The sequence below is a fragment of the Mustelus asterias genome, chromosome 28 (genome assembly GCF_964213995.1).
Source record: "Mustelus asterias chromosome 28, sMusAst1.hap1.1, whole genome shotgun sequence".
In the NCBI taxonomy this organism is placed as follows: domain Eukaryota; kingdom Metazoa; phylum Chordata; class Chondrichthyes; order Carcharhiniformes; family Triakidae; genus Mustelus; species Mustelus asterias.
Window position 1 is genome coordinate 30,269,234 of NC_135828.1, and position 144,179 is coordinate 30,413,412.

Genomic DNA, 144,179 nt, shown 5'->3' on the forward strand with positions numbered 1-144,179 from the left:
ATACTCAACACATCTGTTATTCCTACCAAAGTGAATTACCTCACACTTCTCCGCATTAAACTCCATCCGCCACCTCTCGGCCCAACTTTGCAACCTGTCTAAGTCTTCCTGCAAACTACGACACCCTTCCTCACTGTCTACCACACCACCGACTTTGGTGTCATCAGCAAATTTGCTAATCCACCCAACTATACCCTCATCCAGATCATTAATAAATATTACAAACAGCAGTGGCCCCAAAACAGATCCCTGAGGTACACCACTTGTAACCGCACTCCATGATGAATATTTACTATCAACCACCACCCTCTGTTTCCTATCCGCTAGCCAATTCCTGATCCAATTTCCTAGATCACCCCCAATCCCATACATCTGCATTTTCTGCAGAAGCCTACCATGGTGAACCTTATCAAACGCCTTACTAAAATCCATATATACCACGTCCACTGCCTTGCCCCCATCCACCTCCTTGGTCACTTTCTCAAAAAACTCAATAAGGTTAGTAAGGCACGACCTACCTGCCACAAAACCATGCTGACTATCACCTATCAATTCATTACTCTCCAAATAACTATAAATCCTATCCCTTATAATTTTTTCCAACATCTTGCCGACAACAGAAGTGAGACTCACCGGTCTATAATTCCCGGGGAAGTCTCTGTTCCCCTTCTTAAACAATGGGACAACATTCGCTAACCTCCAATCTTCTGGTACTATACCAGAGGCCAACGACGACCTGAAGATCAGAGCCAGAGGCTCTGCAATAGGATAGGCTGGAAATTTGGGCAAGGAAATGGCAGATGGAGTTCAATCCTGATAAATGCGAAGTGATGCATTTTGGTGGGAATAATGTAGGGAGGAGCTACACGATAAATGGAAGAACCATAAAGGGTGTAGAGACGCAGAGGGACCTGGGTGTGCAAGTCCACAGATCTTTGAAGGTGACGTCACAGGTGGAGAAGGTGGTGAAGAAGGCATATGGCATGCTTGCCTTTATAGGACGGGGCATAGAGTATAAAAGTTGGGGTCTGATGTTGCAGATGTATAGAACGTTGGTTCGGCCGCATTTGGAATACTGCGTCCAGTTCTGGTCGCCACACTACCAGAAGGACGTGGAGGCTTTGGAGAGAGTACAGAGGAGGTTTACCAGGATGTTGCCTGGTATGGAGGGGCTTGGTTATGAGGAGAGAATGGGGAAACTGGGGTTGTTCTCCTTGGAAAGACGGAGGATGAGGGGAGACTTAATAGAGGTGTATAAAATTATGAAAGGCATAGATAGGGTGAACGGTGGGAAGCTTTTCCCCGGGTCGGTGGTGACGTTCACGAGGGGTCATAGGTTCAAGGTGAAGGGGGGGAGGTTTAACACAGATATCAGAAGGACATATTTCACACAGAGGGTCGTGGGGGCCTGGAATGTGTTGCCGGGCAAGGTGGTGGAGGCGGACACACTGGGAACGTTTAAGACTTATCTAGACAGCTATATGAACGGAGTGGGAATGGAGGGATACAAAAGAGTGATCTAGTTTGGACCAGGGAGCGGCGCGGGCTAATTGTTCCTGGTTTCTCGTTTCAAGGCTTCATTCTACGATCATCTTGCTGGTGCCAGTACAGAGTGAGACTGCGGATAGTTGGGAACCTGTCTCGGGGGCAGGGGATTCATATGGTGTTCGTGGAAGTGGAAATGACTAGGGTTGGGAAGCATTTTCCGATCGGGGCCATTGTGATCTCCTGGACTCGTTTCGATCGCCTCAGGGGGTCGGAGAGGAATTTCCCAGATTTTTTTTTCCCCATATTGGCCCTGGGGTTTTTCACTCTGGGTTTTCGCCTCTCCCTGGAGATCACATGGTCTGGAATGGGGGGGTGGGGGTAAGTTAATAGGTTGTAATGAACAAAGCATCGTAGCTGTGAGGGACAGCTCGGTGGATAGGATATTGGTATGTAGATAGGCTGGAAAATTGGGCGGGGATCCTGGATTCAGGATTCAATCCTGGACCGGGGAGCGGCGCGGGCTTGGAGGGCCGAAGGGCCTGTTCCTGTGCTGTATTGTTCTTTGTTCTTTGTTCATTCCATTTGACCTGCCGAAATGGACCACTGCGCATTTATCTGGGTTGAAGTCCATCTGCCACTTCTCCGCCCAGTCTTGCATCCTATCTATGTCCCTCTGTAACTTCTGACATCCCTCCAGACTATCCACAACCCCACCAACCTTCGTGTCGACGGCAAACTTACCAACCCATCCCTCCACTTCCTCCCAAGTGATTTATGAAAATGACAAACAGCAAGGGTCCCAGAACAGATCCCTGGGGCACACCACTCTCTGCCTCCTTTGGGCAAGGCAGTTCTGGATCCATAGGGCAGCAGCACCTTGGATCCCATGCCCTCTCACTTTTTCTAGAAGCCTTGCATGGGGGACCTTATCGAACGCCTTGCTAAAATCCATATAAACCACATCTACTGCTTTCCCTTCGTCAATGTGTTCAGTCACATTTTCGAAGAACTCCACCAGGCTCGTAAGGCACGATCTGCCTTTGATAAAGCCTTGCTGAGTATTCTTGAGCATACTAAACCTCTCTAAATGCTCATAAATCCTGTCCCTCAGGATCGTCTCCATCAGCTTACCAACCACTGAGGTTAGACTCACCGGTCGGTAATTTCCTGGGCTATCCCTATTCCCCTTCTTGAAAATAGGAACCACATCTGCAATCCTCCAATGCTCCGACACCTCTCCCGTCTCCATCGACGATGCAACGATCATCACCAGAGGCTCTGCAATCTCTTCTCTCACCTCTCACAGTAACCTGGGGTAGATCCCAACCAGACCCGGTGACTTATCGATCTTGATGGCATTCAAAGATTCCAGCACAACTTCTTTACTAAAGTCCACATACTCAATCTTTTCAGTCCATCGCAAGACCGCAGCACATCCACCCAGGTCCTTTTCCTCTGTGAAAACCGAGGCAAAATACTCATTAAGCACCTCTGCCATTTCTACTGGTTCCGTACAGACTTTCCCGCCTTCACCTTTTATAGGCCCTATTCCTATTACCAACTCAACCTGCAAGTTAACCTGAGGAGAAACGTGATGAGCGCTCCCAAATTGCTTCGCTCTTCCGATTTCTGAATTCTCTCCCATTTAGAAAACAGTCAAGATCTCTATTCTTTCAACAGAATTATTCTTTGAACAGAAACTCACATTTCCCATGCTGTATTTCATCCAGCTCTTCTTGGCCCACCGTCGTAACCTGTCGAAGTCCTTCTGCAGCCTCCGCACCTCTTCAATGCTATCCGTCTATCCAGCTTTTTAAAAATATAATCTGCAAATGTAGCCATAATGCTATCAGTTCCTTCTTGTAGATCTTTGATGTATAAATTGAAAGGTTGTGGCCCCGACACAGAACCATCCCGACCTCCAATGGTCAGGAGTGACTTCACCCTGATGAAACCATGCAGACGTCGCCAAATTTTACCATGCCCTTCCAAGTATTCCAAAATCTCAACGTTAATAATGGACTACGAATTCTTAGCAATGACCAATGTCAGGCAAACAGGCTTGTAATTTCACGTCTTTTGCCTCCGTCCCTTCTTAAAGAGTGGTGCTACATTAATGATTTTCCAGTCCAGACCATCCTTGACACAGTAAGAGTTTTAACAACACCAGGTTAAAGTCCAACAGGTTTATTTGGTCGCAAACATCATTAGCTTTCGGAGCGCTGCTCCGATACTGTGTTCACCTCAGTCCAATGCCGGCATCTCCACATCATAACTACCATCCTTGACTCCAGTGATTTTCTCCCCCTTATTGCCTTTTTTGTTTTCCTCTGTTAAGCTTTGAAGAATTCTCAATCCCTTGGCTTGCCACTTATCTTCACCACATGTTATGTTTTTTCTTTTGCTTATAGGCTGTCCCTGACGTCCCTCATCAGACATGGTTGCGTCTTCGTCTTCTCAGTATGCTTCTTCTTCCTTGAAATGAAAGTTTGCTGTTTCTCCCGAATTATTCCCGGAAACTCATTCTATTGCTGTTTCACAGTATTTTTTGATAGACCCCTCTCCCAATCAACACTGATCAGCTCCTGCCTCACGCCGCTGTGGAGTGCATGCAACACCCTTGGGTTCAAGGACAAGGAAGTTACACCAAACGTAGATTGAAGTATTTCCAAACTCAACCACAAAATTATGTCCAGTGCAGTACGTTGGAGCTGAGAATATATGTGGATTCATGAGAGTTGGTGCAGAAAATATCTGTTCGGTTGTTTCTGTGGTAAGGAGCACAGATTCATTGTAACAGTCATCAGGGTTTGCATTTTAGAAGAGAATGTAAATGGAAGATTTCCTGGAGGTATAAAAACAAAATAAGGGGTGAAAAGACAACATTGGCATCAGTGGCAGATTGGGAACAGGACGATGAAGATTTGAAGTGGCAAAATCAACCACAGCGATATGAAGAGTAAGATACAAGCCAAAATACTGTGGATGCTGGAATCTGAAAGAAAAACAGACACAGGAAATGCTGTAAAATCTCAGCAGGTCTGACAGCATCAGTGGGGAGAGAATAGAGCTGGCGTTTAGAGTTTGGGTGACCCTTCGTCAGACTCGAAACATTAGCTCTATCCCTCCAAGATGATGTACATAATAGGGTTGAGGAGAATAGTTTGGCTGAGGTTATGGTTATCCAATAGCTGAAATAATAGGCAGTTTCTTGCAATGGAAAACTGCGCATTAACCAATCTGCAGCCCTCGACCATTACCATCCTGAAAGATGCTCTCCAGCTTCAAATACACCCACTTGATCCATCAGGAAAATACACAATGGTAACATTCACATGTGGGCACCCGGATTTACCCCAACACTACCCGTCCTGTCTCCTTTCCTGGAACCATATTTTAATTATTATTCGTTCATGCAATGTCAGTGTCACTGGCTGGGCCAACATTTATTTCCCATCCTGGAGGTCATTGAAGTGTTACTCACACTGTGATGGATCTGGAGTTACATGTCGGCCTCACGAGGTAAGGATGGCAGATTTCATTCTGTGAAGGACATGACTGAGTCTGATGGGTTTTTACGACAACAGACAAGCGTTTCATGGTCATTATTAGACTTTTAACTGCATAGAACCACAGAACATCACAGCACATAAACATGCCCTCTGGCCCTTCTTGGCTGTGCCGAACCAATTTTCTGCTAAGTCCCACTGACCTGCACCTGGACCATATCCCTCCACACCCCTCTCATCCATGTACCTGTCCAAGTTTTTCTTAAATGTTAAAAGTGAGCCCGCATTTACCATTTCATCTGGCAGCTCATTCCACACTCCCACCACTCTCTGTGTGAAGAACTCTTATACTCAATACTTTGATTTATAAAGGCTAATGTACCAAAAGCACTCTTTACAACCCTATCTACCTGTGACGCCACTTTTAGGGAATTATGTATCTGTATTCCCAGATCCCTCTGTTCTACTGCACTCTTCAGTGTCCTACCATTTACCTTGTATGTTCTACCTTGGTTTGCCCTTCCAAAGTGCAATACCTCACACTTGTCTGCATTAAACTCCATCTGCCATATTTCAGCCCATTTTTCGAGCTGGTCCAAATCCCTCTGCAAGCTTTGAAAACTTTCTTCACTGTCCACTACACCTCCAATCTATGTATCATCAGCAGATTTGCTGGTCCAATTTCCCACATTATCATCCAGATCATTGATATAGATGACAAACAACAATAGACCCAGCACTAATCCCTGTGGCACACCACTAGTCACAGGCCTCCACTCAGAGAAGCAATCCTCCACTACCACTCTCTGGCTTCTTCCATTGAGCCAATGTCTAATCCAATTTACTACCTCTCCATGTAACCTAGCGACTGAATCTTCCTAACTAACCTCCCATGCTGGACCTTATCAAAGGCCTTACTGAAGTCCATCCAGACAACATCCACTGCCTTCTCTTCATCCACTTTCCTCGTAACCTCCTGAAAAACTCTAATAGATTGGTTAAACATGACCTACCACACACAAAGCCATGTGACTCTCCCTAACAAGTCCCTGTCTATCCAAATATTTGTAGATCCTATCTCTTAGTACTCCTTCCAATAATTTACCTACTACAGACGTCAAACTTACCGGCCTATAATTTCCCGCATTACTTTTTGAGCCTTTTTTAAACAACGGAACAACATGAGCTCTCTTCCAATCATCCGGCACCTCACCCGTGTATACCGACATTTTAAATATATCTGCCAGGGCCCCTGCAATTTTAACACTAGTCTCCTTCAAGGTCCGAGCGAATACCCCTGTCCGGTCCTGGGGATTTATGTACTCTGACTTGCCTCAAGACAGCAAACACCTCCTCCCCTTTAATCTGTATAGGTTCAATGACCTCCCTACTTGTTTGCCTTATTTCCATAGACTCCATGCCAGTTTCTGTAGTAAATACGGATGCAAAAAACATAGAAACATAGAAAAACTACAGCACAAAACAGGCCCTTCAGCCCCACAAGTTGTGCCGAACATATCCCTCCCTTTTAGGCCTACCTCTTACCCTCCATCCTATTAAGTCCCATGTACTCATCCAGGAATCTCTTAAAAGACTCTTTTGAGTTTGCCTCCACCACCACTGACGGCAGCCAATTCCACTCGCCCACCACCCATTTAACATCTCCCCCATTTCTTTTAGTTCCATACATAGCCGACCACTCTGATCTTCAAGAGGACCAATTTTATCCCTGACTTTGCTTTTGCTCTTAATATACCTGGAGAAGCTCTGAGGATTATCCTTCACCTTGTCTGCCAAAGCAACCTCATGTCTTCTTTTAACCCTCCTGATTTCTTTCTGAAGTAGTTTCTTGCACTTTTTATACTCCTCAAGCATCTTATTTGCTCCCTATTGCCTATACATGTCATACATCTCTCTCTTCTTCTTTATCAGAGTTCCAATATCCCTCGAGAACCAAGGTTCCTTATTCTTATTCACTTTGCCTTTTATCCTGACAGGAACATACAAACTTTGCACTCTCAAAATTTCTCCTTTGAAGGCCTCCCACTTACCAATCACATCCTTGCCAGAGAACAGCCTATCCCAATCCACGCCTTTTATGTCCTTTCTCATTTCTTCAAATTTGGCCTTTTTCCAGTTTAGAACCTCAACCCAAGGACCAGATTCATCTTTATCCATGATCAAGTTGAAACTAATGGCGTTATGATCACTGGAACTGAAGTGTTCCCCGACACACTTCCGACACTTGTCCCAACTCGTTTCCTAATAGGAGATCTAATATTGCATCCTCTCTAGTTGTTACCTCTATATATTGATTTAGAAAATTTTCATTAACACATTTTACAAACTCTAACCCATCTAGACCGAGACCTTTAACAGTATGGGAGTCCCAATCAATACGTGGAAAATTAAAATCCCGTACTATCACAACTTTATGTTTCCTTCACTTGTCTGCAATCGCTCTGCAGATTTGTTCCTCCAATTCTCGCTGACTATTGGGTGGTCTGTAATACAACCCCATTAATGTGGTCATACCTTTCCTGCTTCTCAGCTCCACCCATATGGCCTCGGTAGACAAGCCCTCTAATCTGTCCTGCCTGAGCACTGCTGTAACATTTTCCCTGACTAGCAATGCCACCCCCCACCCTTCATCTCTCTGCCTCCATCACATCTGAAACATCGGAACCCTGGAACATTGAGCTGCCAGTCCTACCCCTAATGGCTATAAGGTCATAATTCCATCTGTCACTCCACGCCCTCAGCTCGTCTGCCTTCCCCACAATACTCCTGGCATTGAAATAGACACACCTCAGAAGATTATTACCACCACATACAACCCTTCTATTTGTGATTTTGAATGAATTATTGACATCATTTATTTTCACCCCCACTCCACTATCTGCTCTGGCACTCTGGTTCCCATCCCCCTGCAAATCTAGTTTAAACCCTCCCCAATAACACTAGCAAACCTCCCTGCAACTACATTAGTCCCCTTGTAGTTCAGGTGTAACCCGTCTCTCTTGTACAGATCCCACCTGCCCCAGAAGAGGTCCCAATGATCTAGAAATCTGAAACCCTGCCCCCTACACCAGTTCCTCAGCCACATGTTCATCCGCCCGAGCATCCTAGTCTTACCCTCACTGGCATGTAGCACAGGTTGCAATCCTGAGATTACTATCCTTGGGGTCCTGCTTTTTAACTTCCTACCAAGCTCTCTATACTCACACTTCAGGACCTCCTCACTCTTCCTTCCTACATCATTGGCACCGATGTGTACCATGACATCTGGCTGATCACCCTCCCACTTCAGAATGCTGTGCACGTGATCAGAGACATCCCTGATCCTGGCACCCGGGAGGCAACAAACCATCCGGGAGTCTCTGTCACGACCACAGAACCTCCTGTCCATACCTCTGGCTATCGCGTCCCCTATCACTACCGCTCTCCTCTTCTTCCAAACTCCCTTCTGCGCTGCAGAACCAGACTCAGTGCCAGAGATCCGGCTGCCGCAGCTTGCCCCAGGTAAGGCATCCCCCACAACAGTATCCAAATCGGTGTACCTGTTGTGGAGGGGAATGGCCACAGGGGCACCCTGCTCTGCCTGCCCTTTCCCTTTCCCTCGCTTGACGGTAACCCAATTGCCTGTACTCTGTGCCTTTGGCGTAACTGCCTCCCTGAAGCCACGATCTATAAACTCCTCATTCTCCCGAATGATCGAGAGGTCATCCAGCTCCTGCTCCAGTTCCCTAACGCGGTTTGTTAGGAGCTGCAACTGGATGCACCGCCTGCAGGTGTCGTTGTCAGGGACACCAGAGGTCTCCATGACTTCCCACATCCTGCAAGGGAAGCATTCCAACATCCTGCCTGGCATTCTTTCTACTCTGAAGAAACACAAACAACTTACCGGAACCTACCCTCGCCTCTGCCTGTTCACGCCGAAGCCTGTTTGAGCCAAAGTCGTCCCACTCTGCTCCCTCTCACAACGCTGCCCGCTGGATAGAGTGGCCTGCTTTTTAAACCTTCCGTGCGCTACTGGCTGACGTCCAAATTTTTATTAAATACAAATTTCACCATCTGCTCGGGTACGATTTGAACCCGTCACCCAGAAGATTGCCCTGTGTCTCTAGATTACTAACCCAGAGACAACAACACTACTCCAATGCCTTCCCTCGAATTAACTAGCTGCTACTCGGAATGCCAGTGCGAGATGCAGAAGAGATTTCCTTCTATTAAACATTGAGAATGCTAACCAATGCATAACGCTATCTTTATTTTTATCCTCCTGCATTCATCCCTCTCGCGAGAAAGATGTGAAGGCTCCGCCAGTCTGCTCGGAATACTGGTGTCACTTAGGAGAATGAGATAAACTTGTCATCAGAGATCAGCATAATTTTAAAACCAGCTATTTTCTCCTCCCTAACATTGTCAGACGTATTTAATGCAAATCATCTGTTGGAGAAATTTTTGGCCATGCCATTGAAGCATATATAGTTATCTTCCAACACGCTGCTCACTGGATGAGACTTCTACCTTCGACAATTGAGGTCATGGAAACATCTGCTGTCAATGTCGTTACTCTAACCAATTCTCATTAATGCCATTTTGCATTCTCAGACATACAATGGATAACAGTTGAGTACTGCGCAATTTTGAAATTCCCCTGCGCCCACCCCACCCCTCCCCCAACCCCCTTATTTTCAGATCCCAATGAACCTTCTAAATCATATATGTTGGTAATCCTCAATGTCTGTACAGTTTAACAATAATTTGGGTCAATTAAACTTGTCTGAATGCAATCGCCAAATTATCAATGTTATTTATTTAAAAGGGTCGCAGGTGGTCGAGGTGATGGGATTGGGGGAAGTATATTGAGATGGATAGAAAACTGGTTGGCAGAGAGGAAAAAAAGAGTAGGAATTAATGGCTGTTTTTGAAATTGGCAGGCTGTAACGAGTGGGGTGCCACAGTGATCGGTGCTGGGACGCCAGCTATTTACAATATATATTAATGATTTGGATGAGGGAACAAAATGTAACAACTTAATGTTTGCAGATGATACCAATTTACATGGGGGTGGGGTGGCGGCGGGGCGGGGGTTGGTGAACTGCGACGTGGATGCAGAGATCCTTCATAATGATCTGGACAGGTTGGGCAAATCGGCAAATCAATGGCAGATGCAGGATAATATGGATAAATGTGAGGTTATTCAGTTTGGAAGCAAAAACAAGAAGGCAGGTTACTACCTGAATGGCTGCAATCTGGGAGAGGGGAATGTGATCTGGGAGAGCGGAATGTGCAGCAGGACCTGGGTATCCTTGTGCACCAATCACTGAAGGTAAACACGCAGATGCAGCAGTTGGTAAAGAAGTCAAATAGTATGTTGGCATTCATTGCGAGATGTTTCGAGTACAGGAGCAGGGAGGTGCTGTTGCAATTATACAGGGCCTTGGTGAGGCCACACCTGGAGTGCTATGTGCAGTTTTGGTTTACTTTTCTGAGCAAGAATGTTCTTGCTGTCGCGGGAGTGCAGCGCAGGTTTACCAGGCTGAATCCGGGGCTGGCGGCACTGATGTATGAGGAGAGATTGACTCGCTTTTCGCTGGAGCTAAGACGGGTGAGGAGGGGATCTCATAGAGATTTATGGATTTCTAACAGGACGAGACAGGGTAGATGAAGGGAGGATGTTCCCGATGGTGGGGGAGGCCAGAATCAGTGGTCAGTCTGTGGATTCAGGGTAGACCATTTAGGACGGAGGCGAGGAGACATTTCTTCACCCAAAGAGTGGTGAGCCTGTGGAATTCATTACCACAGGAAGTAGTTGGTGCCAAAACATTGAATGCATTCAAGAGGTGGCTAGAAAGAGCACTTTGAGCGAATGGAATCAAAGATTATGGGGAGAAAGCAGGATTAGACTTCAGAATTGGATGATCAGTCATGTTCATAATGAATGGCAGAGTTGGCTCGAAGGGCCAAATGACCTCCTCCTGCTCTGTCTTCTACGTTTCCATGTTTCTCTATTTCTAAAGTGCTGATCATATAAATTGATCGTGATGTCATTTGGGTGTGTGCTCAGGCTACTATTTTGTTTTCAGTTTTGGACTTAGTGCAGTGCCAAGAACACGTCTCTTCAATGAAGCTTGTTCTGTATTACTTTGAAACTACGTGTGCAAAACAAGTCTTCACTTTCTGCTAAAACCAACAACCTCGAACACAGTTAGGACATTACAATCGATCAAAGTGATTTCAGTGGCCATTAGAGATCAAATGGGCAATCTGTGTGTGAAGCAATAGGACATTGGAAGGGTGTTAACTGATGACTACTCTTAGGTCTTCACTCAGGGTCAGGAGAACGCAGGTCCAGGATTCGGGACTGTGAGTAGCTTGTGCCATTTGACAAATGAAATGAGGGCAGATTGGAGGCTCTGACGGGCTTAAAAATGGATGTATCCCCATCCCGTATGAATTGACTCCCAGCCTGCTGTGGGACACGAGGCAGGAAATTGTATGGGCTTTGCCACAAATTTTAAATTCCTATCTGGCCACACGGGGAGTACCAGACGACGGGAGGATGGCTCATATAGTTCCACTTTTCAAGGATGGTGGTAGAGATGAACCAGGAAATTAGAGTATGGTGAGTCGCACATCAGTGATGGAGAAACTATTTGAGAACATTCTGAAGGAAAGAATTAATATCCACTTTCAAGGGCATTGTTAATTAGGGATCGTCAGCATGGCTTTGTAAGAGGGAGGCCATGCCTAACAAATTTGTTACAATTTTTCAAAAATGTGACCAAGTGCGTGGATGAAGGAAATTTAGTTGATGTTGTTTCTATGCACTTTCGCAAAGCTCTTGACAAGGTCCCACATTTGAGAGTGATGTTAAAGGTTAAAGAACATGGAATTCAGGGAAACTTGGCTGAGTGATAGGACACAAAAGGTAGTGGTAGAAGGCTGTTCGAGTGACTGGAGGCCATTGCCCACTTGTGCATCTCAAGTTTTCGTGATTGGACTCTTATTGTTTGTTAGATACACAAATTATATAGATGAATATTTGGGTAGGGGAGGTGAAGCAAGTTCGGTTGGGTGTTTAATGGTAAGGAGAATAGTTCTAGGGTACAGGGAGATATAAATGGGTTGGTCAAATGGGCGCAGCAGCATCAGATGGTATTTAACCCTGATAACTGCGAGGTGACACAACCTAGAAGAAAACAAAACGAGGGAGCATTTAATGAATGGCAGGCCACTGGGTAGCTCAAAGGAACAGAGGGATAGAAACATAGAAACATAGAAGACAGGAGCAGGAGGGGGCCACTTGGCCCTTCGAGCCTGCTCCGCCATTCATTAAGATCATCCAATTAAATAGCCTAATCCTGCTTTTTTCCCCATAACCTTTGATCCCATTTGCCCCAAGTGCTATATCCAGCCACCTCTTGAATACATTCAATATTTTGGCATCAACTACTTCCTGTGGTAATGAATTCCACATGCTGACCACTCTTTTTTTTAATATACCACCGTATATTTAAAAAAAGTGGACATGGGTAACAGGGTAGTTTGTTAAAATTGGATTCAAAATTGGCTCAGTTGTCGGAGACAGTGGGTGATGACAGAAGGCTGGTTTAATGACTGGAAGCCAGTGTCCAGTTGTGTGCCACAGTGATCTGTGTTGGGTCCCCTATTATTTGTCATTTATATTAACAGCATGGTGCGGCACGGGGCGGCACGGTAGCACAGTGGTTAGCACTGCTGCGTCACAGCTCCAGGGACCTGGGTTCGATTCCCGGCTTGGGTCACTGTCTGTGTGGAGTTTGCACATTCTCCTCGTGTCTGCGTGGGTTTCCTCCGGGTGCTCCGGTTTCCTCCCACACTCCAAAGATGTGCGGGTTAGGTTGATTGGCCATGCTAAAAATTGCCCTTAGTGTCCTGAGATGCATAGGTTAGAGGGATTAGTGGGTAAATATGTGGGGATATGGGGGTAGGGCCTGGGTGGGATTGTGGTCGGTGCAGACTCGATGGGCCGAATGGCCTCTTTCTGTACTGAAGGCTTTCTATGATGAGCATGGATGAATAGGTGGAGGGTAGGATTAATAATTTTGTGGGTGACACAGAAAATGGCCGGGTAGTGAACAGTGGCACGGCGGCACGGTAGCACAGTGGCTAGCACCGGTATTAATCGGGGACTCGATGGTGAAGGGGACAGACAGGCGTTTCTGCGGAGGTAGGCGGGATTCTCGCATGGTGGTCTGCCTCCCTGGGGCCGGGATCCAGGATGTCGCTAGTCGCGTCCCAGAAATCCTGAGGTGGGAGGGAGAGGAGCCTGAGGTAGCGGTACATATTGGTACCGCTGATGTGGGTAGGAAGGGAGAAGGGGTCATGAAAAGGGAGTACAGGGAATTAGGGAGACAGCTGAGAAAGAGGAAAGCAAAGGTAGTAATCTCAGGATTACTGCCTGTGCCACGGGAAGGTGAGGGCAGGAATGGAGTGAGGTGGAGGATGAATGTGTGGCTGAGGGACTGGTGCAGGGGGCAGGGATTCAGGTTCCTGGACCATTGGGACCTCTTTAGGGGCAGGGATGATCTGTATACAAAAAACGGGTGGAACTTGAATCACACGGGGACCAATATCCTGGCCGGTAGGTTGGCTAAGGCTACTGGGGAGAATTTAAACTAGATAGGTTGGGGGGAGGGGAGCTAGAAGAGTTGACTAGGATCAAGGAACTAATTGATGGGGGGGAGGATGCAGGGGTAAGGGGAATTACAAAATTAATGGTAGAGGAGAGGGTGCAAGTGAATGAAGGCGGTAATTTAGATAAGGGAGTAGAGGGAGACGGTGTTCGCGACTCATCAAAGCGGGTTCAGATAAAAGCTGGAATAAGGACACTTTGCCTGAATGCACGAAGCATTCGGAACAAGGTGAATGAGTTGATGGTGCAAATCAGCACAAGTGGGTACGATCTAGTGGCCATTACAGAAACGTGGCTGAAAGGTGACCAGGACTGGGAGATGAATATCCAGGGGTATCAGGCGTTTAGGAAGAATAGACAGGAAGGAAAAGGTGGTGGGGTCGCGCTATTAATAAGAGATAATATCAGGGTAGTACTGAGGGATGACATAGGCTCTGAGGAACAAAACGTGGAATCGTTATGGGTAGAGATGAGGAATAGTAGAGGGAGAAAGACACTAGTAGGTGTGGTATATAGGCCCCCGAATAATAATGTTGAGGTAGGGAGGGCTATAAACAAGCAGATAAGGGATGCGTGTAAAAACGGAACGGCAATAATCATGGGGGACTTCAACATGCACATTGACTGGCAGACTCAAGTCGGTAAGGGTGGAATGGAGGAAGAGTTCTTAGAATGCTGTCGGGATAGTTTCCTTGAACAGCATGTTACGGAACCGACGAGGGAACGAGCTATTTTGGATCTGGTATTGTGTAACGAGGTAGGTAGAATTAAGGATCTTATTGTGAAGGACCCTCTTGGGTCCAGTGACCACAATATGGTCGAATTTCTGATTCAGATGGAAGAGGAGAAAGTTTGGTCTCAAACCAGTGTCCTCTGTTTGAACAGAGGGAAATATGATAGGATGAGGGATGAATTGGCTAAGGTAGACTGGGAGAGCAGGCTGGCAGGTAGGATAGCTGAGGAACAGTGGAGGATTTTTAAGGAGATCCTTTTCAGTTCTCAGCAAAAATATATTCCAGCAAAAAACAAGGATTGTAAGAAAAGGGAGAACCAGCCGTGGATAACGAAGGAAATAAAGGAGAGTATTAAAATAAAAACAGCTGCGTACAGAGTGGCCAAAAATAGTGGAGAAACAAGTGATTGGGAAAAATTTAAGAAACAACAAAGAGAGACTAAGAAAGCGATAAAGAAAGGAAGGATAGACTATGAAGCTAGGCTAGCAATTAATATAAAAAATGATAGTAAAAGTTTTTATAAATATATAAAAAGGAATAGAGTGGCTAGAGTGAATGTTGGACCCTTGGAGGACGAGAGGGGGGAGTTAATAGTGGGAAATGAGGATATGGCTGAGTCTTTAAATAAGTTTTTTGTGTCGGTCTTCACGGTGGAGGACACAAATAGTTTGCCAAATATTAACGATAGAGGGTTGGCAGCAGGAGAAATACTTAATACGATTAATGTTACCAGAGAGGCAGTGCTGGGTAGACTAATGGGACTGAAGGTGGACAAGTCCCCGGGTCCGGATGGAATGCATCCCAGGGTATTGAAAGAAATGTCAGAGGTAATAGTGGATGCGTTAGTGATTATTTATCAAAACTCGTTGCATTCTGGGGTAGTGCCGGTTGATTGGAAAACGGCTAATGTTACGCCGCTGTTTAAAAAAGGAAGGAGACAAAAGGCGGGTAACTATAGGCCGGTCAGCTTAACGTCTGTAGTAGGGAAAATGCTGGAATCCATTATTAAGGAGGAGATAGCAGGGCATCTGGATAGAAATGGTTTGATCAATCAGACGCAGCATGGATTCATGAGGGGAAAGTCGTGCTTGACGAACATGTTGGAATTTTATGAAGATGTGACTAGGGCGGTTGATGGAGGAGAACCGGTGGATGCGGTGTTTTTGGATTTCCAAAAGGCGTTTGATAAGGTGCCCCATAAAAGGCTGCTGAAGAAGATTAGGGCACACGGAGTTGGGGGTAGTGTGTTAAAGTGGATTGGGGACTGGCTATCCGACAGGAAGCAAAGAGTCGGAATAAATGGGTGTTTTTCCGGTTGGAGGAAGGTAACTAGTGGCGTGCCGCAGGGATCGGTACTCGGGCCGCAACTGTTTACCATTTATATAGATGATCTGGAGGAGGGGACGGAGTGTAGGGTAACGAAGTTTGCAGACGACACAAAGATAAGTAGAAAAGTGAATCGTGTGGAGGACGGAGAAGATCTGCAGAGAGATTTGGACAGGCTGAGTGAGTGGGCGAGGATATGGCAAATGGAGTATAACGTTGATAAATGCGAGGTTATACACTTTGGAGTAAATAATAACAAATGGGATTACTATCTCAATGGAAACAAATTAAAACATGCTACCGTGCAAAGGGACCTGGGGGTCCTTGTGCATGAGACGCAAAAGCCCAGTCTGCAGGTACAACAGGTGATCAAGAAGGCAAATGGGATGTTGGCCTATATTGCGAGGGGGATAGAATATAAAAGCAGGGATGTCTTGATGCACCTGTACAGGGCATTGGTGAGGCCGCAGCTGGAATACTGTGTGCAGTATTGGTCCCCTTATATGAGGAAGGATATATTGGCATTGGAGGGAGTGCAGAGAAGGTTCACCAGGTTGATACCGGAGATGAGGGGTTTGGATTATGAGGAGGGGCTGAGGAGATTGGGTTTGTACTCGTTGGAGTTTAGAAGGATGAGGGGGGATCTTATGGAGACTTATAAGATAATGCGGGGGCTGGATAGGGTGGAGGCGGAGAGATTCTTTCCACTTAGTAAGGAAGTTAAAACTAGAGGACACAGCCTCAAAATAAAGGGGGGTCGGTTTAAGACAGAGTTGAGGAGGAACTTCTTCTCCCAGAGGGTGGTGAATCTCTGGAATTCTCTGCCCACTGAGGTGGTGGAGGCTACCTCGCTGAATATGTTTAAAGCGCGGATGGATGGATTCCTGAGCGGTAAGGGAATTAAGGGTTATGGGGATCAGGCGGGTAAGTGGTACTGATCCACGTCAGATCAGCCATGATCTTATTGAATGGCGGGGCAGGCTCGAGGGGCTAGATGGCCTACTCCTGCTCCTATTTCTTATGTTCTTATGTTCTTATGTTCACAGCTCCAGGGACCTGGGTTCGATTCCCGGCTTGGGTCACTGTCTGTGTGGAGTTTGCACATTCTTCTCGTGTCTGCGTGGGTTTCCTCCGGGTGCTCCAGTTTCCTCCCACAGTCCAAAGATGTGCAGGTTAGGTTGATTGGCCATGCTAAAATTGCCCCTTAGTGTTCTGGGATGCATAGGTTAGACGGATTAGTGGGTAAACAGGCTGTCCTGTCTGGAGACAATACACATTTCTTTAACCTGTGCCTAATGTTCCCTCCACTCACATTGTCTGTATCTTTAAGACCCGATCAGCTGTAAAGATTCACATTCTAATCTGTATTCTGTAACTTGATTTTGTGTTTCTGAGTGCCTTGTTTGTGAGCAGATATCCACTCCATCTGACGAAGGAGCAGCGCTCCGAAAGCTCATGGCATTTGCTACCAAATAAACCTGTTGGACTTTAACCTGGTGCTGTTAAAACTCTTACTGTGTTTACCCCAGTCCAACACCGGCATCTCCACATGAAAACAGGATACGCCAGTGGGCTTTGTTGAAGTGGTAAAGGAAAGCCCAGTTGAAGTGAAGGAGATGCAAAAGAATGTATAGCCTGGTCAGGAGTTGATTGATAAGAAGGTGCCAGATCTCATTAAAGAATGTACTTGTGTTGGGTAAAGTTTAATCATGTGTACCAGAAGGAGCAGGTGAAGAAGTTAATTTTTGTAAAGAGATATGGGAGCAACTAAATCTTTGATCATCAGAGATGAGGAGTTGTGTGGTTTGGGAGTTGTTTGTCAACGTGGTAACATGTGAAATTCAGGGCGAGAAGAGTATTATTCCATTACACAAGGTCAGGTTGGAGAATCCAGTGAAGAGTGGAGAAGTGGAAGCAGGAGTAATACAGAAAATTTCTTGTCCAGGAATACACTGTATCTTGGGTAGCGATGTAGCTGGATCACGGGGTGGTCGGGGGTGGGGGGTGGGGGGGGGGGGGGGGGGGAGGGGGAGTGGCGGAGGTGTCTACTATGGTTGAAAAGCCAGTGAAGACACAAAAACTGAGTTGTTGAAGCACACATGTCCTGAGATTTTTCCCTACTTTGCAGTAACACGGTCACAATGCCATAGGTCAAGACAAGAGGATATATCAAAGAATGAAGATGAGAAAGATGAAGTTAAAAGATCAGAAATGATTTTTGATCAGATTGTTGGAAAATAACAGGTGGAGGATAAGGTGGATAATTTTAGGTCGGGAAAGTTGGCAGAATTACAGCAGGAAGATAAAACAGTTGTATCAGACAGCATACATGGAAGAGGAATCTGAATGTATACCAGAGTGATATTACATGAATAAATGATGCCTTAATGTGGAAATGGAGACCGTTAGAAATGCAAGTGAATTAAAATTAGCAGAGGTTCATCAAGTGGTATTGCCAGTAGGGCATAGAAAGGAGGTATTGTGGGTAGCACATGAGGTACCAGTAAGAGGTCATTTGGGAGTAAGCAAAACTCAAACTAAAATACCAAAAACATTTTTATTGGCCTGGACTGCATCAAGATGTAATTAAATTTTGTCTGTCATGTCACACATGTCATGTGAGACAAGCGGTGATGAAACCCACACCCATAATACTCATTCCGTCATTTAAGAAACCATTTACAAGGGCCTTAATTGATTGCGTTGGAAACCTCCCTGAAAGGCAAAGTGGGAATCAATATATTTTGACTATAATGGATGTGTCTACTAGGTTTCCAGAGGCTATTCCATTGCGCAATATTACAGCTAAAAGGATTGTGGAGCAGTTACTTAAATGCTTTACTAGATATGGACTACCCACAGAAATGCAATCAGATCAAGGATCACATTTTACATCTAAATTATTCAAAAACGTTATGGATTGCTTTGGAATAGAACAATTTAACTCAACTGTGTACCATTCAGAATCATAGGGAGCATTAGAACGGTGGCATCATAGTTTAAAGACAATGTTGAGGGCTGATTGTGAAGATTATCCAAAGGATTCTGATAAAAAAATCCATTTGCACTCTTTGCAACTAGGGATGCACCTAATGAGTTAATCAAATTTAGTCCAGTTGAATTGATATTCGGTTATGAGGTAAGAGCATCATTGAAATTGGTTGTGGAGAAATTGGTGAATTTTTGGACTTTGTTTCAAATTTTAGGGAAAGGTTAAATAGAGCAGGTGAATTGACGAGGCAACATTTAAAAGTTGCACAGCATGTGATGAAAGAGGAAGCAGATAAGAAATCAAAAAATTGTAGATTTGCTAATGGGGATGCAATCTAATACTGCTACCAGTGGTAGGTGAGCATTTAAAAATAAAGCTTTAGTGGGCCTTATTAAATTGAAAAAAGTTGAGTGAGGTGAATCATTTGATAAGAACGCCAGATAGAAGGAAAACTCAGAGTGTGTCATGTGAATATGCTTTAAAAGTATTTTGATAGGGAAGGAGAACAAAAGGAGGAGGTTTTTATCGTTATCATTTAGAGTTAAGAATCAAAATCAGATGACTCTGAACTTGACATTTCTCAAATTAAATTGGATACCGAGGACGTTATTAAAAATTGGGATAAATTACTGAGCTACCTTCTCGAGGAAAATTGAACTGACCTGAAAGAGCCATTAGTATCACATGGACAAGTATGTGGGAATGTACTGGAAAGTACTAGAATGGTTAATTATGATGTAGATGTGGGAAATGCTGTTCCAATTAAACAACATCCTTATAGACTTAACCATCTAAAATTGGCACAGATTCAAAAGGAGATCGAAAGTATGCTTAAAAATGACAGAATAGAAGTGAGTTGCAGCGAGTGGAGATCACCCATAGAGTGGGTTCCGAAACCGGATGGTAACCAACGATTGTGTGTGGATTGTAGGAAAGTTATTGAAGTTACAAAAACAGACTCTGCTCCCAGCCCACGTCAGAGGGACTGCATTGAGAAGGGGGGAAAATCCACTTTCATCTCCAATCTGATTTTACTCAAAGGTTCAAGGTACCTTTCTCCGAAAGGGCGAAGGAAATTTCTGCTTTCGAGACACTAAATGGTTTATACCAATTCAAAGTTATGCCAAGATGAAGGCATGTAAAATCGGCGGCTCCAACGCACACCTCCCTGATGAGCTCAACGCTTTCTACGCTGGTTTTGAGCAAGAGATCAGCGAGAGCATGCCCTCCACCCTGGAAGCCCTGGATGAACCTGTATCTGGGGTGACCACTGCAGATGTCAGAGCTGCTTTCTTGAAGGTCCACCCACGGAAAGCAACTCGCCTGGATGGGGTACCCAGACGTGCAGTCAGATCCTGAGTGGATCAGCTGGCGGAGATATTCAGACATTTCAACCTCTCTTTACAACAATCTGAGGTCCCTATCTGCTTCAAGAACACGACCATCATCCCGGTACCTAAGAAAAACCAAGCAGCGTGCCTTAATGACTATGGGCCAGTCGCTCTGACACCCATCTTTATGAAGGGCTTCAAAAGGTTCGACATAGCACGAATCAATTCCAGCCTCCCTGACGTCCTGGATCCACTTCAGTTTGCCGACCGCCAGAACAGGTCCACAGCAGATGCCATTTCCCTGGCCCTGCACTCAACCCTGGAACACCTAGATAACAAGGATACCTATGTCAGACTCCTATTTATTGACTACAGCTCAGCCTTCAACACTATTATTCCCACAAAACTCATCTCCAAACTCTGTGGCGTGGGCCCAGCACCTCCCTCTGTGACTGGATCCTGAACTTCCTAACTCACAGACAACGTTCAGTAAGGATAGGCAACAACACCTCCTCCACGATCATCCTCAACACCGGTGCCCCACAAGGTTGTGTTCTCAGCCCCCTACCATACTCCTTATACACCTATGACTGTGCGGCAAAATTCCCCTCCAATTCGATTTTCAAGTTTGCTGACGGAACCACCGTAGTGGGTCGGATCTCAAACAATGACGAGACACAGTACAGGAATGAGATAGAGCAACTGGTGCGGCAACAATAATCTCTCCCTCAATGCCAACAAAACGAAGAAGATTGTCATCGACTTCAAGAAGCGCAAAGGACAAAATGCCCCTGTCTACATCAATGGGGACGAAATAGAAAGGGTCGAGAGTTCCAAGTTTTTAGGGGTCCAGATCACCAACAACCTGCCCTGGTCCCCCCATGCGGACACTATAGCTAAAGCCCACTAACACCTTCATTTTCTCAGAAGATGAAGGAAATTTCGCATGTCAGCTACTACTCTCTCCCACTTTTACAGATGCACCATAGAAAGCGTTCTTTCTGGTTGTATCACAACTTGGCATGGTTCCTGCTCTGCCCAAGACCGCAAGGAACTATAAAAGGTCATGAATGTAGCCCAATCCATCATGCAAACCAGCCTCCCATCCATTGACTCTGACTACATTTCCCACTGCCTCGGCAAAGCAGCCAGCATAATTAAGGACCCGACGCACCCCGGACATTTTCTCTTCCACCTTCTTCCTTCAGGAAAAAGATACAAAAGTCTGAGGTCACGTACAAACCGACTCAAGAACAGCTTCTTCCCCGCTGCTGTCAGACTTTTGTATGGACTTACCTTGTATTAAGTTGATCTTTACACTCTAGCTATGACTGTAACACTACATTCTGCACTCTCTCTTTTCCTTCTCTATGAACGGTATGTTTTGTCAATATTGCGCAAGAAACAATACTTGTCAGTGTATATTAATACATGTCACAAGAATAAATCAAATCAAATCAAAGTTATTTGGCATGAAAAACACCCCAGCTACATTTCAACCGTTAACTAACAAAGTCATTTCAGGATTGCCCAACTGTGCGATGTACATAAACAATCTAATGATTTTTAGTCGTAATTGGAAAGAACATTTGAAGTATCTGGTGGAATTATTCGATTGACTTCAGGAGGCGAATTTGATGGTAAACCTGGCTAAGAGTGAGTTTGGAACAGGCCAAGTCAGGTTCGTCAGCCATAAAATTGAACATGGATACGTTTCCCCCTGGGATGTGAAAATAAAAGTTTTTGGGGAGTTCCCAATACCAGCGACAAGAAGGGAAATTATGAGATTTTTGGGTCTGAGCGGTTTTTACCATAAATTTTGCTGAATTTTAGCAGCATGGTTGCTCCGCTGACTGATTTGCTGAAGAAGCATAACAACTTTCAGTGAACGACGGAGAATCAACAGGCATTTGACGGCCGTTGGGCTCTGTTCACCACTGCTCCTGTGTTGGCCGCACCAAATTGCACAAAACCATTCAAGGTGGTTTTCTGTACGAGTGATGTGGGCGTAGGGGCTGTGAGCTTGCAAGAAGACAACGAAGGAATAGAGCAGCCTATTTGGTATTTTCCCAAAAATATTAACTAACATGAACATTCGATGATTGAAAAAGAGCAATTGAGTTTGGTATTTGCTTTGCAACATTTTATCATGTATTTTGCCAGTAATTCGTCAGAGACAATTGTGTATTGTGCATTTTGTGGATGTTTTCTTTCTGTTTTTTTTGTAATTAATAACATGTGTTGCTAATTTTCTATCCATACATGTTAACTATATTGTTAAATGGATCAAAGCTCTCTATTGGGTTGTTGAATCATACCTGAACTGAAGCATATCATGCTCATCCTAGCCAATTTCAAGATGCAAAATGAATGGTTTGAGTGGTCTCCATGAAGTACTTTTGCAGTTTCTGACCTGACCCATAACACAAAAGGATGGCACTCCACCTTCCCCTAGAATTGCAGAAATCAGCTCTTCATCAGTGCAGATGTTGTTTCAAGTGACATAACTTTGCATTTGGAATACTGCGCCCAGTTCTGGTCGCCACACTACTAGAAGGATGTGGAGGCTTTAGAGAGAGTGCAGAGGAGGTTTACCAGGATGTTGCCGAGTATGGAAGGGCTTAGTTATGAGGAGAGATTGGGTAAACTGGGGTTGTTCTCACTGGAAAGACGGAGGACGAGGGGTGACCTAATAGAGGTGTATAAAATTATGAGAGGCATAGATAGGGTGAACGCTGGGAAGCTTTTTCCCAGGTCGGTGGTGACGTTCACGAGGGGTCATAGGTTCAAGGTGAGGGGGGAGAGGTTTAACACGGATATCAGAAGGACGTATTTTACACAGAGGGTGGTGGGGGCCTGGAATGCGCTGCTGGGCAAGGTGGTGGAGGCGCACACACTGGGAACGTTTAAGACTTATCTAGATAGCCACATGAACGGAGTGGGAATGGAGGGATACAAAAGAATGGTCTAGTTTGGACCAGGGAGCGGCACAGGCTTGGAGGGCCAAAGGGCTGTTCCTGTGCTGTATTGTTCTTTGTTCTTTGTACAACAGCTTGCTGGACAAAAAGAAAATAATTTTGAAACTTTTTAAGCAGTTTGCTTATCATACACTACAGAGACTGGGAACACTGCTTCAGGATGCAGGTGTGCTGGATATTGGCTGAAATGATCTCATAGAGCAAATAACAGCCTGATGTGAGTTTTGTACAAAATACAGAAGGAGACGCCTCCATGTCCAGTTGTGAGTCTACCATTGGCTCTTGATTTCAACGATGTTGTGCTGATGGATTTGATGATTTGGGATAAAAGTAAGGCATCTATTTACTGAATGTGGTGGACATGACCACCCGATTCGGCATATCTACAGCGATCTATAGCAACAACAAAAATACTATTGAGGACATAATTATGACTTTTTGGATTGGAACGGGGTTTGGGCATCATCTAAATTCTTGACAGATAACAAGAGTGAATTTGCAAATGAGGAGTTATATTTTGGTGATGCACACTGCAGCGGAAAGCCCATCCAGCAATGGTCTGTGTGAACAAAATCATGCAATAATAGATGATATGCTGCATAAGGTTTTGGCGGATCAACCAGGCAGTAAATTGCAGATTGTATTCGCGTGGGCAGTACACGCAAAGAATTAATTACAAATGGCGGGGAGTTATAGTCCGTACCAATTGACAAATGGAAGGAACCCAAAATTACCATCAGAATTGACGGGCAGTCCTCCATCATTAGAAGGGACACAAATTAGCTCAATATGTTTCCCATGTCTAAAAGCTTTATTTGCAGGGAGAAAAGCCTTCATTAAGGCCGAGGTTTTAGAGTGGATGTGACGAGCCCTGAGGCATCACATCAGACCATCAGGGATGTTAGGAATGGGTGAACTGACCTTACAATTGAGTCCTAATTTGATGCCAATTATTCAATAGAATCCACTGATAGAAAAAAGGGGCCACACGTGGCACTATTGGTTGGTGGAAACTTGTGTGTGGAGTTTGATCAAAGCAGTAAAGATGTCTTATGAAGCAGCAGAACTCGTGAGTCCTTTAATCGGCAGCAACCGAGGGGGTCAAGTACTGGCAGCAGAGAATGTTTGTTGGTACCAAGGGCTGCAAGTTACAACTTTTTGGGAAAAAAAGTAAGATTTCGCTCAAATTATAAATCAACAAAGGAGTCAGTCGGAGCCAACAAAATGGCTGAACCCAGAATACAAATGTCAGGCTATTAATATCCACCATTCCTTTCACAAACTGAAATTTAGGACAATTGGAGAAGTGAAGTCATCATGTGGACTATGTTCACTGCCTTGGGAAAAAGTAAACAAGGTAGGCATTGGCTCTTTCTGTGCCTTATAGAAGTAAAATCAGATGCAAAATATTTTCCTAATTTGAGTTGGAACATTAGAACTCGAAAGCAGGTCTGGATAATTTATTAAACTTCATGGATAAGGTTTATCAAAAAGATAACTTGTTCAGTGTGTATGAAGCCTAGTCAGAATTTGATTGACTTCGGAAATCAGAGGAGAGTTCTAGTGAACAATATGTGATCGAATGTAGTGGACTACATGAAAGGCTGCAAAAACACCGCCTGGAATTTCCACAGTCTGTGTTGGCATTTAAGTTAGTGGGCTGTGCTGAAGTTACCAATATGGATAGACTCCTGGTTTTGACAGGAGTTACATTTGCAGATTATACCTTATTCCAGCAAATGTCAGAGACCTCAAAAAAAAATTAGGGCAACATTCTATCCCTACAGCTTTTATGTCACAAATGGGTCAGTCAGTGATAAAACCAAATGTGGAAGATACACTATTAACAGGATGGCGAGGTCATACAGGCACAAGCAGGCTACGAGAGTATGGCAGAAGATTGGGATGCAGAAATTATGAGGACAAAAACCTCTTTAATTCCAATAGTAGGAGAAGGATATGGAGAATGGTAACAGAAAGATGAACCGCCGAAATGCGCAGGGTATGATAAATCGTTGTTTTTGATGTGACTCTGAATTTCTTTATGCCTTCAACTGTCCAAAACGATATGATAGAGTGTTTGAAGCTCCACATGACACAGAAGAATCGGAAGAGGGAAGAGATAGTGACAGAAAGAAGGCATTGTCCCATTAACAAGAAGTTTTACTCGTGTCATGAGAGTTCTGGTTGCTGAGTCCTTTAATTGTGCTGTATTGGACAGTGGCTGCATCTCTCCGTGTGTGGAATTGGCTGGTTAAAATGTTAGCTGGACTCTTGAAATGCTGAAAATCGGAACAAGGTTAAAGGTTTGAAAGTTCTACAAGTTTCAGGCTTGGAGATGATGATACCCTGAAGTCACTGAAAAGAGTGGTGATCACTTTCAATATTGCCAGGGTGAATCATTTCATTCGCACAGTTGTTGTGTCAAGTGAGATGCTTTTGCTTCTGAGTAGACAGTCGATGAAGAAACCACACAGGAAACTGGATATGGAAAATGATAAGACAACAGTTTTTGGAAATACGGTGGACTTACAATTTACACACAGTCGGGACACTATTGGATTCCATGAATGACAAACAGTTTTTTGGGTAAAGAAGTTAAGGAAGTGTTATTTGCATCTGGAACTGGGGCTTTAGCTGATAAAAAGCTCATTGTGTTGAAGCTGCCTCGCAATTTGTGCACCTACCTCCTCAGAGCTGAAAAATGTATTAAAGGATGCAGGGGTAAGAGATGAGGTCCATACTAACCTGATAGAACAGGTCAGTGATCGCTGTGACGTTTATAGGAAGTACAGAAGGACACCATCACGACCTACTCTACCCTTGACCAGAGATTTTAACAACATTGTGGCCCTGGACCTTAAGATCGGGGATGAAGCAAAGAATATTTCTATTTTACACTTTAGACCAGATTTAGTCAATCAACCATTGTAAATAAAAGAGAGTAATTCTGGATCATGTCATGGAAAGTGGATAGGGACGGGGTGGGGACACTGGCAAAGATCCTTGCAGACAATGGGGGAAGGGGGGCGGGATTTGCTAACGATGAGTTGAGGCATATGAGTGAAAACGTGAATATCATAGTCATGAATGCAGCTGCGGAAAGCCCATTGAGTAATGAGGTGTGTGAGAGAAACCATGTGCTAATAGATGACATGCTCTAGAAAATGTTGGCAGATAGACCAAATTTGAAGTTAAATTCAGCCTTAGCATGGGCAGTACATGCAAAGAATGTATTGCAGATGGTTGGGCGCTACAGTCCCTATGAATTAGTACTTGGTAGAAATCCTAAAATTCCGTCCATTTTGAATGACCAGCCTCCAGCTTGGGAAAGGACTACAATTAGCTCTGAATTTGCTGAGCATATAAATGCATTGCATATAAGTAGAAGAGCATTTTTGGGAGCAGAATTCTCTGAAAGATTTTGCAGTGTTTTAAGGCACAATGTAGGCCATCAAATACCGGTTTTAGCAAGGAGACATAATATACTACAAGGGAGACAATTTTAATGAATGAAAAGGCCGAGGGAAGGCTATAGGCATAGATGGCAAAACATTTCTTTTTCAACACGGTAACGAGACTGTTAGGTTACATTTACCAAGAACAATGGGTACAAATTAAAAACTTGCAAATTTAGAAATAGTGGACGAAAATGATGAGGAAATAGGGTCATCTGATGCTCACATGTTTCAAAGCTCTGAGCACCAGTTAACTGAAATAGACAGCGTATCGACAGAGGGACACAATACTTCTGATGAACTAGAACGGACCATTTTGACGAAAGGACAACTGCTAAAAGTTGGCACAAAAGTGACAAATTTCTCTGAAGGGGTGAGTCACTGGAAGGATGCAACTGTCATTAGTAGAGCAGGGAAGGTCACTGGAAAATAAAAACTCTGGTAGAATGTACAGAGTACATGGGAGACTGTCAAGACCATGGATTTGGAACACGAACTTCAGAAATAGAGGGAACAGAAACGTAGTGCCAGTTCAGAAAGTAAGTTCGATAGTGAATGTGATCACAGCAAGAGGTCCAGAACTATTGAATGAACGTCCCACAGCAGGAGGAAAAGCAGTGGTAGTACAAAACTACCACTGCGTCCCAAGCAGTGGTAGTACAGAATGAGATATCAGGCGGGATAGGGGGCATAGCTTGACAAGGTATCGGAATATGGGCAAGACTACAAATGCTATTAGGAGTAGCTCTATGACACAGAAGGGATAAGGTGCTTCCCGATGGAAATTATAAGGCAAAGACCAGGCTTGGGGCAAGGGGATTTGGAGAAAATTTAGAAGACCAGGATTTAAGGGTAGGTTCACCTGGCAACAGCAAAGGTTATTTAAAAATCTTCATGGCTCTGTTAGCTATAAAAGCATGGGAATGCAAATCAGTAAGTATAAATACTGCCTTTTTACAGGGGCATCAGCTTCAGAAAGACATTTTTCTCCGTCCTTCGAAAGAGGCAGCTAACACAGAAGAAGTACACTGGAATAAAATAAATGTGAATATGGGACAGATGATTCATCTGGAGTTTGTTTTTTTCGGTGATGTCGGTTTGTTAAAATGAGGCAGTTGACAGTTGTAAACAGATCCTGCCATATTTTATTAGCACTTCGAAAGAAACCTTTCTGGTATCTTTATGATCATGTCGATGAATTTTTGTGGGGTGGTAGCAATGATTTCGAAGTTATCGTAATCTGTGGGCTGAGGAAGAGGTTCAGGCTTCAGGCACTTCAAATATATTGGGCTGGAAATTGGACAGACTGAGTCAAGTGCCACGTTGCATCCGCAATGGTTTTTGGAGAGTATAAGCCGAATAGCAATTAGTCATGGTCGGGCATCAAAAAAGAACGTGTTGGTTTCTAAGACGGAGGAAGAGGAACTCCAAAGTTTCATTGGATAACTGAATTGCCTCGGTCGACAAATCAGACCGGACATTAGTTTTAAGGTCCCAGAGTTGAGGATAAAAAGGAATGATCCTACGGTGGAAGGCATAATGAGAGCAAACAAAACGTTGGCCAAACTAAAAATGCAGGATTGCATTTTGCGGTTCCCGTTTTTGGGTGACCTCAGGCACCTGAAACTCATAGTTTATAATGCCGCATCCTATGCCAATTTTTGTGATGGGTTTTCAAGCACGGGAGGTTTTATAATATTTCTTCAGGGAAGAAATAGAAAATGTTACCCTCTCGTGTGGGAAACAAGGAAAATAAGGATCGTGGTCAAAAGCACTTTGGCGGGCGAGACACTAAGCCTTGGAGAGGCAGTGGATATGGCTGTTTACATATCCCAGATACTAACATAAATTTTGGGGTTAGGGGATTCGGCTAAAATATCCATTGAGTGTCACATTGAGAATAAATCCCTGTGGGAAAATGTGCACTCCACGAAAAGTGTAAATGAAAGAAGGTTGATGATCAACATAGCCAGCTTAAAGCAAATGCTGGACAAAGGGGAAATATCAAGAAATAAATGGGTCGATCGTAGCTATCAGATATCCGATTATTTTACGAAGAGAGTGGCTAGTTCTAATAAACGTTTGGAGGTTATTAAGGAAGGGTATATCTTTCTGCAAATGTTTTTCTTCAGGAAACGTATATTCAAAAGGACTGGGAAATAGAGGATTTTTCTGTGGAAAGCAATATTCATCAAAATATGTTTTTCTCCAAGGAAGGGGAGACTGCTAGGAATGTGTTAAGAGACCTTGCAATTAAGTGCTAATTTGATGTCAATTATTTAATAAAAGTCACTGATATATAAAGGGGCAATGATGTGGAGATGCCAGCGTTGGACTGGGGAAAGCACAGTAAGAAGTCTCACAACACCAGATTAAATTCCAACAGGATTATTTGGTAGCACAAGCTTTCGGAGTGTTGCTCCTTCAGGTGAGGGGCAACAGGTGGCACTATTGGTTGGTGAAGAATTGTGTGTGGATTTGGATCTCAGAAAAAAAGGTATTTTATGAAGAAGCAGAACTTGTGTCTCCTTTATTCTACAGCAACCGAAAGGCTCAAACAGGGGATACATTTCGAAAAAGGTGATATGAACAAATTACAGCACAGGAACAGGCCCTTCGGCCCTGCAAGCATGCACTGACCCATGCTGCCCGACTGAAGTAAAACCCCCTACCCTTCCGGGGACCCTATCCCTCTATTCCCACCCTATTCATGTATTTGTCAAGATGCCCCTTAAAAGTCACCATCGCATCTGCTTCCACCACGTCCCCTGGCAGTGAATTCCAGGCACTCACTACCCTCTGTGTGAAAGAACTTGCCCCTCACAGGTTAAACCTATGCCCCCTAGTAATTGCTTCTTCCACCCTGGGAAAAAGCTGCTTACTATCTGCTCTACCATAAAAGAGAGGCGAGGGCAAAATAATGTGATAGGAACAGATGGCAAGATGGTTATACAACAACATGGCAACCAAAAAGTACGAGCATACTCTTCAAGGATAGTGGGAATTGATTACGTATCGAGAATCTGAGGAGGATGTAGAAATACAAGGAGCACCTTATACCTCATATTCACATCCCTTGATCAACTATGATTATAAGGCAACTATTGATGAGAGATAATCTGATCAGCTCAGTGACAGTGAGGCAGGAGATGAAGCTGTTTCTTCAAAGTTTCAGTTCCCCAAAGCCGTCACAGTGGTATCACATATACCCAAAGGGTCAAGCAAGTGGAGAGGCGCCTCTACAAATGGAAGAATAGAAAACGCCTCAGGAAAATATAAATCCTGGCTCAGCCTCCCAAGGGTAAGACCAAAAACAAGAAAGCCACAGATTAGGAAAATGGGCTGGAAAGATGGAAGCCCAAAAAGCAAGATTTAAGTTCTGATGATGAGTCAGTGAGCATTGTGAACCCAGGAGAAGGTCACGAATCTGAACACAGGTCTGAGAGGAGTAGCCCTGATCAGGACAAACACGAAAGTAGGGGCCGGAGGTCAACTGGGAAGCCTAGGAATCAAACCAGTGACAGGAATAGGAGTAGAAGCCCCCATGACAGGGACGTTTTGGCGATTGTTAATAAAATGGACATTATGGAAATAAGAGAAGCCAGACGAAGAAAATTGGACAGTTGGAAACTGTTTGGTGCATCCGGAGGTGCAGACGAAGGGCAGGCTGTCTGACCCATAAGTGGGTTTGCACAGAGAAGGCTCTTGTAATATGGGACTTGTAGAGGAAATAATTGATTAGTAGCCATGGGTATGACGTACACATGGAGGGGGAGACATTAGGGTTGACTCACCCACAACAACAGAACTGATACTGAATTTTCTTGGCTGCCCGAGCCTTTACAATTGGGAATGTAAGTTGATAGATATCAAAGCAGCATTTATGCAGGGCGAAACATTTCAAAGAAATGATTGACTTGAAGCCATCCAAATAGCCATGTAATACATAGAGACAGTTGTGGGAACTGAACAAATTTGTTAATTATATTGTGTGGGTTCGGGTGTGCGTGTGTGAGAGAGTGAGTGTGTGTGAAAGAGAGTGAGTGTGTGTGAAAGAGCGTGTGTGTGAGAGAGCGTGTGTGTGAGAGACTGTGTGTATGTGAGAGAGATTGTGTGTGTGTGTGTGCGTGAGAGTGAGTGTGCGTGAGAGAGTGTGCGTGTGAGAGTGTCTGCATGTGAGACCCTTAGAAATATTAACGTAGAGGGGAATCTGGGCGTGCAGGCCCACAGTTCCCTCAAAGTGGCAACACAGGTGGCCGAGGTGATTAAGAAGGCATGTGGCATGTTTGCCTTCATCAGAGGGGGCATTGAGTACAAGAGCTGGGAAATCACGTTGTAGCTATATAAAACGTTTGGTTAGGCTGCATATGGAATAGTGTGTGCAGTTCTGGTCACCACAGTACCAGAAGGACGTGGAACCTTTGCAGAGAGTGCAAACAAAGTTCACCAAGGTGTTGTCTGGTGTCAATGGTGTTGGGAAGCAGGAGAGGTTAAATAAACTCGGATTCCTTTCACTGAAAAGATGGGGGCTGATGGGAGACCTGCTAGCGGTCTACCAAGTTATGAGAGGCATAGACAAGGTGGATAGTCAGAGGCTTTTTCCGAGTGTGACAATTACAAGGAGGCACAGGCTCAATGTGAGAGGGGGAAAGTTTAAGGAAGATGTGTGGGGGAAATCTTTCAAGCAGCGAGTAGTGTGTGCCTGGAACGCGCTGCCAGAGGAGGTGGTGGAAGCACGCACATTAGCAACAGTTGAAAGGCAACTCGATGGGAACATGAATAGGCTTGGAGAAGAGAGATAAGGGCCGAGGAAGGGCAGAAGGGTTTTTTTTAGTTTAGTTCGGACATCATCTTCGTTACAGGCTTGAAGGGCTGAAGGGCCTGTTCCTATGATTTTCTTCTCTTTCTTCGTTGTTTTGTCTATGCGGATTGAGTGATGCATCAAGGGTTTGGTTTTTTAAAAAATAAGATCATTGTTGTTGAAAACTGACTGTGCCCTGTTAAATGTAGATCATGCAATGTTCTTTTCGAGAAGTCTGTAGGAAAATTGGCCGGAGTCCTGGTGATGCATGTTGATGACTGCCAATGGTGTGGCACAGAAAATTTTGAAAAGAGGCTAATTACGAGGTTGAAGGAGGAATTTAAAGTAGGCAGTCAAGTGGCCAATGGTTTCTGATGTCTTGCCCTTGATATGCGAAAAAGCAAATCAGGGATAATGGTGAATCAACAGGGATATCTAGACAGCATTGATCGACTTACATAACTCGAGAAAGGTTGATTGAAGAAAGAGGAACTCGTCAATGGAAAAGATAGTGACTTGCTAAGGAGTATGATAGGACAGTTAAATTGGCTATGCACGCAAACAAGGCAGGATGGAAGCTATAAAGTCCTGGAGTTAAGGAATACGTTGAGGTGCACTTCAGTCCGAGAGATTTGGCAGTCAAATAAAACTTTAATGCTGAAATTAGAGGAATCTGTAATTAATTCCTGGCAGTAGGAGAACCGGAAGACATGAATTTAGTTGTGTTAAGTGATGCTTCACATGCTAATCTAAAAGACAGACATTCGCGCACTGCCGGTTTCATAATATGCTTGATAAGAAAGGAAGGGAAATGTTGTCCCTTGGTCTTGGAAGCAAATAAGATAAAAACGGTAGTCAATAGTATATTGGCACCTGAAACACTAGCGTTAGTGGAGGCGGTAGGTATGAGGATCCGTCTGTTTCGAAGCTAAACTGGGATGGTGCAAGTCTACAATTATCCGACTGTTTTCCTAAAAGGGTGATAGAAAGTTAAGGATACTGGAGGACGGTTACCGAAATGTAATTTGGAAACAAAAGGGGAACTGTTAGCATGGACTCAATGCCAAAATCATGAGTTGCCTCAGCCGGCCAGTATAAACAGAATGCAGGTGGGAATTGTGGGGAACTTGTGTGCCCTAGTGTGTGCTGTGAGCGTTGTGTAATGAAGTTTCTCTATTAAGCCATTTCTTTTGAATTGCTTTGTGAAGTTACTTCTTTTATTGCTTGCAACTGATGATTGTTACTGCCGAATAAACATTGTGTACTGTCAAACAACGCAAAAGTATTGACTACACTGGTTAAATATGATTTAATATCAACCTTATGCTGGTACCTTACCCCTGCCATGCCACTTCGAGAATAGATGACTCAGAGAAATGATCCATTCGTCATGCAATTGCATTTAACGGATGGAAAAATGCTGCCCAAACTTTCTTTGGTGTGTCCACAAAGACATGTTGCATTTAAATTTTAAAGTCGCAACTTATTTCAGGTTGCTGAGGTATTTCAGCTCTACTTATACCGCAATCAGCTTCTCCCAATACTTGGTTTGGTTTTCATTTACCGTCATAATTCTTTGATATGATGTGCTGCTTGGTGACATGATGGAATTAAAACCAGAAAACTGGAAATAAATACCACAGAGGGCATTGATATATGTCTGTGCCTTTCTTCAATGTCGGTGATGAAAGAAAGATGACATTGCTATAAAATCCTGAATGTCAGTAAATTGTGTTCATATCTTGTTCTGTCTGTTTCTCATTCACTATGGCTTATCCTTCCGATTTCTCGGTCCAGCTGGGTTTTTTTCCACGTTTCCACATCTAGATATGTTGTGATACAGTCTGGACTCGCCCAGAAGCTGGAGGTTCTCATAGACTCATAGCCATGGAGGTTTAAATAATGGAAACAGGTCCTTCGGCCCAACTTGTCCATGCCACCCAGTTTTTACCATTCAGCTAGTCCCAATTGTCCACGTTTGGCATATATGCCAATCCTCCCCATATAACTGTCCAAATCGGGAAGACAATCCCCTGGGGCGGTTCCCCTCCATAATAGGTTTTCGGTGCTGGAGGCTACAGTTGAGGAGGAATCAACTGAGCATAGAGAGCAGATCTCTGGGGGTGAGCCGAGTGAGAAAGCTCAGGTGGTTAGGGGCTGTAAAAGACTGGGCCTTGTGATTGGGGACTCCACAATTAAGGGGACAGATAGGAGGGTCGGAACTAAAGGTAGGGACTCAGGGTTGGTGTGTTGCCTACCAGGGGCTGGGGTCCGGGATGTGTCTGACAGGGTATTCAGGACTCTTAGGGGGGAGGGAGATAAACCACAAGTTATTGTACATGTGGGGACACACGACATAGGGAGGATAGGGGAAGGGGATATTAGGCAGGGATTTATGGAGTTGGGGTGGAAACTAAAGGCCAAGACTGACAGAGTGGTTATCTCTGGACTCTTGCCTGTACCACGGGATAGTTTAGAGAGGAATAGGGAGAGGGAAGGTTTGAATTCATGGCTGAGGGGATGGTGCAGGAGGGAGGGGTTCAGGTACTTAAGCAATTGGGGCTCGTACTGGGGAAGGTGTGACCTCTATGAGAAGGATGGTCTACACCTTAATCAGAAGGGGACCAATATCCTGGGGGGTAAATTTGCTAAGGCCATGCAGGGAGGTTTAAACTGATTCGGGGGGGGGGAGGGATCCTGAGTAGTGGGGCTGAAAGTGAGGGATGCATGGATGGGGACTGCAATGCACGGCATTGCAGAGGTGGGGTGGAGCAGGGTTTGAAATGTGTATACTTCAATGCCAGGAGTATTCGCAATAAAGTGGGTGAACTTGCAGCGTGGATCAGTACCTGGGACTTCGATGTTGTGGCTATTTCAGAGACATGGATAGAGCAGGGGCAGGAATGGATGCTGCAGGTCCCGGGGTTCAAATGTTTTAGTCGAAGTAGGGAAGGAGGTAGAAGAGGGGGAGGGGTAGCATTATTGGTCAGAGATTGTATCACAGTGTCAGAGAGGAGGTTTGATGAGGACTTATCTGTTGAGGTAGTATGGGCGGAGATTAGAAATAGGAGAGGAGAGGTCACCCTGTTGGGAGTCTTTTATAGACCTCCTAAAAGTTCTAGAGAGGTTGAGGAAAGGATTGCGGAGTCAATCCTGCTTAGGAGTGAAAGTAATAGGGCAATTGTTATGGGGGATTTTAACTTGACTAATATTGACTGGAATTGTTATAGCTCTAGCTCGTTAGAGGGGTCAGTTTTTGTTCAAAGCGTGCAGGAAGGTTTTTTGACTCAGTATGTAGACAGGCCAACTAGAGGTGAGGCTATATTGGATCTGGTGCTGGGAAATGAGCCAGACCAGGTGCTAGACTTGGAAGTTGGTGTGCATTTTGGTGATAGTGACCACAATTCGGTTACGTTCACCTTAGTGATGGAAAGGGATAGGCATGAACCTCGGGCCAGTGGTTTTAGCTGGGGGAAGGGTAATTATGAGGCTATTAGGAGAGAATTAGGAAACATAGGTTGGACTAGGAGATTACAGGGACTGGGAACGTCCGACATGTGGAGTTTTTTCAAGGAGCAGCTACTGCGAGTCTGTGATAGGTATGTCCCTGTCAGGCAAGGAGGAATTGGTAGGGCTAGGGAACCGTGGTGCACCAAAAAAGTTTCTTTGTTGGTTAAAAAGAAAAAGGAGGCTTATGTTCGGATGAGACGTGAGCACTCGGGTAGTGCACTAGAAAGCTTTAGATTGGCTAAGAGGGAGTTGAAGAGCGAGCTTAGAAGGGCTAAAAGGGGACATGAGAAGACTTTGGCGGATAGGGTTAAAGAGAATCCTAAGGCGTTCTATAGGTATGTCAAGAACAGAAGGTTGGTTAGGGCAAGTTTAGGGCCAGTTATAGATGGCAGAGGGAAGTTATGTGTGGAACCGGAGGAGATTGGTGAAGCATTGAACCAATATTTCTCTTCGGTGTTCACGCAAGGGGACATGAATATAGCTGAGGAGGACACTGGGTTGCAAGGGAGTAGAATAGACAGTATTACAGTTGATAAGGAGGATGTGCAGGATATTCTGGAGGGTCTGAAAATAGATAAATCCCCTGGTCCGGATGGGATTTATCCAAGGATTCTCTGGGAGGCAAGAGAAGTGATTGCAGAGCCTCTGGCTCTGATCTTCAGGTCGTCGTTGGCCTCTGGTATAGTACCAGAAGATTGGAGGTTAGCGAATGTTGTCCCATTGTTTAAGAAGGGGAACAGAGACTTCCCCGGGAATTATAGACCGGTGAGTCTCACTTCTGTTGTCGGCAAGATGTTGGAAAAAATTATAAGGGATAGGATTTATAGTTATTTGGAGAGTAATGAATTGATAGGTGATAGTCAGCATGGTTTTGTGGCAGGTAGGTCGTGCCTTACTAACCTTATTGAGTTTTTTGAGAAAGTGACCAAGGAGGTGGATGGGGGCAAGGCAGTGGACGTGGTATATATGGATTTTAGTAAGGCGTTTGATAAGGTTCACCATGGTAGGCTTCTGCAGAAAATGCAGATGTATGGGATTGGGGGTGATCTAGGAAATTGGATCAGGAATTGGCTAGCGGATAGGAAACAGAGGGTGGTGGTTGATAGTAAATATTCATCATGGAGTGCGGTTACAAGTGGTGTACCTCAGGGATCTGTTTTGGGGCCACTGCTGTTTGTAATATTTATTAATGATCTGGATGAGGGTATAGTTGGGTGGATTAGCAAATTTGCTGATGACACCAAAGTCGGTGGTGTGGTAGACAGTGAGGAAGGGTGTCGTAGTTTGCAGGAAGACTTAGACAGGTTGCAAAGTTGGGCCGAGAGGTGGCGGATGGAGTTTAATGCGGAGAAGTGTGAGGTAATTCACTTTGGTAGGAATAACAGATGTGTTGAGTATAGGGCTAACGGGAGGACTTTGAATAGTGTGGAGGAGCAGAGGGATCTAGGTGTATGTGTGCATAGATCCCTGAAAGTTGGGAATCAAGTAGATAAGGTTGTTAAGAAGGCATATGGTGTCTTGGCGTTTATTGGTAGGGGGATTGAATTTAGGAGTCGTAGCGTTATGTTGCAACTGTACACAACTCTGGTGCGGCCGCACTTGGAGTACTGTGTGCAGTTCTGGTCCCCACATTACAGGAAGGATGTGGAGGCTTTGGAGAGGGTGCAGAGGAGGTTTACCAGGATGTTGCCTGGTATGGAGGGGAGATCCTATGAGGAGAGGCTGAGGGATTTGGGATTGTTTTCGCTGGAAAGGCGGCGGCTAAGAGGGGATCTTATTGAAACATATAAGATGATTAGAGGTTTAGATAGGGTGGATAGTGATAGCCTTTTTCCTCTGATGGAGAAATCCAGCACGAGGGGGCATGGCTTTAAATTGAGGGGGGGTAGTTATAGAACCGATGTCAGGGGTAGGTTCTTTACCCAGAGGGTGGTGAGGGATTGGAATGCCCTGCCAGCATCAGTAGTAAATGCGCCTAGTTTGGGGGCGTTTAAGAGATCCGTAGATAGGTTCATGGACGAAAAGAAATTGGTTTAGGTTGGAGGGTCACAGTTTTTTTTTTTAACTGGTCGGTGCAACATCGTGGGCCGAAGGGCCTGTTCTGCGCTGTAATGTTCTATGTTCTAAATGCTTTTTAAAAGACAAAATTATACCTGCCTCTACTACTTACTCTGGCAACTCGTTCTCGACACTCAGCACACTCTTTTTGTGAAACTTTGCTCCTCTGGACCTGTTGGATCTCAACCCTCTCACCTTAAAACTATGTCCTCGAGTGTTAGTCTCCCCTACCTTTGGAAAAATATGTTAACTATCTATCTAATCTATGCCCCTTATTATTTTATAGACCTCTATATGTTAACTCCTCAGCCTCCTACACTCCAGGGGGAAAATAAATCCCAGTCTATCCAGCCTCTCATAATTTCAACCATTAAGTCCCGGTAGCATCCTAGTAAATCGTTTCTGCACTCTATCTAGTTTAATAAAATCATTTCTGTAATAGGATATCCAGAACTGTACACAATATTGGAAGTGTGGTCTTAACAGTGTCCTGTACAACTTCAACAAGACGACCCAACTCTTGTATTAAATGTTCTGATCAATGAAACGAAGCATGCCGAATACATTCTTCATCACCCTGCCCACCTGTGACTCCACATTCAAGGAGCTATCAACCTGTACCCTGAGATCACTTTGTTCCATAACTCTTCCCAACGCCCTATCATTAACTGGCTGAGTCCTGCCCTGGTTCGATCTACCAAAATGCATCACCTCACATTTATCGAAACTAAATTCCATAGCCGTGATTCTCCTAAAAGTGCTGAATTGGCAGCAAAACAGGTCCAGATCGCACCAGTTCTGACAGGTCGGCTTCTCACACGAATCTCCGCACTCTGTGCAATGCAGAGGGCCCAGTCGTGAATCTCACTTAACGCTCGGGGGGGGCGGAGCCAAAGAGCCTGAAAGCGGCGGGACGGAGCGGGAACCCACTCATCCGCACATCGCTGGGAGATCGCGGAAAATACCTCCCAACATCAAAATCAGTGTCATCCAAACCCCACACACATCGCTGGCCTCACTGCTGGCCCCCACCACAAACCCCCCCCCCCCCCCGCCACCCTCCAACCCCCCAACAGAGACATGGCTGGCCTCATTGCAGCCTCCCACAACACCACCCCCCAACATCGCTGGCCTAATTGCAGGCTAACACAACCTCTCCCCGCCCCACAGAGACATCGCTGGCCTCATTATTGCCCGCTCCCCGCCCCCCCATCTCCCCCCACACACAGACATGGCTGCCTGCTCACCTCATGCCTCCATGGATCTGGATAATAGAATCATCGAGACATAGAGGTTTATAGCATGGAAACAGGCCCTTTGGCCCAACTTGTCCATGCCACCCTGTGGGCACGCAATGTGGACACGCAATCCCTCCAAGCCTTGAACATACTGTCCTCACTGCTGCCCTGCAGAGAACTAGTATTGTGCTGACATGCGCAATGCTACCTTGTGATCATTCCCTCTCTTGGATGGGAGCCTTGAGTATTGCATCCCCCTGGACACAGCAGCTAATCGATTAGGAGCCCTGAGTATTGCACCCCCCCCTCCCCCCCATACACACACACCCAGATGCAGCAGCCTATTGAATGGCAGCCAATCAGCACACTGAGTGATGTATGACACGCAACTGAATGCAGCCTTCAAAATCTTCTACAAGTATTTGTTGCCAATGGGCCCTTGACTCAATGCAAATGCACTTCCCTACTGAGCCAGAGCTGTATATAAGCTGCAGGAATGGACACACAGCCAGCCATGCCACAAAGATTGCTGCTCATAAACCAGCTCCCAGATATTCGGAGGCAGACCAGGAGCACCTGCTAGATGCTTTGGAGGAGAGGTGTCATTGTCTGTTCCCTGGCCAGGACTCCAACCTAAGGGGTGCATCTGCCACTGCAGAGGTGGCAGAAGCGGTGAATTCCAAGAGAGTGACACCGCACTCTGGCAGACAGTGCCACAAAAAAAATGAGTGACCTTCTGCGAGCAGCGAGTGTGAGTGAGCATCCCTCTTGGAACCACGCACATGCTTGGCATACATTTCCAACCCTGCTTAGATAACTGAAAGCCAGGCAACAAGTGACCCTTCCCCCAGGAACAGAATCTAACCCCTTCCCCTCATCCTTCAATGAGCACCCTTCAGTGGTGACCGCTTTCCCCAAAACTGTGAGCACAACGCCCGATGAGATATTAAAGGGTGAATATCGCAGGCAGACTCTGAGGGTCTTGCAAAATGTGCAGGCTTAAGCTGGCTTTGCAACATAGTATGAAGCAAGCATGGTTACTCTTGGCTCGAAAAATGTGGTTAACCAGTGCATAGAAAAAACTCCAGCACAGACAAAAAAAACAGACTTTGAGGTCTGCTTAGCTTCAGAAAAAGAGGAACCGAAACTACGAGTAATGGGTGATTGGAAGCGAATTGTATCTAAGTTTTGCTGGGGGATCTAATTGGCTAGTTGGCGGTAGTGTTAATCACGCCCCGAAATATGCATTAATGTAGAATGTCGTAAACACACGAATGCTATAAAAAGGGGACTGTCCCTGCGTCGGGGCTCTTTTGCTAACTGAGTCCCAGCACTGAGTGGAAGTTACATAGCAAAGGTTTGCCAGCTTGCATATATGTAAGACAAATAAAGAACTTTGGATTCGGACAACAGTTGGTGTTTGCTTTTGTATCAGGAACGTAAGAGTCTCCCAAAAACGAACTTAACACCAAGGCACAGGTGCGCATAGTGCACCATGCACTGCAATATGTCAATGCTTGCTATCCACCTTATGTTCCCACAGGAAAAGAAAACCCACAACGCCAGGGAGACGACACAGACTGGTGGTGGTGTGCCTGACCTGCGGCAGCTAAGTTGCACTGAGGAGCGTGCCATGGAGCTGGCAGGGGGTGATGGGCCATCCTGAATGTTCACCGACAGCCATGGCAGCGTACAGCATGCAAGTGAGCAGAAGTGTGATGCTGCATGGAATGTTTTGTCTCCCTCTCACTAATGTGTTTGTATTTCCAGCTCTGGACCCAGAGGAACCCAGCCCTTCGAGCGTTGTCACCACCCCCGCTGCTCTGGAGCAAACTACTCACGATCCCCTGGATAACACCTCGGAGGGAGGCACTGAGGAATCTTCCAAGGACGGCACCACTGAAGCATCACCGGCATGTACCGCACAACCCACCAACACAAAGAGGAGCACCACGGTGGGTACCTTTAGTGTTGAAGCTTCTGAGTCACGATCTGGTGAGCACAACAGAGCTGCTGATGCACATCGGGTGGAGGCGGGCACATCCGAGGGCTCGGGCATACAGAGGTCTGCTGGAGGCTGGATTCAGCTGTCCCCAAGCCAGCTTCTGGGCCGCTGGGTTTGTTCCTCCCAAGGCTGGTGGAGATGCATCAGGAAATCCGGGGAGTTGTGGAAGGGCTGTCAGCAACCATGCTGCGATTGCAAGGTTGTTGTAGGGGAATCAAACAGAGTGCTGTTGCAGGAGATGGTGCCGACACAGCATGAGACACAGGCCAACATTGCAAGGGTGGTGACCACAGTGGAAAGTCTGGCTCAGGGGTCTGTCCTCATGGGTGGCAGGGTCCAGGCCATCCTGGGGACACGACGGCCCATGGGCGAGTGTGTTTCTGGCATCCAGGAGGCACAGCGTTCAATGGCCATGGGTGTCGGAGGCATATGGGAGATACTGCTGGCCATGGCTGGAACTCTCGCTGGCATTCTGGAGAGACAGCAGGCAGTGGCTGTGAGTCCCGCAGCAGTAGCCCAAGCTCAGAGGGCTACTGCTGAGGGGCTCCAGAGCCCGGCTTTCTCACAGAATCCTGTAGCGGAGGGGCTCTGGAGCTCGGCCCAGTCTCAAAGGGCCAGGGCTGAGGGGTCACACATGGGGCAGAAGCATCTAGACCTCCAGGAGTGGCAGAGCCAGGTTACGCTGGAGCTCAGTCTAGCTACCCTGGCGTCCCATGGTGTGCCCCCGGGGCCTTTGGGACCGCAAGGGCAGAGGAAGGGCTTGAGCACATGCCGGGGTCTTCCACCCAGGAGATCTCGGACGTCCAGAGACCTACCCATTCCCCCCCTTCCTCACACCGGGGCATCTCAGGGCCAGAGAGATGAACAGGGTGGCACCGAAACAGTGCCATCTGTTCATCAGCTGGGGCCCTCCAGGTCCAGGTCACCCAGGGGACGTCCACCAAGGGCATCACAGGCAATGTGGCGTGCATCACAAGTGGACACCTCCACCTCCGATGTGCATCCTGCGGTAGCACCTGGAAGAAGCAGTCGATAGCATAAAGTTAGAAAGTTGTAGCTCACTAGAGGGCACGAGTGAAGGTCAACATTAGTCAGGGTTTAGTCATCATTTGTTAAGCGCACAGTAAACTGTTAATTGCACATCATGCTGTGACTAATGTGTCTCTGATTCTCTTCCCCCCAGCAGACCCTTGATGCAAGTGCCCCCCCCTCTCCCCCCCCCCCCCCAGCTGTGCATTAAAATTAATGAACTGCCCTGCCCGGGCATAAAAAGCATCTGTGACCTGCTGCACATATCTGTGGATGGAGGCCTAGGAGATACTAGTTAGGGCCCTGTACCTCCTTGGCCTCGGTCCCCTCCGCCTTCTGTGCACCCTCTCGGGAGCCTGCTCACCCACATCTTGGCCCTCAGTGGCAGCCCCCTGCCCTCTTTCCTGAGGGTCTGGTGGTGGCTGCTCTTGCGATGGTCTCTCCATGTCCGCCACCTCTTGAGCCGCCGCCTCCTCCTCCTCCTCCACCCCTGCTGCCATCAACATGGCCAGCTCCACGTCAAGCAAATCGAGATCCATCTGCACAGTGCGGTTTGGAAAGAGCATAGGATGACGGATTATTATCATAGGCTGCATAGACCCAGCACCACCCTAATCCTTCACTTGGGCCAGAATGCCCACTTGTGGGAGCTGGCAACTCCACACAATCCATGGTGCCATCCCGGATGGAATGCATCCCAGGGTACTGAAAGAAATGGCTGAGGTAATAGCAGATGCGTTAGTAGTAATTTATCAAAATTCGCTGGACTCTGGGGTAGTGCCGGCTGACTGGAAAACAGCTACTGTTACGCCGCTGTTTAAAAAAGGAAGTAGACAAAAGGCGGGTAACTACAGGCCGGTTAGCTTAACGTCCGTAGTTGGGAAGATGCCAGAGTCCATTATTAAAGAGGAAATAACAGAGCACCTGAATAAGAATGGTTCGATCAAGCAGACGCAGCATGGATTCATGAAGGGAAAGTCGTGTTTGACGAATCTACTGGACTTTTATGAAGATGTCACTAGTGCGGTTGACAGAGGGGAACCGGTGGATGTGGTGTTTTTAGATTTCCAGAAGGCGTTCGATAAGGTGCCTCACAAAAGGTTGCTGCAGAAGATTGGGGTACACGGAGTTAGGGGTAAGGTGTTGGCGTGGATTGGAGATTGGCTATATAACAGGAAGCAGAGAGTTGGGATAAATGGGTGCTTTTCTGGTTGGCAGTTGGTGACCAGTGGCGTGCCACAGGGATCGGTGCTGGGGCCTCAATTGTTTACCATTTACATAGATGATCTGGAGGAGGGGACTGAATCTAGGGTATTCAAGTTTGCTGATGACACGAAGGTGAGTGGGAAAGCGAATTGCGTGGAGGACGCGGAAAGTCTGCAGAGAGATTTGGATAGGCTGAGCGAGTAGGCGAGGATCTGGCAGATGGAATATAACGTTAGCAAATGTGAGGTTATCCACTTTGGAAGAAATAATAGTAAATTGGAATATTATTTAAATGGAGAAAAATTACATCGTGCGACTGTGCAGAGGGACCTGGGCGTCCTTGTGCACGAATCGCAAAAACTCAGTCTGCAGGTGCAGCAGGTGATCAAGAAGGCGAATGGAATGTTGCCCTTTATCGCAAGGGGGATAGAATATAAAAGCAGGGAGGTCTTGCTGCAACTGTACAAGGCACTGGTGAGGCCGCAACTGGAGTACTGTGTGCAGTTTTGGTCCCCTTATTTGCGAAAGGATATATTGGCCTTGGAGGGAGTGCAGAGAAGGTTCACCAGGTTGATACCGGAGATGAGGGGTGTAGCTTATGAGGAGAGATTAAACAGATTGGGTCTGTACTCGTTGGAGTTTAGAAGGATGAGGGGTGATCTTATAGAGACATATAAGATAATGAAGGGGCTGGATAGGGTAGAGGTGGAGAGATTCTTTCCACTTAGAAGGGAAACCAGAACTAGAGGGCACAGCCTCATAATAAGGGGGGGCCGGTTCAGAACAGAGTCGAGGGGGAACTTCTTCTCTCAGAGGGTAGTGAATCTCTGGAATTCTCTGCCCATTGAAGTGGTGGAGGCTTCCTCGTTGAATATGTTTAAATCACGGGTAGATAGTTTTCTGATCGATAAGGGAATTAGGGGATATGGGGAGCAGGCGGGTAAGTGGAACTGATTCGCTTCAGATCAGCCATGATCTTGTTGAATGGCGGGGCAGGCTCGAAGGGCCAGATGGCCTACTCCTGCTCCTATTTCTTATGTTCTTATGCGTGGCCCGATTAGGGTTGTGTGAGATTCCCACAATGACAAATGCTGGCACAGATTATGCAGGTCACTGTGCAGCCGTGGCCAATGCCATTGCTATGCGTGCAACTGCAGCATATGTTACAGACATGTGTTGCTGGTCCGTGTCACAGGGCAGGGCAGACTGCAAAGTAGAACCAGATGTGTGCCCAGTGACATCAGATTCTATACAGTCCATGTCTGAACCACTGCAACTAGGCCAGGAGCAGCAGCTGCTTCATCTGGTTAGGCCTCAGTCAGCACATGGTACACTCCTCCCCCACTCCGGAACACCAGCACTTAGTGCAGTCCCTGACCACACCTCGCAGAAAGGCAATGCCACTGCAAAGTGTTGTGGGAGGGAGGGGAAGCAGGAGCCCTCGAGGCTGATTCCAACAGTCAGCCTTAGCGCTGCTTGGCGAGGTGGTGGGTGGTGGGAGCCCTCGAGGCTGCTTCCAACAGTCAGACTCAGCGCTGCTTGGAGGGAGGTGGGGGAGCGGGACTCCCTTGTGGAACTTCACCCAGGGAGCTGTGAGAAAATGGAAGCCCCCCCCCCCCACTTTCTCGCCCTCCCCCCCCCCCCTCCCAGATGTCACTCGTCAATGGGCCACAACGTGAAGGCAGCAGGAGGAAGGCCACCATGCATTTCCAAGGCCTGCCTGCAACATTCCCTGCGCTCCGCTAGCAGCATTTACCTTGTCACACCAGTTCAAGGCTGCAACACCAGGTTGCGACTCTTAAATACCTGTTCTGATTCACGCAAATATTACATCAAAGCAAAGGGGTGGGAGACACAGACGTGGGCGGAGATTGCCGTGTGGATTCCGCTAATGGCATGCAAAGGTATGTAAATTTATGTTAAGCTTGGTTTGACACTATTTTAACACCACTGCTCCCATTCTCTTTGATTCTGGTGCTCAAAGCCCTGACAGTCAGACATATTTTAGTGGCCAGTCGAGTTTGTAAGCGACTGAGGGGTGAGAGTAAGGGAGAGAATCACAGTGATCCAGAGCTGGAGAGCAGAAGGAAGTCTATAATTTTACTCTTCACCATCTGGTGGCAGCTTCATACTTCTGTGGCTTTTATGCATTATTTATTTCTTATATTATACATTTATGACAACAAACTTAGCCTATTATAGTGATTCTTTCTATGTCTTTGGGCAGGTAGCATACATGCTGCAGAGTTTGAATTGCTGCACAAATACATTTATTTATGCAGTTACTCAGTCCAAGTTCAAAATGTTGTTGAAGTACCCGTTTACATCAATTACTCAATTAATTAATAAATAAAACAACTGAAAGAAAGTGACTTCTGCGGAACTTACAGTTAAGTTATGGAATGGCAATTGTGAATGCACGCTGCAACTGGCTGGCGTGTCACTTGTTGTGTATGAAGCTCCCTCAAATATTTCAGGCAGTAAACATTCTGCTTTTAGAAGCTGGCGTTGTTTCGGTGTGTGGTGGGTTTAATCTGCGGGCAGCAGCTTGTGGTCAGACAAAATCCACCTTTAGTTACTGCAGTGAATGAAAGAGAGTGAGCTCTGTTTGCCAAATGTTTCTACTGATCCCATTGCTAACCGGCTTTTAAAACAGTTGCCTGGGTAAACTTGGTCCTGTATATAATGAACCATGATCACTGCAGATGAAATAACATTGTCCTGTCATGTTTTGATTGAAATGGAGAGGATGTGTTCAAATGCCACGGGCCATTGGTCTGAAGAGGTGCAGATCCAATTGGTGAAAAGTGAAATTCACTGTGTCAATACAGTTTTGTTCTGTGAGATCTTCAGAAACTGTTTTAACCATGTCCAATTACAGCATTTCTTTGGTATAACAAGCTATGATTACATTATTACTTCTCCCATCGAACGTAACATATCAATCTCTCTCTCACGCTCTTTCAGTGTCTCTTTCAGCTTTCGCAGATCACCAGTCTCTATCTTAGCACCTCGACCTGTTGCGCCTCATTCTTTTTTGGTCGTGTGGATGAACAGAGGGATCTGGGTGTCCATGTGCATAGATCCCTGAAAGTTGGCACCCAGGTTGATAGGGTTGTTAAGAAGGCGTACGGTGTGTTAGCTTTTATTGGTAGAGGGATTGAGTTTCGGAGCCAGGAGGTCATGCTGCAACTGTACAAAACTCTGGTGCGGCCGCACTTGGAGTATTGCGTACAGTTCTGGTCGCCGCATTATGGGAAAGATGTGGAAGTGTTGGAAAGGGTGCAGAGGAGATTTACCAGGATGTTGCCTGGTATGGTGGGAAAATCGTATGAGGAAAGGCTGAGGGGCTTGAGGTTGTTTTCGTTAGAGAGAAGAAGGTTAAGAGGTGACTTAATCGAGGCATACAAGATGATCAGAGGATTAGATACGGTGGATAGTGAGAGCCTTTTTCCTCGGATGGTGATGGCTAGCATGAGGGGACATAGCTTTAAATTGAGGGGTGAGAGATATAGGACAGATGTTAGAGCTAGGTTCTTTACTCAGAGAGTAGTAAGGGCGTGGAATGCCCTGCCTGCAGCAGTAGTGAACTCCTCAACATTAAGAGCATTCAAATGGTTATTGGATAAACATATGGATGATATTGGAATAGTGTAGATTAGAGGGGCTTTAGATTGGTTCCACTGGTCGGCGCAACATCGAGGGCCGAAGGGCCTGTACTGCGCTGTAATGTTCTATGTTCTCTCTGTTCATGGATACTCTAAATTCTCAATCCACCTTTTCCTTTTACCTCTGCGTGATTATTCATCTGGATTTCCATCCTTTTGCCTTTTTTATGCCTCTTCTCTATGTTTCCCTGTATTTCACTTTGTCCAGTTTCTTTCTTTTTGTTTCTCTCTCATCCTCTGGCTCAATGAATATCTGGTACTGTCTCCTGTTCTGAACAATATAATTTGAAACAAAAGCTGGACACTTCAGAGTCCCATAGTCATGTTTGGTACGCTTAGCTCAGCTGAATATTACACATGTGTGGTCATGTGAATCCTACAAAGTAGTCCTCATTGTGTTGTATGCATGTATGTCTGAGCGCATGTCCACCTCTGTGTTCATGGTTGTGCCCTTGCTCTCCCCATTGTCACTTATCTCACATTGTAAGTTAGGAAAATTCTTACAATCCCTCTCCCTTTGTCCTGATGCTCTGCATGTCTCTCTGCCTTCTAGCACATACCACGCTGCCCCGTGGTCACAGTTAAACAGCCTGTGTTTTGATTCATTCGTGGGGCACGGGCGTCACTGACTAGCCAACATTTATTGTCCATCCTAGTTGCCCGAGGGCAGTTGAGAGTCAACCACATTGCTGTGGCTCTGGAGTCACATTAAGGCCAGACCCGTAAGGACAGCAGATTTCCTTCCCTCAAGGACGTAATTGTAATTGACACTTCCACCCTGGGAAAAAAGCCTCTGACTATCCACCCTGTCTGTGCCTCTCATAATTTTGTAGACTTCTATCAGGTCTCCCCCCAGCCTCCGTCTTTCCAGTGAAAACAATCCAAGTATATTCAACCTCTCCTCTTAGACAATGCTCTCGAGACCAAACAACACCCTGGTGAACATTCTCTGCACTCTCTCCAAAGCTTCCACGTCCTTCTCGTAGTGTGGTGACCAGAACTACACGCAACACTCCAAATGCAGCCTAACCAAGGTTTTATATAGCTGCAATATGATTTCTCAGTTCCTGAACTCAATGCTTCAGCCAATGAAGGAAAGCAAGCCATATGCCTTCTTAATCACGTTGGCCACGTGTGTTGCCACTTTAAGGGAAGTGTGGACCTGCACGCCCAGATCCATCTGTGTGTTAATATTCCGAAGGGCTCTGCCATTTGCAGTATAATTCACAATTAAATTTGATCCTCCAAAATGCATCACCTCATATTTCATAGAAATCATATTAATCATATAATCCCTACAGCACAGAAGGAGGCCATTTGGCCCTTCAAGTTTGCACTGACCACAAATCCACTCAGGTCTTATCACCATAATCCCTATTGGCTCTTGCTGGTCCCCCTGACGCTAAGTGGCAATTTAGCATGGCCAATCAACCTAACCCGCACGTCTTTCAGAATGTGGGAGGAAACCGGAACGACTGAAGGAAACCCACACAGACATGGGGAGAACATGCAGACTCCGCACAGACAGTTACTCGAGGCCGGAAATGAACTCAGGTCCCTGGCCGGTGTGGCAGCATTGCTAAACACTGTGCCACCATGACATCCCATTTGTACAGATTAAACTCAATCTGCCATTTCTGTGCCTAACTCTCCAATCTAATTATATACTGCTGGGTCCTCTGACAATCTGGGACATTTTCAGCAGTTCTAGCAATCTTTGTGTCCTCTGCAAAGTACCAAATCAAATCACCCACATTTGTCTCCAGTTCATTTATATACTACAAATAAGGTGGTCCCAGCACTCGGAACACCACCAGCGACAGAAATCCATTCTGAAAGAATGGATATTAGAGAATTCCAGAGAGGATGATCACTTGGAGAGAGGGAGTTTGGGAAGAGAGAATCCCAGGCAGGATGGGCAGTAGGAGAGAGGAAGTTTGGAGATTCGGCGGTTCCAGGCAGGATGATCATGAGGAGAGAGGGAGTTTGGATATTAAGAAATCCCAGGCACGATGGTCACTAGGAGAGGGGGAGTTTGAATCCCAGGCAGGATGGGCAGTAGGATAGAGGAAGATTGGATATTAGAGAATTCCAGACAGGATGATCACTAGTGGAGAGTGAATTTGGATATCAGTGAATTCCAGGGAGGATGATCATTAGGAGAGAGGGAGTTTGGAAATTCGAGAATCCCAGGCAGGTTGATCACGAGAACAAAGAACAAAGAACAATACAGCACAGGAACAGGCCCTTCGGCCCTCCAAGCCCGTGCCGCTCCCTGGTCCAAACTAGACCATTCTTGTGTATCCCTCCATTCCCACTCCGTTCATATGGCTGTCTAGATAAGTCTTAAACGTTCCCAGTGTGTCTGCCTCCACCACCTTGCCTGGCAGCGCATTCCAGGCCCCCACCACCCTCTGTGTAAAATATGTCCTTCTGATATCTGTGTTAAACCTTCCCCCCTTCACCTTGAACCTATGACCCCTCGTGAACGTCACCACCGACCTGGGGAAAAGCTTCCCACCGTTCACCCTATCTATGCCTTTCATAATTTTATACACCTCTATTAAGTCTCCCCTCATTCTCCGTCTTTCCAGGGAGAACAACCCCAGTTTAACCAATCTCTCCTCATAACTAAGCCCCTCCATACCAGGCAACATCCTGGTAAACCTCCTCTGAGGAGAGAGGAAGTTTGGATATCAGAGAATTCCAGGCAGGGTGATCACTGGGAGAGAGGGAGTTAAGTTGTTAATCAATCCCAGGTGGGATGATCACCAGGACAGAGCGAGTTTGGGTATTAGAGAATTCCAGGCAGGATGATCACTCGTGGAGAGTGAATTTGGATATCAGTGAATTCCAGGCAGGATGATCATTGGGAGAGAGGGAGTTTAGTTATTAATCAATCCCAGGCAGGATGAACACCAGGACAGAGCGAGTTTGGAGATTCGAGAATCCTAGGCAGAGTGATCACCAGGACAGAGCGAGTTTGGATTTTAGAGAATTCCAGGCAGGATGATCATTGGAGAGAGGCAGTTTGGAGATTCGGGAATCCCAGGCAAAATGATCATTTGGAGAGAGGGAACTTGGAGATCAGAGAATCCCAGGCAGGTCGAACAGTAGCAGAGACGGAGTTTGGATATTAATGAATCATAGGCAGGATGATCACGAGGACAGAGGGAGTCTGGGGATTAGAGAATCCCAGGCAGGATGGTCACTAGGAGAGAGGGAGTTTGGATATCAGAGAATTCCAGGCAGGATGATCACTAGGAGAGAGGGAGTTTGGGGCTTCGGGAATCACAGGCAAGATGATCACAAGGAGAGAGGGAGTTTGGGGATTCGGGAATCCCAGGCAAGATGATCACAAGGAGAGAAGGAGTTTGGGGATTCGGGAATCCCAGGCAAGAAGATCACTAGGAGAGAGGGAGTTTGGAGATTAGAGAATACCAGGTAGGAGCATCACAAGGTGACAGAAGGAGTTGAAAGGATAGAAGGTTTCAGGGAGGAGCAACACTTGGAAAAATAAGGATCTCAATGTGTAGGGTATCTAGTTGAGGGGGATCACAGGAGGAGAGAGGGATATAGGCAGTCGGGGATACAGAGAGGTCTATCCATGGAGGGGACTGGTAGCTTAGAGAGTTGAAAAGGTGGAGGAGTATCAGTGGAGAGAGAGGATATTTCGAGATTGCGGAAGCTCATGATGGATACTCACTGGAAATCAAACGTTTGGAATGTTGACAATGCTAAGGCTGAGGGTCACAGGGGAGAGAGGGAGGTTCGAGTGTGGGGAATCCCAGGGGGATCGTCACAGGGGGAGAGAGGGAGCTTAGAGAGTGGGGAATCCCAGGGGGGAGGATCACAGGGAGGATAGGGATTTCAAAGTGTGGACAATACTCTGCTGGTAGACCGCTGGAAAACAGATGGCAATTGAGCAGAGAGAATCCTAAAGAGGAGCATAACAGTAGGAAGAGGTCGTTGGGAGAGGGAGAATCACAGGGAGTAGAATCTGTCTGAGAGAGAGAGAGTGTGTTTGAGAATTGAGAATCCTATGGAGGAGTGCTGCTTCGACAGAGCGTATGTTGAGAGAGCAGAGAATCCCAGCGAGGAGGAATACTGAAAGATGGATGGGCTGTGTAGAATAAAAGCTGGGGGATCACTGAAAGATGGATGGATTGTGGAGAATTCCAGCCAGCTGAATCACTGAAAGACAGATGGACTGTAGAGCATGCAAGGGAGGTGAATCACTGAGAGATGGATGGATTGTGGCAAATCCAAGCTGAGTGGATAACAGAAAGCTGGATGGAGTGTGCAGAATCCAAGCCAGGTGGATCACTGAAAAATGGATGTATTGTGGAGAATCCCAGGGAGGTTGATCACCGAGAGATAGATGGACTGTTGAGAAGCCCAGCTAAGTGGACCACTGAAAGTTGGATGGACGGTGGAGAATCCAAGGGAGGTGGATCAGTGAAAAATGGATGGATTGATGGACCTGAGTGGGCCTGGAGGTCTGGAGTGCATCTGCTTCAATGCGAGGAGCGTAACGGGTAAAACAGACGAACTTAGGGCCTTAATGCTTATGCGGAATTTAGATGTGGTTGCGGTGATGGAAACTTGGTCAAAAGGACAGGACTGGCAGCTGAATATTCCGGGGTATAAGTGTTTTAGGCGAGACAGAGGAGGGGCTAAAAAAGGTGGGGGAGTAGCGATATTAGTTAAGGAGCATATTACCACGGTGCAGAGGGTAGACAACTTAGAGGGGTCATGTACTGAGTCGCTGTGGGTGGAACTCAGAAACAGGAAGGGTGCAGTCACTATGCTGGGGGTGTACTACAGACCACCCAACAGCCCACGGGAAGTGGAGGAAAGGATATGTCAGGAGATTCTGGACAGGTACAGAAAAAATAGGGTTGTTGTAGTGGGGGACTTTAATTTCCCTGGCACAGACTGGAAAGTGCTTAGAGCTGGGGGTCCGGACGGGGAGGAATTTGTAAAATGCGTACTGGAAGATTCTTTGGAACAGTATGTAGATAGCTCGACTAGAGAGGGGGCAATACTGGACCTACTTCTGGGAAATGAGCCCGGTCAGGTCGTCAAAGTTTCGGTAGGAGAACATGTGGCAAATAGTGACCACAACTCTGTTAACTTTAGGATAGTAATGGACAAGGATGAGTGCTGTCCTACGGGCAGGGTGCTAAATTGGGGGAAGGCTAACTATAGCCGGATTAGGCAGGAATTGGTGGATGTTGACTGGGAGAGGATGTTCGAGGTCAAGTCCGCGTCTGGCATATGGGAGTCTTTTAAGGAACTATTGATAAGGCTGCAGGATAGGCATGTGCCTGTAAAAAGGAAAGATAGGAAAGGTAGGATTCGAGAGCCGTGGATAACCAGGGAAATTGAGGATCTGATTAAAATGAAAAGGGAGGCATACGTTAAGTCCAGGCAACAGAAAACAGATGGAGCTCTGGAGGAATACAGAGAGAGTAGGAAAGAACTCAAATGGGGAGTTAGAAGGGCAAAAAGAGGTCACGAGATGTTCTTGGCAGGCAGGATTAAGGAGAATCCTAAGGCATTCTATTCATACATTAGGAACAAAAGAGTTGTCAGGGAGAAAATCGGACCTCTCAGGGACAAAGGAGGGGAATTGTGCTTAGAACCCAAGGGAATAGGGGAGATCCTGAATGAATACTTTGCATCGGTATTCACGAAGGAGAGGGGCGTGTTAACCGGGAGTGTCTCGGAGGGAGGTGTTGACCTGTTAGAGAAAATCTCCATTACAAGAGAGGAAGTGTTAGGTTTTTTAGGGAACATTAAAACTGACAAAGCCCCAGGACCTGATGGCATCTATCCTCGACTGCTCAGGGAGACGAGAGAGGAAATTGCTGGGCCTCTGACGGAAATCTTTGTCACTTCTTTGGACACGGGTGAGGTCCCTGAGGATTGGAGGATAGCGAATGTGGTCCCGTTGTTTAAGAAGGGTAGCAGGGATAACCCAGGAAATTATAGGCTGGTGAGCTTGACGTCCGTGGAAGGGAAGTTGTTGGAGAGGATTCTTACAGACAGGATGTATGTGCATTTAGAACGGAACAATCTCATTAGTGACAGACAGCATGGTTTTGTAAGAGGGAGGTCGTGCCTTACAAATTTGGTGGAGTTTTTTGAGGAAGTGACAAAAACGGTTGATGAAGGAAGGACTGTGGATGTCGTCTATATGGATTTCAGTAAGGCATTTGACAAAGTCCCACATGGCAGGTTGGTTAAGAAGGTTAAGGCTCATGGGATACAAGGAGAAGTGGCTAGATGGGTGGAGAACTGGCTTGGCCATAGGAGACAGAGGGTAGTGGTCGAAGGGTCTTTTTCCGGCTGGAGGTCTGTGACCAGTGGTGTTCCGCAGGGCTCTGTCCTGGGACCTCTGCTATTTGTGATATATATAAATGATTTGGAAGAAGGTGTAACTGGTGTAATCAGCAAGTTTGTGGATGACATGAAGATGGCTGGACTTGCGGATAGCGAAGAGCATTGTCGGGCAATACAGCAGGATATAGATAGGCTGGAAAATTGGGCGGAGAGGTGGCAGATGGAGTTTAATCCAGATAAATGCAAAGTGATGCATTTTGGAAGAAATAATGTAGGGAGGAGTTATACAATAAATGGCAGAGTCATCAGGAGTATAGAAACACAGAGGGACCTAGGTGTGCAAGTCCACAAATCCTTGAAGGTGGCAACACAGGTGGAGAAGGTGGTGAAGAAGGCATATGGTATGCTTGCCTTTATAGGACGGGGTATAGAGTATAACAGCTGGAGTCTGATGATGCAGCTGTATAGAACGCTGGTTAGGCCACATTTGGAGTACTGCGTCCAGTTCTGGTCGCCGCACTACCAGAAGGACGTGGAGGCGTTAGAGAGAGTGCAGAGAAGGTTTACCAGGATGTTGCCTGGTATGGAGGGTCTTAGCTATGTGGAGAGATTGGGTAAACTGGGGTTGTTCTCCCTGGAAAGACGGAGAATGAGGGGAGATCTAATAGAGGTGTACATGATTATGAAGGGGATAGATAGGGTGAATGGTGGGAAGCTTTTTCCCAGATCAGAAGTGACGTTCACGAGGGGTCACGGGCTCAAGGTGAGAGGGGCAAAGTATAACTCAGATATTAGAGGGATGTTTGTTACACAGAGGGTGGTGGGGGCCTGGAATGCACTGCCAAGTAGGGTGGTGGAGGCAGGCACGCTGACATCGTTTAAGACTTACCTGGATAGTCACATGAGCAGCCTGGGAATGGAGGGATACAAACGATTGGTCTAGTTGGACCAAGGAGCGGCACAGGCTTGGAGGGCCGAAGGGCCTGTTTCCTGTGCTGTACTGTTCTTTGTTCTTTGATTGTGGAGAATCAGCTGGGTGGATCACTTAAAGATGAATGGACTGTGGAGCATCCCAGGGAGGTGAATCACTGAAAGATGGATGGACTTTGGAGAATCCTAGCTAGGTGGATCACTGCAAGATCGGTGGATCACTGCAAGATCGGTGGACTGTGGAGAATCCCAGCTTGGTGGATCACTGAAAAATGGATGGACAGTGGAGAATCCCAGCTGGGAGGATCACTGAGAGATGGAAGGGCTGTAGAGTACCCCAGGGAGGACGATCACTGAAAAATGGATGGACTGTGGAGAATCCCCAGCTTGGTGGATCACTGAAAGATCGATGACCTGTGGAGAATCCCAGTTCCCAAATTCTCTTTTCATCACTAACCCAGTTACAAAGCTTCAGAACCAACTGTATCCCTCCATAGACCACAGACACATAAAAAATTACAAAATAGGAGCAGGAGTAGGCTACTCAACTCTTCGAGCCGACTCTGCCATTCAATATGATCTTGGCTGATCATGCATCTCAATAGCCTGATCTGGCGTCCCCATATCATTTGATCCCCTCCACCCCACGTGCTGTATCTAACATTCAATGGTTTATTCCTATTTGGTGCAAGGGTAGTAACAGAATTGTGGCCAAACCATGGCTTACAAGGGAAATTAGAGATACTAACAGATTCAAGGAAGAAGCATACAAATTGGCAAGAAAAGGCAACAGTCCAGAGGATTGGGAACAGTTTAAAATTCAGCAAAGGAGGACTAAGGGATTGATTAAGTGGAACATAGAATAGGAAAGTAAACTAGTGGTGAACATAACAACTGACGGTAAAAGTTCCTGTAAGTTCTGCACACATGAGGACGGCCTCAAACTGGATCTTGGGTTCATGTCACATTATCGTTAACCCCCACGACTTGCCTGGGCTTGCAAATTCTCACTAACTGTCCTGGCTGGAGACAATTCTCACCTCTTTAACCTGTGCTTAACCCTCTCTCCACTCACATTGTCTGCATCTGTAAAGACTTGATTCCTGTTAAGACTCGCATTCCAACCATTATCTTGTAATTGAGTTTGTGTCCATACATGCCCTGTTTGAGAACTGAACTCTTCACTCACCTGAACTGAACTCTTCACTCACTCCTGAAGGGGCAACGCTCCGAAAGCTCGTGCTACCAAGTAAACCTGTTGAACTTTAACCTGGTGCTGTGAGACTACTTTCTGTTAGGATATAAAGAGAACAAGATTGACAAAAGCGAATGTAAGCCACTTATATTCAGAAACGGGAAAAATTCATAACAGGGAATAAAATAAATGACCAAGGAATTAAATTGGTACTTTGCTTCAGTCTTCACAAAGGAAGACATGAATAATGTCCCAGAAGTTCTAAGAGAAACAGGTTTTCGTGAGGAGCTGAAGGAAATCAGCATTAGTAAAGAAATGGTTTTGGGGAAATTGATGGGAATGAAGGTGGATAAACCTCCAGATCCTGATAATGTTCATCCCAGAGTACTTAAGGAAGAGGTCCTGGAAATAGTAGATCCATTGGTGGTTATTTTCCAAAATTCTTTGGGCTCTGGACTGGTTCCAACAGATTAGAGCACAGCTCATGTAAGCCTGCTATTTGAACAAAGAACAATACAGCACAGGAACAGGCCCTTCAGCCCTCCAAGCCCGTGCCGCTCCCTGGTCCAAACTAGACCATTCTTTTGTATCCCTCCATTCCCACTCCGTTCATATGGCTGTCTAGATAAGTCTTAAACGTTCCCAGAGTGTCTGCCTCCACCACCTTGCCTGGCAGCGCATTCCAGGCCCCCACCACCCTCTGTGTAAAATATGTCCTTCTGATATCTGTGTTAAACCTCCCCCCTTTCACCTTGAACCTATGACCCCTCGTGAACGTCACCACCTACCTGGGGAAAAGTTTCCCACCGTTCACCCTATCTATGCCTTTCATAATTTTATACACCTCTATTAAGTCTCCCCTCATTCTCCATCTTTCCAGGGAGAACAACCCCAGTTTACCCAATCTCTCCTCATAACTAAGCCCCTCCATACCAGGCAACATCCTGGTAAACCTCCTCTGTACTCTCTCCAAAGCCTCCACGTCCTTCTGGTAGTGTGGCGACCAGAACTGGACGCAGTATTCCAAATGCGGCCGAACCAACGTTCTATACATCTGCAACATCAGACCCCAACGTTTATACTCTATGCCCCGTCCTATAAAGGCAAGCATGCCATATGCCTTCTTCACCACCTTCTCCACCTGTGATGTCACCTTCAAGGATCTGTGGACTTGCACACCCAGGTCCCTCTGCGTATCTACACACTTGTTGGTTCTGCCATTTATCATATAGCTCCTCCCTACATTATTTCTACCAAAATGCATCACTTCGCATTTATCAGGATTGAACTCCATCTGCCATTTCTTTGCCCAAATTTCCAGCCCATCTATATCCTTCTGTAGCCTCTGACAATGCTCCTCACTATCTGCAAGTAGGGAGGTAAAAGGGAGGTAAAAAGTTAACAAGGAACTATAGACTAGTGAGCCTAAAGTCGGTACTGGGGAAGTTGTTGCAGTCCATTGAGATACAGTGAAAAGTACTTTTCTTACACATTATGCAGATGAAGCATACCATTCATGGAGTGCATAGAGGAGAAGGAAAGGAGAGAATGCAGAATATATTGTTACAGCCATAGCCAGGGTATAGAAAAAGATCAACTTAATATATGATTTGATTTATTATTGTTACATATATTGGGATACAATGAGAAGTATTGTTTCTTGCGCGCTATACAGTCAAGGCATACCGTACATCGAGAAGGAAAGGAGAGACTGCAGAATGTAGTGTTACAGTCATAGCTCGAGTGTAGGGAAAGATTAGCTTAATGCGACGTAGGTCCATTCAAAGGTCTGATGGCAGCAGGGAAGAAGCTGGTTGGTATGTGACCTCAGGCTTTTGTATCTTTTCCCCGATGGAAGAAGGTAGAAGAGTATAGAGTTTCATTTCCAGTTCTGGGCACCACACTTCAGGAAGGAAATGAAGGCATTGGAGATGGTGCAGGAAAGATTTACAAGAATGCTTCCAGGGATGATTCAGATCAGCCATGATCTTGTTGAATGGCGGGGCAGGCTCGAGGGGCTAGATGGCCTACTCCTGCTCCTATTTCTTATGTTCTTATGTTCTTATGATAAGAAACTTCAATTATGAAGATAGATTGGAGACATTAGGACTATGTTACTTGGAAAAAAGGGTGAAGAGGAGATTTGATCGAGATATTGAAAATCATAAGAGCTCTGGACAGAGCAGATAGGGAGAAACTGTTCCCATTGGTGAAAGGATTAAGAACAAGAGGGCACAGATCTGAGCTAATTCATAAAAGGAGTAACAGTGATATCAGGAGAAATATTTTGATGCAGCAAGTGGGTTGGGGTCTGGAATGCACGACCTGAGTGTGGTGAAGGCAGTTTCAATTGAAGCTTTCAAAAGGGAATTCGACTGTTATCTGAACAGGAGAATGTGCAGGGCGATGGGGAGGAGGTGAGAGAATTGGCACTTGGTGATTTGCCCATTTGGAGAACCAATGCAGACATAGACTTAGACTGAGAACAGTACAGCACAGAACAGGCCCATCGGCCCATGATGTTGTGCCGAGCTTTATCTGAAAACAAGATCAAGCTATCCCACTCCCTATCATCCTAGTGTGCTCCATGTGCTTATCCAATAACCGCTTAAATGTTCCTAAAGTGTCTCACTCCACTATCACTGCAGGCAGTCCATTCCACACCCCAACCACTCTGAGTAAAGAACCTACCTCGGACATCCTTCCTATACCTCCCACCATGAACCCCTATAGTTATGCTCTCTTGTAATAGTTCCATCCACCCGAGGAAATAGTCTTTGAACATTCACTCTATCTATCCCCTTCATCATTTTATAAACCTCTATTAAGTCTCCCCTCAACCTCCTCCGCTCCAGAGAGAACAGCCCTAGCTCCCTCAACCTCTCCTCATAAGACCTACCCTCGAAACCAGGCAGCATCCTGGTAAATCTCCTTTGCACTCTTTCCATATCCTTCTTATAGTGAGGTGACCAGAACTGCACACAATATTCCAAATGTGGTCTCACCAAGGTCCTGTACAGTTGCAGCATAACCCCACGGCTCTTAAACTCCAACCCCCTGTTAATGAAAGCTAACACACTATAGGCCTTCTTCACAGCTCTATCCACTTGAGTGGTAACCTTCAGAGATCTATGGATATGGACCCCAAGATCTCTCTGTTCCTACACAGTCTTCAGAACCCTACCCTTTGACCCTGTAATCCAAATTTAAATTTGTCCTACCAAAATGAATCACCTCACATTTATCAGCGTTAAACTCCATCTGCCATTTTTCAGCCCAGCTTTGCATCCTATCTATGTCTCTTTGCAGTCTACAACAGCCCTCCACCTCATCCACTACTCCACCAATCTCGGTGTCATCAGCAAATTTACTGATCCACCCTTCAGCCCCCTCCTCTAAGTCATTAATAAAAATCACAAATAGCAGAGGACCAAGCACTGATCCCTGTGGCACTCTGCTTGCAACCTGCCTCCAGTCCGAGAATTTTCCATCCACCACCACCCTCTGTCTTCGAACAGACAGCCAGTTACCTATCCAATCGGCCAACTTTCCCTCTATCCCACACCTCTTTACTTTCAACATAAGCCGACCATGGGGGACCTTAGCAAACGCCTTACTAAAATCCATGTTTCTGACATCAACAGCCCTACCTTCATCAACACATTTAGTTACCTCCTCAAAAAATTCTATCAAATTTGTGAGGCACGATTTGCCCTTCACGAATCCGTGCTGACTATCCCGGATAAATCCGCATCTTTCTAAATGGTCGTAAATCCCGCTTACCCGAATATCAGAGGCCGAATGCCCATGGATGTCCGCGGTCACGGGGCAGAGTTCTCCAAGGCGGCCTTCACGACACACGACGGCGCAGAGTCGCTGAGCAGAAACTGAGAGCCAAGTTCCGCACACACGAGGACGGCCTCAACCGGGATATTGGGTTCATGTCACACTATTTGTAACCCCCACAGCTTGCCTGGACCTGCAGTTTCCCTGGCTGTCTTGTCTGGAGACAATACACATCTTTTTAGCCTGTCTTGATGCTCTCTCCACTCACGTTGTTTGTATCTTAAAGACTTGATTAACTGTAAGTATTCGCATTCCAACCATTATTCATGTAAATTGAGTCTGTGTCTTTATATGCCCTGTTTGTGAACAGAATTCCCACTCACCTGAAGAAGGGGCTTGGAGCTCCAAAAGCTTGTGTGGCTTTTGCTACCAAATAAACCTGTTGGACTTTAACCTGGTGTTGTTAAACTTCTTACAGGATTAGGCAGGGCAGATTCGGAAAGAATGTTCCAAATGGTGGGGGAGTCCAGAACCAGAGGTCATAGTTTGAGAATAATGGGTAAACATTTTAGGATTGAGCTGAGGAAGTCACTACCAAGAAAGTAGTTGAGGCCAAAATATTGTCTGATTTCAAGAAGAAATTAGATATAGCTCTTGGGGTGAAAAGGATCAAGTGATTTGAGGGGAAGGGGGGATCAGGATATTGCACTTGATGATTAGCCATGATCAAAATGAATGGCGGAGCAGGATCAAAGGGCTGAAGGGCCTGCTCCTGCCTCTAACTTCTATGGTTCCACAGTTTGATTTAACTACTTTCTGTGGTAGAGAATTTCATAGGCTGACCAAAGATGTGCGGGTTAGGTTGATTGGCCAGGTTAAAAATTGCCCCTTAGAGTCCTGAGATGCGTAGGTTAGAGGGATTAGCGGGTAAATGTGTGGGGCCTGGGTGGGATTGTGGTCGGTGCAGACTCGATGGGCCGAATGGCCTCCTTCTGCACTGTAGGGTTTCTATGATTTCTATGAATCTCTGGGTCAAGGAATTTCTCCTCATCTCTGTCCAAAAAGGATTACACAGTAAGAAGTTTAACAACACCAGGTTAAAGTCCAACAGGTTTATTTGGTAGCAAAAGCCACACAAACTTTCGGAGCCCCACGCCCCTTCTTCAGGTGAGTGGGAATTCTGTTGCATCTCCACATCAAAAAGGATTACCCCCATATCATCAGACTCTGTCCCCTGGTTCTGTACTCACCATCGGGAAATTCCGACCTGCATCTCCCTTGTCTCATCCTGGTCGAATTTGAAAGGTTTTTATGAGTTATCCCATCATTCTTCTGAAATTGAGCGACTATAATCCTAACCGACTCCATCTCTCGTCATACATCAGCCCCGACATTCTAGTAATCAGTCTGGTAAACCTTCTCTGCACACCCTCTGCAGCAAGAACATCCTCCCTCAGATAAGGAGACCAAAGCTGCACAGAATATTCCAGGTGCAATCTCACCAAGGCCCTTTGTAATTGCAGCAAGACAGCCCTGCTCCTGCAATTGAATCCTCTCACTATGAAGGCCAACATACCACTTACCTTCTTTTCCGCGTGCTGCACCTGCATGCTTACCTACAGCAATTGGTGTATGAGGACAGCCCGGTTTTGTTGCACGTTCCCCTCTCCCAATTTGGAGCCATCCAGATAATAATCTGCCTTAACAGGCACTACTCATACTCACAACCCCTTCTTCTCCAACTGTCCAATGGCAACTCATACTCACAATCCTTTCTTCTCTCCAACTGTCCAATGGCAAAAAAAGGCGCATCGAGCATATTCTCCAGGAAACTTGTCCAAACAATAAACACTGGAAGGCTTTTGGAGGACAGGAATTCTCTGACCTCGCTCGCACTTGGGATTCTCCAGTCCCACTGCTGTAAACGGAGATTTGGCTGAGTGGCAAATTCTCCATTCTCGCTGGCAGTGGCGGGCGGCGTTTGTCCAAAATCAGAGGATTCCGGCCAGTTTTTAATATTTATCCAGCATTTTTATTTCCTATTTCCAACATTCCCAGTTCTGCTTTAATTTGGATGTTCTGTTTATTCAGATACATATCTTTGGAATGAAATTCATTGAGATCAGGAGGCGATTGGAGCAAACATGCTGGGATTAAACGCTTTTGGCGGTAAGAACAGAGACCAACCCGCCCAAACGGAAGCCCGCTGCGGCCGTTCCACCGTTCGGGAATCCCGTCAGGATCAGATGCCCTCCACTGGCCACAGGTACAGGTCGGCGGGGATCCCGTTTCCAGCGGGGACATTAAATCGCCGCTACCGCTTCATGAATGGGCGGAGATCCCGCCTACCGGAAATTGCGGGCCAATCAGAGGCAGCGCCACTCTGGCACCCACCAATCAGGGGCGGCAGCGCTCCAGTATCGGCCAATCAGAGGGCAGCTGCTCTGCAGCGCAAGCAGGAACTGTGGTCAGTGCGAGTACTGCACAGGGAGAATTTAGCGGGTGGCGGGCGGGAGACGGATCCGCTGATTCAGGTGAGTGCGGGGGTGGATGAGGTGGAGAGAGGCGGTGAGCGCCCTCAGTGATACGGAGCTGGGCAGTGGAGAGACTGGGCAGTGGAGAGACTGGGCAGACTCCACCGACCGGATTCACTCCACAACCCCTTGTCCGGACTTCCCGCTTGGCGTGTTCCCCACTCACAGTGCTTCCTGTGCGGAGGGGTATCTGAGCCGGAGGCGGAAGGAATGATCTGCAGCAATGGATATTGTTAATATTTGGAGTCTCGAGGCAAATGGATCATGTGGATGGGAATCAAGCAGTGAGAATATTTATCAATCGCAATTCCTGTCAATCTCCATTAACAACTACATCCCCAATCGCCTCCCACAAATACTGACACGAAACACTGACCCACCCCCTGGAAACAGTGACAAACTCGCTGAACCTCCTGTAAACAGTGAGACACTCCCTGAACCCCCTGGAAGCACTCTCACACTCCTTGACCCCACCCCTGTAAGCAGTGACACACTCCCTGAACTCCCCTGTAAACACTGACACACTCCCTGAACCCCCCTGTAAACACTGACACACTCCCTGAATCCCCCCTGTAAACACTGACACACTCCCTGAACTCCCCTGTAAATACTGACACACTCCCTGAACTCCCCTGTAAATACTGACACACTCCCTGAACTCCCCTGTAAATACTGACACACAACCTGAATACCTCCCTGTAAACACGGACACACTCCCTGAACCCCACTGTAAACACCGACACACTCCCTGAAGCCCCTGTAAACACCGACACATTACCTGAATCCCCCCGCAAACAGTGACACATATCCTAAACTCCCTGTAAACACTCTCACACTCCCTGATCCCCCTGTAAACACTGACACACTCCCTGAAGCCCCTGTAAACACTAACACACTCCTGGAACCTCCCTGTGAACACTGACACATTCCCTGAACCCTCTGTAAAAACTGACACACTCGCTGAACCCCCTGTAACCACTGACCACTCCGTGAAGCCCCTGGAAACACTGACAGACTAACATATGCCTTGAACATCCCGGTAAACACTGACACACTCCCTGCATCCCCCCGTCAAAACTGACTCACTCCCAAAACCCACCCTATAAACACTGACACACTCCTGTAACACCATGTGAACAGTGACACATTCCCTGACACCCCTGTAAACACTGACACATTCCCTGAAACCCCCTGTAAACACTGACACACTCCCTGAACCCCTGGTAAACACTGACACACTCCCTGAAACCCCCTGTAAACACTGTCACACTCCCTGAATCCCCTGTAAATTCTGACACACTGCCTTAACTCCCTGTAAATACTGACACACCTCCTGAGTCCCGGCTGTTAGCACTGACACACTCGCTGACCCTCCTGTAAACACTGACACACTCCCTGCATCCCCCCGTCAAAACTGACTCACTCCCAAAACCCACCCTATAAACACTGACACACTCCTGTAGCACCATGTGAACAGTGACACATTCCCTGAAACCCCTGTAAACACTGACACACTCCCTGAAACCCCCTGTAAACACTGACACACTCCCTGAGATCCCCCGTAAACACTGACACACTCCCAGAGACCCCACTGAAAACACTGACACACTCCCTGAGACCCCACTGAAAATACTGACACACTCCCTGAACCCCCCTTAAACACTGACACACTCCCTGAGACCCCCCATAAACACTGACACACTCCCTGAGACCCCCGGGAAACACTGACACACTCCCGGAACCACCTGTAAACACTGTCACACTCCCTGAGACCCCCATAAACACTGACACACTCCCTGAACCCCTGTAAACAGTGACACACTCCCTGAACCCCTGGTAAACACTGACACACTCCCTGAAACCCCCTGTAAACACTGACACACTCCCTGAAACCCCCTGTAAACACTGTCACACTCCCTGAATCCCCTGTAAATTCTGACACTGCCTTAACTCCCTGTAAACACTGACACACCTGAGTCCCGGCTGTTAGCACTGACAGACTCGCTGATCCTCCTATAAACACTGACACAATCCCTGAGATCCCCCGTAAACACTGACACACTCCCTGAAGGTCCTGTAAACACTGACACACTGACACACTCCTGGAACCTCCCTGTGAACACTGACACATTCCCTGAACCCTCTGTATACACTGACACACTCGCTGAACCCCCTGTAACCACTGACCACTCCGTGAAGCCCCTGGAAACGCTGACAGACTAACACATGCCTTGAACATCCCGGTAAACACTGACACACTCCCTGCATCCCCCCGTCAAAACTGACTCACTCCCAAAACCCACCCTGTAAACACTGACACACTCCTTGAACACCATGTGAACAGTGACACATTCCCTGACACCCCTGTAAACACTGACACACTCCTGGAACCACCTGGAAACACTGACACACTCCCTGAGATTCCCCGTAAACACTGACACACTCACTGAGATTCCCCGTAAACACTGACACACTCTCGGAGACCCCACTGGAAACACTGACACACTCCGTGTACCCCCTGTAAACACTGACACACTCCCAGAACCACCTGTAAACACTGACACACTCCCTGAGACCCCTGTAAACACTGACACACTCCCTGAGCCCCTGTATACACTGACACACTCCCTGAGGCCCCCCCATAAACACTGACACACTCCCTGAGACTCCCCTGTAAACACTGACACACTCCCTGAATTCCCCGTAAACACTGACACACTCCCTGAACCCCTGTAAACACTGACACACTCCCTGAACCCCTGGTAAACACTGACACACTCCCTGAGCCCCTGTATACACTGACACACTCCCTGAGGCCCCCCCATAAACACTGACACACTCCCTGAGACTCCCCTGTAAACACTGACACACTCCCTGAATTCCCCGTAAACACTGACACACTCCCTGAACCCCCCTGTAAACACTGATACACTCCCTGAACCCCCCTGTAAACACTGATACACTTCCTGAACCCCCCTGTAAACACTGACACACTCCCTGAACCCCCTGTAAACACTTACACACTCCCTGAACCCCCCTGTAAACACTGACACACTCCCTGAACCCCCTGTAAACACTTACACAATCCCAGAACCCCCCTGTAAACACTGACACACTCCCAGAACCCCCCTGTAAACACTGACGCATATCCTGAACACCCTGTAAACATTCACACATTCCCTCAACCCCCTGTAAACACTGACAAACTTCCTGAATCTCCCTGTCAAAACTGACTCACTCCCAGAATGCACCCTGTAAACACCCTGAACCCGCTGTAAACACTGACAGTCACTGAACCCCTTGTTATCACTGACACACCCCACGATCCCCATAAACACTGACACACTCCCTGAACCCCCTGTAAACGCCCTGAACCCCCCTGTAAACACTGACAGTCACTGAATCCCTTGTAAACACTGACACACTCCTGAACCTCCTGTAAGCAGGGACACACTCCCTGAATCCCTGTAAACCCCAACAAATTCCCTGAAACCCCGTTAAATACTGATATATTCCCTGAACACCCTGTAACCACTGACACACTCCCTGAAATCCCTGTAAACACTGACCCAATCCCTGAACCCCTCCTTTTAACACTGACACACTCCCTGAACCAACTCTAAATATTGACACACTCCCTGAACCCCCTGTCAACACTGACCACTCCCTGAAACCCTTGCGTACACTGACACACTCCCTGAACCCTTGCAAATACTGACACACTCCTGAACACCCTGTTAACACTGTCACACTCCCAGAACCACCTGTAAACACTGACATCTTCCCTGAACACCCCGTAAACGCTGATACACTCCCTGAAGCCCCCTGTAAACACTGACATGCTCCCTTATCACCTGTAAACACTGACACACTCCCTGAAACCCCTATATACACTGCCTGAATCGCTTGTAAAAACTGACAGACTCCCTGAACCCTCTGTAAACACTGACACACTCCCTGAACCATCTGCAATTCCTGTCATTCTCCATCAACACCTACACCCCGGAACCTCTTCTCCCCCCCCGCCCCCGCAACTACTGACACTAAACACTGACCCCCCCTCCCCCTGCAAACACTGACACGGTCCCTGAACCCCCCTGTAAACACCGACAGACTCCCTGAAACCTCTGTAAACACTGACACACTGCCTGAACCACCTGTAAACACTGACACACTCCTTGAGCCACCTGCAAACACTGACACACTCCCTGAACAGTCTGTATACACTGACACCCATCCTGAATCCCTTGTCAACACTGACACATTCCCTGAACCCCTGTAAACACTGACAGGTTCCCTGAACCCCTGTAAACACTGACAGGTTCCCTGAACCCCCTGTAAACACTGACACACTCCCTGAACCCACTGTAAACACTGACACACTCCCTGAACCCCCCTTGTAAACACTGACACACTCCCTGAACCCCCCTTGTAAACACTGACACACTCCTTGAGCCACCTGCAAACACTGACACACTCCCTGAACAGTCTGTATACACTGACACCCATCCTGAATCCCTGTCAACACTGACACATTCCCTGAACCCTCTGTAAACACTGACACACTCCCTGAACTCCCCTGTAAACACTGACAGGTTCCCTGAATCCCCTGTAAACACTGACACACTCCCTGAACCCACTGTAAACACTGACACACTCCCTGAACCCCCCTTGTAAACACTGACACACTCCCTGAACCCACTGTAAACACTGACACACTCCCTGAACCCCCCTTGTAAACACTGACACACTCCCTGAACCCCCTTGTAAACACTGACACACTCCCTGAACCCCACTGTAAATACTGACCCTCTCCCTGAACCCCCTGTAAAAACCAACACAATCCCTGAATACCCCCTCTAAACGCTGACGCACTCGCTGAACCCCCTGTAAACACTAACACACTCCTGAACCATCTGGAAATATTTACACATTCCCTGAACCCCCCTGTAAACACAGACACTATCCCTCATCCCCTGTAAACACTGACACAGTTCCTGAAACCTCTGTAAACACTGACACACTGCCTGAACCACCTGTAAACACTGACACACTCCTTGAGCCACCTGCAAACACTGACACACTCCCTGAACAGTCTGTATACACTGACACCCATCCTGAATCCCTTGTCAACACTGACACATTCCCTGAACCCCTGTAAACACTGACAGGTTCCCTGAACCCCTGTAAACACTGACAGGTTCCCTGAACCCCCTGTAAACACTGACACACTCCCTGAACCCACTGTAAACACTGACACACTCCCTGAACCCCCCTTGTAAACACTGACACACTCCCTGAACCCCCCTTGTAAACACTGACACACTCCTTGAGCCACCTGCAAACACTGACACACTCCCTGAACAGTCTGTATACACTGACACCCATCCTGAATCCCTGTCAACACTGACACATTCCCTGAACCCTCTGTAAACACTGACACACTCCCTGAACTCCCCTGTAAACACTGACAGGTTCCCTGAATCCCCTGTAAACACTGACACACTCCCTGAACCCACTGTAAACACTGACACACTCCCTGAACCCCCCTTGTAAACACTGACACACTCCCTGAACCCACTGTAAACACTGACACACTCCCTGAACCCCCCTTGTAAACACTGACACACTCCCTGAACCCCCTTGTAAACACTGACACACTCCCTGAACCCCACTGTAAATACTGAGCCTCTCCCTGAACCCCCTGTAAAAACCAACACAATCCCTGAATACCCCCTCTAAACGCTGACGCACTCGCTGAACCCCCTGTAAACACTAACACACTCCTGAACCATCTGGAAATATTTACACATTCCCTGAACCCCCCTGTAAACACAGACACTATCCCTCATCCCCTGTAAACACTGACACAGTTCCTGAAACCCCTGTAAACACTGACACAGTTCCTGAACCCCCTGTAAACAGGGACACACCCCCTGTAACCACTGACACACTCCCTGAAATCCCTGTAAACACTGACACACTCCCTGAATCCCCTGTAAACACTGACACACTCCTTGAACCCTCTGTAAACATTGACACACTACTTGAACCCTCTGTAAACATTGACACACTCCTTGAACCCCACTGTAAACACCGACACATATCCTGAACTTCCTGTAAACACTCTCACACTCCCTGAACCCCCTGTAAACACTGACACACTCCCGGAACCCCCCCCCGTAAACACTGACACACTCCCGGAACCCCCCTGTAAACACTGACACACTCCCTGAACACCCCTGTAAACACTGACACACTGCCTGAACACCCCTGTAAACACTGACACACTGCCTGAACACCCCTGTAAACACTGACACACTCCCTGAACCCCCTGTAAACACTGACACACTCCGGAACCCCCCTGTAAACACTGACACTCTCCCTGAAACCCCCTGTAAACACTGACACACTGCCTGAACACCCCTGTAAACACTGACACACTGCCTGAACACCCCTGTAAACACTGACACACTGCCTGAACACCCCTGTAAACACTGACACACTCCCTGAACACCCCTGTAAACACTGACACTCTCCCTGAAATCTCTAAACACTGACACACTCCCTGAACCATCTGCAATTCCTGTCATTCTCCATCAACACCAACATCCCCCCAACCTACCCCCCACAAATACGGACACTAAACACTGACCCTCCCTGTAATCACTGACACAGTCCCTGAGACCCCCCCCCCCCAGAAACACTGACATACTCCCTGAATCACTTGTGAACACTGACACACTTCAACACCCTGTAAATCCTGACACACTCGTGAACCCCTCTGGAAACACTGACGCATTCCCTGAATACCCGTGTGAGCAGTGACACACTGCCCGACCCAACTGTAAACACTGACACACTCCCTGAACCCTCTGGAAATATTGACACACTACATGAACCCCTTGTAAACACTCACGCATTCCCTGAAGCCACCCCGTAAACACCGACACACTTCCTGAAGCCACCCCGCAAACACCGACACACTCCCTGAAGCCACCCCGTAAACACTGACACACTCCCTGAAGCCACCCCGTAAACACTGACACACTCCTTGAAGCCACCCCGTAAACACTGACACACACCCTGAAGCCACCCCGTAAACACTGACACACTCCCTGAAGCCACCCCGTAAACACTGACACACTCCCTGAAGCCACCCCGTAAACACTGACACACTCCCTGAAGCCACCCTGTAAACACTGACACACTCCCTGAAGCCACCCTGTAAACACTGACACACTCCCGGAACCACATATAAACACCGACATACTCCTTGAAGTCCCCTGCAAACATTGACACACAGCCTGAACCCCCTGTAAACAGTGACACACAGCCTGAACCCCCTGTAAACAGTGACACACAGCCTGAACCCCCTGTAAACAGTGACACACAGCCTGAACCCCCTGTAAACAGTGACACACAGCCTGAACCCCCTGTAAACAGTGACACACAGCCTGAAACCCCGGCAAACACTGACACACACCCGGAACCAGCTGTAAACTCTGACACATTCCCTGAAACCCCTGTAAACACTGACACACTCCCTGAATCCCCCTGTTAGCACTGACACACTCCCTGAATCCCCCTGTTAGCACTGACACACTCTCTGAAACTCCTGGGAATACTGACACACTCCCACAACCCCCTGTAAACACTGACGCATCCCCGAAACCCCTGTAATCACTGACACACTCCCTAAACCCTCTGTAAACACTGACACACTCCCTGAACCCTCTGTAAACACTGACACACTCCCTGAAACCCCCTGTAAACTCTGAGACACTCCCTGAGACCCCCCTGTAAACACGGACACACTCCCTGAACACCCTGTAAACACTGACACACTCCCTGAACCCCCCTGCAAACACTGACACACTCCCTGAACCCCCCTGAAAACACTGACACAGTCCCTGAACACCCTGTAAACACTGACGCATCCCTGAAACCCCTGTAATCACTGACACACTCCCTGAACCCTCTGTAAACACTGACACACTCCCTGAGACCCCCCTGTAAACACGGACACACTCCCTGAACACCCTGAAAACACTGACACACAAACACATGCCCTGAACCTCCCTTTCAACACTGACACATTCCCTGAATCCCCCCCTGTCAATACTGACGCACATCCAGAACCCACCCTGTAAACACTGACATACTCCCTGAACACCATGTGAACAGTGACACATTCCCTCGAAACCCTGTAAACACTGACACATTCACCGAACCCCCTGTAAACACGGACACACTCCCTGAAACCCCATGTAAACACTGACAGACTCCCTGAGACCCCCCCTGCAAACACGAACACACTCCCTGCAGCCCCCTGCAAACACTGACACACTCCCTGAAACCCCCTGGAAACATTGACACACTCCCTGAACCCCCTGTAAATATGGACACACTCCCTGAAACCCCCTGGAAACACTGACACACTCCCTGAACCCCCTGTAAATATGGACACACTCCCTGAAACCCCCGCAAACACGGACACACTCCCCGAACCCCCTGTAAATATGGACACACTCCCTGAACCCCCTGTAAACACTGACACACTCCCTGAACCCCCTGCAAACACGGACACACTCCCTGAACCCCTCTGAAAACACTGACACACTCCCTGAACCCCCCTGTTATCACTGACACACTCCCTGAACCCCCTGTAAACACTGACACACTCCCTGAAACTCCCTGTCAACACTGACACACTCCCTGAAACCCCCTGGAAACACTGACACACTCCCTGAACCACCCTGTAAACACGGACACACTCCCTGAACCCCCCTGTAAACACTGAAACACTCCCTGAAACTCCCTGTAAACACTGACACACTCCCTGAAACCCCATGTAAGCACTGACACACTCCCTGAAACTCCCTGTAAACACGGACACACTCCCTGAACCCCCTGTAAACACTGACACACTCCATGAAACCCCCTGTAAACACTGACACACTCCCTGAACCCCCCTGTAAACACTGACACACTCCCTGAAACTACCTGTAAACACGGACACACTCCCTGAACCCCCCTGTAAACACGGACACACTCCCTGAACCCTCTGTAAACACTGACACACTCCCTTAACGCCCCTGTAAACACTGACACACTCCCTGAACCCCCCTGTAAACACTGACACACTCCCTGAAACACCCTGTAAACACTGACACACTCCCTGAACCCCCCTGTAAACACTGACACACTCCCTGAAACTCCCTGTAAACACTGACACACTCCCTGAAACACCCTGTAAACACTGACACACTCCCTGAACCCCCCTGTAAACACGGACACACTCCCTGAACCCCCCTGTAAACACGGACACACTCCCTGAACCCAATGTAAACACTGACACACTCCCTGAAACTCCCTGTAAACACTGACACACTCCCTGAACCCCCCTGTAAACACGGACACACTCCCTGAACCCCCCTGTAAACACTGACACACTCCCTGAACCCCCCTGTAAACACTGACACACTCCCTGAACCCCCCTGTAAACACGGACACACTCCCTGAACCCCCCTGTAAACACTGACACACTCCCTGAACCCCCCTGTAAACACGGACACACTCCCTGAACCCCCCTGTAAACACTGACACACTCCCTTAATCCCCCCTGTAAACACTGACACACTCCCTGAACCCCTCTGTAAACACTGACACACTCCCTGAACCCCCCTGTTATCACTGACACACTCCCTGAACCCCCCTGTAAACACTGACACACTCCCTGAACCCCCCTGTAAACACTGACACACTCCCTGAACCCCTCTGTAAACACTGACACACTCCCTGAACCCCCCTGTTATCACTGACACACTCCCTGAACCCCCCTGTAAACACTGACACACTCCCTGAACCCCTCTGTAAACACTGACACACTCCCTGAACCCCCCTGTTATCACTGACACACACCCTGAACCCCCCTGTAAACACTGACACACTCCCTGAAAATCCCTGACAACACTGACACACTCCCTGAACCCTCTGTAAACACTGACACACTCCATGAACCCCCTGTAAACACTGACACACTCCCTGAACACCCCTGTTATCACTGACACACTCCCCGAACGCCCCTGTAAACACTGACACACTCCCTGAACCCCTCTGTAAACACTGACACACTCCCTGAACCCCCCTGTTATCACTGACACACACCCTGAAACTCCCTGTCAACACTGACACACTCCCTGAAACCCCCTGTAAACACGGACACACTCCCTGAACCCCCCTGTAAACACTGAAACACTCCCTGAAACTCCCTGTAAACACTGACACACTCCCTGAAACCCCATGTAAGCACTGACACACTCCCTGAAACTCCCTGTAAACACGAACAAACTCCCTGAACCCCCCTGTAAACACGGACACACTCCCTGAACCCCCTGTAAACACTGACACACTCCCTGAACCCCCCTGTAAACACTGACACACTCCCTGAAACGACCTGTAAACACGGACACACTCCCTGAACCCCCCTGTAAACACGGACACACTCCCTGAACCCTCTGTAAACACTGACACACTCCCTTAACGCCCCTGTAAACACTGACACACTCCCTGAACCCCCCTGTAAACACTGACACACTCCCTGAAACACCCTGTAAACACTGACACACTCCCTGAACCCCCCTGTAAACACTGACACACTCCCTGAAACTCCCTGTAAACACTGACACACTCCCTGAACCCCCCTGTAAACACGGACACACTCCCTGAACCCCCCTGTAAACACTGACACACTCCCTGAATCCCCCTGTAAACACGGACACACTCCCTGAACCCCCCTGTAAACACTGACACACTCCCTGAACCCCCCTGTAAACACGGACACACTCCCTGAACCCCCCTGTAAACACTGACACACTCCCTTAATCCCCCCTGTAAACACTGACACACTCCCTGAACCCCTCTGTAAACACTGACACACTCCCTGAACCCCCCTGTTATCACTGACACACACCCTGAACCCCCCTGTAAACACTGACACACTCCCTGAAAATCCCTGACAACACTGACACACTCCCTGAACCCTCTGTAAACACTGACACACTCCATGAACCCCCTGTAAACACTGACACACTCCCTGAACACCCCTGTTATCACTGACACACTCCCCGAACGCCCCTGTAAACACTGACACACTCCCTGAACCCTCTGTAAACACTGACACACTCCCTGAACCCTCTGTAAACACTGACACACTCCCTGAAACACCCTGTAAACTCTGACACACTCCCTGAGACCCCCCTGTAAACACGGACACACTCCCTGAACACCCTGTAAACACTGACACACTCGCTGAACCCCCCTGCAAACACTGACACACTCCCTGAACCCCCCTGCAAACACTGACACACTCCCTGAACCCCCCTGAAAACACTGACACAGTCCCTGAACACCCTGTAAACACTGACGCATCCCGGAAACCCCTGTAATCACTGACACACTCCCTGAACCCTCTGTAAACACTGACACACTCCCTGAGACCCCCCTGTAAACACGGAAACACTCCATGAACACCCTGTAAACACTGACACACAAACACATTCCCTGAATCCCCCCCTGTCAATACTGACGCACATCCAGAACCCACCCTGTAAACACTGACATACTCCCTGAACACCATGTGAACAGTGACACATTCCCTCGAAACCCTGTAAACACTGACACATTCACCGAACCCCCTGTAAACACGGACACACTCCCTGAAACCCCATGGAAACACTGACAGACTCCCTGAGACCCCCCCTGCAAACACGAACACACTCCCTGCAGCCCCCTGCGAACACTGACACACTCCCTGAAACCCCATGTAAACACTAACACACTCCCTGAACCCCTCTGTAAATATGGACACACTCCCTGAACCCCCTGTAAACACTGACACACTCCCTGAACCCCCTGCAAACACGGACACACTCCCTGAACCCCCCTGTTATCACTGACACACTCCCTGAACCCCCCTGTAAACACTGACACACTCCCTGAAACTCCCTGTCAACACTGACACACTCCCTGAAACCCCCTGTAAACACTGACACACTCCCTGAACCCCCCTGGAAACACTGACACACTCCCTGAAACTACCTGTAAACACGGACACACTCCCTGAACCCCCCTGTAAACACTGACACACTCCCTGAAACTCCCTGTAAACACTGACACACTCCCTGAAATCCCATGTAAGCACTGACACACTCCCTGAAACTCCCTGTAAACACTGACACACTCCCTGAACCCCCCTGTAAACACGGACATACTCCCTGAACCCCCTGTAAACACTGACACACTCCCTGAAACTCCCTGTAAACACTGACACACTCCCTGAACCCCCCTGTAAACACTGACACACTCCCTGAACCCCCCTGTAAACACTGAAACACTCCCTGAAACTCCCTGTAAACACTGACACACTCCCTGAACCCCCCTGTAAACACTGAAACACTCCCTGAAACTCCCTGTAAACACTGACACACTCCCTGAACCCCCCTGTAAACACTGAAACACTCCCTGAAACTCCCTGTAAACACTGACACACTCCCTGAACCCCCCTGTAAACACTGAAACACTCCCTGAAACTCCCTGTAAACACTGACACACTCCCTGAAACCCCATGTAAGCACTGACACACTCCCTGAAACTCCCTGTAAACACGAACAAATTCCCTGAACCCCCCTGTAAACACGGACACACTCCCTGAACCCCCTGTAAATACTGACACACTCCATGAAACCCCCTGTAAACACTGACACACTCCCTGAACCCCCCTGTAAACACTGACACACTCCCTGAAACTACCTGTAAACACGGACACACTCCCTGAACCCCCCTGTAAACACGGACACACTCCCTGAACCCTCTGTAAACACTGACACACTCCCTTAACGCCCCTGTAAACACTGACACACTCCCTGAACCCCCCTGTAAACACTGACACACTCCCTGAAACACCCTGTAAACACTGACACACTCCCTGAACCCCCCTGTAAACACTGACACACTCCCTGAAACTCCCTGTAAACACGGACACACTCCCTGAACCCCCCTGTAAACACGGACACACTCCCTGAACCCAATGTAAACACTGACACACTCCCTGAAACTCCCTGTAAACACTGACACACTCCCTGAACCCCCCTGTAAACACGGACACACTCCCTGAACCCCCTGTAAACACTGACACACTCCCTTAATCCCCCCTGTAAACACTGACACACTCCCTGAATCCCCCTGTAAACACGGACACACTCCCTGAACCCCCCTGTAAACACTGACACACTCCCTGAACCCCCTGTAAACATTGACACACTCCCTGAACCCCCCTGTAAACACGGACACACTCCCTGAACCCCCCTGTAAACACTGACACACTCCCTTAATCCCCCCTGTAAACACTGACACACTCCCTGAATCCCCCTGTAAACACGGACACACTCCCTGAACCCCCCTGTAAACACTGACACACTCCCTGAACACCCCTGTTATCACTGACACACTCCCTGAACCCTCTGTAAACACTGACACACTCCCTGAACCCCCCTGTAAACACTGACACACTCCCTGAACCCCCCTGTAAACACGGACACACTCCCTGAACCCCCCTGTAAACACTGACACACTCCCTGAACCCCCCTGTAAACACTGACACACTCCCTGAACCCCCCTGTAAACACTGACACACTCCCTGAACCCCCCTGTAAACACGGACACACTCCCTGAACCCCCCTGTAAACACTGACACACTCCCTTAATCCCCCCTGTAAACACTGACACACTCCTTGAACCCCTCTGTAAACACTGACACACTCCCTGAACCCCCCTGTTATCACTGACACACACCCTGAACCCCCCTGTAAACACTGACACACTCCCTGAAAATCCCTGACAACACTGACACACTCCCTGAAGCCTCTGTAAACACTGACACACTCCATGAACCCCCTGTAAATAATGACACACTCCCTGAACACCCTTGTTATCACTGACACACTCCCCGAACGCCCCTGTAAACACTGACACACTCCCTGAACCCCTCTGTAAACACTGACACACTCCCTGAACCCCCCTGTTATCACTGACACACACCCTGAACCCCCCTGTAAACACTGACACACTCCCTGAAAATCCCTGTCAACACTGACACACTCCCTGAACCCCCCTGTAAACACTGACACACTCCCTGAACCCCCCTGTAAACACGGACACACTCGCTGAACCCCCCTGTAAACACGGACACACTACCTGAACCCCGCTGTAAACACTGACACACTCCCTGAACCCTCTGTAAACACTGACACACTCCCTGAACCCTCTGTAAACACTGACACACTCCCTGAAACACCCTGTAAACTCTGACACACTCCCTGAGACCCCCCTGTAAACACGGACACACGCCCTGAACACCCTGTAAACACTGACACACTCCCTGAACCCCCCTGCAAACACTGACACACTCCCTGAACCCCCCTGCAAACACTGACACACTCCCTGAACCCCCCTGAAAACACTGACACAGTCCCTGAACACCCTGTAAACACTGACGCATCCCGGAAACCCCTGTAATCACTGACACACTCCCTGAACCCTCTGTAAACACTGACACACTCCCTGAGACCCCCCTGTAAACACGGAAACACTCCATGAACACCCTGTAAACACTGACACACAAACACATTCCCTGAATCCCCCCCTGTCAATACTGACGCACATCCAGAACCCACCCTGTAAACACTGACATACTCCCTGAACACCATGTGAACAGTGACACATTCCCTCGAAACCCTGTAAACACTGACACATTCACCGAACCCCCTGTAAACACGGACACACTCCCTGAAACCCCATGTAAACACTGACAGACTCCCTGAGACCCCCCCTGCAAACACGAACACACTCCCTGCAGCCCCCTGCGAACACTGACACACTCCCTGAAACCCCATGTAAACACTAACACACTCCCTGAACCCCCTGCAAACACGGACACACTCCCTGAACCCCCCTGTTATCACTGACACACTCCCTGAACCCCCCTGTAAACACTGACACACTCCCCGAACCCCTCTGTAAATATGGACACACTCCCTGAACCCCCCTGTAAACACTGACACACTCCCTGAACCCCCTGCAAACACGGACACACTCCCTGAACCACCCTGTTATCACTGACACACTCCCTGAACCCCCCTGTAAACACTGACACACTCCCTGAACCCCCCTGTAAACACTGACACACTCCCTGAAACTCCCTGTAAACACTGACACACTCCCTGAAATCCCATGTAAGCACTGACACACTCCCTGAAACTCCCTGTAAACACTGACACACTCCCTGAACCCCCCTGTAAACACGGACACACTCCCTGAACCCCCTGTAAACACTGACACACTCCCTGAACCCCCTGCAAACACGGACACACTCCCTGAACCCCTCTGTAAACACTGACACACTCCCTGAACCCCCCTGTTATCACTGACACACTCCCTGAACCCCCCTGTAAACACTGACACACTCCCTGAAACTCCCTGTCAACACTGACACACTCCCTGAAACCCCCTGTAAACTCTGACACACTCCCTGAACCCCCCTGTAAACACGGACACACTCCCTGAACCCCCCTGTAAACACTGACACACTCCCTGAAACCCCATGTAAGCACTGACACACTCCCTGAAAATCCCTGTAAACACTGACACACTCCCTGAACCCCCCTGTAAACACTGACACACTCCCTGAAACTCCCTGTAAACACGGACAAACTCCCTGAACCCCCCTGTAAACACGGACACACTCCCTGAACCCCCTGTAAACACGGACACACTCCCTGAACCCCCCTGTAAACAATGACACACTCCCTGAAACTCCCTGTAAACACGGACACACTCCCTGAACCCCCCTGTAAACAATGACACACTCCCTGAAACTCCCTGTAAACACGGACACACTCCCTGAACCCCCCTGTAAACACGGACACACTCCCTGAACCCTCTGTAAACACTGACACACTCCCTTAACCCCCCTGTAAACACTGACACACTCCCTGAACCCCCCCCGTAAACACTGACACTCTATGAAACTCCCTGTAAACACTGACACACTCCCTGAACCCCCCTGTAAACACTGACACACTCCCTGAAACTCGCTGTAAACACGGACACACTCCCTGAACCCCCCTGTAAACACGGACACACTCCCTGAACCCCCTGTAAACACTGACACACTCCCTGAAACTCCCTGTAAACACTGACACACTCCCTGAACCCCCCTGTAAACACGGACATACTCCCTGAACCCCCTGTAAACACTGACACACTCCCTGAAACTCCCTGTAAACACTGACACACTCCCTGAACCCCCCTGTAAACACTGACACACTCCCTGAACCCCCCCCGTAAACACGGACACACTCCCTGAACCACCCTGTAAACACTAACACACTCCCTGAATCCCCCCTGTAAACACTGACACACTCCCTGAATCCCCCTGTTAACACGGACACACTCCCTGAACCCCCCTGCAAACACTGACACACTCCCTGAACACCCCTGTTATCACTGACACACTCCCTGAACCCCCCTGTAAACACTGACACACTCCCTGAATCCCCCCTGTAAACACTGACACACTCCCTGAAACCCCCTGTAAACACGGACACACTCCCTGAACCCCGCTGTAAACACTGACACACTCCCTGAAACTCCCTGTAAACACGGACAAACTCCCTGAACCCCCCCGTAAACACTGACACTCTATGAAACTCCCTGTAAACACTGACACACTCCCTGAACGCCCCTGTAAACACTGACACACTCCCTGAAACTCGCTGTAAACACGGACACACTCCCTGAACCCCCCTGTAAACACGGACACACTCCCTGAACCCCCTGTAAACACTGACACACTCCCTGAAACTCCCTGTAAACACTGACACACTCCCTGAACCCCCCTGTAAACACGGACATACTCCCTGAACCCCCTGTAAACACTGACACACTCCCTGAAACTCCCTGTAAACACTGACACACTCCCTGAACCCCCCTGTAAACACGGACACACTCCCTGAACCCCCCTGTAAACACTGACACACTCCCTGAAACTCCCTGTAAACACTGACACACTCCCTGAACCCCCCTGTAAACACTGACACACTCCCTGAAACTCCCTGTAAACACTGACACACTCCCTGAACCCCCCTGTAAACACTGACACACTCCCTGAACCCCCCTGTAAACACTGACACACTCCCTGAACCCCCCTGTAAACACTGACACACTCCCTGAACCCCCCCCGTAAACACGGACACACTCCCTGAACCCCCCTGTAAACACTAACACACTCCCTGAATCCCCCCTGTAAACACTGACACACTCCCAGAATCCCCCTGTAAACACGGACACACTCCCTGAATCCCCCTGCAAACACTGACACACTCCCTGAACACCCCTGTTATCACTGACACACTCCCTGAACCCCCCTGTAAACACTGACACACTCCCTGAATCCCCCCTGTAAACACTGACACACTCCCTGAAACCCCCTGTAAACACGGACACACTCCCTGAACCCCGCTGTAAACACTGACACACTCCATGAACCCCCTGTAAACACTGACACACTCCCTGAACACCCCTGTTATCACTGATACACTCCCTGAACCCCCCTGTTATCACTGACACACTCCCTGAACCCCCCTGGAAACACTGACACACTCCCTGAACCCCCCTGTAAACACTGACACACTCCCTGAACCCCCCTGTTATCACTGACACACTCCCTGAACCCCCCTGTAAACACTGACGCACTCCCTGAAACTCCCTGTAAACACTGACACACTCCCTGAACCCCCCTGTAAACACGGACACACTCCCTGAAACCCCCTGCAAACACGGACACACTACCTGAAGCCCCCTGTAAACACGGACACACTCCCTGAACCCCCCTGTAAACACTGACACACTCCCTGAACCCCCCTGTAACCACTGACACACTCCCTGAACCCCCCTGTAAACACTGACACACTCCCTGAACCCCCCTGTAAACACGGACACACTCCCTGAACCCCCCTGTAAACACGGACACACTCCCTGAACCCCCCTGTAAACACTGACACACTCCCTGAATCCCCCCTGTAAACACTGACACACTCCCTGAATCCCCCTGTAAACACGGACACACTCCCTGAACCCCCCTGTAAACACTGACACACTCCCTGAACACCCCTGTTATCACTGACACACTCCCTGAACCCCCCTGTAAACACTGACACACTCCCTGAATCCCCCCTGTAAACACTGACACACTCCCTGAAACCCCCTGTAAACACTGACACACTCCCTGAACCCTCTGTAAACACTGACACACTCCATGAGACCCCCCTGTAAACACGGAAACACTCCCTGAACACCCTGTAAACACTGACGCATCCCGGAAACCCCTGTAATCACTGACACACTCCCTGAACCCTCTGTAAACACTGACACACTCCCTGAGACCCCCCTGTAAACACGGAAACACTCCATGAACACCCTGTAAACACTGACACACAAACACATTCCCTGAATCCCCCCCTGTCAATACTGACGCACATCCAGAACCCACCCTGTAAACACTGACATACTCCCTGAACACCATGTGAACAGTGACACATTCCCTCGAAACCCTGTAAACACTGACACATTCACCGAACCCCCTGTAAACACGGACACACTCCCTGAAACCCCATGTAAACACTGACAGACTCCCTGAGACCCCCCCTGCAAACACGAACACACTCCCTGCAGCCCCCTGCGAACACTGACACACTCCCTGAAACCCCATGTAAACACTAACACACTCCCTGAACCCCCTGCAAACACGGACACACTCCCCGAACCCCTCTGTAAATATGGACACACTCCCTGAACCCCCTGTAAACACTGACACACTCCCTGAACCCCCTGCAAACACGGACACACTCCCTGAACCCCCCTGTTATCACTGACACACTCCCTGAACCCCCCTGTAAACACTGACACACTCCCTGAAACTCCCTGTCAACACTGACACACTCCCTGAACCCCCCTGTAAACACGGACACACTCCCTGAACCCCCCTGTAAACACTGACACACTCCCTGAAACTCCCTGTAAACACTGACACACTCCCTGAAATCCCATGTAAGCACTGACACACTCCCTGAAACTCCCTGTAAACACTGACACACTCCCTGTACCCCCCTGTAAACACTGACACACTCCCTGAAACTCCCTGGAAACACGGACAAACTCCCTGAACCCCCCTGTAAACACGGACACACTCCCTGAACCCCCTGTAAACACTGACACACTCCCTGAACCCCCTGCAAACACGGACACACTCCCTGAACCCCTCTGTAAACACTGACACACTCCCTGAACCCCCCTGTTATCACTGACACACTCCCTGAACCCCCCTGTAAACACTGACACACACCCTGAAACTCCCTGTCAACACTGACACACTCCCTGAAACCCCCTGTAAACTCTGACACACTCCCTGAACCCCCCTGTAAACACGGACACACTCCCTGAACCCCCCTGTAAACACTGACACACTCCCTGAAACCCCATGTAAGCACTGACACACTCCCTGAAAATCCCTGTAAACACTGACACACTCCCTGAACTCCCCTGTAAACACTGACACACTCCCTGAAACTCCCTGTAAACACGGACAAACTCCCTGAACCCCCCTGTAAACACGGACACACTCCCTGAACCCCCTGTAAACACTGACACATTCCCTGAAACCCCTGTAAACACGGACACACTCCCTGAACCCCCCTGTAAACAATGACACACTCCCTGAAACTCCCTGTAAACACGGACACACTCCCTGAACCCCCCTGTAAACACGGACACACTCCCTGAACCCTCTGTAAACACTGACACACTCCCTTAACCCCCCTGTAAACACTGACACACTCCCTGAACCCCCCCCGTAAACACTGACACTCTATGAAACTCCCTGTAAACACTGACACACTCCCTGAACCCCCCTGTAAACACTGACACACTCCCTGAAACTCGCTGTAAACACGGACACACTCCCTGAACCCCCCTGTAAACACGGACACACTCCCTGAACCCCCTGTAAACACTGACACACTCCCTGAAACTCCCTGTAAACACTGACACACTCCCTGAACGCCCCTGTAAACACTGACACACTCCCTGAACCCCCCTGTAAACACTGACACACTCCCTGAACCCCCCTGTAAACACTGACACACTCCCTGAACCCCCCCCGTAAACACGGACACACTCCCTGAACCACCCTGTAAACACTAACACACTCCCTGAATCCCCCCTGTAAGCACTGACACACTCCCTGAATCCCCCTGTTAACACGGACACACTCCCTGAACCCCCCTGCAAACACTGACACACTCCCTGAACACCCCTGTTATCACTGACACACTCCCTGAACCCCCCTGTAAACACTGACACACTCCCTGAATCCCCCCTGTAAACACTGACACACTCCCTGAAACCCCCTGTAAACACGGACACACTCCCTGAACCCCGCTGTAAACACTAACACACTCCCTGAAACTCCCTGTAAACACGGACAAACTCCCTGAACCCCCCTGTAAACACGGACACACTCCCTGAACCCCCTGTAAACACTGACACATTCCCTGAAACCCCTGTAAACACGGACACACTCCCTGAACCCCCCTGTAAACAATGACACACTCCCTGAAACTCCCTGTAAACACGGACACACTCCCTGAACCCCCCTGTAAACACGGACACACTCCCTGAACCCTCTGTAAACACTGACACACTCCCTTAACCCCCCTGTAAACACTGACACACTCCCTGAACCCCCCCGTAAACACAGACACTCTATGAAACTCCCTGTAAACACTGACACACTCCCTGAACGCCCCTGTAAACACTGACACACTCCCTGAAACTCGCTGTAAACACGGACACACTCCCTGAACCCCCCTGTAAACACGGACACACTCCCTGAACCCCCTGTAAACACTGACACACTCCCTGAAACTCCCTGTAAACACTGACACACTCCCTGAACCCCCCTGTAAACACGGACATACTCCCTGAACCCCCTGTGAACACTGACACACTCCCTGAAACTCCCTGTAAACACTGACACACTCCCTGAACCCCCCTGTAAACACTGACACACTCCCTGAACCCCCCTGTAAACACTGACACACTCCCTGAACCCCCCTGTAAACACTGACACACTCCCTGAACCCCCCCCGTAAACACGGACACACTCCCTGAACCCCTATGTAAACACTAACACACTCCCTGAATCCCCCCTGTAAACACTGACACACTCGCTGAACCCTCTGTAAACACTGACACACTCCATGAACCCCCTGTAAACACTGACACATTCCCTGAACACCCATGTTATCACTGACACACTCCCTGAACCCCCCTGTTATCACTGACACACTCCCTGAATCCCCCTGTAAACACGGACACACTCTCTGAACCCCCCTGCAAACACTGACACACTCCCTGAACACACCTGTTATCACTGACACACTCCCTGAACCCCCCTGTAAACACTGACACACTCCCTGAATCCCCCCTGTAAACACTGACACACTCCCTGAACCCCCCTGTAAACACTGACACACTCCCTGAAACCCACTGTAAACACGGACACACTCCCTGAACCCCGCTGTAAACACTGACACACTCCCTGAAACTCCCTGTAAACACGGACAAACTCCCTGAACCCCCCTGAAAACACGGACACACTCCCTGAACCCCCTGTAAACACTGACACATTCCCTGAAACCCCTGTAAACACGGACACACTCCCTGAACCCCCCTGTAAACAATGACAAACTCCCTGAAACTCCCTGTAAACACGGACACACTCCCTGAACCCCCCTGTAAACACGGACACACTCCCTGAACCCTCTGTAAACACTGACACACTCCCTTAACCCCCCTGTAAACACTGACACACTCCCTGAACCCCCCCGTAAACACTGACACTCTATGAAACTCCCTGTAAACACTGACACACTCCCTGAACTCCCCTGTAAACACTGACACACTCCCTGAAACTCGCTGTAAACACGGACACACTCCCTGAACCCCCCTGTAAACACGGACACACTCCCTGAACCCCCTGTAAACACTGACACACTCCCTGAAACTCCCTGTAAACACTGACACACTCCCTGAACCCCCCTGTAAACACGGACATACTCCCTGAACCCCCCGTAAACACTGACACACTCCCTGAAACTCCCTGTAAACACTGACACACTCCCTGAACCCCCCTGTAAACACTGACACACTCCCTGAACCCCCCTGTAAACACTGACACACTCCCTGAACCCCCCTGTAAACACTGACACAGTCCCTGAACCCCCCCCGTAAACACGGACACACTCCCTGAACCCCCCTGTAAACACTAACACACTCCCTGAATCCCCCCTGTAAACACTGACACACTCCCTGAATCCCCCTGTAAACACGGACACACTCCCTGAACCCCCCTGCAAACACTGACACACTCCCTGAATCCCCCTGTAAACACTAACACACTCCCTGAATCCCCCCTGTAAACACTGACACACTCCCTGAATCCCCCTGTAAACACTGACACACTCCCTGAACACCCCTGTTATCACTGACACACTCCCTGAACCCCCCTGTAAACACTGACACACTCCATGAACCCCCTGTAAACACTGACACACTCCCTGAACACCCCTGTTATCACTGACACACTCCCTGAACCCCCCTGTTATCACTGACACACTCCCTGAACCCCCCTGGAAACACTGACACACTCCCTGAACCCCCCTGTAAACACTGACACACTCCCTGAACCCCCCTGTTATCACTGACACACTCCCTGAACCCCCCTGTAAACACTGACGCACTCCCTGAAACTCCCTGTCAACACTGACACACTCCCTGAACCCCGCTGTAAACACTGACACACTCCCTGAACCCCCCTGTAAACACGGACACACTCCCTGAAACCCCCTGCAAACACGGACACACTACCTGAAGCCCCCTGTAAACACGGACACACTCCCTGAACCCCCCTGTAAACACTGACACACTCCCTGAACCCCCCTGTAACCACTGACACACTCCCTGAACCCCCCTGTAAACACTGACACACTCCCTGAACCCCCCTGTAAACACGGACACACTCCCTGAACCCCCCTGTAAACACTGACACACTCCCTGAATCCCCCCTGTGAACACTGACACACTCCCTGAATCCCCCTGTAAACACGGACACACTCCCTGAACCCCCCTGGAAACACTGACACACTCCCTGAACACCCCTGTTATCACTGACACACTCCCTGAACCCCCCTGTAAACACTGACACACTCCCTGAATCCCCCCTGTAAACACTGACACACTCCCTGAAACCCACTGTAAACACGGACACACTCCCTGAACCCCGCTGTAAACACTGACACACTCCCTGAAACTCCCTGTAAACACGGACAAACTCCCTGAACCCCCCTGTAAACACGGACACACTCCCTGAACCCCCTGTAAACACTGACACATTCCCTGAAACCCCTGTAAACACGGACACACTCCCTGAACCCCCCTGTAAACAATGACACACTCCCTGAAACTCCCTGTAAACACGGACACACTCCCTGAACCCCCCTGTAAACACGGACACACTCCCTGAACCCTCTGTAAACACTGACACACTCCCTGAACCCCCCCGTAAACACTGACACTCTATGAAACTCCCTGTAAACACTGACACACTCCCTGAACTCCCCTGTAAACACTGACACACTCCCTGAAACTCGCTGTAAACACGGACACACTCCCTGAACCCCCCTGTAAACACGGACACACTCCCTGAACCCCCTGTAAACACTGACACACTCCCTGAAACTCCCTGTAAACACTGACACACTCCCTGAACCCCCCTGTAAACACGGACATACTCCCTGAACCCCCCGTAAACACTGACACACTCCCTGAAACTCCCTGTAAACACTGACACACTCCCTGAACCCCCCTGTAAACACTGACACACTCCCTGAACCCCCCTGTAAACACTGACACACTCCCTGAACCCCCCTGTAAACACTGACACAGTCCCTGAACCCCCCCCGTAAACACGGACACACTCCCTGAACCCCCCTGTAAACACTAACACACTCCCTGAATCCCCCCTGTAAACACTGACACACTCCCTGAATCCCCCTGTAAACACGGACACACTCCCTGAACCCCCCTGCAAACACTGACACACTCCCTGAACACCCCTGTTATCACTGACACACTCCCTGAACCCCCCTGTAAACACTGACACACTCCCTGAAACCCCCTGTAAACACGGACACACTCCCTGAACCCCGCTGTAAACACTGACACACTCCATGAACCCCCTGTAAACACTGACACACTCCCTGAACCCCCCTGTAAACACTGACACACTCCCTGAACCCCCCTGTAAACACTGACACACTCCCTGAACCCCCCTGTAAACACTGACACACTCCCTGAACCCCCCCCGTAAACACGGACACACTCCCTGAACCCCTATGTAAACACTAACACACTCCCTGAATCCCCCCTGTAAACACTGACACACTCCCTGAATCCCCCTGTAAACACGGACACACTCCCTGAACCCCCCTGCAAACACTGACACACTCCCTGAACACCCCTGTTATCACTGACACACTCCCTGAACCCCCCTGTAAACACTGACACACTCCCTGAATCCCCCCTGTAAACACTGATACACTCCCTGAAACCCCCTGTAAACACGAACACACTCCCTGAACCCCGCTGTAAACACTGACACACTCCATGAACCCCCTGTAAACACTGACACACTCCCTGAACACCCCTGTTATCACTGACACACTCCCTGAACCCCCCTGTTATCACTGACACACTCCCTGAACCCCCCTGGAAACACTGACACACTCCCTGAACCCCCCTGTAAACACTGACACACTCCCTGAACCCCCCTGTTATCACTGACACACTCCCTGAACCCCCCTGTAAACACTGACGCACTCCCTGAAACTCCCTGTCAACACTGACACACTCCCTGAACCCCGCTGTAAACACTGACACACTCCCTGAACCCCCCTGTAAACACGGACACACTCCCTGAAACCCCCTGCAAACACGGACACACTACCTGAAGCCCCCTGTAAACACGGACACACTCCCTGAACCCCCCTGTAAACACTGACACACTCCCTGAACCCCCCTGTAACCACTGACACACTCCCTGAACCCCCCTGTAAACACTGACACACTCCCTGAACCCCCCTGTAAACACGGACACACTCCCTGAACCCCCCTGGAAACACTGACACACTCCCTGAACACCCCTGTTATCACTGACACACTCCCTGAACCCCCCTGTAAACACTGACACACTCCCTGAATCCCCCCTGTAAACACTGACACACTCCCTGAAACCCCCTGTAAACACTGACACACTCGCTGAACCCTCTGTAAACACTGACACACTCCATGAACCCCCTGTAAACACTGACACACTCCCTGAACACCCATGTTATCACTGACACACTCCCTGAACCCCCCTGTTATCACTGACACACTCCCTGAATCCCCCTGTAAACACGGACACACTCCCTGAACCCCCCTGCAAACACTGACACACTCCCTGAACACCCCTGTTATCACTGACACACTCCCTGAACCCCCCTGTAAACACTGACACACTCCCTGAATCCCCCCTGTAAACACTGACACACTCCCTGAAACCCACTGTAAACACGGACACACTCCCTGAACCCCGCTGTAAACACTGACACACTCCCTGAAACTCCCTGTAAACACGGACAAACTCCCTGAACCCCCCTGTAAACACGGACACACTCCCTGAACCCCCCTGTAAACACTGACACATTCCCTGAAACCCCTGTAAACACGGACACACTCCCTGAACCCCCCTGTAAACAATGACACACTCCCTGAAACTCCCTGTAAACACGGACACACTCCCTGAACCCCCCTGTAAACACGGACACACTCCCTGAACCCTCTGTAAACACTGACACACTCCCTTAACCCCCCTGTAAACACTGACACACTCCCTGAACCCCCCCGTAAACACTGACACTCTATGAAACTCCCTGTAAACACTGACACACTCCCTGAACTCCCCTGTAAACACTGACACACTCCCTGAAACTCGCTGTAAACACGGACACACTCCCTGAACCCCCCTGTAAACACGGACACACTCCCTGAACCCCCTGTAAACACTGACACACTCCCTGAAACTCCCTGTAAACACTGACACACTCCCTGAACCCCCCTGTAAACACGGACATACTCCCTGAACCCCCCGTAAACACTGACACACTCCCTGAAACTCCCTGTAAACACTGACACACTCCCTGAACCCCCCTGTAAACACTGACACACTCCCTGAACCCCCCTGTAAACACTGACACACTCCCTGAACCCCCCTGTAAACACTGACACAGTCCCTGAACCCCCCCCGTAAACACGGACACACTCCCTGAACCCCCCTGTAAACACTAACACACTCCCTGAATCCCCCCTGTAAACACTGACACACTCCCTGAATCCCCCTGTAAACACGGACACACTCCCTGAACCCCCCTGCAAACACTGACACACTCCCTGAACACCCCTGTTATCACTGACACACTCCCTGAACCCCCCTGTAAACACTGACACACTCCCTGAAACCCCCTGTAAACACGGACACACTCCCTGAACCCCCCTGTAAACACTGACACACTCCCTGAACACCCCTGTTATCACTGACACACTCCCTGATCCCCCCTGTTATCACTGACACACTCCCTGAACCCCCCTGGAAACACTGACACACTCCCTGAACCCCCCTGTAAACACTGACACACTCCCTGAACCCCCCTGTTATCACTGACACACTCCCTGAACCCCCCTGTAAACACTGACGCACTCCCTGAAACTCCCTGTCAACACTGACACACTCCCTGAACCCCCCTGTAAACACGGACACACTCCCTGAACCCCCCTGTAAACACTGACACACTCCCTGAACCCCCCTGTAAACACGGACACACTCCCTGAACCCCCCTGTAAACACGGACACACTCCCTGAACCCCCCTGCAAACACGGACACACTACCTGAAGCCCCCTGTAAACACGGACACACTCCCTGAACCCCCCTGTAAACACTGACACACTCCCTGAACCCCCCTGTAACCACTGACACACTCCCTGAACCCCCCTGTAAACACTGACACACTCCCTGAACCCCCCTGTAAACACGGACACACTCCCTGAACCCCCCTGTAAACACTGACACACTCCCTGAATCCCCCCTGTAAACACTGACACACTCCCTGAATCCCCCTGTAAACACTGACACACTCCCTGAAACTCCCTGTAAACACGGACACACTCCCTGAACCCCCCTGTTATCACTGACACACTCCCTGAACACCCCTGTTATCACTGACACACTCCCTGAACCCCCCTGTAAACACTGACACACTCCCTGAACACCCCTGTTATCACTGACACACTCCCTGAACCCCCCTGTAAACACTGACACACTCCCTGAATCCCCCCTGTAAACACTGACACACTCCCTGAAACCCCCTGTAAACACTGACACACTCCCTGAACCCTCTGTAAACACTGACACACTCCATGAACCCCCTGTAAACACTGACACACTCCCTGAACACCCATGTTATCACTGACACACTCCCTGAACCCCCCTGTTATCACTGACACACTCCCTGAACCCCCCTGTAAACACTGACACACTCCCTGAACCCCCCTGTAAACACTGACACACTCCCTGAACCCCCCTGTTATCACTGACACACTCCCTGAAACTCCCTGTCAACACTGACACACTCCCTGAACCCCACTGTAAACACTGACACACTCCCTGAAACTCCCTGTCAACACTGACACACTCCCTGAACCCCCCTGTAAACACTGACACACTCCCTGCACCCCCCTGTAAACACGGACACACTCCCTGAACCCCCCTGCAAACACGGACACACTACCTGAAGCCCCCTGTAAACACGGACACACTCCCTGAACCCCCCTGTAAACACTGACACACTCCCTGAACCCCCCTGTAACCACTGACACACTCCCTGAACCCCCCTGTAAACACTGACACACTCCCTGAACCCCCCTGTAAACACGGACACACTCCCTGAACCCCCCTGTAAACACTGACACACTCCCTGAATCCCCCCTGTAAACACTGACACACTCCCTGAATCCCCCTGTAAACACGGACACACTCCCTGAACCCCCCTGTAAACACTGACACACTTCCTGAACACCCCTGTTATCACTGACACACTCCCTGAACCCCCCTGTAAACACTGACACACTCCCTGAATCCCCCCTGTAAACACTGACACACTCCCTGAAACCCCCTGTAAACACTGACACACTCCCTGAACCCTCTGTAAACACTGACACACTCCATGAACCCCCTGTAAACACTGACACACTCCCTGAACACCCATGTTATCACTGACACACTCCCTGAACCCCCCTGTTATCACTGACACACTCCCTGAACCCCCCTGTAAACACTGACACACTCCCTGAACCCCCCTGTAAACACTGACACACTCCCTGAACCCCCCTGTTATCACTGACACACTCCCTGAAACTCCCTGTCAACACTGACACACTCCCTGAACCCCACTGTAAACACTGACACACTCCCTGAAACTCCCTGTCAACACTGACACACTCCCTGAACCCCCCTGTAAACACGGACACACTCCCTGAACCCCCCTGTAAACACTGACACACTCCCTGCACCCCCCTGTAAACACGGACACACTCCCTGAACCCCCCTGTAAACAGGAAACACTACCTGAACGCCCCTGTAAACACTGACACATTCCCTGAAACTCCCTGTCAACACTGACACACTCCCTGAAACCCCCTGTAAACACTGACACACTCCCTGAACCCCTCTGTAAACACTGACACACTCCCTGAAACTCCCTGTAAACACTGACACACTCCCTGAAACCCCATGTAAGCACTGACACACTCCCTGAAACTCCCTGTAAACACTGACACACTCCCTGAACCCCCCTGTAAACACTGACACACTCCCTGAACCCCCCTGTAAACACGGACAAACTCCTGAACCCCCCTGTAAACACGGACACACTCCCTGAACCCCCTGTAAACACTGACACACTCCCTGAAACCCCCTGTAAACACTGACACACTCCCTGAACCCCCCTGGAAACACTGACACACTCCCTGAAACTCCCTGTAAACACGGACACACTCCCTGAACCCCCCTGTAAACACGGACACACTCCCTGAACCCTCTGTAAACACTGACACACTCCCTGAACCCCCCTGTAAACACTGACACACTCCCTGAAACTCCCTGTAAACACTGACACACTCCCTGAACCCCCCTGTAAACACGGACACACTACCTGAACCCCCCTGTAAACACTGACACACTCCCTGAAACTCCCTGTCAACACTGACACACTCCCTGAAACCCCCTGTAAACACTGACACACTCCCTGAACCCCCCTGTAAACACTGACACACTCGCTGAAACCCCCTGTAAACACTGACACACTCCCTGAACCCCCCTGTAAACACTGACACACTCCCTGAAACTCCCTGTAAACACTGACACACTCCCTGAACCCCCCTGTAAACACTGACACACTCCCTGAACCCCCCTGTAAACACGGACACACTCCCTGAACCCCCCTGTAAACACTGACACACTCCCTGAATCCCCCCTGTAAACACTGACACACTCCCTGAATCCCCCTGTAAACACGGACACACTCCCTGAACCCCCCTGTAAACACTGACACACTCCCTGAACACCCCTGTTATCACTGACACACTCCCTGAACCCCCCTGTAAACACTGACACACTCCCTGAATCCCCCCTGTAAACACTGACACACTCCCTGAAACCCCCTGTAAACACTGACACACTCCCTGAACCCTCTGTAAACACTGACACACTCCATGAACCCCCTGTAAACACTGACACACTCCCTGAACACCCATGTTATCACTGACACACTCCCTGAACCCCCCTGTTATCACTGACACACTCCCTGAACCCCCCTGTAAACACTGACACACTCCCTGAATCCCCCCTGTTATCACTGACACACTCCCTGAACCCCCCTGTAAACACTGACACACTCCCTGAATCCCCCCTGTTATCACTGACACACTCCCTGAACCCCCCTGTTATCACTGACACACTCCCTGAACCCCCCTGTTATCACTGACACACTCCCTGAAACTCCCTGTCAACACTGACACACTCCCTGAACCCCACTGTAAACACTGACACACTCCCTGAAACTCCCTGTCAACACTGACACACTCCCTGAACCCCCCTGTAAACACTGACACACTCCCTGCACCCCCCTGTAAACACGGACACACTCCCTGAACCCCCCTGCAAACACGGACACACTACCTGAAGCCCCCTGTAAACACGGACACACTCCCTGAACCCCCCTGTAAACACTGACACACTCCCTGAACCCCCCTGTAACCACTGACACACTCCCTGAACCCCCCTGTAAACACTGACACACTCCCTGAACCCCCCTGTAAACACGGACATACTCCCTGAATCCCCCCTGTAAACACTGACACACTCCCTGAATCCCCCCTGTAAACACTGACACACTCCCTGAATCCCCCCTGTAAACACTGACACACTCCCTGAATCCCCCTGTAAACACGGACACACTCCCTGAACCCCCCTGTAAACACTGACACACTCCCTGAACACCCCTGTTATCACTGACACACTCCCTGAACCCCCCTGTAAACACTGACACACTCCCTGAATCCCCCCTGTAAACACTGACACACTCCCTGAAACCCCCTGTAAACACTGACACACTCCCTGAACCCTCTGTAAACACTGACACACTCCATGAACCCCCTGTAAACACTGACACACTCCCTGAACACCCATGTTATCACTGACACACTCCCTGAACCCCCCTGTTATCACTGACACACTCCCTGAACCCCCCTGTAAACACTGACACACTCCCTGAACCCCCCTGTAAACACTGACACACTCCCTGAACCCCCCTGTTATCACTGACACACTCCCTGAAACTCCCTTTCAACACTGACACACTCCCTGAACCCCACTGTAAACACTGACACACTCCCTGAAACTCCCTGTCAACACTGACACACTCCCTGAACCCCCCTGTAAACACTGACACACTCCCTGCACCCCCCTGTAAACACGGACACACTCCCTGAACCCCCCTGTAAACAGGAAACACTACCTGAACGCCCCTGTAAACACTGACACATTCCCTGAAACTCCCTGTCAACACTGACACACTCCCTGAAACCCCCTGTAAACACTGACACACTCCCTGAACCCCTCTGTAAACACTGACACACTCCCTGAAACCCCCTGTAAACACTGACACACTCCCTGAACCCCTCTGTAAACACTGACACACTCCCTGAAACTCCCTGTAAACACTGACACACTCCCTGAAACCCCATGTAAGCACTGACACACTCCCTGAAACTCCCTGTAAACACTGACACACTCCCTGAACCCCCCTGTAAACACTGACACACTCCCTGAAACTCCCTGTAAACACGGACAAACTCCTGAACCCCCCTGTAAACACGGACACACTCCCTGAACCCCCTGTAAACACTGACACACTCCCTGAAACCCCCTGTAAACACTGACACACTCCCTGAACCCCCCTGTAAACACGGACACACTCCCTGAACCCCCTGTAAACACTGACACACTCCCTGAAACCCCCTGTAAACACTGACACACTCCCTGAACCCCCCTGGAAACACTGACACACTCCCTGAAACTCCCTGTAAACACGGACACACTCCCTGAACCCCCCTGTAAACACGGACACACTCCCTGAACCCTCTGTAAACACTGACACACTCCCTGAACCCCCCTGTAAACACTGACACACTCCCTGAAACTCCCTGTAAACACTGACACACTCCCTGAACCCCCCTGTAAACACGGACACACTACCTGAACCCCCCTGTAAACACTGACACACTCCCTGAAACTCCCTGTCAACACTGACACACTCCCTGAAACCCCCTGTAAACACTGACACACTCCCTGAACCCCCCTGTAAACACTGACACACTCGCTGAAACCCCCTGTAAACACTGACACACTCCCTGAACCCCCCTGTAAACACTGACACACTCCCTGAAACTCCCTGTAAACACTGACACACTCCCTGAAACCCCATGTAAGCACTGACACACTCCCTGAAACTCCCTGTAAACACTGACACACTCCCTGTAAACACTGACACACTCCCTGAACCCCCCTGTAAACACTGACACACTCCCTGAAACTCCCTGTAAACACGGACACACTCCCTGAACCCCCCTGTAAACACGGACACACTCCCTGAACCCTCTGTAAACACTGACACACTCCCTTAACCCCCCTGTAAACACTGACACACTCCCTGAACCCCCCTGTAAACACGGACACACTCCCTGAACCCCCCTGTAAACACGGACACACTCCCTGAACCCTCTGTAAACACTGACACACTCCCTTAACCCCCCTGTAAACACTGACACACTCCCTGAACCCCCCTGTAAACACGGACACACTCCCTTAACCCCCCTGTAAACACTGACACACTCCCTGAACCCCCCTGTAAACACTGACACACTCCCTGAACCCCCCTGTAAACACTGACACACTCCCTGAACCCCCCTGTAAACACCGACACACTCCCTGAAACTCCCTGTAAACACTGACACACTCCCTGAACCCCCCCTGTAAACACTGACACACTCCCTGAAACTCCCTGTAAACACGGACACACTCCCTGAACCCCCCTGTAAACACGGACACACTCCCTGAACCCCCTGTAAACACTGACACACTCCCTGAAACTCCCTGTAAACACTGACACACTCCCTGAACCCCCCTGTAAACACGGACATACTCCCTGAACCCCCTGTAAACACTGACACACTCCCTGAACCCCCCTGTAAACACTGACACACTCCCTGAACCCCCCCCGTAAACACGGACACACTCCCTGAACCCCGCTGTAAACACTGACACACTCCCTGAATCCCACCTGTAAACACTGACACACTCCCTGAATCCCCCTGTAAACAAGGACACACTCCCTGAACCCCCCTGCAAACACTGACACACTCCCTGAACACCCCTGTTATCACTGACACACTCCCTGAACCCCCCTGTAAACACTGACACACTCCCTGAATCCCCCCTGTAAACACTGACACACTCCCTGAACCCTCTGTCAACACTGACACACTCCATGAACCCCCTGTAAACACTGACACACTCCCTGAACACCCCTGTTATCACTGACATACTCCCTGAACCCCCCTGTTATCACTGACACACTCCCTGAACCCCCCTGTAAACACTGACACACTCCCTGAACCCCCCTGTAAACACTGACACACTCCCTGAACACCCCTGTTATCACTGACACACTCCCTGAACCCCCCTGTAAACACTGACACACTCCCTGAACCCCCCTGTAAACACTGACACACTCCCTGAACCCCCCTGTAAACACTGACACACTCCCTGAACCCCCCTGTTATCACTGACACACTCCCTGAAACTCCCTGTCAACACTGACACTTTCCCTGAACCCCCCTGTAAACACTGACACACTCCCTGAACCCCCCTGTAAACACTGACACACTCCCTGAACCCCCCTGTAAACACTGACGCACTCCCTGAAACTCCCTGTCAACACTGACACTTTCCCTGAACCCCCCTGTAAACACTGACACACTCCCTGAACCCCCCTGTAAACACTGACACACTCCCTGAACCCCCCTGCAAACACGGACACACTACCTGAACCCCCCTGGAAACACGGACACACTCCCTGAACCCCCTGTAAACACTGACACACTCCCTGAAACTCCCTGTAAACACTGACACACTCCCTGAACCCCCCTGTAAACACTGACACACTCCCTGAACCCCCCTGTAAACACTGACACACTCCCTGAACCCCCCTGTAAACACTGACACACTCCCTGAACCCCCCTGTAAACACGGACACACTCCCTGAACCCTCTGTAAACACTGACACACTCCATGAACCCCCTGTAAACACTGACACACTCCCTGAACACCCCTGTTATCACTGACACACTCCCTGAACGCCCCTGTAAACACTGACACACTCCCTGAACCCCTCTGTAAACACTGACACACTCCCTGAACCCCCCTGTTATCACTGACACACACCCTGAACCCCCCTGTAAACACTGACACACTCCCTGAAAATCCCTGTCAACACTGACACACTCCCAGAACACTCTCTGAACACACATACACTCTCTTCACACACACACACACCCTCTCTGAACACACAGACACTCTCTTAACACACACACACACTCTCTGAACACACAGACACTCTCTTAACACACACACACACTCTCTGAACACACACTGACTCAAAACACTCACACAAACTCTCGGAACGCACACACACACTCTCTGAACACACACACACACACTCTGAACACACAGTCACACACACACTCTGAACACACAGTCACACTCTGAACACACAGTCACACACACACTCTGAACACACACAGGCATTCTCTGAACACACACACACTCTCTCAGAACACACTCACATAGACTCTGAAAACACACACACACTCCCTGAACACGCTCACACAGACTCTGAACACACACACACACACTCTGAACACATACATGCACTCTCTGAACACACTCATACACACTCTCTGAACACACACACTCTCTGAACACACTCACTCTCTATGCAATCACACACACTCTCTGAACACACATACTCCCTGAACACACTCCCATTCACTCTCTGAACACAGAAACACACTCCCTGAACACACACACAGACACACACACACACAGACTCTCTGAACACACACTCTCTGAACACACACAAATACTCTCTGAACACACACACTCTCTGAACACACACACACACTCTCTGAACACACACACACACTCTCTGAACACACACACACACTCTCTGAACACACACACACACTCTCTGAACACACACACACTCTCTGAACACACACACACACACACTCTCTGAACACACACACACACTCTCTGAACACACACACACTCTCTGAACACACTCACACACACTCTCTGAACACACTCCCTCATTACCTGAACGCACGCACACACTCACTGAACACACACATGCACTCTCTGAACACACTCACGCACACTCTCTGAACACACACACACTCTGAACACACACACACTCTGAACACACACACTCTCTGAACACACACACTCTCTGAACACACACACTCTCTGAACACACACACACTCTGAACACACACACTCTCTGAACACACACACACTCTCTGAACACACTCACACACACTCTCTGAACCCACTCACACACACTCTCTGAACCCACACAGACTCTCTGAACACACTCACACACACTCTCTGAACACACTCCCTCATTCCCTGAACGCACGCACACACTCACTGAACACACACACATGCACTCCCTGAACACACATACACACACTCTCTTAACACTCACACACACTCTCTGAACACACACAAACTCTCTGAACACACACACACTCTGAACACTCACACACACTCTCTGAACACACACAAACTCTCTGAACACACACACGCACTGTCTGAACACACACACTCTCTTAACGCACACACACACTCTCTGAACACACACACTCTCTTAACGCACACACACACACTCTCTGAACACACACGGACTCTCTGAACACACTCACACACACTGTATGAACACACACACACACTCTCTGAACGCACACACACGCACACACACTCTCTGAACACACACACACACTCTGAACACACACAGACTCTCTGAACACACTCCCACATTACCTGAACGCACGCACACACTCACTGAACACACACATGCACTCTCTGAACACGCACACACACTCTCTGAACAGTCTCACACAGACACTATGAACACACACACTCTCTGAGCACATACACACACTGTCTGAATACATACTCACACACACTCTCTGAACACACACACATACACTCACTGAACACACACATATACACTCCCTGAACACACTCACGTACTCCCTGAACACACTCACATACACTCTCTGATCACATACACACACTCCCTGAACACACACACAGTCTGAACACATACACACACTCTCTGAACACACTCACACACACACTCTCTGAACACACTCTCACACACTCTTTGAACACACACACACACGCACACACTCTCTGAACAAACTCACGCACTCACACACTCTCCGAACACACACATGCACTCTCTGAACACACACACACGCACTCTTTGGGAAAAAATCGGACCTCTCAGGGACAAAAGTGGGGAATTATGCTTGGAGCCCAAAGAAGTAGGGGAGATCCTAAATGGAATACTTTGCGTCAGTATTCATAAAGGAGAGGGATGTGTTGACTGGGAGTGTCTCGGAGGGGAGTGTTGACCCGGTAGAGAAAATCTCCAATTCAAGGGAGGAAGTGTTAGGTTTTTTCGGGAATATAAAAACTGACAAATCCCCAGGGCCTGATGGAATCTATCCAAGGCTGCTCAGGGAGACGAGAGATGAAATCGCTGGGCCTCTGACGCAAATCTTTGTCTCGTCACTGGACATAGGTGAGGTCCCAGAGGACTGGAGGATAGCTAATGTGGTCCCGTTATTTAAGAAGGGTAGGAAGGATAACCCGGGAAACTATAGGCCGGTGAGCTTGACGTCTGTGGTGGGGAAGTTGTTGGAGAGGATTCTTAGAGATAGGATGTATGAGCATTTAGAAAGGAATAAACTCATTGACGATAGTCAGCATGGTTTTGTGAGAGGGAGGTCATGCCTCACTAACCTGGTGAAGTTTTTTGAAGAAGTGACTAAAATGGTTGACGAGGGAAGGGCCGTGGATGTCATCTATATGGACTTCAGGAAAGCGTTTGACAAAGTACCTCATGGTAGGCTGGTGAAAAAGGTTGGATTTCATGGGATAAAGGGGGAGGTGGCTAGATGGGTGGAGAACTGGCTTGGTCACAGAAGACAGAGGGTGGTAGTGGAAGGGTCTTTTTCCGACTGGAGGCCTGTGACTAGCGGTGTTCATGATGTGGAGATGCCGGCGTTGGACTGGGGTAAACACAGTAAGAAGTTTAACAACACCAGGTTAAAGTCCAACAGGTTTATTTGGTAGCAAAAGCCAAGTGTGGCTTTTGCTACCAAATAAACCTGTTGGACTTTAACCTGGTGTTGTTAAACTTCTTACTAGTGGTGTTCCGCAGGGCTCTGTATTGGGACCTCTGCTGTTTGTGATTGATATAAACAATCTGGAAGAAGGTGTAACCGGGGTGATCAGTACGTTTGCGGACGACACGAATTTGGCTGGATTTGCAGATAGTGAGGAACATTGTCAAAGGCTGCAGAGGGATATAGATAGGCTGGAAATTTGGGCAAATAAATGGCAGATGGAGTTCAATCCAGATAAATGCGAAGTGATGCATTTTGGTAGAGCTAATGTAGGGGGGAGCTATACGATAAATGGCAGAACCATAAAGGGTGTAGATATGCAGAGGGACCTGGGTGTGCAAGTCCACAGATCCTTGAAGGTGATGTCACAGGTGGGGAAGGTGGTGAAGAAGGCATATGGCATCCTTGCCTTTATAGGACGGGGCATAGAGTATAAAAGTTGGGGTCTGATGTTGCATATGTATAGAACGTTGGGTCGGCCGCATTTGGAATACTGCATCCAGTTCTGGTCGCCACACTACCAGAAGGACGTGGAGGCTTTAGAGAGAGTGCAGAGGAGGTTTACCAGGATGTTGCTTGGTATGGAGGGGCTTAGTTATGAGGAGAGATTGGGTAAACTGGGGTTGTTCTCACTGGAAAGACAGAGGATGAGGGGAGACCTAATAGAGGTGTATAAAATTATGAAAGGCATAGATAGGGTGAACGGTGGGAAGCTTTTTCCCAGGTCAGTGGTGACGTTCACGAGGGGTCATAGGTTGAAGGTGAGCGGGGGGGAGGTTTAACACGGATATCAGAAGGACGTATTTTACACAGAGGGTGGTGGGGGCCTGGAATGCGCTGCCAGGCAAGGTGGTGGAGGCGGGCACAGTGGGAACATTTAAGACTTATCTTGATAGCCACATGAACGGAGTGGGAATGGAGGGACACAAAAGAATGGTCTAGTTTGGAACAGGGAGCGGTGCGGGCTTGGAGGGCCGAAGGGCCTGTTCCTGTGCTGTATTGTTCTTTGTTGTTCTTTGTTTCGTTCTCTGAACACACACACACTCTGAACACATACATGCACTATCTGAACACACTCCTACACACTCTTTGAACACACTCACACACACTCTCTGAACACACTCACACACATTCTGAACACACACACACCCCCTGAACACACACACATACACTCTCTGAACATACTCACACACACTCTCTGAACACACACACACACTCTCTGAACACACACACACTCTCTCTGAACCCACACTCACACACTCTCTGAACACATACTCGCACACACTCCCTGAACACACTCACACACTCTCTGAACTCACACATGCACTCTCTGAACACGCACACATGCACTCGCTGACTACACACACACTCACTTAACACACTCACATACACTCTCCGAACATACTCACATACTTCGCGAACACACTCACATACACTCTCTGAACACACACACACTCTCTGAACAGGCACACACTCTCTGAACACTCACACACTCTCTGAACACACTCACACTCTCTGAACACACTCACACTCTCTGAACACACACACACTCTCTGAACACACTGACACACTCTCTGAACACACACTCGCACTCTCTCTGAACACACACTCACACACTCTCTGAACACATTCACACACACTCTGAACACACACACACTCTCTGAACACACACACACACTCTCTGAACACACTCACACACTCCCTGAATGCACGCACACACTCTGAACACGCACACATGCAGTCTCTGAAAACACGCACACACACACTCTCTCAACACTCTCACGCACACTCTCTGAACACTCACACACACTCTCTGAACACACACACACACACACACACTCTCTGAACACACAATCACACACTCTCTCGGAACACACACACACACTCTCTGAACACACGCATGCACTCTAAAAACACACACACTCTTGAAACACACACACACTCTCTGAACACACACACAATCTCTGAACACAGTCACGCACACTCTCTTAACACACACACATATTCTCTGAACACACACTCAAACTCACTCTCTGAACATACTCACATACTCCCCGAACACACTCACACACACTCTCTGAACACACACACACACTCTCTGAACACTCACACACACACTCTCTGAACACACACACACTCCCTGAACACACTCACACACACACACTCTCTGAACACATAAACACACACTCCCTGAACACACACACAGCCTGAACACATACACATTCTCTCTGAACACACACACACACTCCCTGAACACATTCACACACACTCTCTGAACACACACACACACACACACACACACACACACGTTCTGAACACATTCACACACACTCTCTGAACACACTCACACACACTCCCTGGACACACACACACTCCCTGAACACACACACACACACACTCCCTGAACACACACACATTCTCTGAACGCACACACATACACACACACATACACACTCCCTGAACACACACACATTCTCTGAACGCACACACGCACGCACATACACACACACACGCATACACACACACATATTCTCTGAACACACACTCAAACTCACTCTCTGAACATACTCACATACTCCCCGAACACACTCACACACACTCTCTGAACACACTCACACACACACTCTCTGAACGCACTCACACACACTCTCTGAGCACACTCGCACTCACTCTCTGAACACACACACACATTCACTCTCTGAACACACACACACATTCACACTCCCTGAACATGCTCGCGCACACTCCCTGAGAGACATCGAGATACTTCGACACTCTTGGCACTCCACATGTTATTCTGCTCAGCATTAATGTGCGAGAGTCTGAACTTAAGATGCTGCGGCACATCCTGGAGTGGGACAGTTACCTTGATGCTTTGTTTCAGGAGCAGGCTCACCTGGTCAGTTAGGTACTCTCATTCAGTCAGTGGTCAGGGACAGCAGGGTGTTAATGCAAGTGAGGCTGAATTCAGGAACAGTGGCGCCTCAACTCATGACCTTGTCCAACAAGTATGAGGTACCTGCTCTCTGTGTGGATGAGGAAAAGGGTTGCAGGGAGGATGAGCTAGCCGACCACTGCAAGCTGGTGCAGGAGGCCATTCAAGAGGGGGAGCAAAAAGACAAGTGGTAGTTGGAGAGACTTCTACAATTAGGGGGATTGATAGCATCCTTTGTAAGCCAGATGTTGAATCCCGCTTGCTATTTTGCCTGCCTGGTGCCAGGGTGAGGGACGTCTCTGACTGGCTTGAAAGGATATTTGAGTGGGAGGAGGAGGATCCAGTTGTTGTTGTCCACATTGGGACAAACAGCATAGGTAAGACAAGGAAAGAGGACTTGTTTCGAAATTATCAGGCATTAGGAGCTAAATTAAAGAACAGGTACTCAAGGGTTATAATCTTTGTATTACCACCCAAGCCACGTGCTAATTGACATAGGGATGAGAAAATTAGGGAAGTAAACACGTGGCTAAGAGACTGTGATGGGAAAGAGTGGTTCCATTTCATGGGGCATTGTATCAGTATTGGAACAGGAGGGCTCTGTACCACTCGGATGGTCTTCATCTGAACCGATCGGGACCACTGTTAGAGGTTTACAGCATGGAAACAGGCCCTTCAGCCCAACTTGTCCAGACCGCCTTTTTTTTAAACCCCTGAGCTAGTCCCAATTGTCCGCATTTGGCCCATATCCCTCTGTACCCATCTTACCCATGTAACTGTCTAATAGTTTTTTAAAAGACAAAATTGTACCCGCCGCCATTACCACCTCTGGCAGCTCGTTCCAGACACTCACCACCTTCTGTGTGAAAAAATTGCCGCTCCGGACACTCTTGTATCTCTTCCCTCTCACGTTAAACCTATGCCCTCTAGTTTTAGACTCCCCTACATTTGGGAACAGATATTGACTATCTCGCTAATCTATGCCCCTCATTGTTTTATAGACATCTATAACATCACCCCTCAGCCTCCCACGCTCCAGAGAAAAAAGTTCCAGTCGATCCAGCCTTTCCTTATAACTCAAACCATCAAGTCCCGGTCGCATCCTAGTAAATCTCTTCTGCACTCTTTCTAGTTTAATAATATCCTTTCAATCATAGGTTGACCAGAACTGTATTCCAAGTGTGGCCTTACCAATGTCTTGTATAATTTCAACAAGATGTCCCAACTCCTGTATTCAATGTTCTGACCAATGTAACCAAGCATGCAGAATGCCTTCTTCACCACTCTGTCCACCTGTGACTCCAATTTCAAGGAGCTGTGAACCTGTACCCCTCGATCTCTTTGTTCTGTAACTCTCCCCAACACCCGACCTTTAACTGAGTAAGTCCTGCAATCTACCAAAATGCATCACCTCGCAGTTATCAAAATTAAACTCCATCTGCCATTCGTTAGGCCACTGGCCCAATTGATCAAGATCCTGTTGCAATCCGAGATAACCTTCTTCACTGTCCACGATGCCACCAATCTTGGTGTCATCTGCAAACTTACTAACCATGCATCCTATATTCTCATCCAAATCATTAATATAAATGACAAATAGCAGTGGACCCAGCACCGATCCCTGAGGCACACCGCTGGTCACAGGCCTCCAGTTTGAAAAACAACTTTCTACAACCACCCTGTCTTCTATCATCAAGCCAATTTTGTATCCATTTGGCTATCTCACCCTGGATCCCGTGAGATTTAACCTTATGCAACAACCTACCATGCGGTACCTTGTCAAAGGCCTTGCTAAAGTCCATGTAGACAACATCAACTGCACTGCCCTGATCTACCTTCTTGGTTACCCCTTCAAAAAACTCAATCAAATTTCTGAGACATAATTTTCCACTCACAAAGCCATGCTGACTGTCCCTAATCAGTCCTTGCGTCTCTAAATGCCTGTAGATCCTGTCTTTCAAAATACCTTCCAACAATGTACCCACCACAGATGTGAAGCTCACCGGCCTGTAGTTCCCAGGCTTTTTCCTGTAGCCCTTTTTAAACAAAGGCACAACATTTGCCACTCTCCAACCTTCAGGCACCTCACCCGTGACTATCGATGATTCAAATATCTCTGCTAGGGGTCCCGCAATTTCCTCCCTCGCATCCCACAATGTCCGAGGATACACCGCACCAGGTCCCGGGGATTTATCTACCTTGATGCGCATAAAGACTTCCAGCACCTCCTTCTCTGCAATATGTACACTCCTCAAGACATCACTGTTTATTTCTCCAAATTCCCTAACATCCATGCTTTTCTTAACAGTAATACTGATACAGTGTTGTAGCGGAAAGGATAAATGGGGTGGTCACAAGACCTTAACACTAGCAAGTGGGGGGGAAGGGAATAATACAACTATGGTCAGTAGAATGGTTAATGGGAAGCAAATCAGCAGGTTAGCATGTCGGGAGGAGGCTTTAACGACAAAAAAATTAGGGAAAAAGTTAAATGGAAGGAGAACTCAGGAGTTGTTACGAATGGAGTTGTTAGGATTCAAAAAGAAGATACAAAAACTAGCATAAGGACACTTGACCTAAATGCACATATCATTCGAGATAAGGTCAATGAGTTGACAGCACAAATCATCGCGAATGAAAATGATTTACTGGCCATTACAGAGACGTAGTTGCAGGGTGGTCATGACTGGGAGATAAATATCCAGAGTATCAGTCTATTCAGAAGAACAGACAGGAAGGTAGGTGAGGTGGTGTAGCTCTGATATTTAAGGATGACGCCAGGGCAGTATCATAGAATCATAGAAACCCTACAGTGCAGAAGGAGGCCATTCGGCCCATCGAGTCTGCACCGACCACAATCCCACCCAGGCCCTACCCCCACATATTTACCCACTAATCCCTCTAACCTACGCATCCCAGGACTCTGAGGGGCAATTTTTAACCTGGCCAATCAACCGAACCCGCACATCTTTGGACTATGGGAGGAAACCGGAGCACCCGGAGGAAACCCACGCGGACACGAGGAGAATGTGCAAACTCCACACGGACAGTGACCCGAGCCGGGAATCGAACCCGGGACCCTGGAGCTGTGAAGCAGCAGTGCTAACCACTGTGCTACCGTGCCGCCCATGGTAGTGAGAGATGATATAAGTTCTATGGAAAAAATGGTTAGATCCATCTGGGTGGAAATTAGAAATAGTAAGGAGAAAACACCTGATGAGGTGTATCCTCGGACATTGTGGGAGGCGAGGGAGGAAATTGCGGGTCCCCTAGCACAGATATTTGAATCATCGATAGTCACAGGTGAGGTACCTGAAGATTGGAGGGTGGCAAATGTTGTGACTTTGTTTAAAAAGGGCTTTGTTTAAAAAGCCTGGGAACTACGCCTGATAGGCGTAGTCTATAGGCCACCAAATAATAATATCACAGTGGGGGTGAGCAATAAACTAAGAAATTATTGATGTGTGTAAAAATGGTACAGCAATTATCATGGGGGATTTTAATCTACATATCAATTGGTCAAACCAGGTTGGTCAAGGCAGCCTTGAGGAGGAGTTAGAACATAGAACAGTCTAGCACAGAACAGGCCCTTTGGCCCACGATGTTGTGCCGAGCTTTATCTGAAACCAAGATCAAGCTATCCCACTCCCTATCATCCTGGTGTGCTCCATGTGCCGATCCAATAACCGCTTAAATGTTCCTAAAGTGTCTGACTCCACTATCCCTGCAGGCAGTCCATTCCACACCCCAACCACTCTCTGCGTAAAGAAGCTACCTCTGATATCCTTCCTATATCTCCCACTATGAACCCTATAGTTATGCCCCCTTGTAACAGCTCCATCCACCCGAGGAAATAGTCTTTGAACGTTCACTCTATCTATCCCCTTCATCATTTTATAAACCTCTATTAAGTCTCCCCTCAGCCTCCTCCGCTCCAGAGAGAACAGCCCTAGCTCCCTCAACCTTTCCTCATATGACCTACCCTCCAAACCAGGCAGCATCCTGGTAAATCTCCTCTGCACTCTTTCCAGCGCTTCCACATCCTTCTTATAGTGAGGTGACCAGAACTGCACACAATATTCCAAATGTGGTCTCACCAAGGTCCTGTACAGTTGCAGCATAACCCCACGGCTCTTAAACTCCAGCCCCCTGTTAATAAAAGCTAACACACTATAGGCCTTCTTCACAGCTCTATCCACTTGAGTGGCAACCTTCAGAGATCTGTGGATATGGACCCCAAGATCTCTCTGTTCCTCCAGAGTCTTCAGAACCCTACCTTTGACCCTGTAATCCACATTTAAATTAGTCCGACCAAAATGAATCACCTCACATTTATCAGGATTAAACTCCATTTGCCATTTTTCAGCCCAGCTTTGCATCCTATCTATGTCTCTTTGCAGCCTACAACAGCCCTCCACCTCATCCACTACTCCACCAATCTTGGTGTCATCAGCAAATTTACTGATCCACCCTTCAGCCCCCTCCTCTAAGTCATTACTAAAAATCACAAAGAGCAGAGGACCAAGCACTGATCCCTAAGGCACTCCGCTAGCAACCTGCCTCCAGTCCGAAAATTTTCTATCCACCACCACCCTCTGTCTTCGATCAGATAGCCAGTTACCGATACAATTGGCCACCTTTCCCTCTATCCCACACCTCCTTACTTTCATCATAAGCCGACCATGGGGGACCTTATCAAACGCCTTACTAAAATCCATGTATATGACATCAACTGCCCTACCTTCATCAACACACTTAGTTACCTCCTCAAAAAATTCAATCAAATTTGTGAGGCATGACTTGCCCTTCACGAATCCGTGCTGACTATCCCGGATTAATCCGCATCTTTCTAAATGGTCGCAAATCCCATCCCTAAGGACCTTTCCCATCAATTTACCAACCACCGAAGTAAGACTAACCGGTTTATAATTACCAAGGTCATTTCTATTCCCTTTCTTAAACAGAGGAACAACATTCATCACTCTCCAGTCCTCTGGCACCATCCCCATGGACAGTGAGGACCCAAAGATCAAAGCCAAAGGCTCTGCAATCTCATCCCTTGCCTCCCAAAGAATCCTAGGATATATTTCATCAGGCCCAGGGGACTTATCGACCTTCAGTTTATTCAAAACTGCCAGTACATCCTCCCTCCAAACATCTATTTCCTCCAGCCTATTAGCCTGTAACACCTTATCTTCCACAAAAACATGGCCCCTCTCCTTGGTGAACACTGAAGAAAAGTATTCATTCATCACCTCGCCTATCTCTACTGACTCCATACACAAGTTCCCACCACTGTCCTTGACCGGCCCTAACCTCACCCTGGTCATTCTTTTATTCCTCACATAAGAGTAAAAAGCCTTGGGGTTTTCCTTGATCCGACCCGCCAAGGACTTCTCATGTCCCCTCCTAGCTTTCCTTATCCCCTTTTTCAGCTCATTCCTTGCTAACTTGTAACCCTCAATCGAGCCATCTGAACCTTGTTTCCTCATCCCTACTAAGCTTCCCTCTTCCTTTTCACAATCATTCCACCTCTTTCGTGAACCATGGTTCCATCACTCGGCCATTTCCTCCCTGCCTGACAGGGACATACCTATCAAGGACACACAGTATTTGTTCCTTGAAAAAGTTCCACTTTTCATTAGTGCCTTTCCCTGACAGTTTCTGTTCCCATCTTATGCCCCCTAATTCTTGCCTAATCGCATCATAATTACCTCTCCCCCAATTGTAAACCTTGCCCTGCCGTACTGCCCTATCCCTCTCCATTGCAATAACAAAAGACACCGAATTGTGGTCACTATCTCCAAAGTGCTCTCCCACAACCAAATCTAACACTTGGCCCGGATCATTTCCCAGTACCAAATCCAATGTGGCCTCACCTCTTGTCGGCCTATCCACATATTGTGTCAGGAAACCCTCCTGCACACACTGCACAAAAACTGCCCCATCCGAACTATTTGACCTACAAAGGTTCCAATCAATATTTGGAAAGTTAAAGTCCCCCATGACAACGAGAATGTATCATAGAATAATCATAGAATGTATCCACCATAATATCCTCGAACAGTATGTAATGGAACCTAAGAGGGAGCAAGCTATCCTCGATCTGGTCCTGTGTAATGAGACAGAAATAATTAATGATCTCACAGTTAGGGAGCCTCTCGGAAGGAGCACTCACAGTATGGTTGAATTTAAAATACAGATGGAGCGTGAGAAGGTAAAATCCAATACCAGTGTCTTGTGCTTCAACAAAGGAGACTACAAAGGGATGAGGGAGGCGTTGGCTAAGGTAGACTGGAGCAAAAACTTTATGGTGGGACAATTGAGGAACAGTGGAGGACTTTCAAAGTGATTTTTCACAGTGGTCTGTAAAAGTATATTCCAATGATAAGGAAGGACTGCAGAAAAAGAGACAATCAGCCACAGATGTCCAAGGAAATAAAGGAGGGAATCAAATTGAAAGAAAATGCACACAAAGTGGCAAAGATTAATGGGAAGCTGGAGGATTGGGAAATCTTTAAACGTCAGTCGAAAACCATGGAAAAAGCTACAAAGAAAAGTAAGATAGATTATGAGAGTAAACTAGCTCAAAATATAAAAACAGATAGTAAACGTTTCTACTGATATATAAAATGAAAATGAGTGGCTAAGGTAAACATTGGTCTTTTAGAGGATGAGAAGGCGGACTTAATAATGCGAAATGGGGAAATGGCCAAGGCATTTAACAGGTATTGTGTGTCAGTCTTTACAGTGGAATACACAATTAATCTGCCGAACATTCACGACAAGAAGGCTATGGCAGATGAGGAACTAGAAACGACCATTATCTCAAAACAAAAGTGTCAGGCAGGTCCTGATGGAATGTATCCCAGGTTACAAAAAGAGATGGAGGGGGAAATAACAAATGCAGTAGTGGTAATTTACCAAAATTCTCTGGACTCTGGGACAGAAATGGTTGTTGGACGTTCCGGGGTATAGATGTTTCATTAAGTGTCGGGAAGCTGGTAAAAGAGGTGGAGGAGTAGCATTGTTAATCAAGGATAGTTTAACAGCTGCGGAAAGGCACTTCGAGGGGGATCTGCACACTGAGGTAATATGGGCTGAGGTTAGAAATAGGAAAGGAGCGGTCACGTTGTTAGGAGTTTACTATAGGCCCCCAAATAGTAATAGCGATGTGGAGGAAGAAATTGCTAAGCAGATTATGGATATGTGTGGGGGTCACAGGGTAGTTGTCATGGGGGACTTTTAACTTTCCAAATATTGATTGGAACCTTTGTAGGTCAAATAGTTCGGATGGGGCAGTTTTTGTGCAGTGTGTGCAGGAGGGTTTCCTGACACAATATGTGGATAGGCCGACAAGAGGTGAGGCCACATTGGATTTGGTACAGGGAAATGAACCGGGCCAAGTGTTAGATTTGGTTGTGGGAGAGCACTTTGGAGATAGTGACCACAATTCGGTGTCTTTTGTTATTGCAATGGAGAGGGAGAGGGCCGTACGGCAGGGCAAGGTTTACAATTGGGGGAGAGGTAATTATGATGCGATTTGGCAAGAATTAGGGGGCGTAAGTTGGGAACAGAAACTGTCAGGGAAAGGAACTAATGAAAAGTGGAACTTTTTCAAGGAACAAATACTGGGTGTCCTTGATATGTATGTCCCTGTCAGCCAGGGAGGAAATGGCCGAGTGAGGGAACCATGGTTCACGAAACATGTGGAATGTCTTGTGAAAAGGAAGAGGGAAGCTTATGTAGGGATGAGGAAACAAGGTTCAGATGGCTCGATTGAGGGTTACAAGTTAGCAAGGAATGAGCTGAAAAAGGGGCTGAGGAGAGCTAGGAGGGGACATGAGAAGTCCTTGGCGGGTCGGATCAAGGAAAACCCCAAGGCTTTTTACTCTTATGTGAGGAATAAAAGAATGACCAGGGTGAGGTTAGGGCCGGTCAAGGACAGTGGTGGGAACTTGTGTATGGAGTCAGTAGAGATTGGCGAGGTGATGAATGAATACTTTTCTTCAGTGTTCACCAAGGAGAGGGGCCATGTTTTTGAGGGAGAGAAGGTGTTACAGGTTAATGGGCTGGAGGAAATAGATGTTCGGAGGGAGGATGTCGTGGCAGTTTTGAATAAACTGAAGGTCGATAAGTCCTCTGGGCCTGATGAAATATATCCGAGGATCCTTTGGGAATCAAGGAATGAGATTGCAGAGCCTTTGGCTTTGATCTTTGGGTCCTCATTGTCCACGGGGATGGTGCCAGAGGACTGGAGAATGGCGAATGTTGTTCCTCTGTTTAAGAAAGGGAATAGAAATGACCCTGGTAATTATAGACCGGTTAGTCTTACTTCGGTGGTTGGTAAATTGATGGAAAAGGTCCTTAGGGATGGGATTTACGACCATTTAGAAAGATGCGGATTAATCCGGGATAGTCAGCACGGATTCGTGAAGGGCAAGTCGTGCCTCACAAATTTGATTGAATTTTTTGAGGAGGTAACTAAGTGTGTTGATGAAGGTAGGGCAGTTGATGTCATATACATGGATTTTAGTCAGGCGTTTGATAAGGTTCCCCATGGTCGGCTTATGATGAAAATAAGGAGGTGTGGGATAGAGGGAAAGTTGGCCGATTGGATAGGTAACTGGCTGTCTGATCGAAGACAGAGGGTGGTGGTGGATGGAAAATTTTCAGATTGGAGGCAGGTTGCTCGCGGAGTGCCACAGGGATCAGTGCTTGGTCCTCTGCTCTTTGTGATTTTTATTAATGACTTAGAGGAGGGGGCTGAAGGGTGGATCAGTAAATTTGCTGATGACACCAAGATTGGTGGAGTAGTGGATGAGGTGGAGGGCTGTTGTAGGCTGCAAAGAGACACAGATAGGATGCAAAGCTGGGCTGAAAAATGGCAAATGGAGTTTAACCCTGATAAATGTGAGGTGATTCATTTTGGTAGGACTAATTTAAATGTGGATTACAGGGTCAAAGGTAGGGTTCTGAAGACTGTGGAGGAACAGAGAGATCTTGGGGTCCATATCCACAGATCTCTAAAGGTTGCCACTCAAGTGGATAGAGCTGTGAAGAAGGCCTATAGTGTGCTAGCTTTTATTAACAGGGGGTTGGAGTTTAAGAGCCGTGGAGCTATGCTGCAACTGCACAGCACCTTGGTGAGACCACATTTGGAATATTGTGTGCAGTTCTGGTCACCTCGCTATAAGCAGGATGTGGAAGCGCTGGAAAGAGTGCAGAGGAGATTTCATAGAATCATAGAAACCCTACTGTACAGAAAGAGGCCATTCGGCCCATCGAGTCTGCACCGACCACAATCCCACCCAGGCCCTACCCCCATATCCCTACATATTTACCCACTAATCCCTCTAACCTATGCGTCTCAGGAGACTAAGGGCAATTTTTAGCATCGCCAATCAACCTAACCCGCACATCTTTGGACTGTGGGAGGAAACCGGAGCACCCGGAGGAAACCCACGCAGACACGAGGAGAATGTGCAAACTCCACACAGACAGTGACCCAAGCCGGGAATCGAACCTAGGTCCCTGGAGCTGTGAAGCAGCAGTGCTAACCACTGTGCTACCATGCCGCCTCACTTTGCTACCGTGCCGCCTGGTTTGGAGGGTAGGTCTTTACCAGGATGCTGCCTGGTTTGGAGGGTAGGTCTTATGAGGAAAGGTTGAGGGAGCTAGGGCTGTTCTCTCTGGAGCGGAGGAGGCTGAGGGGGACTTAATAGAGGTTTATAAAATGATGAAGGGGATAGAAAGAGTGAACGTTCAAAGACTATTTCCTCGGGTGGATGGAGCTATTACAAGTGGGCATAACTATAGGGTTCGTGGTGGGAGATATAGGCAGGATATCAGAGGTAGGTTCTTTACGCAGAGAGTGGTTGGGGTGTGGAATGGACTGCCTGCAGTGATAGTGGAGTCAGACACTTTAGGAACATTTAAGCGGTTATTGGATAGGCACATGGAGCACACCAGGATGATAAGGAGTGGGATAGCTTGATCTTGGTTTCAGATAAAGCTCGGCACAACATTGTGGGCCGAAGGGCCTGTTCTGTGCTGTACTGTTCTATGTTCTAGTTCAGGCCGATGCGAAAACACTAAACGTAACACCGCTGTTTAAAAAAGGAGGTAGACAAACGCCAGGTAACTATAGTCCTGTTAGCTTAACTTCTGGAGAAGGAAAAATGCTTGAGTCTATCATCAAGGAAGAAATAGCGAGATATCTGGATAGGAATTGACTCATTGGGAAGACACAGCACGGCTTTGTGAAATGCAGGACATGTTCAACTAATTTACTGGAACTCTTTGAGAACAAAATGAGCACAGTGGACAATGGGGAACCTGTGGATGTGGTGCATCTGGATTTCCAGAAGGCATTTGACAAGGTACCACATCAAAGACTGCTGTATAAGATAAAGGTGCATGGAGTTACGGGTAATGTATTTGCATGGATAGAGGATTGGTTCACTAACGGAAAGCAAAGAGTGGGGGTAAATGGGTGTTTTTCTGGTTGGCGATCAGTGACTAGTGTGCCTCAGGGATCAGTGTTGGGACCGCAATTGTTTACAATTTACATCGATGGTTTGGAGTTGGAGACCAAGGGTAGTGTGTCAAAATTCGTAGATGACACTAAGATGAGTGGGAGCACAAAGTGTGCAGAGGACACTGAAAGTCTGCAAAGGGATATAGATAATCTAAGTGAGTGTGAAAGGGTCTGGCAGATGGAGTACAATTTTTGTAAATGTGGGGTTATCCATTTTGGTAGGAATAACAGCAAACTGGACTATTATTTAAATGGTTAAAAAAAATGCAACATGCCGCTCTGCAGAGGGACCTGGGTGTCCTTGTGCAAGAATCACAAGGAATTGGTTTGCAGATGCAGCAGGTAATTAAGATGGCAAATTGAATTTTGTCCTTCATTGCTGGAAGGATGGAGTTTAAACACAGCGAGGTTATGTTGCAGCTGCATAAGGTGTTGATGAGGCCACACCTGGAGTACTGTGTACAGTTTTGGTCTCCTTACTTGAGAAAGGATGTACTGGCACTGGAGGAGGTGCAGAGGAGATTCACTAGATTGTTTCCAGAGTTGAGAGTTGGCTTATGAGGAGCGACTGAGTGGACTGGGACTTTACTCATTGGAATTCAGAAGAATGAAGGGGGGTCTTATCGAAACATGTAAAATTATGAAGGGAAAAGATAAGATGGAAGCAGGGAGGTTGTTTCCACTGGGGAGTGAAGCTAGAACTAGGGGGCATTGCCTCAAAATAAAGAGGAACAGATTTAGGCCTGAGTTGAGGAGGAACACCTTCACCCAAAGGGTTGTGAATCTATGGAATTCCCTGCCTAGTGAAGCAGTTGAGGCTATTTTGTTGAATGTTTTTGAGGCAAAGATAGATACATTTTCGAACAGCCATGATCTTATTGAATGGTGGAGCAGGCTCGAGGGCCAGCTGGCCTACTCCTGCTCCTAGTTCTTATGTTTATGTCCTTATCATGTCATTTTCAGACAGCAGCCAGCCCGTATGCAAACTTTAACATTTTACTCTTTCAGTCTGCAGCATTGTGAGAATCTCACTGTCAGCTTTGAAAAGCAGGCCTTCCAAGAGAGGATCTGAGAACCCTCAAGTCAGAACCAGCCTGCGGCCCCCTCGGAGCCACAGGGGGCATTTTGAGAGACCAGAGACAAGAGGGGGAAGAGCAGGAATGTCACAGAGCAGACACAGGATAGCTCCACGGTTCAGCGATGCCTCCCTGCACGTCCTCCTCCAGGGGGTCCGGGTACGCCGCGATGTCTTGTTCCCGACTGACAGAAAGAAAAGACCATCGCGCCTCACCAGGGATGCCTGGATGGAGATTGCCACGGAGGTGACCAGCTGCGGGATGCAGCAGAGGGACTGGATCCAATGCAGGAAGAGGATGAATGACCTGCTCCGCACCGCAAAGGTAAGTGTGACTGTGTTCCAACCCAGGCCAGGAACTCCAAGGTATTTTATGAAGTTAGCCAAGACACCAGGTTTTTAGATTTGAATTTGGCACTGGTGAGTGTAAGGTCTTTCACTCCAGGTATGATTCAAGTGACCCACTGGGAAGTGATTGTCAAACAAAGTTTATTCAAGAACACAGTTAAAATATAATAAAAGGAATTAGCATAACTTGTGGAAATTACAAGATTCAAACATGATACGGTGTGAACTTTAACAGCTAGTTATCTATGATATTTCAAATCAAACAACATCCCACAAACATACACCCTCTTCTAGACTTGGCACACAAAGCAAGTGGTCACCCTATTATAGAAAGGATATTACTCCCCCCATCAGGATCCCCGATCATTAATCACAGATCTGGGTCCCGACACTGCACCAACCAGGGCAGGACTTACTCAGTTAATGGTAGGGCGTTGGGGAGAGTTACAGAACAAAGAGATCTCGGGGTACATGTTCATAGCTCCTTGAAAGTGGAGTCACAGGTGGACAGAGTGGTGAAGAAGGCATTCGGCATGCTTGGTTTCATCGGTCAGAACATTGAATACAGGAATTGGAATGTTTTGTTGAAGTTGTACAAGACATTGGTAAGGCCACATTTGGAATATTGTGTGCAATTCTGGTCACCCTATTATAGAAAGGGTCTTATTAAACTAGAAAGAGTGCACAAAAGATTTACCAGGATGCTACCGGGACTTGATGGTTTGAGTTATAAGGAGAGGCTGGATAGACTGGGACTTTTTTCTCTGGATCGTAGAAGGCTGAGGGGTGATCTTATAGAGGTCTATAAAATAATGAGGGGCATACATCAGCTCGATAGTCAATATCTTTTCCCAAAGGTAGGGGAGTCTAAAACTGGAGGGCATAGGTTTAAGGTGAGAGGGGAGAGCTACAAAAGGGTCCAGAGGGGCAATTCTTTCACGCAGAGAGTGGTGAGTGTTTGGAACAAGCTGCCAGAGGTCGTAGTAGAGGCGGGGACAACTTTGTCTTTTAAAAAGCATTTAGACAGTTACATGGTAAGATGGGTATGGAGGTATATGGGCCAAATGGAGGCAATTGGGACTAGCTTAGGGGTTTAAAAAAAAAAGGCGGCATGGACACTTTGGGCCGAAGGGCCTGTTTCCATGCTGTAAACCTCTATGACTCAATGTGTGCTTCGCGTGATGCTGGGTTTTCAGCTTTTTAACACCTGCTGTGAATTGGTCCTTTGAATGTTGCAACAATCTCTGAGTCTTCCCAGTCCTGGAACTTTCAGCATGCCTCTGGAGAGAGAGAGGGCCGCTGCTTTCTGTCTTAAATCCAAACAACAGCTACGAAAAATGAAACTAAAATCTTGGACTTTCTGTGGAAAATAAATTGTCCCCAGGCATTGCCTGAGCTCCCAAATCAACTCCATTCAATAATCCCCAAAGGATTATAAAACCACGGGACACTGCATTAGGCCAGATTAAAAATAAATGTTGCTTCAGTAACAATTAGAGGACACTGGTTACAGACAAACCAGCGCTGACAACTTCCAGGGCCTGATAGAAACATCCTGCAAAAGAACATGTCTAATATACATTTCTTAAAGGCACAGTACCCTCACAAGTGAGTAATGTATACTCAATGGCTGCACGCTGGGCCAGAGGTGAAATGTCAGTAAGTTGGACAGGATCCCAAAGGCGGCTTTGTTCTTCAGCAGGTGTCTCAGCAGCAACAAGGGTGACCAGCATCTGGCTCCCTGTACCAATGTCCTCCAAGTCCCATGACAAGGGATGTGTGAGAGAGACAGACATTGGAGAGCCCATTATTGGCACAAGAGAGGGCAGGTGATACGGGCTCACTTTATTGTGCTCTGGAGTCTCATTCTCCCTTCCTTCCCCCAGGAGAAAAAGGCCTACAACAACATTGAGGTGTCGAAGATGGGAGGAGGTGGAGTACCGGACTTCCGGAACCTGACCGCCGCTGAGACCGAAGCACTCGAGTTAGCCGGAGACCAGGGCGGCTTTTGCATCTCCGATGATGAGACCGGAGTGATGAGCATTAAACGTGAGGAGAACTGGAGCTTTTGTAAACACCTCTGGGCAGAAAGGGAAGGTGGTACACATGGCAGGGAGTCAGGGTTCAGAGGGCAGCAGAGGCTGATAGGGTGACAGGGTGGCACAGTGGTTAGTAATGCTGCATCACAGCACCAGCGATCCGAGTTCGATTCTGACCTTGTGTGACTGTGTGGAGTCTGCACATTCTCCACATGTCTGCATGGGTTTCCTCCGGTTGCTTCGATTTCCTCCCACAGTCCAAAGATGTGTAGGTTAGTTGAGGCCATGGTAAATTGCCCCTTAGTGTCCAAAGATTTGTAGGTTACATGGACTGCCATGCTAAATTGCATCTTATTGCCAAAGATGTGCAGGTTAGGTGGATTGGTCATGCTAAATTGCTCCTTGGTGCCTAAATATGTGTACGTTAGATGGATTGGCCATGATAAATTGCCCTTTCGTGTCCAAAGATGTTTAGTTTCGATGGATTAATCGTGATAAATGTGTGGGGTAATGGGGGGGCAGGCCTGGGTAAGGTAATCTCAGTAAGAGTTTTAACAACAGCAGGTTAAAGTCCAACAGGTTTATTTGGTAGCAAATACCATTAGCTTTCGGAGCGCTGCTCCTTCGTCAGATGGAGTGGAAATCTGCTCTCAAACAGGGCACAGAGACACAAAATCAAGTTACAGAATACTGATTAGAATTGCTACCAAATAAACCTGTTGGACTTTAACCTGGTGTTGTTAAAACTCTTACTGGGGCGGCACGGTAGCACAGTGGTTAGCACTGCTGCTTCACAGCTTCAGCGACCTGCGTTCGATTCCCAGCTTGGGTCACTGTCTGTGTGGAGTTTGCACATTCTCCCCGTGTCTGCGTGGGTTTCCTCCGGGTGCTCCGGTTTCCTCCCATAGTCCAAAGATGTGCGGGTTAGGTTGATTGGCTATGCCAAAGTTTCCCCTTAGTGTTCTGAGATGTGTAGGTTAGAGGGATTAGCGGGTAAATGTGTAGGGATATGGGGGTAGGGCCTGGGTGGGATTGTGGTCGGTGCAGACTCGATGGGGCAGATGGCCTCTTTCTGCACTGTAGGGATTCTATGATTCTATTCTATGATTCTATTCTATGATACCCCAGTCCAACGCTGGCATCTCCACATCAAGGTACTCTCAACAGAGAGTCAGCGCAGACTTGGTGGGCTGAATGGCCTCCTCCTGCACTGCAGGGATTCAGTGATTGTAATAGTTTGTGCTGTGCCTTGCAGGTCTGCATGCTGCGGAGCAATGTCGAGAAGCTGCCAATGATGTCCTCCTGGCCTCTTCAGAGGAAGGGAGTGCCCACACCTCGGAGGATGCAGGATCGCACCTCTCACCCTCCCTCTGCACAGACGGAGAGACGGTCGCCTCGGCAGGAAAGCAATTGGTCCCCGACTCTGAATACACTGAACACCTCAATGTAATGCAGGTGCAGCTGATGGAGGCTGTGAAGGACGAGGATCGCGAGAGCCTGCAGCCTGTTGGAGGACCTGCCCCTTCTGGAGGACATGCCCCTCCCAAAGGTCAGGCCGATGATGAGGGGCCCCTGATGTCAGCCACTCTCAGTCTGCTGGAGTTGCAGCAACGAGCCGGAGAGAGTCTGGCCGAGCTGCCCAGAGCTGTGAGCGGACATGCATGGACAATGGAGGAGTCCCTTCAGGATATGAGTATGGTGATTGCTCGGTCGTGCGAGCACATGGCCTCTGCCATGGAGAGACTGGCGGCCGTCATGGAGAGCCAGATCCAACAGAGCACTCAGTGCCTGCTGGGTGTGAGTGCCAACTTGCAAACCATCGCCTTAGCTGTCAGCTCACTGCAGCGGTGGCCAAATGGGAGGTGCACGGTGTGCCTGGACACCCCGCCCTGTGCCACATCCCCCACATCGATGGAAAGCAGGGAGGTGCCATCGCGCATGGACAGACCGGAGGAACTCCAGCCTGCCACACCACGGGGCTCCTATCAAGGTGTTCTGAGGATGGACAGGAGCCCTCCAGCCCCTCTGGCAGTGAACAACCGCATCCGCCGCAAGCGGCCACAGAGGAGGCTTCTGGACTGATGCAGAAGTGCCTCAGTTTTCCGGGGACCCCCTGAGCCTCGGACAATCAGAGTACAGCCGCCATGGGTATCACAAACTGTGGGCCATGAAGAATGAAGGATGGGCATTAAATGCTGGCCCAGCCAACATCACCCACTTCCCGTCAAATGAATTTAAAAAACGATGCTGCCCTTGAAGATGCCAGTTTGATTAGAAAGAGAAGTTTAGCTGCCCCAGGCTGCCAGGGATGAAATACATTGCTGTTATATATTGTTGCTCGTTTATGATTAAATGGATTCTTGCCCTTTCACATGCGTCACTTTTGTTCAGAGAATGATGCTCTTTCCATGCTCAAAGCTCTGGATGCCGCTGTTCAGAGATGCAAGGTGAAATATGGCCCTCTCTGTGCTTTGTAGCAGGGTGGCAGTGGGGACTGGGCAGTAATGTCAGAATTGCCCACATTGCCAATGACATTTGTGGGTGGTGAGACAGGTGGGAGAGTGGCTGCTCCTCGTGAGGGTGTTCAAAACAGAAAGCAGCTGAAAATCAAGATCTTGCTGGCTTCCCTGGTGCCCGTTTTTAAAAAATACATGTATAGGGATGTGGGCATCGCTGGTCAGGCCAGCATTTATTACCCATCCCAAATGCCCCTTGACAGGATGGTGGTGAGTTGCCTTCTTCAACTCCTGCAGTTCATGTGGTGTAGGTACACCCACAGTGCTGTTGGAGAGGGAGCTCCAGGTTTTGACCCAGCGACAGTGAAGGAACAGCGATATATTTCCAAGTCAGGATGGTGAGTGGCTTGCAGGGGAACCTCCAGGTGGCGGTGTTACCAGGTAGCTGCTGCTCTTGTTCTTCTAGATGTTGTTGTGGGTTTGGAAACTGCTGTCTCAGGAGTCTTGGTGACTTTCAGCAGTGCATCTTGTAGCTTGTACACATTGCTACCACTGTGTGTTGGTGGTGGAGGGAGTGAATGTTTGTAGATGAGCTGCTTTGTCCTGGATGGTTTCAAGGTTCCTTTAAATAAGGTCCCTTTGTAAAGGAAGGATCCACTACAAAAGGAGAGTTCTGGCTTCGGAGGAGAGAATCCACCAAGGACACTCAGCTCCTGACCTCATTCCAACATTGGAGAGAACAGGGCCTGAATTCCAGAGGCGATGTGAGGGTGATTGCCCTTGACATCAAAGCAGCATTTGACTGTGTTGCATCACGGAACCCCACCAAAATGAGAGTCAGTGGGATTCAGGGGAAAAACTCTCTGCTGGTTAGAGTCATATGAAGTTCCAAGGAAGATTGTTGTAGTTCTTGGAGGCCAGTCATTTAAGTTCCAGATGATGGTTGCAGGAGTTCCACAGGGGTATGCCCTCGGCCAAACCATCTTCAGCTGCTTCATCAATGACCTCTCTTCCATCATATGGTCAGAATTGGGGATGTCCACACATGTTTGGACAGTGTTCAGCATGGTTGGTTCACAATGTGTCAGATACTGACATAGTCTGTGCCGATATGCATCAAGACCTGGGTAACATTCAGGCTTGCATTGGTAAGTGGCAAACAACTTTTGTGCCACACAAGTGCCATGCAATTACAATCTCCAACAAGAAATCAATCCAACCATCACTTCTTGACATTTAATGGCATTGCTATCGCTGAATCCCCCACTATCAACATCCTGCGGGGTTACCATGGAGCAGAAACGCAACTGGACACACCACATAAACACAGTGGTTACAAGAGCAGGTCACAGGCTAGGAATCCTGTGGCGAGTAACTCACCTCCTGGCTCCCCCAAGCCTATCCACCATCTACAAGGCACAAGTCAGGAGTGTGGTGGCATACTACCCACTTGCCTGGATGGGTGAAACTCCAAAAACACCCAAAGAAGCTTTATACTATCCAGGACAAAGCAATCTGGTTGTTTTGTGCACCATCTACTACCTTTAACATCCACTGCCTCCACCAGTGATGCGCTATAGATGCAGTGTTTGCCTACTACAAGATGCATTGCACTAAATGGTCAAAGCAACATCTTCCAAAGTCATCACCTCTACCTGCTGGAAGGACAAAGGCAGCAGATTTAAGGAAACACCAGCACTTGTGGCTTCCCCTCCAAGCCACATGCCATCTGTGCTTGGAATTATTTTGTCATTCTCTCTCTGTCACTGAATCAAAATCCAAGAACTCCTTCCACAACTGCACTGTGGATGTACCCACATCACACAGACCACAGCAGTTCAAGACAGCAGCTCTCAAGCACCTTCTCAGGGGCAGTAAGAGATGGGAAAGAAGTTATGGCAATGCACACAAGCCATTATTGTAGAAAATGTGTTTCCAATTTAAGAAGAAACCTGGATGAAGAAGTGTTTCTGCTGCAGCAGTATCCAGGGATTGCAGATTTTGGATTTCGGGAGTAAACTTTGGCCGAGGATGAAATGAGGAACTGAGCAGTTCATTTATCTATTATTTATTTCCTAACGTTCCTTCCCAGAAATATAACTGAAATTTAAAGTAATCTCATCTCATATTTGTATGCTTGCCTTTTCATGGAACTGCTGGGTCGAACTACTTTGTTATGTCTTAGTGTGATTTAAAAACTGATTTGAATGCAAAGAAAAATTCCAAGAAGCCCCTGAGCCGCTACTCCATCCACTTAAAACAAAATTCATTATTTTACAGGATGTTGCTCTCACTTGCTAGACCAACATTTATTGCCATCCCTTAATGCCCTTTAGACTGCTGCAGTGCATGTGCTCATGAGCACTCGCTAATCGTGCTGCTATGAACAGAGTTACTTAATAATGACAAGGTCAAACTGAATTACTTGCTAAGCCATTTCAGGGGGAAGTTGGAGTCAACCACATGGCAGTGAGTCTGGAATCACTTGTAAATTGTGGCACGGTGGCACAGCGGTTAGCACTGCTGCCTCTCAGCGCCAGGGATCCGGGTTCAATTCTGACCTCTATTGACTGTGCAGAGTCTGCACGTTCTCCCGTGTCTGCATGGGTTTCTCCGGGTGCTCCAGTTTCCTCCCACAGTCCAAAGATGTGCAAGTTAGAGAGATTAAGCATGTTAAATTGTCCCTTAGTGTCCCAAGACATGTAGGTTAGCGGGGTTGGCCATGCTAAATTGCCCCTTTGTGTCCCAAGACATGTAGGTTAGCGGGGTTGGCCATGCTAAATTGCCCCTTAGTGTTCCACGATGTGTAATTTAGGTGAAATGGCCATGCTAAAATGCCCCTTAGTGTTCCACAATGTATAGGTTAGGGAGATTGGCCGTGCCCAATTGCCCCTTAATGTCCCAAGATGTGTAGGTTAGGTGGATTGGCCATCATAAATTGCCCCTTAGTGTCCCAAGATATGCAGGTTAGGGGGATTAGTTGGGTAAATATGTGGGGTTATGGAGATATGGGCCTGGGTAAGATGCTCTTTCGGAGAGTTGGTGCAGTCTTGATGGGTGAAATGGCCTGCTTTTGTACTGTAGGGATTCTATGATGATGATGTCCCTTCCCTCATGGACATTAGTGAAAAATTCTGTGTTTCCATGATAAACATTTCATGATCACCATTGCTGAGACCAGTCTACAATTCCAGGTTTGGGTAATTCAATTTAAGTTCCAGCAGCCACCATGGTGGGATTTGACCTCATGTTCCAAAATAATTTGTGTGGGCCCCTTGATGACTAAACCAGTGACATTGTTACTACATCACCACCAGCACTGTAAATCGCCTTGGACTGGGATACATAGCACTCAGAGCTGTATCAACCCAGCCATTGCATGAAAACTTCACGGGAAAGAGGAATCCCCATTTTAACAGATTTTTTCACTCTATTGGTCATTGTTATATTGCACAGTACACCGCATCAATTTAATATTGGTTCATGGATAATTATTTGCCTGGGGAAATTGAGGTGACCTCCCTCTGCTTACTATCTCTGTCAATAATGACCACTCAATTGTTCAGAGCCATCGGTGGCGCAGTGGTGAGCACTGCTGCCTCACAGCGCCAGGGACCCGGGTTCAATTCCGGCCTCGGGTGACTGTCTGTGTGGAGTTTGTGCATTCTCCCAGTGTCTACGTGGGTTTACTCAGGGTGCTCCGGTTTCCTCTCACAGTCCAAAGATGTGCAGGTTTGGTTGATTGGTCATGATAAATTAGTTTCGCCGGGGTTAGGACGGTAAATATGATGGGAGTAGAACCTGGGTGGGATTGTTGTCAATGCAGGCTCGGTGGGCCGAATGGCCTCCTTCTGCACTGTAGGGATTCTATGATCTGAGAAGGCCGAAGAAGATTCGGTTTATTCTCTTATGGAACCACTGTGCCTTCCAGCAGTGCAGATTTTATCTGCTCCTTTGGTAAGTCTGTCTTTTTGCAGCCCCCTTTCCTGCCCAGATTTTCTGCTGGCAATCTGTCCACTTCCCGCAACTGGCTCCTGCCAATTGAAATATATCCAGCTGCAAAGTAAATTCAAAAATCCTTCCGACCTGAAATGGGCCCCAGTTGCTAAGGAATGACTTTATGCTCCACCAAGCTTTTATTTAATGGTCATGCAATAACTTCCCTTAGCACAATGGAAGCACATTTTGAATTGAAACCAAAACCTCCACACATTAGACAGTTTTTTTGCCTGACGTGAATCTAATTATAAATTTAACCTCCCTTACGCACGCACTAAATTGAACCAACTTAAAACTATACTTTATTTCTAATATTTAACAATACAAATATAAATCCATTAAAACTACCATTGCTTTCCTAACATATACCCTCGGGACTGCTCATCCAACAGCACAGATCTCTCTCTGTAGTAACCATTTCACAGTGTGGTGCTTCTTCATTGCTGACACTCTGACAGTGCAGCACTCCCTTAATACTGACCCTCTGGCAGTTCAGTTGTCACAAGTTGTTCTGTGTTGCAGCTTCAGCAGGTTGACGCTTCGTTTTTGGTTATGCTTGGAGCTACTTCTGGCATGTCCTCCTGTACTCTTTATTGACATATGCTTTCCCCAGGGTTAGATGGACGAGTGGAATACTTGTCAGAGCATGAGAATACAGATTTTGTTTGTGTACAACTCCGGTACTGATGATGACCCACCATCTTTCATGGATGCATGGGTTTGAGTTGCTAGATCACATTTTACACATTAGAGCTGCACAACAGGTGAATTGTACCCTCCGCGTGAAGGCGGGACGTTATCTACATAAGGTGGTAATTAGCAAGAGACTTCCTCGTCATGTTTGGCCTGAAGCCATGACACTTGATGGTGTCTAGATTCGATATTTAATAAATGCCAGAACAACTCCCTCCCAACTGTATACGAAGGTGCCACCAGATTTTGTCTGTGCTGCTGGTGGGACAGGACAGACCCAGGGAGGGCGATGGGAGTGTCTGAGACATTGTTTGCAAGGCATGATTCAGTGAGTATAACCATGCCAGGAAGCTGCCTGAATAATTTGTGAGACATCTCTCCAAATTGTTGCATGTTACCCAAGGAGGAATCCACAGGGTCGACAGGGCCACGGACAATTGGAACTAGCTTAATGGTAAAAAATTGGGCGGCATGGACAAGTTGGGCTGAAGGGCCTGTTTCTACGCTGTAAACATCTATGACTCTATGGCTGGCTATGATGTTGTCCCGCCAGTGCCTTAGTCGATGTTGGCTCTCCAATTGATATTGGTGTATTTTTTCAAGCTGTGTAGCGCGTTTTTGTGAGTGTTTTATGGGCAGTTTCAAAGGCAAGAGGAGATTCAACCACACAGCTGTGGGTCTATATTCACATACAGGCTGAACCAGGGAAGGACAGCAGAATCCCTTCACTAACTGACATTAGTGAACCAGTTGGGGTATTATTTTGCTGATAATCATCAGGATAGGTTTTAATTGCAGATTTATTAAACTAATTGATATTTCATCATCTGCTGTGGTGGGATTCGATACCATACATGCAAAGCTCTATCCTTGTTTCCTCATCCAGCAATATTACCAGCATCTTCCACTGAACAGTTCTGTTTGATTTAGGTTTGTGTTAGAGATGGTGTTAGGTTTAGATTCCCTGATAGTTTCAGATTTAAGGGTTTGGAAGAGATTCTAGACATAGACATAGAACAGTACAGCACAGAACAGGCCCTTCGGCCCACGATGTTGTGCCGAGCTTTATCTGAAACCAAGATCAAGCTATCTCACTCCCTATCATCCTGGTGTGCTCCATGTGCCTATCCAATAACCGCTTCAATGTTCCTAAAGTGTCTGACTTTACGCGGGAAACATGCAATCTGAATTTAGCATAATGGCGTCATTTGCAAGTAATTTCATTGGCTGTTCCAGTCATATAATCAGTTTCCGGTTATACAATTGGCTGGATGCCAGAGACCATTCTGAAAAATCTGAATCAACTTGTACATAAAATACAGTCTTTTAACTCTCGCAAAAACTCTAGAGATTCACTATCAAAAGACAAAGTGTGCCGTGAGGAATATCTTCAGAGAGACCATGAGGGCAGATTCGACATCAGCAACTGACTTGACCAGTTAATTCTAACTGGGTAGTGTTTGCGTTCAGTTAATTGAAGAAATAGAATCATAGAAACCCTACAGTGCAGAAGGAGGCCATTCGGCCCATCGAGTCTGCACCGACCACAATCCCACCCAGGCCCTACCCCCACATATTTACCCGCTAATCCCTCTCATTTACGCATCTTAGGACTTGAAGGGGCAATTTTTAACCTGGCCAATCAACCTAACCCGCACATCTTTGGACATAGAACGTTAAACAGCTAATGTTCAGTTCAGAGTTAAAGTTCAGTCAAAGAGTAAGTGTTGCAACTGTTTACTGGGCTGCAATCAGTTGAATTGTTTATTTATCAATTGAATAATTGTTGTCACTGGATATATTACTGTGAGCTTGGGCTATTTTCTGAATCTGGACTGAGTTGCCATATAAATAAATGTGTTTGTCCATCAATTTAGGTGTTGCAGGGTCTCTCTGACTGCTGTAAAGATAAACTCGGAGTTGCTACAATCTCGGCTATTTGCACCTGCAACACGATTATATATGAAATGCAAAATATACAACAACCATAAAAGTGGGAAGCTGCTGGATATGCTGAAGAGGAAAATCACACACTTTCTTCTGCTCCCCATCACTGCAAAGAACAAAGAACAATACAGCACAATACAGCAATACAACAATACCCTCTCCACCTGTGGGGCGGCATGGTAGCACAGTGGTTAGCACTGCTGCTTCACAGCTCCAGGGACCTGGGTTCGATTCCCGGCTTGGGTCACTGGCTGTGTGGAGTTTGCACGTTCTCCTCGTGTCTGCGTGGGTTTCCTCTGTAATGGGGAAAATACAAGGGGGGCACACTTTAAAATGGCAATACAAGAAAGCACACTCTAAAATGGCTGCCTGGCACACAAAGGGTTAACTGGGAAAGCCAAAAGAGCAGTCACAGGCTCCTGCTGTTCAGAAAAACCTAACAGACAAGCCACTTCAAAAGTACAGACAGTGACTCATAGCAAACAAACACCTCAGGAAGCCAAGCCAAGGGTCAAAACATCTTTTTAAGATAAGGAAACCCCAAAACAAAGAGCTTAGATTAACGTTAAAGGAACGTGGGAAATATGAATGCGAGGGAACCGATTAGCACCTGAACGAGACGAAACTAGCCATTGATAGATACAGACATAAGGAGATGTACCCATTCATAAAATGCTAAATGTCTATACCTGTTTGTACTTTTGTAAACATGAGGAAATGTACCCATTCATAAAATGTTAAATACTTGTATTCACTTAAACAATGTGATAATGTTCGAATCACCGGTTTACCCATTGTGTAAAGGGTATAAAAATGAACCGCTCCTGACATACTATTGAGAGAAAGTTTGCTACAGACATGTGCCTTGTCTCCACGGAGCTCCATTTAATAAATCGTATTTTCTGAATCTCGAAGTCTGACTACTAGTGGATTTTTCCCGCAACAAATGGCGTAGTCGGCTAGGATCCTATTACTGGTGAGACCGATTGGCCACGGTCGCAACCGGGGTAGAGATCACGGAATCTGTGAGAGTCGGACTGGATCGGAAAATACGGTTTATAAGGGGGAAATATTTGTACTGTGTATTTGTGATAGTATTTGTTATAGTGATAAATACTAACTGCTGATAGGAATAAATAACTGTGATTTGTGCTGATTGACAAAAGGACAAGGTAGTGCCTGTCTCAAAACCTCTGCCTTAGACTGGCTATTAAGAGCAGAAATCTGCCACGTGAAGGTCAGGAATTGAAGTGAGTGAGAGACACCAAGGGCACTAAAGGATTGTGAAGCACAAAAGGGCAGAAGTCGGTTTAACATCACCCTCTGTAGTGGCGAACAGATGCACAGGTGCCAGCTGATTGCATGAATGTATTGAAAAGTTGGGAACTGCACTGTCAATGTGGTGAAAAGCGGGGCGGAACAGGAGTTTGATCAACTCTGACCTAAACCGGAATCCGGTGGAGAAGCACATTGCCGAAGTGGTAATCGTGGAAGCCGTGAGTATAACTTAAAACCCTGTAACGGCAGTGAAACACGGTGTGAGAATAGCAATAGTGGCCGGGGGTAGTGAAGTCCCTATGGTAGTTAGCACACTTTGCTAAGAGTAGTAATAGTGGCCGGGGGTAGTGAAGTCCCTACGGTAGTTAGCACACTTTACTCAAGAATAATCGTGGCCGGGGTTAGTGAAATCTGCGAAATGGCAGATAGTGAAGTTAAAAGGGGATCTGCAGGTTCCCTGATTGAAATCTACATGACAGACAGGAAGGAGTTAATAAAGAGAATGCAAAAGGATGGCTGGGATACTTCTCAAACCTTAGAGCAGCAGAGAAAGTGGATAGATAAAGAAAAAAGCAGAACGAAGAAAATAGGAATAATGTTAACACATCAGTTAGCAGGTCTAATTGAACAAATAGTTTCCTCTACGAGGAAATGGAGGGAAGATAAAGAAAGAATTAGAGAATTAGAATCCCGAGTGAGGGAACTGGAAAAACAAAATCAGGTTTTAGAAAGGCAAGGGGAGGAGAAACTGATCCTCTACCTTCTTATGAGTCCACCCAGCAAGGACCAACCGCACCCTCAGAAAAATGGGAACAGCTGGAACACAACTTAGCGCCCATAACTAGAGGGGGGACAGCAGCGCGACCAAAGGCAAATTATAAACTTTTTACCCCAGGTGAGAGACAGCAGATAATGGCTTCCCTGGGCAAATTACAAACTAGAAGCGCGAACACTACATTCTGGGAAGAATTAGACACAATCTGGGTAGGACATCAATTACACCTAAGAGACGTACACCAGCTGGTCACGGCAGCCTGTCCAGCGGATAAGTGGAGGCAGGTAGCAGGGGGACCCGTTGCCCCTGTAGCACAGGATTATAATGGGGGACGGTGGACACTTGTAATTCCCCTAACAGCAGAGATAGATGCCCAACAGGCCCCCTTCTTACAGTTTAAAGAAGAAATTCAGAGGGTCTTAGGGAATGCTCCCACTAACTGGAGCAGAATTACCACCACAAAGCAGCTAAAAGGAGAAGGAGCCTCTGAGTACGGGGAACGATTGTTCCGAATATACCAAGAGTGCTCAGGACAAGGGGACCCAGGACGAGGAGATCGAGCATTCATCCAAGCTTTTAAGGATGGACTCTCTAGTGCCCACCAGATCATCCTAAAAATGGGAGTGATCATGTCCCAAAATTACGATGAACTGGTGGAGTGGGCTAGCGGCATCCCAGCGGAAGAGAAACCCCAGGCAAGAGCAAGGTTAGAAAGAGTAGCAGCCTACAGTAACGGAAGTGAAACAAAACCCAAATTGATTTGCCACAATTGTGGGCAACAGGGGCACTTTGCGAGGGATTGCGGGACTCCACGGAGAAAGAGCAAAACTGGGAACAGTGGTAAGCAGTGCAGCCACTGTAAAAGACACGGACATATGGAAGCAGTATGTTGGCATAAGCATGGGAGACCCCCAGCCCAATCCACGTCCCCAGCTGAACCCCAGGAACAAAAGGACACCCAGGGTCAGCAAGATTGACGGTCTGCAGCCCCCGTTCACAAGGGTAAAAAGGAGGGAAGGATTTATGTGTCAGCACTGGTAGGGGGCAGACAATGCGAGATGCTAGTGGACACAGGGGCATCCATATCCGTTACCGACCTACCCTTACCCACTACAAATAAAATGATTTATCTGACCGGGATAGGAGGGAACAAAACTCCCGCCTACCTGAGCGAGACCACGTTAGTAGAAATAAATAATCTATATATCTCAATGAAGTTCTATGTGTGCAGAAATAACGAGGGAACCATAATGGGGAACGATTTAATGAAAGAATATGAGATCTTGATAGATTGTGGGAAGGGAGAATTAATTTGGCCAAGACAGGACGGTCGAAAAATTAGAATAGGGAAACTCACAAGTCACCTCGAGACCATTAAGGTGGCCACAGACACCGCCAGAAAATGGGAGTTAGAGACAGGAGGGTTTGGAGCCATTTGTGCTTCTGTTCCCGGAGTATGGGCTGAAACAAAGTTAGATACCGGTTTAACCGGGACCAGAGCATAAGCCACACCGGCAGTACCCAATTAAACCAGAAGCAGAGAAAGCTGTAGTAGAAATTGTGAAAGGGTTAGTGGTAAAGGGGATCCTGAGAGAAGCCACGAGCACCACTAACTCCCCAACATAGCCAGTGAGTAAACCTGACGGGAGCTATAGGCTCACGATAGATTACACTGGACTTAATAAAGTCACGTCCAAGCTGCACCCCATTGTAGCAAGCCCTTCGACAATCCTGAATGGACTGTCACAGGAGCATAAAATATTTACAGTACTGGACATAGCTAATGGATTCTGGTCCTTACCCTTGGATCCTGAATCCCAAGACAAATTTGCATTTACAGTAGGGGACAAGCAGTATACCTGGACCTGTTTATACCATGGCATGAATTCTCTGCCCACTGAGGTGGTGGAGGCTACCTCGCTGAATATGTTTAAAGCGCGGATGGATGGATTCCTGATCGGTAAGGGAATTAAGGGTTATGGGGATCAGGCGGGTAAGTGGTACTGATCCACGTCAGATCAGCCATGATCTTATTGAATGGCGGGGCAGGCTCGAGGGGCTAGATGGCCTACTCCTGCTCCTATTTTTTATGTTCTTATGTTTACCACAGGGATTCCACAACAGCCCCCCTATATTCCATCGAGTGATGAGTGACATCCTAAATAGGGTAGAACTGCCAGAGGGTAACACGACCTTACAATATGTAGACGACATCCTAATAGCTTCAGAGTCCAAGTCAGGACATCAAGAAGCCCTATACTTGGTACTGAATGAATTAAAAGCCGCAGGATTAAAGGTCAGCCCCAAAAAGGCGCAGATCGGGAAGTCACAGGTCCTATACCTAGGGCACCTTATATCCCAAGGACTTAAAGAAATGCCGGCGGACAGGAAAGAGGAAATACAACAGATGCCGCGGCCGGTTAATATAAGAGGGGTTAGAAAGGTGCTAGGACTATTCAACTACAGTCGGAGTTTCGTCCCAGGGTTCACAAAACTCGCAGAACCCATACAAAGACTCGTTAAAGGGGGGAAGCCAGCTTTAGACCCCGTAGAGTGGGGACCCGAGCAAGACGAAGCTTACACTAAATTAAAAACAGAACTAATATCAGCCCCCAGACTAGGCTTACCCGATCTTAACAAAGACTTCCACATTTATTGTAATAATGAGGAAGGGTTCTATTCCGCAATAGTGACACAGGACCATGGCAACAGAAGGAGACCCATAGGGTATTATTCCACCGCAGAGGGGCCAGTAGTCACTGGACTGCCAAGGTGCATAGCCGCCTTGGATTGCGCCGCATGGGCTGTAAAGGTTAGCGAGCCAGTAATCATGACAGGGAATATAATCCTCCACACCAAACACACCTTGGTGGAAATGTTGAACACAGGAAAACTAAAGTCAGTCTCCAACATGAGAAGGGCTAAATGGGAAGCTGTCCTCCTACCTCCCAGCAAGTCCGTAACAATAATAAGGGATACGGGAAATAACCCAGCAGAAGGAATCTTAGATGGAGGAGAACCCCACAATTGTGGGGATGTGGATGCAGGAGAAGGAGAAGGAAGGATAAAGGACATGCCCCTGGTAACAGCGGAAGAGACCCTCTTTGTGGATGGGTCACGCAAATATGTGGAAGGATCACCCCGGACAGGATGGGCAGTCGTAAATAGTAAACTAGAAACAGTAAGGTCAGGAAGAATTGACGGAAGCTTGTCCGCACAAGTGGCAGAACTGGTGGCACTCACCCAGGCACTTGAGTTATCCGAGGGTAAGGCGGTAAACATTTATTCAGACAGTCGCTATGCCTTCGGAGTCATACATGATTATATGACAGCTTGGGGAAGGAGAGGGTTCATAACCACAGGGGGAACCCCTATCAAGCACCAGCAGAGAATTGAGGCATTGTTGAGAGCTAGCGAGAGACCTAGAGAAGCCGCAGTAATAAAAATTAAAGCGCACCAGAAGGAGCCCGGAAGAGATAGCCCAGACTGGTTAAATTTCAAAGGGAACCAAGCCGCAGATAGGGCAGCACAGATAGCCCTAGAGCAGGAAATGATTGATGAATTGCCAATAGCAACAATAGAACCAACAGAAGCCGAAGTAGACATTCAGGGTTTACATGAGGATACTCCAAAGGAAGAAAAGGAGAAGTGGGAAGCTCAGGGAACAGTCAAGGGGACAGATAACATTTGGAGACGAGAAGATAAGGTAATAGCACCAGAGTGCATACAAAACACCCTATTGGGATTACATCATGGACTCTCACATGTGGGTAGAGAGGCCATGATCACTAATATCGGAAAGGAGTGGTGGTGGAAGGGAATGGGAAAGGATATTGCCCGACACTGTCACCGATGCGTGACGTGCGCGCAACACAACCCTGGTAGACCCATAAAAATTAAAATGGGACACCAGCCGAGACCCAAGGGACCCTGGGAACATCTACAACTGGATTTTACAGGACCACAGTCCCATGGCAAAACTTACTGTCTGGTCATCATAGACCAGTTCACCAGGTGGGTGGAAGGGTTCCCAACTTCAAACTGCACTGCTACCACAGTGGCCAGGATATTGGCAGAGGAGGTAATCCCAAGATGGGGGGTACCCCTACAAATTGATTCGGACCAAGGAACGCACTTCACTGGAAAGGTGATAAAAACAGTATGTCAATTAATGGGGATGAAACAAAAATTTCACATCCCCTACCACCCGCAGAGCTCTGGAATGGTGGAGCGTATGAACAGAACACTAAAAAATGCACTTGCCAAGGCCATGCAGACATCAGGGAGAAGGTGGACAGAGGTATTGCCCACCATACTAATGAAATTAAGGGCGACCACAAACCGGACAACAGGATTAACCCCTTATGAACTAATGACAGGACGGGCGATGCAGTTACCAGAAAGCATCATAACAGGTGGGACCGATGTCGGTCCACTAAAAGATAAAATCAAAAGATACATTCTGGATCTGAGCACCCAGCTAAAAGGGATGCGCAAATTGGTAAGAGATAATCAGGAGATAAAAGATGCACAGAGAGAGCTGGAAATGCTCCCTGACATCCCAACAGTGGGAAGTCGCATCCTAGTGAAAACACTACCCGACAAACCAGGGTTTGCACTAAAGTGGAATGAGCCATATGAGATCATAATTAGTGGGGATACCTGTGCCTGTATAGACATAAGAGGGAAAGGTGTCTGGAAGCACTGGACTCAGCTGAAATTATACAAAGGAGATAAGTAGCTAAATCGATGAACTAACAGAACTGCTTTCCTCAACACAGGCAAAGACTGCAAACAAGAGCCGGCGTGCGCGGGTTAATAAATAAAATAACTGTAAAAAATTGAATTGTAGTGTTAAGTTTTATAACTGTTGCGAATATCTATGTAATCGCGTATGTAATTGTATTATTTTGCGTTGTGGCAACTGTAAGTTTGACTGGGCTGGAAGATAATTTGTTTTACAAAGCTCACATACATTTACATGTGTGGTGGACCTCAGTTGTGCCTTTGTCCTATATGGACCACCGTTGTGTGTGTTTGTCATACCTGGACACATCCCCTTCCAGTTTGGTTCCTCCCCTCAGCACCTAGTATAAAGGTGGCTGTCTCCTCCCCCTTGTTCAGTCCAGGTCGGTTAATTGTTGGGATCTGCTCCTGATTCTGTTGTGAATAAAAGCCTACACTTATATTGGCATATCGGTAGTCTTTCGCCTTATTGATAGCGCATCAATTTTATTCACAACAGTTACTAGTATGGAGCAGTTTCTAAAACCCGACAAGTTAGCATTAGACCCTCAAGAGGTTGGAGCCTCTGATAAATTTGATCATTGGTTGGACTGCTTCGAAGCATTCGTCAACACTGCTACGGCCATCGACACCGACGCTGCTAAACTCCACGTGCTCCGCGCCCGGGTAAGCGAAACTGTCTATGGAATCTTCCGGGACGCTGCTACTTACGCGGACGCTATCGAACTCCAAAAAGGGCAGTTCCGACAGAGCCCTAACGTGGTTTACGCCAGACACCTCCTAACTACCCGCAAACAGCAGCCAGGAGAATCGTGCGCCCAATTTCTGCGCACCCTGCGAGTCCTCGCCCGAGCATGCGACTGTAAGGCTGTTTCAGCAGCTCAGAACACGGAGGATCTGATCCGCGACGCCTACGTTGCGGGCATTGAGTCTACATACATCCAGCAGCGTCTGCTCGAACAAGATGACCTAGACCTCCGGAAAACGGCCACGATGGCTGAAACGTTAGAAGCAGCCTCCCATAATCTCGGGTCTTACCTTGGATCCCGTTCCACCGACGGCTCCACTGCGACGGCTGCTCCAGCAGGGCCCAAATGTTACTTTTGTGGCCTCCCTAAGCACCCTCGGCGTCACTGCCCGGCAAAGGACGCGATTTGCTCCGGATGTGGTAAGCTAGGCCACTTTGTTAAAGTCTGCAGAGCAAAGCCGCTTCTGAAGACTCGTGGAGCCATGTGTGCTCCGAGGGCGCGGCCATCTTTGATGCAGGCGGCGGCTGCGCGCGAATCGCCATCTTGGATGCGGTCACCGGAAGTGCGGGAATCGCCATCTTGGATGCGGTCACCGGAAGTGCGGGAGTCGCCATCTTTGAGACTGGCATCAAGGCAAGCTGAGCAGGAAGCTTCATCCGTGACGTCATCAGACGGCGACGAAGATGGATTCTTCTTTAATTCAACAGTGGCATCGATTTGCCTGGACCAGTCGCAGCCACATCAACTCTCCAAGTCCATAATGGAGATCAAGGGAAATGGTTATGCAGAAAACTGCCTGTTTGACTGTGGGAGCACGGAAAGTTTTATACACCCTCGCACAGTGCGTCAATATGCCCTTCCCGTGCGACCCTGGAGCCAGACCATCACCATGGCCTCGAATTCTCACTCAGTGGAGGTCCTCGGGTGCTGCTTGGTGACGCTGACGGTACAGGGCACAGTCTACGAGCGTTTTCGGCTCCTCGTGCTGCCGCGACTCTGCGCAGCTGTACTGCTCGGGTTAGATTTCCTCAGCCATCATAGAAGCGTCATCCTGCAGTACGATGGCCCTTATCCCCCGCTCTCCGTCTGCAAGGCGCCATCACGGCAGCGCCCCTCACGCACCACCTGCAGTCTCTCGACCCTCAAGATCACCCCCCCCCCGTTATTTGATAACCTCACCCCGGATTGTAGGCCTATAGCCACCAAGAGTAGGCGCTATAGTGCGGATGACCGGGCCTTCATTCGGTCCGAGGTACAACGTTTGCTCCAGGAAGGGATTATCCAGGCCAGCACCAGCCCCTGGAGGGCGCAAGTGGTCGTAGTTAAATCGGGGGAGAAACACCGCATGGTGATTGACTACAGCCAGACCATAAACAGGTATACCCAACTAGATGCATATCCTCTTCCCCGTATCGCGGACATAGTCAACCACATCGCGCACTATAGGGTTTTTTCAACGATCGATTTGAAATCGGCTTACCACCAGCTCCCTATCCGCTCGGAGGATCGCCCATACACTGCCTTTGAGGCGGATGGCCGCCTCTACCAGTTCCTCCGAGTCCCCTTTGGTGTCACCAATGGGGTCTCAGTCTTCCAACGGGCCATGGATCAAATGGTGGACCAGCACGGACTACGGGCCACTTTCCCGTATCTGGATAATGTCACCGTCTGCGGCCATGACCTGCAGGACCATGATGCCAACCTACAAAAATTCCTTCGTACGGCCACTCTCCTGAACCTCACATACAATGAGGCGAAGTGTGTTTTCCGGACACGCCGCCTCGCCATCCTTGGGTACGTGATAGAAAATGGTGTCCTTGGCCCCGACCCAGCCCGTATGCGTCCCCTTATGCAGCTTCCCCTCCCTACTACCCTCAAAGCACTGAGGAGATGCCTGGGCTTCTTCTCCTATTATGCCCAGTGGGTTCCCCGTTACGCAGATAAAGCCCGTCCGCTCCTAAAATCGACCTCTTTTCCCCTGGCGGAGGAGGCCTGTCGGGCCTTCGATGACATCAAAGCGGACATCGCGAAGGCCGCGATGCACGCTGTGGACGAATCCATCCCATTCCAAGTGGAAAGTGATGCGTCTGACTTTGCCCTAGCTGCCACCCTTAACCAGAGGGGCCGTCCGGTGGCCTTCTTTTCCCGGACCTTACAAGGCCCTGAGATTCGACACTCCTCGGTCGAGAAGGAGGCCCAGGCCATCGTGGAAGCCGTCCGGCACTGGCGCCATTATCTCGCGGGCCAACGATTCACCTTAATTACGGACCAGCGGTCAGTTGCCTTCCTGTTTAACACCAGGCAAAAGGGCAAGATTAAGAATGACAAGATCTTGCGGTGGAGGATTGAGCTCTCCACCTACAGATATAACATCATGTACCGGCCTGGGAAGCTCAATGAGCCCCCAGACGCCCTGTCCCGTGGATCATGTGCCAGTGCCCAACTAGACCAGCTACAGTCCCTCCATAACGACCTCTGTCACCCGGGTGTCACCAGATTTTTCCATTTTGTCAAGTCCCGTAACCTGCCCTTCTCCCTTGAGGAAGTCCGGATGATTACCAGGCAATGCAGGGTCTGCGCTGAGTGCAAACCGCAGTTCAACCGGCCAGGTAGGGCGCACCTTGTAAAGGCCACTCGCGCGTTCGAGCGCCTTAGCGTTGATTTTAAAGGCCCCCTCCCCTCCTCTAACCGCAATGTTTATTTCCTGAATATCATTGACGAATACTCACGTTTCCCTTTTGCCTTCCCCTGCTCGGACATGACCACGGCTACAGTGATTCGGACCCTGAACAAGCTCTTCACCCTGTTCGGCTTCCCAGCCTATATTCATAGCGACCGTGGGTCCTCTTTCATGAGTGACGAGCTGAGGCAGTACCTGCTCGCCAAAGGCGTTGCCTCCAGCCGCACCACTAGCTATAACCCCAGGGTCAATGGTCAAGTAGAGCGGGAGAACGCAACCGTCTGGAAGGCCGTTCTATTAGCGTTACGGTCTAGGGGCCTTCCAGTCAGCCGTTGGCAAGACGTCCTTCCGGACGCATTACATTCCATTAGGTCACTCTTGTGCACAGCGACCAATACGACCCCTCACGAGCGGATGTTTTCATTTCCCAGGAAGTCCTCCTCGGGTACTTCGCTCCCAGATTGGCTGATGTCCCCGGGACCCGTCCTGCTTCGGAAGCATGTCCGGACCCATAAGGCAGATCCCTTGGTCGAGGAAGTCCAATTGCTCCATGCTAATCCCCAATATACTTATGTAGTGTACCCTGATGGGCGGTAGGACACGGTTTCTGTCCGTGACTTGGCACCCGCGGGTGCCCCGGAGGTCACCACGTCCTTCCGCCCCACGGTCCCTGGTGTCGTCCATTCGGAGACTGCTACGCCTCTTCCTCCCTCAGTCCCTGTCCCCAATGTAGTGTGCCCAGAGCCTGTTGCAGCCCCCCACCCCCCAGCTCCGGTTCCCACTGTTCCCCATACGCCACCAGGGCCACTGCTCATTCCTCTCGCCCCTATGTACAGCTCGCTTGAGTCGCCGGAGCCGTCGCCACGCAGTACCCGACGACTGGACGGGACGACGGATCGGTCCGCTTCACACCACCCAGCGCCTTCTCTCGACGCTCACTGTACGGAGCCTGGGCCGACATCGCTCCCTGCTCGGACGACTCTGCGACCTGCACTACGACGATCGCGACGACGGATCAAGCCACCGGTTCGTCTGGACTTGTGATATTGTTTCCGCTTCACCCCCGTGTTGTTTTTTTAAAAGGAAGGGGTGAATGTGGTGGACCTCAGTTGTGCCTTTGTCCTATATGGACCACCGTTGTGTGTGTTTGTCATACCTGGACACATCCCCTTCCAGTTTGGTTCCTCCCCTCAGCACCTAGTATAAAGGTGGCTGTCTCCTCCCCCTTGTTCAGTCCAGGTCGGTTAATTGTTGGGATCTGCTCCTGATTCTGTTGTGAATAAAAGCCTACACTTATATTGGCATATCGGTAGTCTTTCGCCTTATTGATAGCGCATCAACATGGGAATCGGACTGTATGTTACCCGTTAACACAATCTGTAGAAGCCCTATTTGTAGCCACCCCTGGGTGGACCCCTCATGACTTATATACTGTAGATACATCAGAGACACCCTGCAAGGGACAAATTGGCAAATATAAAAGAGGTTTACAGGGGAGATGTGTGGGACTTGTAAACCCCACAAATCCTACATGCAAGGGCTCCCAAAAGGAGGGAGGAAAAGCTTGCCCAGAGACTGCAAGCTATCCGCTTTGTTTCACGGGGCAGGGATGGGGATGTGCCTATGCCTTAGTCCCTAAGAATGATTCTTGTGTACAGACACAGTGTGTCCGTCAACATTGTCAGATTAACAAGGGACAGATTACTTGTATTTGTGACGAATGGAAATGTTTAAATATAACCGCGGGAAGACAGCTTATTTGTGGACAGTGTAATGGAACTCACGTAAGCTCAGCCAAATGGACATACCCCTTTGATACTTACCAGGTGGTGGGATCAAACGGGAAGCCAAATAAACTGAACAATTGGCAGTATGAGCAAACTCATAATCAGGACACTAAATGTTACCGGTCTAAGAAGGGGTATGTATTCCTCTTCAATGGTACCTACATGACAGAAACACCAAACCTCCCAGACCGTTTTGCGGTAGGAACAATCGGGTCACTGACTGTTCCATGCCCTCAGAAGGGGTACATTCGGAGGAGAATAGTAACCCGGGCTATTAGCAGGGAATTCTGCGCTGACTGGGAAGCCCCGGGTACACTAGGATCCTCACTGGGGTATGGGTTCCTCGGAGCGTATCTCTTGGAGGGTCAGCCGGGGTAATTGGAGCAAAGAATAGAAACCATATTGTTTGTGGGCTAACAATCCTGGGAAACAGCACTTCAAAAGCATTGGAGGCTGTCAACCAAGAAATGGCTGAATTAAGATTGTATGCTCAGCAGACATGATACGCAGTGGACTACCAGTTAGCACAACAAGGGGGAGTATGTGCAATCATAGGCAACAAATGCATAACCCATGTCACAGATGAGTCTTACAATATTACACAGGTCATCAATGACATCAGGAAACAACTTGATAACTTTAGACAGGGACCCAGGAGAGGAAGTAGTTGGCTGGCATGGCTGGTGGGATAATCCTGGGAATCGTACCTGTTACATGGATTGGTCATACTCATTGTCATTATAATTGTCTGTTGTCTGACTGTGGGATGTCTTAAAGTCTGTTTTAAGATAATGTTGACAAGAATTGTGTCAGGAGCCAGTGTGTACATCGAAGAAGAGCCCCTAATGAAGATCCCCGAAGACGTCAGAAGAAATGAAGATACTGGAAGAAATAAAGACATCAAAAGAAGCAAAGAAGGAGAGAAGAACGAAGACCTGTATATGTGAATGTATGATTGTTGGTCTGAGGATTGTCCAAGCTATAATCCGACCAAAAGGAGGGACTGTAAAGGGGAAAATACAAGGGGGGGCACACTTTAAAATGGCAATATAAGAAAGCACACTCTAAAATGGCTGCCTGGCACACAAAGGGTTAACTGGGAAAGCCAAAAGAGCAGTCACAGGCTCCTGCTGTTCAGAAAAACCTAACAGACAAGCCACTTCAAAAGTACAGACAGTGACTCATAGCAAACAAACACCTCAGGAAGCCAAGCCAAGGGTCAAAACATCTTTTTAAGATAAGGAAACCCCAAAACAAAGAGCTTAGATTAACGTTAAAGGAACGTGGGAAATATGAATGCGAGGGAACCGATTAGCACCTGAATGAGACGAAACTAGCCATTGATAGATACAGACATAAGGAGATGTACCCATTCATAAAATGCTAAATGTCTATACCTGTTTGTACTTTTGTAAACATGAGGAAATGTACCCATTCATAAAATGTTAAATACTTGTATTCACTTAAACAATGTGATAATGTTCGAATCACCGGTTTACCCATTGTGTAAAGGGTATAAAAATGAACCGCTCCCGACATACTATTGAGAGAAGGTTTGCTACAGACATGTGCCTTGTCTCCACGGAGCTCCATTTAATAAATTGTATTTTCTGAATCTCGAAGTCTGACTACTAGTGGATTTTTCCCACAACACCTCCAGGTGCTCCGGTTTCCTCTCACAGTCCAAAGATGTGCGGATTAGGTTGATTGGCCATGCTAAAATTGTCCCTAGTGTCCTGAAATGCGTAGGTTAGAGGGATTAGTGGGTAAATATGTAGGGATATGGGGTAGGGCCTGGGTGGGATTGTGGTCGGTGCAGACTCGATGGGCCGAATGGCCTATTTCTGTGCTGTAGGGTTTCTATGATTTCACAGGAACAGGCTCTATGGCCCTCCAAGCCTACGCCGCTCATGTGCCCACTGGACCATTCTTTTGTATCCCTATATTCCCAGTCTGTTCATGTGGCTATCTAGATAAGACTTAAACGATCCCAGCGTGTCTGCCTCAATCACCTAGCCTGGCAGTGCATTCCAGGCCCCCACCACCCTCTGTGTAAAATACGTCCCCCTGACATCTGTGTTGAACCTTGCCCCCCTCACCTTAAACCCGTGACCCCTTGTGTTCGTCACCTCCGACCTGGGAAAAAGCTTCCCACTGTTCACCCTATCTATGCCCTTCATAATGTTATACACTTCTATTCGGTCGCCGATCATCCTCCGTCTTTCCAGGCAGGACAACCCCAGTTTACCCAATCTTTCCTCATAGCTAAGACCCTCCATACCAGGCAACATCTTGGTAAACATTTTCTGTACTCTCTCCAAAGCCTCCGCGTCGTTCTGGTAGTGTGGCGAACAGAACTGGACGCAGTATTCCAAATGTGGCCTAACCATCGCTCTATACAGCTGCAACATCATATGCCAACTTTTATATTCTATGCCCCATCCAATAAAGGCAAGCATACCATATGCCTTCTTCACCACCCTCTCCACCTGTGTTGCCACCTTTAAGGACCTGTGGACTTTTCACCCAGGTCCCTCTGTGTGTCTATACTCCTGATGGTTCTGCCATTTATTATATAGCTCCCCCTTACATTAGATCTACCGAAATGCATCACTTCGCATTTATCCGGATTAAATTCCATCTGCCATTTCTCCGCCCAATGTTCCAGCCTATCTATATCCTGCTGTATTCTTTGACAATGTTCATCACTATCCACAACTCCAGCAATCTTCATGTCGTCCGCAAACTTACTGATCACACCAGTTTCATCTTCCTCCAATTCATTTATATATATCACAAACAGCAGAGGTCCCAGTACAGAGCCCTACGGAACACCACTCGTCACAGACCTCCAACCGGAAAAAGACCCCTCCACTGCTACCCTCTGTCTTCTATGGCTAAGCCAGTTCTCCACCCATCTAGCTAGCTCACCTTTTATCCCGCAATTCTTTCATTTCCTCTGGCGCCTCACGCCTTTACGGACTTGACTGGCCAATAAAATATGTCTGACTAAGGGCATTGAACAACAAAATTATATTAAACCAGTCAAATCCGGCCCATCCAGGCTCAGTGTAATAGCTTGCCTTTATATAACAGAACAATGGCACGTTGTCGATTATCTCTACAGGTTCAAGTGGAAAGTAGGAGAGGATATTTTTGAAACAGGGAAAAGGCAGGTTGTTGCTGGTACCACACAAGCCATTTTTCTCCGTGCAATATTTTGTTTTCAACTCCTGGCAACAGTTTGCCAAGAATCAGCCCAAGGTAAGTGACAGTGAACCAGACAGAACAGCGTGTAGCTGCATGATGCAGGACATTGATAACTCTGCACACAGGTGTGATGTACAAGAAAGACCATGGTTCATAATAATACACAAACTTTCACAGTATGACATTTGTGATAATGAACGCTAGATCCCCTGTTGCCATGGCCATACTATAGCGAGTGGTGCAGGTCGAGAGGCTGCATCTTCTCCGGTACAGGATCAGAATCGCTACTATACTAACTTGCGGGGAGAGACAGGAAGAGAGAGGGAGAGAATGGATTAGAGAAAACAGCAATGATTCATGAAATGTTCCAAGTGTCTTACCCAAAAATGTATGTCAGGATTTTAGTAAGAAAATAGGGCAAGCTGAAAAGACAGCACAGAGGTTATAATTTTAAGAATCTAGGCCCAGTCCTTACCTACCTCGAGCTGTGCTTCCCTTTTAATGGATTCAGGATGGAGTTGAGGGAAGCCATCCTATCCTGGGATGCAGATTTGAAAATAAACTAATTCTGGCCACAAGTCTGTTAGATAATTTGTTTCACAAGTTTAAGTGTGAGTGGCCAGGTATTCCCCATTAGACCCCAGACCCACCACAGGGATTGGTGACTTGAACCATGCACCCTTCGCCAACAACACACCCCAGGATTGAACCCTCTTCCAGTGCTGGCGGGATGAAAAGCAGAAAGCCAAATATTCAAAACACCAGGATCAGAGCCAAACAATAACACCACCACATTGTTCCTGCTGAATAAATCGATTAAAAAACATTTCAGGTCAAGAACGCATATTCATTACGTGGCACTGTTTGATAACAAAACTCAGCACTGATGACCCACAGAATTGCAGGGCCATACTTTGCAAAGTGGATTACCTAATACGATGACAACTGAAATATTGATTATGATCAGTTTGCTAATGTCACTACACTCTCCTATTTAGCTGTTGTGAATAGGAAATTTTAAGTATCGGTTCCTGCCGGTGCCATACAATTGATGACAGAGCAAAGGTACATATTACAGACCATCAGCAAAACCTATGCCCTTTGAAATCACTTACATCTATAATGAACAGAAGCAGCTCCCTGGAGTGCAAGGACAAGTCAGGCAAACTTTCAAAACAGAGATAACTTTATTTTCTTTCCAGTGAGTGACCCGCACTTGGTAAGATTCTATACTGACAGACACGTCCAGTAACTCTTGCCACCGGGATCTGGTGATCCCTCCTGTGAATGTCCACTGGGACGATGCTGCAGTGAGAGATACTCCCAGAAGAGAAAAGATTTACGATCATGCTACCAGGACTTGATGGTTTGAGTTTAAGGAGAGGCTGGATAGATTGACACTTTTTTTCTCTGGAGCATGGGAGGCTTAGGGATGATCTTATAGAGGTATATAAAATAATGAGGGGCACAGATCAGCTAGATAGTCAATATATTTTCCAAAAGGTAGGGGAGTCTAAAACTAGAGGGTTAAGCTGAGAGGGGAGAGATACAAAAGAGTCCAGGGGGGCATTTTTTTTATCAGACAGAGGGTGATGAGTGTCTGGAACAAGTTGCCAGAGGTAGTAGTAGAGGCGGGTAAAAATTTGTCTTTTAAAAAGCGTTTAGACAGTTACATGGGTAAGATGGCTATAGAGGGATATGGACCAAATGCGGGCAATTGGGACCAGCTTCGTCGTTAAAAAAAGGGGTGGCATGGACAAGTTGGGCCGATGGGCCTGTTTCCAAGCTGTAAACCTCTATGACTCTAACTTCCTTGACTCCGTGTTGTGCACTGTAATACAATTCATTCGTACAAGTTTTCCACAAGAAGTCAATAACTTTGAAAGTTCAGGGAGCGTATGAGAGGCAAATAGATATTTTAATCTCAGTCGAGGCAATGTTGTAGAAAGTCAATCTGTAAATCGGGTCAACATGTTAGATGTGTCCCTACACAACTGTAGGTTAGCACATGTCATTGTAAATCACAGAAACAATCCAGCCAGCAGCTCCGACACATACATTTTAACCTCTTGGTTACAGTCACTTCCCAAGAACAGCGATAACGGCGAGGATATTTTCAGAGTTGTGTCAGTTGATAAATGCATTTTCTACATGAAATCATCCACCTCCAGCGGCACAGCGCCGGGACCTGGGTTTAATTTCGGCCTTGGGTCACTGTCTGTGTGGAGTTTGCACATGTTCCCCATGTCTGCATGGGCTCCCTCCGGGCTCTCCGGTTTTCTCCCACAGTCCAAAGATGTGCGGGTTAGGTTGATTGGCCATACTAAATTGCCCCTAGTGTCAGGGAATTAGCAGTGTAAATATGTGGGGACCGTTACAGGAATAGGGCCTGAGCGGTATTATGGTCGGTGGAGACTTGATGGGCCGAATGGCCTCCTTCTACACTGCAGGGATTCTATGATCTTCTGCGATCATTCTATTCTATGATCCCTCCGTGCAGCAAAAAATCTTTGTGTTAACCACTGATTGAGTACTTTCGCAGGTCCGGTCATTTACACAACGTGGAATCTGCCTGGGGAAGATGAAATTTAAAACTTTTTTTTGCAAGAATTCGAAATGACATCACCCTGAGTTTGTTTTGCAATAGAATATATTAACTTCAGAGCTTATGTTCGAAAAATGCTAAGACTGGGTAATCTCAATCGCGTTCATTTTCTAATGAAGATTGGAATCTATATTCTCCAAGTAATGAGATTGTTCTTTGAAACAACATCAGTCCCGACGTTAGAGCCCGCATTCGTCCAGTGATGTTCTTCACGGGACTGTTAACATTCAATAGTTAACCTCTCAACCTTACAGCGTCTCTCACAGCCCAGCTCAACCAAAACCTCAAGCTAATACATCACATCCAGTCAACACAGCACATGACATAAATACAACAAATTAACACAGCATATCCCATGGAGCCGGTTGCCGTGTCCAGCATATCATGGCCGACTAAAGAGGGCTATTTGTCATATTCCTACAATATAGCTCTTTCCCAGATGCTTACAGTGTGCAGCACATCACATATTTACAGCGAGGGTTCGGGAGTTGGCAGGGGGCGTGGGTGGGGGGGGGGGGGGGAGGTGGGCGGGGGGGTGGTGGTTGGGGGGATTGGGGGGAGGGGGGCGGGGGGGGCGGTGGTGGTTGGAGGACTGGAATTCATTGCCGAAAAGGATGATAGAGAAAGTATTATACTTGTCTTGTTCAGCTAAACTTTAATAATGCAAACCGAGAGTTGGAACACGGGAATTCGACTGACAAGATCCATTGTTGGTCCTCCAATGCAAATTGTGGTTCCTGTCCCATTGTTGCAGATTGGCACGTCTCAAAGCACAGAGCGATGTGTTGAAGGACCCACTAAAGGTTGTGGCAACTGCCGCAGACACACACCGAGCGGAAGGTCAATTTCTCAGAACTTTCCGCCATAATGTACCAAGGGATGAGCATTCTGGAGACTCGCTCTGGTGGTATGACTCACATTGAATGCATGCAATTAAATTTACATGCATCAAAATTGTACTGAAGCACTTCAGAGTGCAACGTGGTCATGTGGACAAATTGACCGCCATTGCACTTTGTGTAATGACCAGTTCTGAAATGCCACTCATGTCCGTTTTGTTGTGTTGGAGCACCACAACATGATCTATAGAAAACATGAATATGATTGCAACTTCTGTAATGACCATTTTGAAATATTTCATAGTGTTCTGTATGATGTTCTAAGAATAAGGCATTTTTTTGCCATCAGTCAAATAAATCAGTTCTTAAGCTCATGCTCATTCATACCTAAGAACGGATATGCTGGCCTTGGAGGGAGCCCAAAGGAGTTTCATAAGAATGATCCCTGGAGTGAAGGGCGTGTCATATGAGGAGCTGTTGAGGAGTCTCCGTCCATACTCGATGGAGTTTAGAAGGATGAAGTGGGATCTAATTGAAACTTACAGAATACTGAGAGGCCTGGAAAGAGTGCACATGCAGAGGATGTTTCCACGAGTGGGAGAGACTAGAACTCGAGAGGACAAACTCAGAGTGCAGGGACGCTCCTTTTAATCAGAGATGAAAAGGAATTTATTCAGCCAGAGGGTGGTGAATCTGTGGAAGTCAGTGCCACAGATCGTTGTGAAGGCCAGGTCATTGAGTGTCTTTAAGACAGAAATAGATAGGTTCTTGATTAATACGGAGATCAAAGATTATGGGGAGAAGGCAGGAGAATGGCAATGAGAATCATATCAGCCACGATTGAATGGCAGAACAGACTCGATGGGCCAAATGGCCTAATTGTGCTCCTATATCTTATGGTCTTATGTTCCTGTATTTCTAAGGTTTGTTTTTGAAATTGGCAGACAGCAGGCCTGAGCATTTTGGAGGAAGAACATTAATATGCTGCTGACTGGGAGCAACAAGTGAGAATACCACTGTTGATCATTTCCGTCAGCCTTCTCGCCAGATGTCTCACTGAGTGATAAGCGATTTCATTGGAGGGGGTGAAGTAAAAAACATGGACAGCAAGAACATCATGTTACCGCTTCCTGCAATGAATGCATTGAAGCCATACGCCAGGTCCATGGACAGAAACATGATGGGCCGCCGAATGTAGCATCCAATTTGTCCCGTGCCCTCAATTTCCGCTCAGGTATCACCTCCTGCATTTCTGAATGTACCAGGGGACCCGATCCAGGAACACATGAATTTAAATTCTCA

At 48.0% G+C, this 144,179-nt stretch overlaps 1 protein-coding gene across 1 annotated transcript; it reads left to right on the forward strand.

The window, feature by feature from the left end:
* The first annotated feature begins 60,756 nt into the window (after nucleotides 1–60,756).
* On the forward strand, nucleotides 60,757–119,683 carry LOC144480176 (uncharacterized). Its single transcript, XM_078199326.1, has 4 exons — nucleotides 60,757–60,807; nucleotides 112,660–113,051; nucleotides 114,961–115,123; nucleotides 116,369–119,683. Exons 2-4 carry the CDS (start codon nucleotides 112,812–112,814, stop codon nucleotides 117,193–117,195), a joined length of 1,230 nt encoding a protein of 409 aa, XP_078055452.1. The 5' UTR covers nucleotides 60,757–60,807; nucleotides 112,660–112,811; the 3' UTR covers nucleotides 117,196–119,683.
* Nucleotides 119,684–144,179: the final 24,496 nt, after the last annotated feature.

Coding starts and splice junctions, on each gene's coding strand:
- LOC144480176 (XM_078199326.1), top strand. CDS start 112,812: ATGTCACAGAGCAGACACAGGATAGCTCCACGGTTCAGCGATGCCTCC. Junction 113,052..114,960: donor ACCTGCTCCGCACCGCAAAG/GTAAGTGTGACT, acceptor TCCTTCCCCCAG/GAGAAAAAGGCCTACAACAA. Junction 115,124..116,368: donor CGGAGTGATGAGCATTAAAC/GTGAGGAGAACT, acceptor TGTGCCTTGCAG/GTCTGCATGCTGCGGAGCAA.